The sequence below is a fragment of the Pavona decussata genome, unplaced genomic scaffold (genome assembly GCF_977016875.1).
Source record: "Pavona decussata unplaced genomic scaffold, jaPavDecu1.1 SCAFFOLD_131, whole genome shotgun sequence".
NCBI classification, from domain to species: domain Eukaryota; kingdom Metazoa; phylum Cnidaria; class Anthozoa; order Scleractinia; family Agariciidae; genus Pavona; species Pavona decussata.
In genome coordinates this window covers 277,522-390,104 of record NW_028145545.1, presented here as the reverse complement: position 1 = coordinate 390,104, position 112,583 = coordinate 277,522, and the positions used below count along the sequence as shown (strand labels likewise).

Here is a 112,583-nt window from a genome sequence, read left to right as displayed (position 1 = left end):
ATTTCAATTTGTAGCGTTGTTCCACCTCTCTAAATCATATACTCAATTAAAAACCTTGCAAGACTCTACAGGAGTACTTCTGAAAAATGTAGGATGGGGTTGTGTAGTATGAATAAATGATCTTCATAGGCCTCAGACAAAGCCCAAAGAGAGATGCTCCTTCCCTGCATCCCTGCAAATTCAATGAAACGTTTTCTCGTTGCATTGTTTTGCCACACTACGCCACCCCAGGCTGTGATGCCGTCTCGGACGGAGCCATCCCTTGCAAAGATGGTATTTGCCTCCCTCAACTCCAGGTACTGGGACACTTCAGAAGTGTTCATGGATACTATTGTTCCCGCTAAGTTCTGTCACCTATTGACTCAACCGGTAAGGGTTTGTCATTGATTGCAATCCATGAATCTCACGTTAAGACATTCACTGATACCACATCCTTCAATAAGTCGGTCCATGGAATAACGCGACTAACTCTAATTGTGACGTCTTCGTGGCATTGAAACTTGTGCTATGGCGGGCAGCTCTCTGTTGTCAAAGCTTTCACGTATTCCAGGCGGCGCTTAGACTTGGTATGTTTCCTTCATATTCAAGGGCCCTATCCGTATCGTGAAGGAGAGCTTCTCAAGATAATACGTAAAACTGGACTTGGTCGATGTTGACAAACTGTGTGTTTAAAATAGGAGATCAAGAGCATGGATGCAGCCCGAATTGTAGTCTTCTCAGCACTTTTAATCGCATTCATACCTTTTTCGGATATTAGTTGGCTTAAACCGATCGAATTGAAAGGAGAATTAGAAGAACTTGTCGAAAGCTGTTTGTATGTTTGTGACGTTAGGCGTTTTCGTAATTTTTTTTGGTTTGTTTATCAAAATCCGCAATATTAAGAGAATAGGATTTTAGAAGTCAGAGTTACAAGTGTGCTAATTTGTGACCGGGAGCTTGTTTTGCAGATTGGTTTATTACATCACACGACGTTTCTACGACAGGGTTATTGGAAAACGATACCTCGTATCCATTAAAGTTATGGTTACAATACAATCAATATAGAAACCCTCCAAAATGGGAAAATATGACACTAAAATGATCTAAAAACTTGTACTCAGGAAACATGACTATTGTAATTTGTAATAAAGTTTTCGATAAAACGCGCGCGCTGATTGGTTGAAACAGCGTGCTTTATCAGAGTACAGATACACGGAGCAACGGTGTCACGCCATCAGCCAGTTTGTGAAATGCCTGGACTTCTCTAACGGTTTTTTTTTTAATTTTTTTTACTTTTTCTTATTACTATTATTATTATTATTATTATTATTATTATTATTATTATTATTATTATTATTATTATTATTATTATTATTATAAAGGCAGTACATCAACATCCGAATGCCAGATATAAAATAAGAAAAAACACAAGGAGCAAGTCAGAAACTTGTGGCTAGCCCTGCATCTAAACTTACAATAAAATCGTGATTATCAAAGAAAATCAATTTAAAAAAAATAGTAAAAAATAAATAAATAAAATGTTAAAAATCTCAAAATGGTCTATGCTTCAGTAATCTAGCTATTAGGTGGATCCAACGGGCGTTTAAGCATCTTAATCTAGCACAAGACCTCGAAAGTTCTGGCAATGTTCAGGCTACCACTTAGGACAGACTTTTGCATCCGTCCTAGAACATCTCTGTTACGCTTTGCTCCTAGTATTTTCCTCAAACTACTAATCAGTCCCTCAGAAAACCCACAAAGTACATCCACTATAATGTTCATTTGAGTGATCTTGTAGCCCGGGTACTGCTTCTTGATTTCCCACCGTAGTGGGGCGAACTTGCGGGTTTTATCCCCGTCCTTCTGCTTCCGGTTCTCATTCCGAGAGCAGCTCATCTACAACAGGGTTACTGTCTTCCTCTCCTTTTGTACAATCCTCGCGTGCACTCTGTTAGTTCGCACCTCTGTATGGTCTGCATATACTGGTACATCCCAATATGCCGTCACTTGATCATTTTGGTAGAGCGGCTTAGGTTGCGTGGGGGAGTACCAAGTCGGACCGGCTTCAATCAGTTGGTAGTCTTTCAGCAGCTCAATGGAAAGCATTTTGAGTGCTCCGTTGTGTCTCGATAGATACTTCGCCTGTGCCAATGCACTGCAACTTGACAGCACATGTGCGATAGACTCCTGCGCTTTTCCACACATCCTGCAGCTAACGTCCGGTTCTTTGCTTGATCTGGTCTCTCTTGCGTTGTACAGTTTTGTTGGAAGTAGCTGTTTGAAGAGCTCACTTATTCCGGCTATTGAGTGCATTGGTGCTGTTTTCCAGTCTGCCATAAACTCGAAACTCACACCATCAAGATCTTTATCCTCCCAGCGTGCTGTATGGAGCTTTCGTTGCCATCTCTGTTCTCTTACACCTTCACAGTGCTTGTTTTGTAAGGCCATATTCATCCATGTTCTAATTGGCGTCCCTCTATCTTCTCATTCTCTGCTGTAGTGCCCGATAAATCTCGATATCACAGCTCTAGCTTCATTTCTAAGTTTCATTTTTTTGGTTAAAAAATCAACCAAAAAAATTGAAAAACTGAAAATTTAATCACGGCAATTTACGAATACCCACATATATAAGCTTAAAAGGTCCTAACCTGATTTTTCGTACAATTTCTATATTTTCACATCATGGCCACCCCTGCTCACCGCAGTGAAGCAAGCCTCAGAAATTACGACGCTCGCCCTTCGAGTGACCGACTGACAGTCTGTCAAAATATCCTCAACGGATCACTGAGTGGGAGGCCACAGCAGTCACAGTAGCCCAGTTTTCCTAACGGTGACAACAGTTCGAGCAATCCTCTTGCTCCCGTAAATTCGACTGTTGTTAGTTCCCAAAACACAGCGCAGCAGTTGATTGAACACCAGCCGCTAGCTCTATTGTAAGCAGTTTGTTTTCTCATTGCCATGCTAATAACGTCCAGATTTTTATGAGCCACAAATCCACCGGATTTCACTGAACATTTTACTTTTCCATCCTGATTTCTTTAAGAAAAAACTATGAAGAAGCACTGGCGTTACATTCGAACTATGCAAATATTGTTAACTTTGATGTTTCGCTTTGACATGTTTGACAGTTTTCGTCTTGTTGAACCAATCAAATCATTTGAACCATTCTCACAAGGATTGTGATTGAATTATTGTAGCGCCTTTTATGCGAGTAAAAATGCATGCTGACGCCACTTCTCGGCGAATGCGTGAGAGAATAAAATTATTCTTTATCAGAAAACAAATATAGAAGCCTCGACTGAGCTCTGTTCTGTTGTAGAGCATTTAGGGAGCGGCCTAGCGCACCCAAGAAGTAGAGAGAAACATTCGACTGCGTCTCTTGTCTTCCCCTACACTTCTTTCGTGCTGTAGCCACTTCCTGCGTGCTTTAGAACAGAACAGAGCACAGTCAAGGATTCTTTACGTGCTGATTTTGGAACACATGTCTGCCAAGAAAGGGTTGCTGTAATTACGGCAAATTAAATAAACTCTGACCGATCACACCAAATTGTTTCCAGACCTCTTTCTGTCATCAATTACTTCAGCACTCAATCTGTGTAAGTTTACTTACAGAATCCACAGTTTTGTGTTGAAATCAAAAACTCCTTTGTTCAAGACCTCCAACTGATTGTTGCTCAAGTAACTTGGAAGAAACAATAACAACATGTGGACAATTATCCGTCTACTCAATAATGTTATTTAATAATCATATTAGTCAAGACAGACAGCAGCCTTGAAGGATTCCAGCTGGATTCATTTTCCTTCTTGTTGTTAAAGAGCCGTTTACTGCGCCAATTAAAGGCTCCTGGACTATATAGAAACCTATAAGTAAACACGGACAGCATTGCGGGGAAAAACGCGATTTTTATGTTTGATTTTCTGTTTGGTAAGCATAGAAATTATCTACATTGCTGGTGAACTCTAAATATCTGATTTGTGGTCACAATTCAGTGATAGAATAAATGTGATGTGATGTGTTATTCAGTAAGTGACACAGACATACTCAAAAAAAAAATCCGAGTCGAACCAAAAACCTTCCGATTACTAGTTCGGACATTCTACCACTGAGCCTCAGGAGGCTGGTCAGAGCTAAGGCCATTGGTAGTTTAATGGCCTTAGCTCCCACGAGTCCTGTATCTCAGTGGATAATTCATGATTCTCAATTCAGTGATAGTTTTAAAGTTCTCATTCTGCGACTAATAATCCTTCCAAAGCATCAAAAATAGTCTAATTTGTTGAAGATTTAACCTTCGACTTGAAAGTTCAATTTAATTAAGGAGAAATTTAATTTCATTTTGTAGCGTTGATCCACCTCTCTAAACCATATACTGAATAATAAAACCTTGCAAGAAAAAAAAAATTAGGACGGAGTTGTGCAGTTTTTCTTATGAAACTATTAACCATTAAGCCTTAAACGTTAAACTGATAATTTTTTTTTCTTATCTTTTACGGCAGAAGGGGTGGGGCGTGGATATGGAGGATTCTTCTTCTTTCTCCAGATCTTCGAGTGTACAAAAAAAAAAAAACTGCAATCTTGAAGTTCCGTGTTTTGGCCAAGACTTTAGGAAATCGCGAAAATTGACAAAAACGTAAGCTGGCACTAATATGATCTAAAAAAGAAAACTTACTGAGATAAGCAGATGACCCTTATGTCATTAAGATGGCTGAAGGCAAATTGAAGTATAACATCTACAAGGATTTCTTATTTACATATCCGATAATGTACCGAAAAGTGTTCGTGAGCAACGCACAGGAAGGGAGGTAAAACTATTTATACCTTGGAGTTGTCCAGCCCAGATATTGTATAAAAAGAAAAAAAAAAGATGAAATATTTTTCTTTATCGAAATTTTATCTCTTGTTACTTTAACCCTATCTTTTTTGGCCTTTTGGTGCCGGGGTGTGGCATTCCGCCGCCCCTCCTCCCCGCCCCCTCCATAGCTTCACACGTATGAATACTCAAGTTAGTGAACAAGACCGAAAAATTTTATTGGCTTTAAAATATTAATTTGAGTTCACACAAAAATATTCAGCTAATAAGGGTCAAAATTTATAGATAAATAACAAAAGTACGGTTTGAATCTCACTGTCATTTTTTACTGCTAGATAGTGGGGTGGCTATGCGATAAAGAGACCATCTTTTGAGGTTTTAGAAAGGGGCTTCAGGAGGAGGCCATCATCTTTTTTGTGGTTTGGGGGGTCCTGTTCGAGTTTAGTAGTTGACCGGCGACTAATTTTGTTCAGAGGCACCAACATCGATACTCCGGAGTTTACAAAAAACGCCGCGTCTATGTTGGGAGTTGCAACTTTCTCCAAACATTTTTTGATCTTATTGACTAAAATAGTCTCCTCGTTTTCCTCTTCAATCATTTCCACATCTTGTGCAACCATCTCACGCACTTAATCGGCCGAGAGGAAAGCCGTTATTTTGAAATTCGGTGGCAATGGCGCGCGAAACCGCTGAACAAAATGAATGGCGAACTTGAGCGATTTTGTGATAATCCTCTCTTGCCATTTCCCTTAAGAATTTCCCTTTAAGATCCGGATTGGAAAGTTATGAAGTTATTTTACACGGAAATTGAGTCACTTTTTCAAAATGGCCATCTTGGATCCACCATCTTGGATTTCGAATATATTAATTAATATAAATTAACTAATTAATTTATTTATTCATTATATAAATTAATAGTGGACCAATTCCCCAATCTCCTGATAGTGGAAGACTTACGAATATTGTTTTTAGACCTAGTACTATAGTAATGAAAAATCGCTTTTAAAACATGGCGAAAAAGAATGCGCAAAGAGGTTAATAACTGACTTGTACGTAAAAAACTACACGATTCTCTGCTTTGTGGCGGCTAAGGTTTTCCAATGCAGTCCCGCTAACGCGTCCCTCGCCGAAACGCGCTGCGAGAGATCTAAAATAATACGCGCTGCCTTATTGTGCACTACTATAAAGTCTGCCCTCTGGATCTAATTACCTCCCCAAATTACATATCCGTAATCCAAAAGAGGAAGAACAAAGCTATAGCGCCGGCAGTATCCTTCCCACTCTGGTCTTAATGGGTTTTAATCGTTGACTTCGGAATCAAAGTTGTGTGGCTCCTACAAGTCAAACCTGTTTTTTTTTGTTGGACAAAAGAATAAAGGTCCTTGGATCATCTTGCCCCGAAATGCCTCTTAGTTTAAAGTGCCCATATCGGAATTTTTTTTTTTTTTTCTTATCTAAATTAAAACATCACCCTTAGAACTTCAGTGATTCGATTTGCATAAAACGCGATTTTTTTCATGAATTTTATAAGACGTTCAAATTTGCCGCCTTTTTGGCCCACCATTCGCATTAGTCTCCTCTCGGTTTAGCAAGAGCTGTGACGTAGATTCAGGAACACGTGACTTCAGCCTTTCTCTGGATCTCACTGAAGACAAGTCGCGGTATTTCTGCGCGTTTCTCGAAAATGCCGGAAAGATGTGCTGCAGCGAGATGTGGAAACATCAAAGACGAAGCGAATGGAATAAGCATGCACAGGATTCCTTTCTTTGGCACCACATGCCCGCAAAGACTGAGGAGGCGAAAGAAATGGATCGATTTTATGCTGGAGCGGAGGAAGATGTGGACGCGCGCCTGGAAAGACCTCGTCCTTGTGTTGGACGTACTTCAATGACGAGGATTTCACAAGGCTGATGAATTCAGGTTTAAACTTAAAACGTGAACTGAAGTAGGATGACATTTGCGTTTGTGTTTATCCTTCAAAACATGCAAAGCAAAAGGAAGACGAAGACCAAGAGCCACTTCCGAAGAGGAGCAGGGAAAAGCGAATAGTAAGCTCTCGATACTGAATATTCACACCCGCTTGTGACATTCTTAGCGTTGTAACCTTCTGAGGTTTATAGTTTGACCTCACTGTTAACTCAGTCACAAGTTTTATAAAATATGGCGTAATTGTTTTGGTATATATTCTCATAGATCGTGAGATCCGTGAAGCTTCGTTGAGACCACGCTCTCAAAAAATACTAGCACAATTGGTACCACCGATTTAAATAGATCGATGCGAGAACAGTCGCACTGGGCGAACACAGAAAACATTGTAAACCACGATGTAGATAAGGTAGATAAACTGCAGCAAGAATTCAACGAGCTCAAACAAATATTGTACACACATGTGTTGCAGAATTTTGCAAACAATAAAAATATTGAAAAGTATAACAGCGTTATCTCTGAAAACCTAACCACACAACGGGGTTTCAAAATAGAAAAAGGCCACAAAACAAATAACAAGCGCAAAGAGCGCAGAAAAAAATTGACTAAAAAACGGATTGAGACACAAAGAGAAAAACACGAGAAATTCATAAAGAATTTTTCAAACAAACAACTAAGCGACAGCCTGTTAGCGTTATTTCTAAAGGGCTCAAATTTGTCCCGACACCGGTGACAGACACGAATTACATTAGACGCCAACTCTTGTTAGACTTTGAACATTTCATCAGACGTATACGCCTAAAAGATACAATTGATTTCGTAAACTTTATAGGAAAGACCAAGGTCTCTCAAGATACTATGTTAGTTTCAATAGATGCAACAAGCTTTGTATACAAATATACCACAGAAGGAGGGAATTACAAAGTATGCAAAGCATACGAGGCATTCCACAGCAATAAACCTCCTATACCGTCACACTACCTGAAAGAAATACTTAAACTTATTCTTCAGGAAAATTCATTCCAATTTGTTGGAGGCAATTATCTTCAGACCCATGGAACTGATGGCCGTTGCGTTTGCAAACATATGGCCGATATGGAAACAAAAGTGATAAGTCAAAGCAAAACAAAACCAATAGAATGGAAACCTTTTATTGATGACATTTTCTCACTGTGGGACAGTGACAAAAAGGAAATTAACCTGTTCATTGAACAAGCTAACAACTTCCATCCTACAATTAAATTTACGGCCGAAATTTCAAAGAAGGAGACAAGCTATTATTATCACAGTTCAACACGTGTCCTTCCTGTAGTTCCCCGAGAACAATGTCGCTAGTCAGCGCTTCCCAATTGCCTTCGGGTTCCTTGCAGCGGTAGCACTCGCTGATATTTGCTAGCAGATCACGGCTACAGTTACCACAAGTACATCTACATGGAAAATAATTCGTTCGAATGTAAGTGAGTACTTGGCCATAGTTTTGACAGATGATAATGAAGAGCGCGTATGCAAAATGCAAGGTGAGAACTTTACTATCCACTAACACGCATTCTATTCTCCAAGCGTTTCGTTAAATCTTCCTCGAGTCGTCGTTTCTCCTCTTGTTCCTTGCGATATCTTTTTAGCCATTCTTCGTCTGCTATCGGCTCGTCCGCGTACGGTTCGAGTGTATCATCATCTTCACACGTATTACTTGTGTCGTGGACGCCATCTATCGCCTCGACTTCGACGCTTTCAAATTCGTCCTAGCTGCTTTCTTCAGCGGTTTGCTCACTTTCCGTGTCAGATAAGTTTTCTGCCATGGAATATACTTATTTGAAGCTAAGTTTTTCCTTCCTACCGGTGAATCTGACGATTTTCTTTCTGCCGCGAACGGACTTGACTGAAGGTCAAGTGAGCGCATAGACACGAGAGTTCCTGAATCTACGTCACAGACTATGTCGCGGGGCCCTATTGTGAGATCGTCGGCATTCTTATCAGCGGGGCGGATTGACCGCAATAAAATAGCATTTCAAAGATTTGTAAAATTCATAAAAAATTCGCGTTTTATGCAAATCAAAACATTTTTCCGCGGAAGTAAAATAAAAAAAATTCCGATATGGGCACTTTAAGTGTATTATGAGAGAATACAAGGAGCTTCTGTACATTGATGCTTGTAACCGCGCTACCTCTTTTCTGTTTCTTGGCGCAGTGTCCGAACTTAATGTCGGATGACTTCGGTTCTAGAAGGTGGATTCTCTATGACTGCCTCTGATCTCGCATCCTTTTTCTAATGTCACTGAAGTGCATTTGAATAAGACACATGGATTCCGTAACTCCCGTTACGGTTAGCTAGTCGACAGTCTCATTATACCAGATATCTGTCGACTGGCTTGGAATGTTCGTTGTAAGGTAATCATCGTTTATGCCTCGTGTGGTTTCTACGCAGGGTTCCTTCACTTGGTCATCCTTCAGTACGGTTGCGAGGGTCAATGAATCCGTTAGTGTGAATCAATCTCTCTCTCGCTCTGTGGTGTTGTTTCCGGCATGCAGACTAAAGAATCTTCATAGGCCTCAGAAACAGCGGGGAAAGAGCTGGCTCTGCCCTGCACCATCCTCCCCCCCCCCCCCCTGCACGCCATTAAAATGTTTTTTTGTTACATTGTTTTGCCACTCTATACCAACCCAAGTTGTGATGCCGTCCCGAGCCGAGCCATCCTTCGCAAAGATGCCTCCCTCAACACCAGGTACTGGGCCACTGCTTTGCCTTGTCCTCGCTAAGTTCCTTCATCCATTTACACAACCAGTAATGGTGTGTTATTGAATACTATCCAGGGATCGAAGTTATGACATCCACTGATACTACATCCTTCAGTAAGTCCCCGAAATGTTTGCTCGTGCTCTAAGGCGCTCTCTTTCACTTTCAACCTTGTTTATTCCTTCCCTACTATCTCGTTTTCTTTCTTTCTCTCTCTTCTCTCCACGTTTTTTATCCAAAGGGTAGTTGGCCATGCAACTTCCCGCCAAACAAACGAAGGCAGCGACACAGGCTTCACATACTTAGGTGTGCAATTTGCATTGGTTGTCCTGTGGTGCTGTGTACGGATGGGTGGACGCATAGTGACGTACGTAGTAACCAAAACCCAGATTTCAAGCATCGAAAGGTTACCATTTATTACCCATGGTGCTCTGCACACGCGCCAGAGCTGCGCTATAAATACATGTATAATGGGAGCAGGGATCCGATCCTGCGCGACATTAAACTGGTCAACAGCAGAGGCAGCATTTGCTTGAATCACAAATGTAAGATATTTAATTACCGTCTTCTCATGCAAAACTGAATGCAGTTTAGGAATGGCTCACATTCAAAATTATCAACCAGGAGCCTTTACTGGTACGAAAAAAGAAGTACTGATGTACTTACTACGTTTTGACGTCCTCTGTGCGTTATCAGGGTGCAGTCCCACGGCAAAATAAAATACCGGACGATGTGATTAAATCTATTTGTTTCATGCAATAACCAAGATACTTCGTGGGCGAAATAAAAGTAAAAAACCGTTTGCGAGTAAAAACCTTTCAATCAGACTTTTTAACTACACTCACGCCATTGTGATCCTCTAAATTAGAGTACAATCCAAAACAGTTTTACTAACAATATTTTCAAAAATAACCTTTATTAACAGTAAGTGTATTATCGTTTGTCTCAAGGTGTAGTCACTTTGAGATATAAATCGCGACGTTTCGACAACTTAATACTAGTTTTCATCAGGCGATGACGTCGACTGGTTACACGGCACCATTTATATCACGATGGTCGGCTGTGATTGGTGCAATTCCATCCCCACTGTTTCTATTTTAATCCGGAGGATTTTTCTATAGTTGTCAGTTGTTAGTTAAAGTTCCCACAAATGCCAGTTGTCAGTAAAGTAGAGAGCTATTTTCCAGTTTATAGTAAACCATTGCTTCATCGGATCATGGTTGCCCGCGGAAAGTTTGTAGAGAGCAAGCGAAATGTAAGAGTTCTCCTGGACCAACACTTGCGTCTCAAGTTTTGTTTAAAAAAAAATACAAGTACAGAAGTTTTACTTACAGCCGCATCAGCCGGGTATTGTTGACAAAAACTTTTTTGGGCAGTTCCTTTAGCTGGTTGTTATTCAAGACGCTACCAACAAATAACCATACCCTGATGGTGACTATCGTGTGACATATAATTGATATTTAGTTTAATGTGTAAGATAATATTACCTATCGAGGGTTATTAAAGAAAACCAATGACCATCTATTTCAAAGAATACGTTCGGTCCTTTTCTTGAATGTTTAAAATGAGGTTGCAAGATATTTCTAAGGAAGATCCGCGGATAATGCGAATATTTATTCTTGATCATGCTCCCTATCTAGTTTCGGTAGCTTTTGGCTATTCTGCACCTCAACCAACAGAAAATCTTTGAATTGCTTTGGTAAGCCAATAGTTTTCCATTTCATTTTTTTGTTCTAAAGCATACCTCCAGAAAGATATCAATCTAACGGGGTGAAAGGTCTAGCCGACCCTGCTTAAGGTGGCTGAACACAGTTTGCGCGTGCTTTACAGCTTCTGTTAGTGATGGTAATAAGCACGCGCTAGGGTTGTGGTGAGAAAATACTATCGATCCCTCGATTTTATACCAAATGGATCACAAAGGTAAGTTTTGATCTTAAAATAACTCAGTTTCTCGTTTGTGAATATCACCGAACAAAGAAAGTGAGTTCACGAAGAGCTAAGCCTTTTTGGACGCTTTTCATCTTCGCTGAGAGAACCTAATTAAAAGCTACGCATGCACCTTTGACCAAAAAAATTGTGACTGATTGTTTTAATGGAAATAAACTGTTTTCTAAGGCACTGCTCGTTAGAATTTCGTGAAATTTTACAAAACAATAATTGTCTTAAAGCGTTACTCGCCTACAAACAAAAACCAAAATCTAACAGAGGGTATCTTCAAAAAACATTAAAGTGCAAAACCAACATTTACAGGACATCTCTCTGTTAAAATAACATGAAAGCAGCGTCAATATGTCAGTATTTTGTGAGTTTTTATGGATACAAAAATGGTAAAAATCTAACGAGTGCATTTTCTAAAACTTAACTTGACTTAACTTAACTTAACTTAACTTAACTTAACTTGGACGGTTAATAGCTTACTGCGTTGCCATGGCACCTAGTTCAACGAGAAGTATCAAAATTTATTTCTTCTTATTTAATCTTGCACCATGCTAATTTTGGGTACTCGGAAGTACGTAGTTTTCAAATAATGTTTACTAACACCTGTATACTGGAAAACTGTGTTCGGCCACCTAATCAGGCCTGTCTTTGGTTAAGTTCAAAAAATAGAGACACATAAAAAAAATTAAATAATAATAATAATCATCATCATCATCATCATCATCATCATAATAATAATAATAATAATAGTAATAATAATAATAAAACAAAAACAAAAACCAAAACAAAAAAAAGAAAGAAAAGAAAAAAATATTAAAAATAAGTAAATACTAAAATGAGTAAGTAGACTATTTAATAAAAAAAGGTTTTAGAAAATATATTTAGGTAGGGCGTTAAGGTTCTTTCAAATGTCATTTGTCAATAAAATGTCAAGCAACTTTTCAGTTTTCGGTTACAAATATAGTACTCCTCCAAATTGTAGCAATTTTAATTGTAAAATCGTTTAGCCGCTTCTAAAAAAAAATAATAATCCAGTATAAAAAGCTAATCAGATGCACGTAAACGCCAAAAACTGAATCCAAAATTAGAAAATTAAAAATGTATGACATGGCGTCATTACAAAAATGAGTAAAAACACTATTTTAATACGAATGTTTTTTCTATAGTTGTCAGTTGTGAGTTAAGGTTCCTTTAAATGCCAGATGTCAGTAAAATTGATGGATACTGTCCAGTTTTCAGTAAACCATTGCGAATCATGGATGCCCACGGAAAATTGTAGAGAGCAAACGAAACGTAAGAGTTCTCCTGTGGCAACAATAACGTTACATGTTTTGTTTAAACAACAACAACAACAAAAAAAAAAACAAGTACAGGAGTTTTACTTACAGCCCCAGTAGCTGGGCATTGTTATCAAAAACTCCTTCGGGCAGTACCTTTAGCTGGTTGTTATTCAAGACCCTACCAACAAACAACCATACCCTGATGGTGACTATCGTGTGACATATATTTGATATTTAGTTTAATGTGTAAGATACTATTGCTTATCGAGGGTTATCTTGGAAAAAAACAATGACCATCTTTTTGAAAGAATATGGTAGGTCCTTTTCTTGAAGATTTAAACTGAGGTTGCAAGATATTTCTAACTAAGATCCGCGGATATTGCGAATATTTATTCTTGATTGTGATCCTTGCGTAGTCTCGGTAGCGTGGCTATTCCGCACCTGAACTAACAGAAAATATTCCAATTGCCTCGGTAAGCCAATAATATTCCATTTCATTTTTCGTTCTAAAGCATACTCCCAGTAAGTTGTCAACCTAACAGTGCGAAAGCTCTTGCCGACCCTGCTTAATCAGTCACGTCTTTGGTTTAATGAAACTGAGAGCAGAGACACACGTATCCAAAAAAGAAAAATAAAGAGAAAATAAGAAACGGAGATATAAATAATACAAGGTAACTACCAAGAAGACTATATAATTCAAATGGTTTTCCAATAGCTGTTTTAAGTAGAAAGTTAAGGCTGTCTCAATTTTAGTTGTCAAAAAATTCCAAGCAACCTTTTCAGTTTTCGGTTACAAACATAGCACTCATCCTCAAGCAGGGTTGCTAGTTTGGAGACGTCTTATGCTAAATGCAGTAAGGACAAGCGGAAAAAAATTTAGGAAGAAAAACTGGTTTAATATACGATATGAGTTCTCTATCAAAATACTCGCGCACCAATTGGTTAAAATCGATAACGTGTTTTTCATGACGTCACTACACCACATTCAGAAAGTGCAGTGTTGGCGATAACTCATGGAAATCATGCGCTATTGCAAATGGCTTTGAGGTTTGCACAGGTTGGAGATGAGGAGATCCCTCAAATCATGACTCGATTCCAACGAAGACCAAGAGACAAACAGCCTGGAGTGTTTCCATTTGTAAAAATAAAAGTGAAACAAAACGACTGAAATTTTGTATGTGCTTTTCTGTAAACCTTATTTGTCGTTTGCGAAAAACAGGTGATTTCGCCATTCGGGCTTTCTGAAGCGTAAGCTTTTTAAAAAAAGAACCTTAAAAAGCTGAATGAGACTATAGTAAAATTACTGTTTTTCTTTTCGCTACAATCTAGAATGGCTGCAACTGAGAGGATTGATATAAAAATGAATATCAAAAAGTGTCAAAAATGGTTTTGAAAGAAACACAGACGTTTCGGGTATATAACCCTTCTTCAGTGTGGAGAAAACCGTTGAAATACGCTACTGGACACACACGCGCGCATATGACTAGTAGCGCGCGCATGCATTAAAAGTTGCAATTCAAATACAGCTAAAATTGACATTAAGTCCATCCGGCTGAACAGCTCCAAGTTGGAAAGTTAACCTCATTTCCTTTCACCATTCATTATTTTCAACTGAGATATCCGTTTTAAGAATTGGAGAACTTAAGTGCAGAAATACTTGCCGAGCGACTGAGTAAGTCTTACCAAGAACTAAAACAAGACGAAGGAAAGGACTAGAGCCGTTCGGCTCATGCAGCAATAAGAGAGGAAATCAACAGTTACTTGACTTCAGAAACAGTTGGAAAGACATTTTCTATTATAACTGATCCTATTTTCAAACCGGCAAACAAGTTATTGAATGCAAAACTGAAAAAATTCAAGGAAAGTGGTACGTCTACAGTCAAACATCATGCTAATATTCAGTCCTAGGACATACAAAAATGCTACGAAAACGGTGTTTTCGCTGGCGATTCGCCTATTTCGTTACTAAGGGTGAATTGGTTTAATATAAACCTGCATTTAATCTGCCGAAGAGGTGGAGAAAACCAAGGAAGAAATGTTGTTGTTTTCAAGAAAGACGCAAGTGAAGTTGAATATGTTGAAATGGGCTAGCAAAAAAAAAAAAAAAAATAGGGTGGCTTAGCAGAACAGGGCTGTCAACTCTTCCGTATAACCCGGGGGTATCCAGATTTTGGACCGTATCTCCCGGTCTCCAGATGTAGGACTGTAATGTCCAGTTTTTAAGCCGTTTCTTCTGGTCTCGAGATTTAGGTCTATTTGTGGTAGACTCGGTTTTCTGACACATAAACCTAAAATCTGTAGCGTTGTTTACTGGTAGTGTTTAATGTGCGTCTCCCTCCCCCCCCCCCCCCCCCCTCCATCCCCGCCACACACACACACACACACACACACTGAACCCGTGAATTTGGCCTTGCTGGGACGCCCTCTGTAAGGCGCTTTGTTATTGCTGGCCGGGGAAGTCACATTCTCCGTATTTAAAGACGTGTGAGGTTGACAGCCCTGGCTTAGTGACAAGGCCGACGAAGCGGACCCTAAAATGTTTTCTACTGGTGAAGCCAGCTGTCTAGTTCAGTTCCTAAAAAAGTTAATTCAGGTTCTTAATACAGGTGAAGAGGCACTGTTTCAGAGGCCGAAAAGAAAATTATTTGCTGGCGATGAAATCTCGGCCTAAGAAGGCCGGCCTCGTGCGGTATTGAAAATTTCTCGTTCATTGTACAGCCAGCGCAAAAAGACTCACAACAGTCTCCAACCCATTCATACTAATTAATACTACATGTATTTTCAAATTTATGGCATCCAAAATTCACGGCTAGACAGTTCAAAAGTTCAATTTCTCAAAATTTACTTTATGTAGCACGTTCGAATTTTCAAGGAATTCTAAGATTGCAGTGTCAATCCAGTAGGGGGGTAAAACTTTTGTTTGAACGATTTTTGGAGGGGTTAAAATTTTCATTCACTCGATTTTTTAGAAAACCACCGCCCCAGTTCGGTCCCATGGTCGAGTTTTCCAAATATTAAGTACGGTGCCTACTTTTGTTACTACGCATACGTTTTGCGCATCTTGAGCTACTCGGGTTTCCTATGGCTGATACATAACGAAACAAAATCTTATTTAGACTGTGTTGGGCACTTGGTGGATAAAAATAGTGGTAGGTTGTATTCTAGCGCAAAATATAAAATAAAATACCAGACATTTCGAGGCTGCTGCCTCTTCATCAGTGGTATGTTGCAACTGAATAAAAGGCGCCCGTCATACGAAACAAATTTAAATGAAAACGTTTTTAAATTGATACGTGATGTAACTTGCGCGCGCCGATTTGAGAGCCAGTCTTAAATAAAGTTAAAGTCAGTATTGAGGCCAAATGCATTCAAAGTCCTGTGTTTAAATATGAGTTTGGCCTCAAAACGGCGTCTGCCCAAGGTGCTTTGGAAGCCTGAACGGATTGCGGAAACATGCATGTCCTCAGTGGAGTGGCCAGGTAATGTAAAATGGCGTGCAACTGGGATGTCCGTGTTAGCAGTTCTAGTTGAACATAGATGTTCACAAAATCTGTCTCCCAGACGTCTACAGGTCTCGCCAATGTATAGTTTGTTACAAGCCCGGTATTTGTTTACATAGACTACGTTGTTGCTGGTACATGTGAATTTGTCGCTAATGGTTATAAGTCCCCCAATGCTGAGACGTTCGTATGAGTGCAAGTATTACACCGGATCAGCCACATGAAAATGCTCCACGGTCATCATCGACAACGGTCGTGTCATGAAGGGTACTCCTAACCAGGGAGTCACGCAGATTGCTATCGCGACGATAGGCAGATAAAATGTGCAAAGTTTGAAAAATCGCTGTGGTGCCCGGGTCATTTCGTAATAAATGGAGGTTGCGTGTAAGGATGCTTTTGGCCAGTGTGTTGGTAGGATGGTATGTCAACACCAGAGGGACTGTAGGTTGGTCAACGACTACATCCACAGGCTCAGAAATAATTGCTTCATGGTGTATGACTGCCACGCGATATCGAGCTTGTTGAATAATTTGTTGTGGATAGCCACGATTAATAAAAAAAACAGTCATTTCCTTACTCTTACCATCAAAATCCCTCTCGTCACTGCAGATGCGTACAGTCAATTTCTCCGCTTACGACGCAACTTAGCAAGTGCTCTTGCCAATTAAAAAGAAAATTAGGGATAAACATGCATTTTTCTCAAATAACAAAGCATCAATTTGAAAAAAAAAAAACGCCATACATTGTCGAAATAGCAACTTTACTACTCCGTAAAGCTACCGTAATGCTGTGCTTTAAGTAACTTTACGTAACTTTCCAAAAATGGGAAGTTCAACTTTACGCAAGTTTACGGTGACCCGTAAGTCTTGATAATAGCACACTCCTTTACGGAACATTTACGTATTCTGTAAAGCTGAAGTAAAAAAAAGATTTACACAGACTTACGCTTATTTACGTATCGTAAATCTGCCCTTTACGAGGCTTTACATTGAGCCGTTACATTTAACGGAAGTTTACTGTTCCGTAAAGCAGCTGTAACGGACGTGATTTACGTTCCTTTATGCGTAATTAACAGACTGGTAAAGATGGCCTTTTTATAGCTTTACGTAACACCGTAAATGCATTTTAAGGCTGAGACTTGACCAGTGTTTACTGTTCCAGAGAAGTTTATCTTCTTTCACGGACTGTCACAGCGGTATTAGCTAGGGCATTTTAGTTGAAACGGCATGGCAAGACTGTTGTCAGTGGTTTAACTTCAAGAAGTTACACTCCTCTGGCAAGGGTGCAAAGAAAGGGCAAGTTGATCCTACTCCCAAACCATCAGTAAAATGACACAGCTTCATTTCTGAAAGCTTTTTATTAATTACTTAACAAAAGTGCGCTTTCAAATACAATTAAAGCTGACAATAATTATTAATAAAAATCAGTTCAAGTACAAAAACCGATATAAAGTGATACTGTACTAAGATATTAAACTTTAATAAGTGTGTTGAAGCCTCCACTTCCGTGAGCTGTTAAATTGAATTTAACAGCTCACGGAAGTGGAGGCTTCAACACACTTATTAATCCAAAAAAATAAAATTTTTGGTGTTAGGGACACTTGACCCCTCTTGAGAATGGCATTATTTACAAGTAACGGTTAAATCTGACTTCTGCATTCTATGAAAAATCCCACTAATTTTAATCTTTTACTTTTTACCTGGGAACTCTTTGAACTGTAACATAATCAATAAAAGTCGTATCTATTCAATAGTATTTGTTCTCAAGCTATTCGCGAGGTGTTAGAGACACTTTACTCCTTTTGAGAATGGTCCATTATTTACAGGTTACGGTTAAAACTGACTTCTAAATTCCATGAAAAATCTTACTAATTTTGATATTTTACTTTTTACTTGGGAACTCTTTGAACTGTAACATAATCAAGAAAAGTCCTATCTATTCAATAGTATTAGTTCTCATTGCCAAGCACTTAAAACTTATTTGACAAAACTCCTAATTTTAATTTAAGAAGTTGAAATCTCACCTATTTGTATATTTCAAAATTAAAATAAAGCTATTTTTAAAAGGGAAAAGAGGAGTCTTTTCCATAATCATCTGGTCCATGCTATTGGAAAGAGTAGTAAATTTATTACAAATTATAATGCTTCAATAACCCCAATAACCACGTTATACACAGCAAAATAATGAGCATATTCACATAAAAAGTTGAAACTAGCTGAATATTCAGTTTTCTGTCAAATGAAATAATCTCTCCCTTTAAACAACTTGGGCCAAACTTCTTCATTTGAAAAAAGCAACCGAAACTTATTGACCCTTCTACTTCCAGGAGTGATCAACATGAAATTTCTCCTTACATTATGAATGTATTATCAACCAAAAAGGTGATGAATATAATGAAAATCATCAACTCGGTGATATTGTTTGATGTAACACCAAAGTCTGTGAACTTGAAAAAATATATATGGCAGTCAGTGAGGAGAATTAATATTCAGATCATAGAAGTGAAAGGGTTAAGATCATGGAGAATATGGATATAAAAACCCTATTGCTGCCTTGTACTGCGGGGAGTACTAAAATGGAGGGGAACTGAAACGCAATCCCCTCGCAGTGTCAGTGAGCGACTTGAAGAAACCACACCAGTGGAAGCGGCAGAAGAAGGAGAAATACGGGCTACACCCCTTCCTACTGGTGTTGTTCTTCGAACCACCCACTCAACAAAATTGACTGGAACATCCCGACTGGACATCTTCTCATGAAACCCCCGAGGAACTAGGGATTGTCGTACCCTTTGTGATAAGCTTTTCTCATACACTGTATCCAGTGCCTTTTTCCCCTTGGTGAGGCGTGTTCTTTCCCAAGAGAGGTGCTTGACTTGGCAGCACACCAGTTCACGAGACTCAGAGTCAGACCCACTTTCATACGAGCTCTCATCGGAGCTGGTGTATTCTGGGGTTAAAACTTCCTGTATACGTACTTCTTCCTTTGTTGTTGCCGTCCAGTCTACACACTCTAATGCCGTCAATTTGTGTTCAAGTTTCTGTGGAACAGTTGAAAGGTAACCTTGTTATTCTCACACTAAAAAGTTAACTTTCTAAAGATTTTCTTTTAAATTATCATAACGGTAACGTTTTTTGCATTGCTAAATAAATATAAAACTGACTTCATTGATCAGATGTGCATGACAGACAAGAAAACCATACAGTCAGGTAATACATGAATCTACACATTAGTAAAATGTCAAAGATATCTTGTCATTCATGACATATTAACTGGAAAAAAGCTAAAAGAAATCTCATCAGGCCTACTTATTAACCCAGCCAGCTTTTTTTGGACTGCGCACCTTTAAAATTGGGCTCAAGTATTTTTGCGCTGTTGAAATTTACCCAATTATAACTGTAACACCTCTTTCAGACAGTGAAGTTTGCCCAAAGCTGGTATTTAGCAAATTCCCTACATTTTACAGAATGAGCTAATGTCAAAAATAAAAATGGTGAACAATATTATAATTGTTTCTTTATTTTGCAGATATAAAGGTGTCAATTTCAGATGTTAACGAACGTCGTAACACTAGCACTCAACTCTGCAGTGTTTGTTGTAATGCTAAATGAAGCCATGAATTTCCCACTGTGCATCAGCCCAAGTGAGGAAATTGGAGACCTCACAATGTAAGGGAAAAACTCTTGACCTTGTTGGGAACTAAACCCACAACCTCCATATTTCATTTTTATTGCTCTACTGATCAGCTATGAGGCCAAATGGGAGCAAGTTGTGGCAAATTATGGTGGAAATCAGGAGGTGATATGGGTTTGATTCCTGTCAGGGTCAAAGATAATTTTCCTTGCCTTGTTTGGTCGACTACCATTTCGTTACTACAGCTTATACCCAGTGGGAAATTCATGGATTCCCTTAGCACTAGATACTCAACCACTGATATTATTTTTTTCTTAAAGCTACACTCAACATAGCATTCATAACTAGACAGGCAACAGTTTTATTTTGTGTTACAAATTAATCTCTTATTACAAATTACAATCTTATGCAAAAGAAATACATGATGGGTACAGGTGTATTTCAAAGTAAGCTTACATCCCTTTTTCGTCCTTGTCTCCTACAAGTGACTCTTCTTGTCCTTGCATCAATGAGGGACCTGTGATAGGTCATACAGGCCTTTGTAAAATGAACAGCAAACAACATGTTTAACCATATGAGCTACCATAAAAAATGTATGAAAAAACAAAACCGATAATAACTATGGAAACAAAAAGTTTAAAATGAGAGTTGCATAAAAAAGAAACAATGCATACATAACAGATGCACTGAGAGAATATACCCTCCAACTACATTTAGCTCTTAAGTTTTGTCAGTAATAATTAACTTCCAAACAAGGCTTCAAAGGGCAAGGGCGTGAATGTACTTGGCTCATTTCTTTTCAGTACTTTGCTGTGTTTTAAAAAAAATAGTAAAGGACTTATTCTTTTGTGTTTATGCCTTTTGCTGAAACACTTTACAGAGATCTAAGCTCTCCCACATGTGATACATTAAGTCTCTACACATGTAGAAAGAGACCTTATTGATTGGAGCACTGACTCCCATGAGAGAATTGCTTTTGAAACCTTCAAATCATTATTGTTTTAGAAGCACTGTACTGTAAGGAAAACAACTTGCCTCTCAGTTGTGCAACAGACCATAGGCAGTGCTCTTTTCCACCATAATCACCGTTACTTGACTCTGCAATTTTGGTGAACACAGTGCGGTTTTCTTCACTTGCAGTCCTAGACATCCACAACAGAAAAGAAAGCAATCATAACTTGACAAAGATAAACAAATTATAGATCAGATCTTAACCTTATGATGGGATGATACTGTCTTCCAAAAGCCTCAAACTTACAGCTGCACTCTGCACTCTGCGCTTGGTGGAAAACTATGCTAAGTGGAAAATTTGCTTAAAAATTTTTTTTTCGACAAAAGTGCCTGAATTTTTGCATGTGGCGTTCAAATTAATGGGAAAACATTGCTCTGTATTTTTTTTTTTCGTTAATTTGCGCTTCGTTTTCGAGAAATAACGTATGCAAAAAACCAAGTTATTTTGGCGGCGTGTCTTTGCAATCTTTTGTTCGAACGAGAAACAAAAGAACCCTTTTGTTTCAAAGCAGCGAAGCGTGGCTTTTTGCACTTGTAAGTCGTTCCGATGGAACAATCGCCTGATTAAAATTCACTACGATTAGAGAAGTATCAGGGATTAACGTGGTGTGCAGTCCAGTCGATTGAGCGATCCTGAAATCGGGAAGTCAGTTCTATCCGCGCACTTGGAGTCTTTTTTTTTTTTTTTTTCTCTCTTTTTTTTCTTCCTTTGTTTCAAAGTAAAGTAAACCATTAACTGTTAGATGCATAACCGCCTTTTGTCGAATGCTGGGCTGTTTTTTTTTTTTTTTTTTTTTTTTTTTTTTTTCGGGTTTGTCTCAATTTTTGCATGTGGGCTTCGTTTTAGTCAACAAACATTGCCCTGTATTTTTTTTTTTCGCTGGTTTGCTCTTCGTTTTCGAGAAATAACGTATGCAAAAAAACTCAGTTTTCCTAGCGGCATCTTTTGGATATTTTTTGTTTCAAGAACGGTTTTGTTTCGCTGAACAGTAAAGTCAGCGAAGCTGTTTGAACCGATACAAGTAATCTGATGGTATAATCGAAGCACCGTTATTGTTGTTGCTTCGTTGACGCAAGCGATTGACTCGCTATACTGGAATCGATAACATTTTTCGTGGGACCGGTTCGACACGAAGACAGTCTGTATTTTTTTTCTCTCTTCTTTTTGAAACCAAAACGTCTGTTTAAAAAAAGTGCTTTCGAAACTGCTAAAATTAACCGTTCAAGTTGGCGGCGAAATCCGTCTTCGATTAACGTGAAGTTTGAGCATCTAATCTGAACGTTTCAAGTTTTCAAAAAGCGACACCGACAGCCTAAAAAAGGCGGTGAGCTTTACGCTTCAGAGAACAACGACAAATACGATGGCAAATCATACTGTTAAAAAGCAACAACATATCAGCTATAGCAGAGATAGTGACATGTTTTCTTCAGCAGTCAGGAGTTGCTAATAAGCAAGATTCGCTTTTCTTTTCCTTTTCTTCCTTCTTCCTTTTCTATCTGCCTTAAGCTTGCGTATTGCTTAGTATTTTCACGCGAATAGCCCGATTTCTTGCGCAACATGGCACAAAATATTATTTCTTCCCAAGAAGTAAATTAAATTACCACCTTCTGCGTATAGAGTTACAAAATAAATTTGCGCAGTTTAAAGCGGTTTTGCTGACGATGGAGGATACCTATCTTTCGAGTTAGGAACCGGGTTAGGAACCGAGTTAGGAACCGCGTTGGGAACCGAGTTAGGAACCGAGTTAGTAACCGAGTTAGGAGCCGAGTAAGGAACCGAGTTGGGAGCCGAGTTAGGAACCCATATATCGATTAGATATATATGTACCGATTGGCTTTTTCTTTCATCTGGGGAGAGAAAAACTTCTTGCGTACCTGTGACAGTTGCCAGGTCGGAATCCATCAGTAGAAAGTGTCCATAATCCCACTGTATGAATATTATATCTACGCCAGAGCGAAACACCGTACATTTTTAGACTGTGATTTTAGCTCTCCTGTAGCTCACTAAACCTTCTATTTTATGTGGTAGTACCTTAAGTCGCCGTCTTTCACCTCAGCTGGCCACACTTCCATGCGATTGTTTGATTTTACCAGGTTCATTCCTGAAAGTCATCAATGTGGTTCATTAACACAGCAATTTTCAGGTAGATCGAAACCGATTAACAGCGTACGTTTTGGAGATAAAAACGGATTAGAGTAATTCATCGCCGACAGGACATTATGGCCGAAGGCTGAAAACAGCATAACCAACTTTCCAGGAACGCTCGTATCTCGCCTTCATATTTGTTCACTGCGATTTTCAATCTATCGAAGTCAAGCTTTTAAAGGCACACCACAGGATCTCTCTCAAGAGTTCGTAGCTGTTGTGTTTTCTTGGGGTCCAAAACACGATAAAATACAATAAATTATTCACGGCTAAAATCAAAGACCTTCGCTCTACAATATCTCGGCCAAAAATCATCCAAATCGCGTTCGAATTGCTCGTTTTGGCAATACTTCTTTCATCAGCGGTTCTTTTAAAAGTGGCGATAAACAACTATGTATTTAACCACTCGATCTTTCCCGACATCATGAGCCTGTGAAAACCTGCGGTTGAGACCATTGCATGACTTAAAATTAATTTCGATGTCCGAGATTTGCCACGAAATAGATTTCAAGTACATAATAGCGTTAAATCGCTTAATGACTTACTTGTTTCCTTTGAATTCAGCAAACCTTTCTTTCTGCGACAGCTTGGGGCGCGCGAAACCTAATGGTGTGCGAAAAGGAGCAAATGAGAGGAGAAAGGAGCGGGAGTGGATGAAAACGCCAACAGAGGCTACACATAGGCTGCGTAGCGGTCCTTTTCTTTTCGGGACTCGCAATATCTTTTCCGCTCTTTCTCGTGCCCCTCTCGTTCACATTTGAACTTTAGTCTTAGAAAAACATGGTTTAAGTTTCGTTGTAAACTGCTTCATTGATTCATTGTTAGATCGATTAAAACAAAGTTATCACAAAAAAGTTGTTGAGCAATAAGTGGTCATCCCGACTATAACCTTACTGACATCAAAATTCTTGGTTCAACTTCAAATAAGGCATAATGATTCTATTTCTAACCAGGCGAAGCCCCTAGTTTAGAGGTAAAGTGCTGATCGGAACTGATGCTAGGCTAATACAAAGACGATTTACTTTGAAAATCAACAACAACAACAACAACAACAACAACAACAACAAAAAACAGCCAAAAACTTGTCTCAAATCAACAACCAAATCGCCCAAAGTTTGTTTAAATCGCTTGCTAACTACTTACTCGGTTCCCAACTCGGTTCCTAACTCGGTTCCCAACTCGGTTCCTTACTCAGTTCCTAACTCGGTTGTTAGTTTATCTCCTGACGATGACCCAATCTTCTAGAGATAATGATTAAAAACTAGGTTCTTGGAATCTAAAGTAAAAATCATGTATTTTTAGATCGATTGCTTTTTAAACGACAAGTACTTTCCTGAACGAATGCAAAATCTTGTCATTCAAGGAAATGTCACGCACGTAGGTAGAAAAAAATAAACAATGAAAAGTTGACCAAACACTCACAAATATTAGCTGAAGTTAATTACGGGAGTGCTACTTTGATTTTTGTTCTCCTGAGAAATCTACCAGGCGATGTCTCGATAAAATTTTTATTATTCTCAACGTCTGCAGAAGCGTAGCCTCCCACGCAGTCGTTTTTTTTAATTTTTTGAGTCCCATAAAATCGATTGCGAGGGAGGCTAGCACAAGCGCGAAGTGAGTCATTCTATCATAACACTGGAGCCTACAAAAGAAAATAATTTTTGGCAAATTTAATTTTAGCCTTAACGACTTAAAACCTATTTGGCTGACAACTAAAGGAAACGCTTGCTTTTAAAATGCCAAATACTTTCCCGAAACCATGGAACCGAAGATGGGTTTAATACATTGTTCAATGGTCTGCGCGAGTTACAAAATATTTACGCTGTTTCCGCGGTTTTTGTTTGTTTTTGTTTGAAGATAACCAATCACTCTAAATGGATGCAGAAAAAAAATGAGTTCTTAAAACTTTTCTTCGGTCTTTGTAATACAAAGGCTACAAAATCACAAAACAACAAAACGAAATCGCGGGAAAAATCGGCACATGTGCATTAGCCGGTAGCCGGTGTACGTCTATTATTGTCTCCTTATATTAATCAGGCTGATTTTACTTAATTTGTCTACAAAGTTAGCATTAACCTGGCCAAAATGCTACATAAGTTAGATGCTAAATACAGCTCAAATAAAAGAAAGCGTTACAGAAAAAGCTAATGTTCGCATGTCTTTATAGGCAACGATCTCGAAAGCCTCCGGTAATGTTTATGCGTTTTGTCAACGATAAACTGGCCAACGATTCAACAAAAATACGTTCTTGGAGCTAAAAGTCGGTCTTCTGTAAAGCAAAGCTTAATTGAGAAAAGAGTTGAAGCGACAGAAACGGTATCGATTGTTTTTGGTGCATTCAAGTTGATCTGATTTTGGTTAGTTATTCCACCATATACAGTCAACTCTCTTTGAGGCGGACACCCTCGGTACCAGATTTACTGTCCGCCTTAGAGAGGTGTCCGCCTTAGAGAGAGTTCATGTAAACTGATACCCAAACATCAAAACTTAAACCAGTGCTTTATTACTTTAATTAAAGTGTACAATGTAGTCATGACGGGCCGGCTGTGTCTCTTTTATATACTCCTTACGGAATCCAACACAGTTCATACACACTTTGAACATTTGTGAATCAACCTTAACAAAACTCGTTTGTGTCGCTTGTTATCTGACAGTACGTGGAGTCCGGGTTCAAAACCCCCTTTCACTACGAAAAAACTTTGTAATGCTGCACCGTAGTTTCAAGGTGTTCCAAAAGTCGTGGCCTGGGTAGCAAAGTGCATAGGTAAAGGAAACGAGAAAATTACAACTGCGGTTGATCTCAACCAAGACGCGAAAAAGCGAAAGAAGAATACAAGTGACTCAACTGATTCCAGTAAACGGCAGCGCAAATGAGTTGTTGTATAAATGACGTGAAAAGTGACTTTAATATTGTATTAAGACATATTGTAAGGTCTGGTATATTTTATTAAAACCACTGTTATCAGATTGCGCTAATTTTTCGGAATTATGGACCTGTTATAAAATTTCAAAAACATCCGGTGTTCGCTTTGAGAGGTTTTTTAAACCAACATGTTGAAAAAAAGTGTCCGCTGTCCGCCTTAGAGAGATATCAGTCTTAGGGAGTGTTCAGTTACAGAGAAACAAGTGAAATTCGGCAAGGACTAAATTTTCTGTCCGCCTTAAAGAGGTGTCCGCCTTAGAAAGGTGTCCGCTTAGAGAGAGTAGACTGTAGGACTACTTTGATGCCTGTCAAAAACATATCACCGTAGTGTCAAATCCGTCGAGAAGTTGCGTAAATAGCCAATGTTTAAATTAATTCACGGCTTTCTACGTTTAAGTTACAATTCCGTCTTATACTTATATATTTGTAGGACGTTCTTGATTTGTTAGAGCAGAAGAAGGCAGGGTAGAGTTTGTGGGCTATGGAAACAACACAATTGCCTGAATTATCATTTAATGTTCTAAAAATAACTTTTTTAAAAAGTTACGAAAACATCATGCAGTATTGCAAAGTAACTTAACCTTCATCAGGGTCAAATCCAGTAAAATCTCCATTTCCATTTAAGGCTTTGTACATTTTACGGAATTCATTCTAGAGTGTAAAAAAAAAAGGCAGAAAGTAAACCATGTGCAAGCATTATGTCATGAAAAGTTTTGTTTGAAACAGGTATCCACAGCAGCAACCAACAGCTCAAAGCCTATTGAGTAATATGGTGTACAGCTAAATTATCTAGTTGACAAAACCTGATCAATATACATTTACTGTTAACTAAATTCAAATGTCTTATTGCTTCGACTATTAATAATAAATATTGGCTACCATGTCCTAATGAGAATAGTATTTTCTTTCAATCAAATTTAAGCATACGCTGTATGCTGATATTAGATCCTTGCCTTCATTGATTTTTATAACTGTTTACCAGAAAGGAATATTTGCCAACTTGGACGATAAAATGTTGTGTAGCACAGCACTGGTTATGCATTTACCTGAGAAATCAGACATAATTAACTGTACAGTATAAATCTAGGTGTGGAAAAGAAACTGCTTAATTTACTACTGAGCACTCCCCAGGAACAAAATGTGATTCACATGGGGCAAAAAAAAAAAAAACGTTTGATTTGGAGGGATTTGAGCCCACCAAGACTTTATTCTTTACCTTGAGTGGGCCTATTTCCATGCTTGGGAAATCAACTCAGTGGGAAATTAAGTGTTTAGAACTTTTTTTTTCATGGATGAAATACAGGGTTCTTCCTAAAATTTGTTTCCAAAATGCGCTGGAGAAGATCATGGGTTGTTCTTTTCAAGAATTGAGTTGATTGCATTCCTCTCATCATTCTAGAATTATCTGGCAGCTGATTGAAGATCTTACTGTATTTCATCATTTTTAACAAAAGATAGCCGTAAATAAATTTGAGTGCTAGCATTTCGAGAGTTTCCCTAAATTCCGGGTGCAAGAAAATCCAAAAGAATGGCTAATGCTTAAAACATCACGCTCAAATCTCTTTACCTTATCAATAATTTTGTAACTCTGTTGATGAATCCAAACATTTGTTTCCCCTCCCGCCAACACAACACCACATTTTCTTTACGGCGGGCCTAAAACGCAGGTCACAGGTTGCAGGCACAACCCTAACCTTAACCTTGGGTTAAATTAGGGTTTAGGGTTAGGGTTGTACCTGTAACCTGTTACCTGTGTTTTAGACCCCTCGGTTTCTTTAGAAACTTACCCCTTAACTTAAGGCGTGTTTGATTTCTCTTATTCTCGCAAGATTTTCACTCAGCCCCATACAGATATTATGTGAGCGATTTGCGTCTCAAACTCAATTCATGCTCGTTCTTTGTATGAGAGGGTTATGATGACAGTGCTGCATGCATAATAAATGTATGAGGCTGTGCGGAAATCTTTCACAAAATCGCTCTGAAATTAAGCTTATCATATGTCAGGGAAAGTTTGCTGATACGTCTTCCCAAATTTACGTAGAGAGAGAAATCTAACAAATTTTCCGCTAATTCTGGAATACATGTACGGTCAATCAAACGCAACCTTTAATAGTTACCAATTCAAAGCTTACTGATGTTTATATGCATATGGAGTCCAATTCAAAACTACACTTCGCTCACATTCAACATCAATGAGACATCGGCGATTTAAGATATGCGTTTCACTCAAAATTTAAGTTTACCTTTAGCTTCAGTACTGGTTTTCATACTATAGCAATGGTACATACAGCCACAAGCTTAATAATAGGTGAGAACATTTTTGCATTTTAAAGCCTATAAAAGTGGCAAAATCCTTCTTCGATCGATCCTGATTGCCGTAAGACGAATAAAAATAAAGCAAGACCTTACCCTGCATATGCTTGGAACCTTTGCTGAATGGCTGGTGTTCCTTTTTCTTTTTCTAGATGCATCAGCGTTGTTCACCTTTTCAAAAAGCTCATCTACTTTGTTGACCAGTTGTTCCAGTCTTCTGTATACTTTATCTTCCTTATCTGCTCTGTCGGTAACCTGCGCGCGTAAACCTCTAGTTTCTTTTACGGTATCTCGCAACAGCAACACATAACTGTCCGAGAGCGGCGAGACTTCTTGGCCACGATTGATGGCAGACATGGTTTTCTACTGTAAAACAGCAACAACAGTGGCTAGTGCAGCGAAATCTCAAAACTCCCGCCACTTGCGAATGTGAAAAACTTTTTGACAAGGAAAGCTTTCATAACAACACCATGTGATCATACTATTGTGTATCTCATGATGACGAGCCTGTTACCTGGGAAACAGTGCGGTGAAACTCGTTCCCAGTAGTAGTAGAAGTAGACTGCTTTTAGCTTAGTGAAAACTGAAAAACTGCACTGAGCAGAATTCACCGATTCTTGATTTTGCAGTGGTTGTGACTTCGATTCCGAACACAGGCTATTTCCTTTTCAGTGGAACAGGACAAAATATGCGTGGAGTTTGTGCGGGATCTCAGCGGCGCTCTCAGTCGTCTAGGCACAAGGAGAAACTTTTTTGTGAACATTGCAATGAAACTTTGTCAAAAAGCCAGTTTTGCAGGAATAAGCGATTGTATTTCAACGAAGCTTCTAAAACCTGGGGCGATGGACCAGCCACGGCGAACTATTCTATGCCAGATCCCTTTTCATCAGTTATTCGTCTGAAGATGAAACTATGACTGAACAAAATCCAGAAGGTAAGCATGTCATGAACTTCTTGTTGTTGCTGAGCACTTGAGCTTGAATTGATAGTTATGATAAATTCACACATCGGTTTGTTATGGAAGAGCGACCTTAGGTGTGTTACGTACATTTTGGAAAGTACAGGCCTACGTGTTTGATGACTGATTGATAAATTTAAACTGGCAAAATATAAAATCTTTAACAAACAAACAAGGGCAGGGCACTGGTCCAAGGTCACTTTCTGAACAAATCAAGTGTATTATGGGTAACCAGGGCTTCTTAATGAGTGACTGTAAAAATAAGCACTTAGGTGGTGCATACATGTTGACAGAATCATCCACTGTTGGCATTGGCCGTTTTAAAAAGAATCTCATGCGAGAATCTCAGTGATTCTCGCTAGACGAGATTCTCGTATTGAGAAACGCAACTCTTGTCTCGTGAGAAACAAGACGAGACTGGTAACTTACCTTTGAGCGGTACTGTAATGGAAGACAGCTTGTACTCAGGAAAGCCAGCAACTATAGCTTGTCAATGCTTACATGTTGATTGTTACCAAAAATAGAATAATCAACAAAAGCTTCTCCAGCCAAAAATTTTCAAATAAACAATACTTATGCAAACACACACATAATTTATGCAGACACCATTCAAAGCAATTGCTTGGGCTTAAAGTATGTGAGGCTAATTACAGCCGTTAAAGAATTTCGCCTCAAATGATCAGATCACTTACACTACAGTAAAAAAAGCATATCAACATATTTTGAAACAAAACAGAAAATTTCCATACTGTAGTGTTATACGAGGTCTTGTAAAATCTGTTTGAAGTCCAAGGCTTGGTTTCGATTTTTGTGCAGAATTTAGATTCTTTCAAGTCTGAATGCAAAATGTATTTTTGTTGTCTAGAAGACCTCCATGTCCTCTATTTTGGCAGGGATGTGTCTTTCCATTCTGAGTTTCATAGACATGTATCTTAATATTATTGTAATTAAATGAAAACATATTTGTTAAAAATTGAGAATTGATCCACAAGGTGTTCCATTTTATAATAAAATCGGTCTTTAGAAACCAAGAGAAAACCAATATCTGTTCTTTTTCTGATCCCAAACACATTCCCAAATTTAGCCACTCTGCAGACTTATGCGCATGGTGACATTGTGCTTCTGTTGGCCGGGGTCGACGGCACATGCACTAATGATAACTCAATGAACTCAACATAGTCTTTATTCCTCAGTCGTGATCGACCACGAGGGATTTCTACAGTGACAACCGTTTTGGGTAGCCCGGATGAAGTTGCTCTCAGAGAGGGCCTGAGTACAAGCAATGGGCCAACATCCCCCCCCCCCCCCCCCTCTTTGAAAAGAAAAGGAAAAATAAACGGGATAGTTCTAAGGGGCACAGATTGCCTTGGCAATTACAGCATTTCTAGTCGGTTGTGACTGCTATTAGAAGGTAACTGTGTAGCCCAAATGTTAATGGCGAGCATTACTTAAGTTCATAGTCTTTAAACCTAGTTGGTGGTTTGGGCAAGTATTACTTGAGTTCATAGTCTTTAAACCTAGTTGGTGGTTTGATGAGTCTTGTGCGTATCCTCACTTCGGGATGGTGATCCCTGATCTGATCCTGGGGTGTGTTAGTGGACAGCTCACTTGTGCCCATGTCAGGCGTGCTTGCTTCTTGTTGTGGTGGTGAGGGGGAAGTGTCGAGACACTATTACTTGTGTCTAACTTGGGTAGTGGCTGCTAAGGAGGTTGGTCAATGGGCGTGGTCAGCACTGATCCTTGGGGATGGAAGTGAGGCGCCAAGTTGTGTCCCGGTGTAAGCAGGAGTGTAGGTGGAGTGTAGCGTGATGTAAGAGGGGGAGGTGCTGCACGCCTGATGTGTATCCGATTTCTTCGAATAGTGCTGCTTGGCGTTTTTAAGGTGTATGACCTGGAATGGCGTTGGTCAGTTACACGGCCATATGCCCATGGGGTGCCTGGTTTACTAGTCGGCGGACGTGCATACACAAATTCACCAATGTTGATAGCATTGTGCTCTGGGCCGGCAGTCTTGTCGTAGTAGGCTTTACTGGCGTTGCGTTTGGCCTTGATCTCGGTTGGTATGGTGTTGCGGTTGATCTACATTGGTTCTAAAAGGTGGTCAGGCGTTGGGAGTGATGTTCGTGTCCGACGGCTCAACATACGTTGGGCAGGAGAGTAAGTGTGGCCTTTGGGGGGTGTGTTCCTATAGTTAAGCAAGGCGATTTGGAAGTCATCTGACTTCTTTAGCATGGACTCCGACACTTTCACTGCCGCTTCCGCTCGACCGTTGCCTTGGGAATGGTAGGGGCTGGGGGTGGTATGTGTGAACCCATATTGAGAAGCAAAGTCCATCTAGTCCTTGCTGGCAAATTGCGGACCGTTGTCTGTGTGACAGATACGGGGAATGCCGAACCTGGCAAAGTTAGCTTTGGTTTTGCTGATAACGGGTGAGGCTAAGGTGTCATCAAGTTCATCCACTTCAATCCAATCAGAGAAGTGGCATACTGTTACGAGGTAGGCTTTCTGTGTATGTATAAAGATGTCTTGGCTTATGATCTGCCATGGTAGTGTTGAGATCGGGAGCGATCTCATAGGTTCTTTTGTTGATGTCGAGCCATACTGTGCACAGGTACCACAGTTGTTGCACATATCAAAGACTGCTTGTCGCATCCCCGGCCAGAATAATACTTCCCGTGCCATGCGTATATTTGACTCAGGACCAAAGTGGTTTGCATGGATTTTGAGCAGCATCTCAGCTTGCATGGATTGTGGTATCATCACTTGTGCTCCTTTGTAGATAAGGTCATTGTCGATCGTGAGCTCATCCCGGTAATGCCAGTATGGCCGTAGTGGTTGTGGTACCTGTTTTCTGCTATCCGGCCATCTTGAACGATTCTGGTCATTAGTTTGGAGAGGTGTTCATCCTTTTTGGTCTCATCGCGTAGGCGAGATTCGGTGGTTTCTGTCAGACGTGGGCTGTGTGTGCCTGAGTCCTCTGTGAGTTCAGCCCTGAAGACTTCAGAGCCTGTGACGCGGGCGTATACTGGGGTAGGCAGTGCGGCTCTCGAAAGGGTGTCAGCCAGGTGGAGTGAGGTTCCCTTCTTGTATTTAATGGTGAAGCGGTATCTCTGCAGTCGCATGAGCATTTTCTGTAACCGCGCTGGTGCTTTGTGAAGGGGCTTTTTGCAGATGGTCTCAAGTGGCTGTTGGTCGGTGTGGACTTCTATGTCTGATTTTCCATACAGCCAGTGGTCGAGTTTCCCGAATACGTTGCAAATGGTTAAGCACTCTTTCTCTATTTGTGAGTATCGTTGTTCGGTGGCGTTGAGGCTGTTTGATGTGCATGCTACAGGTTGGAGGCGTCCTTCACTAATCGGCTGGAGGAGGGCAGCTCCCACGCCAACCTCACTTGCATCAACTTGAAGTGTCACCGGTTTGTTGAGGTCATAGTATTGGAGCACTGGTGCAGTGGAAATGAGGTTTTTAGCTTTCTGAAATGCGTCATCTTGTGCTTGTGCCCACATAAAAGGGGTATCTGACTGGGTGAGTTGGGTGAGAGGCCTGATAGTGTTGCTCAGGTTGGGGCAATAGGGTGAGAGGTAGTTGGCCATCCCCACGAATCTCGGTACGCCTGCTTTGTTTTGGGGTGGGGCCATTGTCGTGATTGCTACTATCTTGTCTGGGTCTGCTTGCATTCCTTGGTCAGTTATGATGTTGCCCATGAACTTGACTCGTTTCAGTTTGAACTGTAGTTTGTTCTGATTTAGTTTTATGTTCTTCTGTGAGCAGCGCTCCATAAGGGCAACAACCCGGCGGTCATGGTCTTGCTCGGTTTCTTGGTAGTTTGAACCTTCTCCAAAGACAAGGATGTCATCTGCGATACACAGGATGCCTTCAAGGCCCTCTAGAGCGGACTTCAGGCGTTTCTGAAATTCCTCCGGGGCACTTGAGACACCAAATGGAAGTCGTAGCCATCGGTATCTCCCGTAGGATGTATGCATTGTTGTCATAAGTGATGATGCTTCATCAAGGGGTACGTGTAGGAAGCCTTCTCTAACAGCGACTAGTGAGAAGCATTTGGCATGGCAGAGTTTGTGAAGTTGCTCAGACAGTGTGGGCATCTGGTATACTGGTCGCAGAATGCCCTTATTAATTGTTTGGCTGGGGTCAGTGCAGAGCCTTGTTTTCTTTGGTGTCTCTTTAATGACCTCGTTGGAGCACCATGAGGTGGGTTCCTCTACTCTCTTTATGATGCCGGCTGCAGCATATCTGTCACGGGCTTCCTTTTCTTTGATACGTTTAGCTACAGGAACTCGATGGATAGGCATCTGTACTGGTGAGACGTCGGCTTTTACTTCAAAGTGAACTGGGGGTCCCAAGTAGCCAAAGCCTTCAAAATTCTCAGGATACTGTTGTAGTACGTTCTCTTTTGTGAGCTCCCCAGGTGCGGCCAGGCGTCTTTTAGAAGGGATCATTATGTGTTTTGAGGGTGAGGGCATTGTGGGTTTCCCGCACTGTTTGTCCTGGTTGGGGTGGTCCAGATGGCAGCCTGTGGCTTCCTTGGGTGTGCTGTGGTTGTTTGCGGTTGGGCTGCCTGAGGCTTGGCTGGTATGTGACGAGCTGGCTTGGTAGGGGGGGGGGGGGGGCTCTCTTTCCTGTGGTCTGTAACTGCTGTTGTGAGGGAAAATATTTCGTCTGCTTTGATGATGATGAGCCCCAGTGTCTCACAGTCGGACCCAGAGAGAAGGGCTGGTTTGTCCAACATGACGTCTCGAAGGAGTACCTGGAATGTGAGTGTTTCGTATCTGCTGTTTCGTTCGCATAGGAGGTCGATCTGCCCCAATGGTTTCAGTGGCTGGGCGTCGCCGTAGGGGTGGAGGAGGTAAGGTGACTTTGTTAGCTTCATGTTTGGCATCAGCCTGAGAAGGGTGTCTTCAGACAGGGTATTGCAGGTGGCGGCGGTGTCTATCTGAAATGTCATTGGGATGAATGTGTTCCCAGTTGCAGATATTGGCAGGGTAACAAAGTACTTTTTCTTTGCGGAGTCTGTGCGGACACTGTGTATTTGCCGTGTTTCCAGGGAGTAGCACTGTTCTTGGTAGTCATCAGTGTAGTATTCAACAGGGAGGTGATCATTGGTGGTGTGTAGCAGATGTACGTTCTGTTTTCGGGGGGGGGGGGTACCGGTTGGGGCCGATCACGAGGGGTTCTGTCGCCTCGGCCTCTGCCCTGAGTTTGCCATTGGGTAGTTTTCCGCGGTTGTGCTTGTTGGGGGGAGGGCCCTGTTTCAAGACAAACTCTGGAAAAGTGGTCGTTTATCCCACACTTTGTGCACGTTTTGCCATTGGCAGGGCATGTTTTCCAGGGGTGGGGTCCTCGTCGGTCCCCGCACCAAAAACAGGTTCCAGGCTCCCGCTTTAATTTCATTTGTTTGTGGCTTATCCAGTTCACTTGTTCTTCAATTCCTTTTGAGGCGTCTGTAATGAGTTTGTTCGCTTTCTGAGCCGACTCAAGGGCCTTGGCTTCGGATACGACGACTTGCATGCTCTTGGGCGTTCCATCCGACTTTAAGTGCGTTTTCAGTAACTCAGCTGTCATTGTGTCATCGTGTAGCCCAAACACGAATTTATCGCGGCACATTTCGTCTGTCGACGTGTTGTAGGAGTATAGGCTGCCTGCCTGTCTGACTTTAACCTCCCATTCTTGAACAGATTCATGTGGGCTTTGTTGAGCGTACCAGAATTTGAATCTGTCTGCCAGCAGGGAGCTTCCGATAGATCCAGTGTAATGAAGTCGTAACTTGTCCATCCAGATCCATGGTTTTCCCCTATTATCAGCTGCGATCTGCGGTTTAATGGTGTAGCGGATCACCTGCAAGACTTCGTCTGGCATTGCCGATTGCAGCGCCGATATTTCTAGCAAAGGTTTCTTGTAATAATCCGCTCTCTCCGTGACCGGGTTTTTCGCCAGGTTTCTGTAGTCTGCTTGAATGCAGTAATCGTGAAATCTAACTTCAAAGTTTTTGAAATTTTCGGATATATTCCCGCCGAGTTTCAATTCAGGTCGTTTGAGGTTCGCCATCTTTGTTTGACGAGTTGTCTGCGATTGTATCGTTTGGTGTGCGTTTAACCTCCGTGAATGTTTCTTTTGTCGACTTGTCGGGCCGATCCCACTATTCTGAAACCATGTTGGCCGGGGTCGACGGCACACGCACTAATGATAACTCAATGAACTCAACACAGTCTTTATTCCTCAGTCGTGATCGACCACGAGGAATTTCTACAGTGACAACCGTTCTGGGTAGCCCGGATGAAGTTGCCCTCAGAGAGGGCCTGAGTACAAGCAATGGGCCAACACTTCTGTACCGACTATTGTCAAAAACTGTTTCCAAAATTATTGAAACTGCTTTCAAAATTCATCTTATTTTGAAAACACGTATCGTTGTTCTGGGAATTTCCTTCTTATAAAAAGTATGGAACCATCCAGCAGATAATGCCACTTTGAAAACCATTGCCTGTAGAGAAATCATTCTTGGTTTGAGCATATTTCTTTGGTCAAAAAACAAATTTCTTTGGTCAAAAACCACGCTGAAGCTCATGTTTGGTTTCCATCCTTCCTGTGACCATCTCATTCATATCCTTCCCTAAGAGACATTAACAAGGTGGCATCCACTTGCTATTGCAAATTAAAATTACCTCCTTTCACTAATCTTAACAAGAAGGCTGGGATTATATTACCTTTTGACTAGATAAGAAATGGGGGAGTAGGGATGGCACAGTGGTGAGAGCACTTGCCTCCCACCAATAAGAACTGGGTTCGATTCTCGGACTCGACGTCATGTGGGTTGAGTTTGTTGTTGGTTCTCGTCCTCGCTCCGAAGGTTTTTCTCCGGGTTCTCTTTTTTTCCTCCCTCCACAAAAACCAACAGTTCCAAATTCCAATTCGATCTGGAATCCAAGGGCCACAGGTTTGTCAGTTGTCACACTGTTAAGTGCCACCCTCGTTAAACAAAGTTGATTTATGTCAAGGTTTAATTTTGCACTCTTTGTTTGACTGGTTTATCTTCAGAGTCTTCCAGTGCTGAGCATTCTGAAAGCAGTTCTGGTGTGCCTGATCACGAAACAAACTCTCCAAACATGGAATCACAAAAATCTGTAGAGATTAGTGTTATTATTACAAATGTTAATTAATTAAATGCTTGTTGATCACCAACTGAAATAGGTAAAAAATTAAAAGTCTTCTTGAGAGCAGAGTTACATTGTATAAGAACTAGGTTCCATTGACATGTTCGACAAAAATCAAATAATTATGATCAAAAATTTATATTAAAAAGGCTAAAGAAAGGAACGAAAATAATAATTATTATTATAAAGTACATTATGTAACGACCTTGTATAATCTCTTTGGAATAATACATATATTATTTTAGATTTGTAGACTTTTGCTATGAAGCAGAGCTCGAGAATTTTTTATTTTTTTGAAGGTGGGGCGGGAACTAAGAACTAAGTACTAAGGCCCTGTTTAGGCTAGGTGACCATGCCAGGGCCCTGTGCCTAGCCACTTAATCCTTGGTGCCCAAGGAGCAGTCACATTCTTATTTGTCAATATAAGAATCTCCATTTTGTTTACAGTCGGGAAGCACGGGGGAAAAGCATGGCAACTGACAGACCAGTACCCATGCTAATGACCTGTGTCATTGTACTACCTGTGCTTGATCATGGTACTGAGATTTTCACTTGGGCACCAAATAAAAGCTATGGTCTGTATGTTCAGACTATTGCTCGTTCCAAAGAATGTTACCTAAACACCTAGTCTGAATGCGGCGAAAGTCTCATGAGGAGCGCTGTGATTACTAGACTGGAAAAGAGGAAATCGGAAACTAAACTTGAATAATCTTACATAAAATGTTATTTTCCTGCTCTGGTAAAGGCATAAAATGTTAAGAGAATTCCAAAACTCAGGGCAAATTATTAATAACATTTGTATATTTCATTCAAATCACTAAAACTTCATTGTCTTCTTTTGAGTGATTTTTAACAGAAAAAAATTAATTATTGCAGTACACCAATGGAATGTTATGTAATCGCACGAGGCCGAGTAGAATTAAGGATTTATTTTCATATGTATTTTCAAAGTTTTTGCAAATTGCCTAGTCGTGCAGCAAATAATTTTTTGCTGTTTCTTGTAAGAAATGAAAGTTTACTTTGAGAAATTTCCTTTGTTGCTGTAGCACTTAATTTCCAAGTATTTTTTTGGCACAATCTGGTTTAAAAAGTGAAACCCCAAAGAACCTGAAAGAAGTCATTCTTGCCGCAGCACAAAATGAAGAAACCAACTAAATGTAGAAATTGGGCGCTCAGATAATCAGTGGCAAGAAAATGCCCTCTGTTTCGACCAATTGTCGTTCAGTAACTTTGCCCCCTATGTAATAAAGACAGTTATCCTTTTTTCTACAGGATGAGAAAGATGCTCAAAATGTGGATGAGGAAGAAAATGCAGAAGATGAAGAGCCTGAATTTTGGGATGATTTTCCTGAGGCTCCCAGAACCACGTGACAAGTCTACAGTCTCCAAGAAAATGACATCCCTGCTCCAGTGGTTCGTTCTTTTTATCCTTTTCTGGCAAGCAAATTGCAAAATTAGTAACAATGGGCTTGAATGGTTTCTTCGTTTCCTATTTCAGTTCTTGCATCTGGTTGGCAAAACATGTCATTGTGAATATCTTGTTAAATTCTGCACTATGTTCCCAACTGCCCTTTACGTACTACGACGACTGGTTAACTTGACCGTGATGATTTTGTTAGATGTTTTAAAATAAAAGGTTCTTATTGGATTGTAAATAGGCGGCCTTTAATATCGCATTGTCTCCTTGTGAGTATTAGAAGTTCTACACTGCAGAGTTAATTTTTTTCCCATTTTTGTATAAAATCCCATTAATTCTCTTTGAATCGCTGAAGCTAGCGCGTCCTCACATTTCTGAATGTGAGGAATGTCATGACGGGACCGGCTTCAGTTTTGGAAACAGCTCACAGCGTCTTAAATCAATCTCCTATTGATATTTATTGGATTCATTTTCCATCCATTTTCTGCCTTTCTGAGAATATTTGCACATTGTTTCGAGTTCTGATTTGAAAATCATGAATGACCAGCTTTATTTCGTAAATTTTTAATGTAACTTTAGGCTGAAAACACGCGGCCAAACTCTTCACTGTCTTTGTAACCATTTCAGCGTACCACATCACCGTGCTGTTCGTGTGTTTTCGTCATCCTAACCCTGTGAAGCTCGGGCGAAGAATTTTGGTTATATTTGTGACCGTTCATAAGATCGTCCCATACTTTGTTCATCCGAGTATTACTCTTGCTCCAGAGGCCCGTTGACTTTAAAATCAAAAAGATCAAATAACTCCATTCGGTGCCCGAATATCAAATGTGAATTCTGTTGCGGCGATACAAAAAGTTTCAAATATTCACATTCAATACAAAGAGTACTCTTGGCGAAGGGACCATGGGACGGGCAAGCAGTAGAAACTCCTGATTGTGTTTAAGAATGCAGCCAATCAAGAGTCTTTATCTGATCTTTAAGTCCCTTTATTAATGACTTAAACCTCATCTTTACTTAACTTTACTTCATAAACATTGAACTTTACGAGGCTACGTAAAGACGCGTAAAGTTTATGTACAGCCTTGCACAAATTGACGATCCCTTCAAAAATTTGTAAATTTGCTATTTCGTCATTGTTCTGTTTTGTCCGAAAGTTAACGTTTAGTCTTTTAAAAATCACTAAAATTTCCAAACACTGTTAAATACAAGCACTAAATCCAAAAACGCGCGGTAAAATAATGTCTCGTTTCAAAGAAGAATGGGTGACGTAGCGCAGTTCTAGGTATATCACAGTTACATCGAGTAACTGCAAAGGCTCTACCGATAAAGACGACTTCGCCAAAAATTTTTCAGTCTGCAATTCTCCTTCGATTTGGAAGACTATCTAGTAATTGGACTAGTATTTGTCTCCATTTGTATTTAAGGAATTAAAATCGAAAAATACGGCACACTAAGTAGGACGTCGTAAAGGCGGCACTTTACTTCACCTTTACGACTCCTTAGCAGACTTACGGACTTACGCTTTACGCAACTTTACGAGAATGCGTAAAGTTGCATAAAGTTCGGTTTACAGCTTTACGTAACTTTACGGTGTGTACTAAAGTTTAGTAAATCTGCCTTTTCGTCCTGTTTTTATTTGTATTGTACTGTTTTTTTTTTTTTTTAGAATAATTGTTGCTTAATTATTTCAAGAAAATGTGTGATTACCCCAATTTTCGTTTTGGATTTTTAACAGTTCTTGCTAAGATCTGCTTTCCCAGCATAGTAATAAACAAAACAAAAATACTTCTTTATTAGTAGCACCGTCCTTAAGTAAATTAAAAAGAAGTTGTTCTAAAAAAACACCAAATGTTGAATGCAATTTCTATTGTGACATAAAATACAATTTTAAGGAATTTTCATATTTTCAGTGACACTCTTTTTATGTCTCAAAGATAATTCCAAAAGGTATTAGTCTGAGATGTCAGCCGTCTTCCCCCCCTAACCCACAGGGGGCGTCTCCCGCGCCCCCTGTGGGTTAGGGGGAGGAGACGGCTGACATTTCAGACTAAGCAGGTATTGGATTTAAAGGGATGACAGTGCACATGTAAATTACTTGTGTTGCCCTCTTCCATTTTCAAGTTGGTAATTTCCCAAATACCGCCACCAAACACCCCCACCCCCCCCCCCCCAAACCAAAAAAAAAAAAACAATCAGAAAATCGATGTTGCAAAAAAACTGCATATTAAACATTGTTGATAATTAATAATACTCATAGGGAAATAATTATTTCTAGACTTGTTCCTTGGTATGCTAAGTGCCATGTTTCCAAATGTACCCATGGTTACACTGACAGTAACAGCAACAAAGAAAACAAGAGATATACTTTCAAATTCCTTACGGATGGTGGATCCTGTCATCTGCATATCATTGCAGTGAACTCAAAGAGAAAGAACATATTTTACACTGCTGTTGGATACCGACATGATGAAATAGAGGCTCTCTTGCCGCCTTACATCGCAAAGCTAAAGGAGCTGAGAGAGAAGGTGTCCCTTACTGTACTTTCTTCCAAGTTAGAAATTTGTGGGGAATGCTTCAGCCATTTGTGATCGTCACTTGGGCGTGAAGCACTTTGCACCAATAGGCTCGGGAAATTTAGCCATTCACGGCATAAAACCGAGAGCTCTTTCACTTTTTTCTCGGTCAACGAAAGCTCCTGCGAAGATAGACTCTTTTTCATTAAAGACTGCAATTCGTACATTTTTTTATCTTCTGAAAACAAAGTTGACAGAGTTAAGTTCTTTTAGGGAAATTATCATCGAGCAAAACTTCCCTTCCCGATAAAAACTCTAAAGACTTTTGCCAACTCCACAACGTGTTTCCTTCACGAAACTAATGACAGAGTGGTTTCTAATTAAAACCGTTTGATTATAACAACTACACATGTTATAATCCTGTGTCCCCAGAACCTCCTTACCCTCGTGCCAAGGCCCCGCCGGCTAAGAGAGACAGGAGGCTCTGGGGACTAGAATGTAGAGAATACAAAAAAAAAAAAAAAACAAAGAAAAACAAAACAAAACAAAACAAAAAAAACAAAAACAAAGAAACACTGAACAACATTAATACCAACTTGTAAATGAGACAAGTGATGTTTACAGTGTAGTACTAAATCTTTCCAATAGTTTGGTCAGTAGTGAGTTAACACTGGCGTTTTCAAATATCAGTTCCTATCCTTCCCTGTTCCTACCACGCAGGCTAATCCTAACGTCACAGGATTTCACCAGCTGTTAAATTTTACAACGCACTTACGCCAGCTGGAGGGAAAGAGTTGCCACAAAGGACGTACATACTTTGTAAAGGATAGACTGTTACAGTTCAAAAGGTCAATTTCTCAAAAGCTTCTTTATGTATAACACGTTCGAATTTTCAGGGAATTCTTTGATTTCAGATTCGGTATATATGATACCAGGTGTATCCCAGCGTAAATTCTACGCGTATTTTGACAGCCGATATATTTTAACTTTGATTGGTTTTAGGACGGTTTGTACGAAGGAGTCCGCTCGATTTGACAAGAAAGTTGGTGCTCTGCAACATATTTCCTGAATCAGGACTCGTTTGGCTCTAACTCGTGTGTCAAAATACAGAGAATATTCGTCTTCCAATATTTCAGGGCCGCAAAATTCGCCGACAGGTAGTAGCGTGCAACCCAGTCCTTACGGACTGCATTAAATTGCAGCTTATCAGCAAAAGAATGTAAACAAACATTCTTTTGTTAACCTAAATGCTGTGATGGAACTCTCGTTTTCCCTTTAGTTACAAATTTATGATCCAAATGCTGTTTGCATGTACACTGCGGGAAGGATCATAAATTCCGCCTCAAACCTAAGCAAAGATCTTTCAATTGCTTTCACAGCTCAATAAATTTCCACTTTTTTTTTCTAGATGACCACGTCTTTTGACTTGTGTAAAAAGCAAAACAGAAGGACAAAACAAAGACATAAACAAAAAGAAAAAAGAGCAAAAGAGAATTAAAAAAAAACACACTGACCAACAACAACACGAAACAACTTGTAAATGAGACAAGAACTGTTTAAAACTAAATCTTTCAAATAGTTTGGTCAGTAGTGAGTTAACACTGACGTTTTCAATATCAATTGCTATTACATTTCAAACTAGTTTTTACTTTTTGATTGAGAATTGATTCACACCTAGTTACTGAATTGAGGCTGCACGCGAGAATATACTTTTAAAAAAGATAAACACAATATTTCTCAGCAAGCAGCACTAGCCCCTGGAGTTTTGTTTTACAGACAACGGAAAGATATACTTACAGCTCGTACAGCTCTTTATTGTTATCAAAAACTCCTTTGGCTAGTTCCTTCAGCTGGTTGTTACTCAAGAACCTACCAACAAGAAAATGTGGATTGTCCAAGTTCTTAGTAAGTTTACATGATATCCACACACTTTATTGGCTAAAACTTTTAAAAACAGGACCGCTTCAGTTGATGGAATGAGTGATTCGACAAAATAGTCGTTTCTTCCGACTGCTTCGGAATCCTTCTTTCTTAAAACCAAAGAGGCATTATGTATGCATAATTCATCAGACGCTAGAATACTTATAAATAGCGGGACTAGTTTTAATGATTGTTTTTTCTTAAGACTTTTTGAAATATGCCAAGAAACCAAGTCCCTTGGATGGGAAAAAAACTTTCCACTTCAAGATATCACGAGCAAAGACCGCTACATTTCTAATCATCCGTTACAACTGCGAATATGCCATCATTCCAATTCCCGCGTTACAGAAAGAAAGCCATTACATCGGACGACCAATAAGGACCCAAGGAGCTCACAGTTTCACTTTGGACGCTTAAAATTGTGAACTGTAAATATAGTTCAAGTAAAATTTTTGCAATAAAGGTGGACGTTGCGCCGCGATACAGTATTTCTTTTAATCGTTGTCTTACCGATCCTAGCATCGGATCCCATGCTTCCGACGTGACTGATTTCCCTCCACCGTACCCTGTTTCATAGCTAGAGCCTCACACGCAGGCTACTCCTAACGTTACAGGATTTCACCAGCTGTTAAATTTTACCAAGAACTTATGCCAGCTGGATGGAAAGAGTAGCCACAAAGGCATACATAATTCTTAAAGGCTAGTTCAATTTCTCAGAAACTACTTTATGTACAATGTTCGATTTTTTAGAAAATTATAATATTGCCGGGGTATTTCAACTCAAGGCCGGCTCACATGATACTAGGTGTATCCCACTGTAAATTGTACGTGTATTACAACATCCGATTTATTTTTTCAATTTCATTGACATTGCAGTTTGTACGAAATTGTCTGCCCGACTAAATAAGAAAACTGGTGCTCGTCAACATATTTCCTAAATCCGGACGCCATTGGCTGTAAATCGTCTGTCAAAATACACAAGAGATTCGTTTTCTGATACTCTTGAGCTGCCAAATCCTCGGCAGGTAGTAGATTGTAAACCGCCCCTACAAAAGGCATTGAATTGCAGCTTATCAGCCAACGACAAAAAAAAAAAAAAAAGATTCTTGTATTGATATAAACGGTGTCATGGAACTCCCGTTTCCCCTTTTTGTTAAAAAATTTGTCATCCAAATACTGTTGAGATGTCCAGTGCGGGAAGGCTTATCCATTCCGCATGCATGAAATATAACCAGAGGTCTTCCAGTCGCTTTAGTAACTCAATAAATTTCCACTTTTTTGTTCCAAAGCATGAATCTAATAAGTTCACAACACGAAAGGGAACACTTTTAAACGACCACGTCTTCTGACCGGTAAATTTTAGACTCCTTTTCAGTTTTTAATACTCTGGTGTCATTAAAATGTTAAAATCTTCTTTCTTTGCGAGTTTTTCATCATGGTCGTGTAATTTGTTGGCACGAATTGCAACTTGTGCTTATGTGAGATATAATTTCTAATAGATAGAAATAAGTTAACATACTTTCAAATTTATGGAATCCAAAGTTGATCTCTGTTTAAACAACTTAACTAACATATTTCATGGCTCATCATCTGTCCTTGCATTTCTCTTGAATTTCTCACCCAAGTCGATAATGACCACAAGCGCAATGACGGCGAGCAATCAGGCCTATGGAATGTATTGATATTGCGTAACGCGACAATATGGAGGTCGCTTTCTTGGACACTGTCTTTCTTATACCGGTAACCTAGGACCTGTCACCTGAGACGTTGTCGACCGCAAGCTGTGACCCGTAACCACTGCCCTGCTACTTTTATTTGACGGTTATGCTCCTCGGCGAAAACAATAACATTGCATGTTTAGCAAGTCTTCTCTTAGCATGATAATTTCTTCTGATATTATAAACTAATTGCGAATTTGAAACCGCAATACTGCACTATAATGACGTTTAGTTGGGAGAAATTATATTTTGTATTGGGCGCAGTCGCGTAGCGTCGAAACCCAATACGGATTTTCTTTTTTCTTCCAACGCCGTCAAGGTAATGCGATATTACCTTCTTAAAATCGCAATTATATTTGTTTTGCGATTCTGCCATTATAAAGACAAGTAAAACTGAAAAAAAAAAAATTATTTAGCGCCTGGTCTTGTCACCTGCAAACGTATCCATGGCAACGTTTTGCACGCGCAAACAAATTTTGTCGCGGGACATTTGAATTTGCCGGCAAGTTTGTAATTTTTTGTGTCTAAATGTCTAAAATCGTTTAATTGGAACAGAATGAAGCGTGGAAATTCAATGGAGGAGTTGTCGAGGTCCCATATCGTTTCCCGTGGTGATGAATTGGGCGAAATTCCAAATGGTGATATTTGCGGTGCTTTTTTCAAAGAGTTGTTTGACAACATCGATACCGAAAGCGAAACAGGAGAGTCGCCAAGTAAAGATAGCGAGCCGAACGCTAACGAAACTGAGCCCCAACCTGAGCCGAGAAAGAAAAGAAGTGGCTTTGTTATCTTAGACGACGAGGAGATTAAAGAGTTCCAGAAAAAGCAGGTCGCGAAGAACACTGTCAAACGAACTGAGAGTGCTGTTCGTCGCCTTCAAGCTTGGTACAATGATCGATGTGGCCAGACACTGAAGTTTTCAAACATCAACAAAGCCAACCCTGCCGACCTGATGAAGCCCTTATTTCTCGAAATACGAGATACGAGAAAAGATAGGCTTAGCGAATAATACGAGCCGTCCACCCTGAGCACTTACCAAAATGGTTTAAGAAGATTTTTCCTCAAAAGATAGGACGACGAGTCTTTCGACATCTGTGAGGATGAAAATCCTAAGAAAAAGCTCGCTTCAAAAAGAAAGCAACTTAAGGGTGAAGGAAAAGGAAAACGTCCTAACAGCGCTGATCCGTTAGATGAAAGTCATATAGAGAAGCTGTGGACGAGTGGTGCTATTGGTGTGATAATTCCGCGACAGTAATTACATCTTATATGGTCGAACAACACCAGATAGTTAGCCATGAGAAGCCGACAAGAACACTTCAACTGTAAGGTAAAAAACTTCACAGACCGAGGAATCTTCTATGAATACACAGAGCGTTCCACAAAAACGGGAACCGGGGAAACTAACAACCCAAAAGCAAGACGGAAGCACAACAACAAAATATTTCAAGGAAAGGGTGGTGAGAGAGATCCGTACCTTGCGTTGAGGAAGTACTTGAGCCACAGACCAGTCAGGGTATCGGCGAATTTTATTTGTAGCCCAATGATAAACCCAGAGAAGACAGCCGGTATAAGAAGCTTCCACTTAAGAGAGACAGACTGGCCAACATCATGAAATTAAAATGGTCGAGAAGGTAGAAATCCAAAAGGAAGGGAACTTTACCAACTTATCGGGTCGAAAAACAGCTATTTCAAGTCTTCGAGGTCATTTCGATCCACTGGCAATCTCTGAGCTCACTGGGCGCGCCAACCCAGCTCCCATCCAGTCGTAGAGTCAAAACGCCGTACAAACCCAGAAGGAAATGCTTGATCGACTGGTAGAACCGGGAAGATGCTCTACAGCTGTTTACAACGGTACAGCCACAACTGTAAACGCGACGAGCGCCGAACACCAACAGTTGTTCTCCAATCTTTTTAATTGTTCCACTTTGAACTCTTGCCAGATTAACATTAATTTCCCAAATGGCAAGTGACCTTCCATTTTATGACAATTTTAACCCGTTGTTAAAGTGACATTGCCTCTGTTAATGAAAAAATGAATTTACAAGAGTTAAGCTTAAGACAATTAGAATAATTTTAATTGGAAACGAGTGATTGTTTTGGAAGTTTGTTTTCAAGTTCTGTATAATTTATTTAATCAATAACCGCCATTTTAGATCTCTTAGAATTGCAGGTTTCTATTAAAATGAATTGAAAAGTATTGTATAATGAAGATACCATTTGCAATGAAGATTTCCAGTGAAGGGGTAAATTCGACCAAAAATTGATGAAATTAATGAGAGCACTCAGAAGCCCGTTTTCAATCAGTAAACGAAAAGTTCAATCAACTCTGCATGAGAGTTCGGAAAGCCATTTGAATAAAGCGACGCCAGTCACAGTCAGTTTTGACCAGTCACCGGCTAGTTTTTCGACAGAACATTTCAAATTTGATTCGTACGTGGGCAAACCAGCTCAGTGTCGCAATGTCAATTACTGTTTTGGAACCAATCACAGCCCGCAAAAGTGACACGGCAATACTGCGTGATATTGACGTCTCTCGCGTAAGACACAACTATAGGGAAATCGCGATACCTTCAACATAATTCCATATTTTGCCATGTTCCTTTTTGCGGGTTGGAAGCAAAAATGATATCCGTGTTGTCAACAAACCACTCTAAAACCCTTCAACAAGAATTCCCGTGTCCAAAGTTCAGACAACCCTCGGATCTCCAATGCAATGTTGTTTACAAAATTCCATGTAAAGACTGTCCTTGGAAATACATAGGAGAAACCGGAAGATGTTTCCAAACCCGCAAAAAGGAACATTAACGGAACTTGAAGAACTGTTCTAATGGCTCTAATGTTGCCAATCATGCGTGGAAAACCAATCATTGCATTGATTTCAAAAATTCTTTTGCCATAGACAAAGGCGATTACCGCGTTCATAAAACACCCGAATCCTAACACAAAGCAAAAGTTGTAGACGCGGATAATAATTCAAAACCGTTGCCTAGGAAATATTCCATGTTATTGTAATTAGTCCTCATATCCATTTTTATTTATTAGCTTTTTTCACACTTATGTTTTTATTCTCAAGTTTTAGAACCCTTTTGGATATATTTCCGTTAACGCGTCTCATTTTTCAATCGTTTAAGGCTATAGACTAATAGCCGAAAGCTCATGTTTTTTTAATCTTTTTAACCACAGAACGCTTTTAATCCAATGTGATTGTCTTATCCTGGTTACAGCTCTATTTTTACTCTTATCCGCAAAGACTCTTCTGTTAACATAAATGCTGTGATGGAACTCTCGTTTCCCCTTTTGTTAAAAATTTATCATCCAAATACTGTTCGCGTGTACACTGCGGGAAGGTTTATAAATTCCGTATCAAACCTGAGCAAAGATCTTTCAATTGCTCACATGGCTTAATAAATTTCCACCTTTTTTTTCTAGATGACTGCGTCTTTTGACTTGTGTGAAGCAAAACAGAAAGACAAAACAAACGTTCAAAAACTTCTTTAGGCAGTTCCTTCAGCTGGTTGTTATTCAGGTACCTACCAACAAAAAAGATGCGGATTGTCCAAGTTCTTAGTACGTTTTAATGATATCCACACACTTTATTGGCTACAACTTGTAAAAATACGACCGCACCAGTTTATGGAATTAGTGAATCGACAAAACAGTCGTTACTTCTGACTACTTCCTTGTTACTTGAAAACAAAGAGACAGTAAGTATGTATACTTCATAAGAGTAGACACAGAAACACGTATAAATGGCGGGATTTGTTTTAATGCTTGTTTTTGTCAGGAATAGGTGAAATACGTGAATATGTGAATATGTGGAATTTCCAAGTTCCTTGGATCGGGGAAAAAGACTTTCGACTTCAAGATAGCACGCGCAAAGGCCGCTACATTTCTGGTCATCGGTTATAAGTGGAATTCCCGCGTTACAGAATCAAAGGCCTATACAGCGAACGACCAATAAGGACCCAACAAGCTTACACTTACACTTAATACGCTTATAATTGTAAATTGTAAATATAATTCCAGTAAAAATGTTGCAATAGAGGTGGACGTTGCGCTACGATACCGTGTTTCTTTTTATCTTTATCTTACCGATCCTAGCATCGGATCCCTCGCTTCCCACGTGTCCGATTCCCCTCCACCCTCCTTTGTTCTGGAGTCTAACACGCTGGCTACTCCTTACGTTACAGAATTTCACCAGCTTTTAAAATTTTCAAAGAACTTGCGCCAGCTGGATGGAAAGAGTTGCCACAAGGGCGTACATACTTTGTAAATGCTAGACACATTAAAAGGTCAATTTCTCAAAAACTACTTGATGTACAAAGTTCGAATTTTGAGAAAATTCTAAGATTACCGGGGTCTTTCAACTTAAGGCCAGCTCACATGATACCAGATGTATCCCTGCGTATTTCGTGTGTTTAGTTTTTTTTTTTTTTTTTTTTTTTTTTAATTTTATTGACATTGCGGTCCGTACGAAAGTGTCTCCCCGATTTAATAAGAAACTGGTGTTCTTCACTATATTTCCTGAATCCTGTCAAAATACACAAGAGTTGCATTTTCCAATACTGTCGCGTCACCAAATCCGCTGACAGGTAGTAGCTTGTAAACCGGTCCTTACGAAATACGTTAAATTGCAGCTTATCAGCCAACGAATGCAAACAAAGATTATTGTATTGATATAAATGGCGTCATCCAACTCCCGTTTACCTTTTTGCGATAAAATTTTTATCCAAATACTGTTGAGATGTCCATTTCAGGAAGGCGTATCCATTCCGTATGCATTAAATATAACCAAAGATCTTTAAATTGGTCTTGTAACTCAATAAATTTCCTCATTTTTTCTCCTAAAGCATGCCTCCCCCCCCCCCCCCCCCCCCAACCAACCAATAAGTCTACAACACAAACGGCGATACTTTTAAACGACCACGTGTTTTGACAGGTACATCTTAGACTCCTTTTCAGTTTTTCATTGAGAATTGATTCATGCCTAGTTAATGAACAAAGGCTGCAAAAACGAGTTTACTATAGGAGATACAATATGTCTTTTCAAGCAACACCAGCCCCTCTATTATTAGTTGACAGACAAAGAAGAAGTTATGCTTACAGCCGCCGCAGCTGGGTATTGTTAGCAAAAACTCCTTTGGGCAGTTTCTCCAGCTCGTTGTCAGTCAAGTTCCTATGAACAAATAATCACACTTTAATGATGGCTATCATGTTACTTGTGTAGTATAAGCTATAAATGTACATCTTTACTAGTGTTGGTTAACCAATTTACTTTTTGTCTAAATAAATAATAATCACAAGGTCTTATTTGAAACTCATTTTTCCTCAAAGGAGTCAAAAGATAAATAAATTTAATACCAACATGCATGTCCATTATAATCACACTTCTTTTACTTATCACATGTTCATGTTAATCGTTGAGTTTTCTTCTATCACGGATGGCTTTAAACAAAATATAGGGTAAGACCCAAATATTCTAAGATTATAAAGAGATTTACAGACTCTCTGAACATTAAGTTGCAGTTCCATTGCCTCGATTTTTCTACATGATGGTTTATGCAGAATCCCAATTTTTTTTCTTAAATCCCAATTGTTATGTTTATTTATTATTTTTTTAATGATGTTTTCCGGCGTTTGTTAACAAATGGCATGCATGTGACCATTTCTGAGACAGTAGTCAATGTTTCTTCCCTGGCCGCTAATAAAGAACTGTTCCATGTGATAGAGGTAATAATTTAATCGAGGATCTGCTCGCTCATTATACCGATTCTTATTTGACAGGTTTAATAAGGCCGCACGTCGGATGGTCCAAGAAATTAGGCTTGTGATTATTTAAAGCGACAAATGCTTCTTTCTTCTATTTGAAACGCTGTACAGGCCCACAAATGATCCCGGCCCGCAAATGATCCCCGGAACCGGAAATGATCCCCAAATTGAACCGCGAATGATCCCCGGACGGGAAATGATCCCCAGATTGGACCGCAAATGATCCCCGATCGCCTTGCCATAAATATAGAATGGAATGGACTTAAATTTGGACAGTGGATTTAAACTTTACAAAATAACACCAGTCAGTCGCCATATTAAGCAAACTGCATGCAAATTTCACAACTTTAAAAATTATAATGTAGCAGCTCAGTGCAACAGAACAATTTTCTCTGTATAAACTGGAACATACATGCCAGTTGTTCTCTCGGGTGTGTCGCCTGAGAGCAATAAGCAATTGGGTGCGTCGCCTTTGCTTCGTGAGCCGGCTAACTCTGATACATTTAATAGAAATTTCTTCAGAAGGAGATTTTGAACTCGGCCGTTCTTATCTCGGGTGTATACGTATCGCCAGTAAAGGACGAGCAATCGGGTATGTCGCCTTTGCTTTGCCGTGTTTAATACTTGCTGCACATCGACGATAACTTTATTTTACTCCGGATTTTTCAATTGTTCGGAGGTTTTTTTTCGAATTTAAGTTTTGTATTACACATAAGATACATTAGTTTTTAGTAGCATCTTTTAGCATTTTTATTCATTGTAAATTTTTAATTTTTAATTTTCGAGGTCCTTTTTGTAAACCACTTTTTAGTGAAAAAGTTTCCTCATTAAAGATTGTCATTATTATTATTATTATTATTATTATTATTATTATTATTATTTTTTGACTGCACCGGAAATAATCGACTGCACGCAGTGAGTGAATGTTGATTGCTGTGAATCCGGTGAGACTAGTATTGCACCAAAAATGTGGTTTTAAACTATCAACAGCAATCACGGAAACAATAGGCCTCCTGTAGTGATCGAGGAAAAATTTAGATGGCAAAATCGGTTGCTAAGGTATGCGGCTCGCTATGGATGACAATGGTCTTCTGCAGGTCTATGCCGACGACAGCGTGTTTTAAAAAAAAAAAAAAAGAAGAAAAAAAGAAAAAAGAAAGAAAGACTGGGAGTCTAACCAGCGGCAAAACGAAAAGGAAAGACAACATCAACACATTACACGATAACGTATTAGACGACCGAGGCTAAAACAATATGTTTATAAAGACTAACATCCGATTAAGAACAAAGGCGAAGATAGTGGGCGAGATTTGACCGCCATCTGAAGGGCATTGATAGATTCTCCATCCTTTATCGAAAAAAAAGATAAATAAATAAACTTGGGAAAGTCCTAACTGACCCGCCCTTTAATTTTGAAGAGTTTCTTACAATTCGTGCACATTTTAGGCATTGTAATGGTATAAGTAAATCATATTCGTGTATGTTACAGTTTAGTGGTAAATTGTTCTGTTGGACTGTGCTGGCTATATTATAATTTTTGAAGTTGAGAAATTTGCAGGCAGATAGTTTAAATAAATTGACTTGTGTTATTAAAAAAAAAGAGTTCTATAAAGTTTAAATCCACTATCCAACTTTGAGTCCATTCCATTCTATATTTATGGTAAGGCGATCGGGGATCATTTGCGGTTCAATTTGGGGATCATTTGCGAACCGGGATCATTTCCGGGCCTGTACAACGGTTCTTTCTTTGCTAGTCTTTCAATGCGGTCGTCTAATTTGTTAGCACGAATTGTAATTTGTGCTTTTGTAAGAGATACTTTCTAATAGATAGAAATGAGTTAACATCGAGCTGTAAACATTCCAGAAAATTCTGATGAACACTGCCATCAATCAAAGGAAATTGATTTCTAGTCCCCTCCCTCTCTATTCATTAAGGGGCGCGCGGAATAGAAATCAATTTTCTTTCGTTGATTTGGCCGTGCATCACCGATCTAGCGGGAGTGTAGTGAGGTCATCATGATTCCAGAATTTTTTTTTTAATATCTACCAGGAGCTTGCCATTATAACTTAATAAAAAGTCACGTTGGAAGCGTAGTTGTCTCAGTGGCTGGGTGAGTAAGGCAGCCGACCGGTTCAAAATCGGATTCAAATCCTGGCTGACCACATCTTCAATCAATTCCTTAGTTTCATTGATTTCTGTTTCTAGATATTTTAGGTGAGTGATGTTAACGAGAAGTCCAAGAGATACATCTACTATTTTGTTATCAGACAAGTCCCCACGAGACCAATGACATGAGGAAACGTTACTTTACCATCGGTAAGGGATAATCGTCGATTTAAATAACTATTAAATGCTTAAAGGACACAGGCATAATTACCAACATTGTTACAATCTTTTTGTCATGATTACGATTACGTCGATCATAAACGCCCTCATCATTATGTTTTGAAGCGCTCACACCAAGGCATAAACGGAATAGATGAAAACAAGAAAGTAAAGAAAAACAAACGAGTTCCAAAAACGTTCTATTCCTCACTGTTTCTTTGTTTGTTGACAAAACAAAATGAATTCGATATTGCCCAAAAAGAAAATGTTTATGGGAAAAAATCCCTCGAACAAGGGGTTCTGAAATAAGGCGGATCATCAGCCGTCTTTCCAATGAAAATGTAACAGCTAACTTTGAACTCAACTTGCCTTGTGGATCGGGCAATGTACTAAGAACAGAATTTAAGCTTATTATGTTGAGCTTGGAACGCATTATCAAGCTGAAGCTCATACACAACATAGCAAAAGAAAGAGAAAAAGTGATAACCACTTTATGCTACAATGGATTCGTTCATTGAAATGGGTAAGACAAAAACTCGGTTTATTCTATTATCAGAATAATAAAACATCGGGAATAGCAATTCGTCCAATTTTAAAAATTAGAGCTCGTGTCACTAGTAATGCACATAAATCCTAATAGAAATAACTGATACATGTGTCACTTCTTTACAATTTTTTTCTTCCTTTCTTTCTTTTTTCTTACCACGTGTAAAAAAATAATGATAGGTATGAGAGCTGATAACCCTGCTGCGTTTAGCTTGTTTGCGTAGTTTTCTTGAGCCACAAGAACAAAAGGAAACTTAATAGAATTTGGATCGTCTGGACTAAAAATTACTACTTTTGTATTTGGGCAATATTTCCAGATGAGGACAAATGAACGGTGAGCGTGGAATTGCTATTCGGGTCCGAATTTCACTTATGATTGTGTTTTTATTGTGTTATTACTAGAGGAGCGTTCTTACAGCCATCCAGTATCGGTTGGTAATGGTCCAGGAATTGAGGTCAGTTGTTTCCCTACACACGAAACATTTAACAAGGTTCCATCGTACAGCCAGGGTGAACAAACACAAGGTTCCGGGCAAGCCGCTGAAAAAGGTCAACGGAAAGTAAATATCAAAGAGGAGCGTTTAACATTTATCATTTTTTATTCCTCTTTGTGGATGTGAAACACACACACAATGTTATTGTTTTCTCGATGCTGCTGCTATGTTGTAAACAGTCCTTTTTAAATTCCGTGAACACAAAAAAAATGTAGATTACTGTCCGTCAGTTTGTCCATCCATCCATCCATCCAGCCATCTGTCCATCGTTTTAAATAAGAGAGGTTTTGAAAACTGCGAGTTTGTATACTTTTGAGTTCTCAGAGCGAGTTGAACTCATTCAGTCCTAGGAGGGAGGTAGGTACTATGCACACTCGATCTTTGCGACGTTTACACGATTTTTTGCATATGCAAAACTGAAGCTACGTTCACACGGTACTGGACAAATTTACCGCCGGTTGAAACATTTGACCAGACGTTTTGTTCACAAGTAACTGTTCAACAGTTTTGCTCTGCTCTGAATGTTAACTTTTGTCGGTGGTTTTACAATTTGCCCATGCGCAGGGCACTACTTTGCTAAATGCAAAATGGCGTCGAAGAAAAGAGAGACCAACATCGGTAGTGATAAAAAGGTTAAATATTCGACGCCTGAAGGCGTTTCAGACACAGTTGATTTCCCTAGTCCGAGTGCATCAGTAAGCTTTAAGTATCTCCCCTCGTCCGATAGATATTATAGCTACTTGTTTTTCAACATTCATTGAGGATCTCATACAGTGGAGCCTCGACTTAACGAACCTCTATTTAGCGAAGTCCTCGATATAACGAACGATATTCTATGTCCCGGCCAAAGTTACAGTAAAATGTATGGAATAGAACCTCGTTATGACGAATTCTTTGATATAACGAACATAATTCCGGAAAACCAAACGTAAAATCTACCTCGATAAAACGAATTACGATGTCAACATGCGACAGGAGATAAACGCTGAACAGATCAACAGTCAACAAATCCTTTAATCCTTATGGTAAAGAGGCGGCAACCTTTCAGTCAATGGCTTATATTATTATTATTATTATTATTATTATTATTATTATTATTATTATTATTATTATTATTATTATTATTATTATTATATAAGATATTGGCAATATAGTATTTCCACATCAATTAACTTCTGTTCTATCTTCTTTGTCATTTATTAGTTCTATTAACTTCTTCACTTTCGAAGGCTTCTTGTGATAAAACGAATACGTGGCCGGAATTTCTAATCCAATGCCCTTGTTTCTCCGTTTGCCAGTCACTTCCATCGAGATTTGTCCTCCGTGTTTTAAAAACAAAGTTACAGACATTAAAGCAAAAACATTAAATCTTTAAAATCCGAAACTGTTGGGTAGTGCAACAAGACAACACTAAAGCCCGTTTCCTTGTTTACTTCGACAATTTTCTGTATAACCTCTATGTTGGAACATTTTTAAATCGCTACACTGAAAGTGTCGTTTTTTGTGAACAAAAGCTGCGCGTCTGCTCAAAAGTGAAAATTATTGCTACTTAAAGCCACCATGCATAATGAATTGCATCTCAAAAGTCGGTACTTCTGGGTGACGAAAATTGCATTGAATTGTGTGACAGAATTCACCTGTGTTACAAATCAATCATTAACTATGACCTCGATATAACGAATATTTTTGTATTATCCTCTCAAGTTCGTTATATCGAGGTTTTCGATATAACAAACCCTCGATTTAACGAACAAATTTGGCCGGTCTCCAGCGACTTCGTTAAATCGAGGTTCCACTGTAGTTGTAGATTGCTTCTGCAGCAAAGGTCTGACCTTGTCACAAATTTCCACAAAATTTGCCTTGGTCTCACGCCACTCATCGGTCACGATGATGACATTAACAAAATAATGATAATGATAATGATAATGATAATGATAATGATAATGATAATGATAATGATAATGATGATGTTCCTCCGTCATTTCCTTACTGTCATTTCCTTACTTTTCGTCATTTCCTTACAAGAAAATCATCGCACAGAATATTCCATTCGTTTGTGACATCCACAACAAGGAGTCTGGGTTCTACTCTAAACCGACGTATAAACAATACCCATTGTTCTACCAAAATCGTGATTGGCTCATTTCATACTTTCGGTATTAGTCTCCTCGTAAACTAAACGCGGTCGACCCCGAGTTTTTCAACATGGCGTCCCTCCACGAGGAACGGATCTACAAACGATTGCAAAGCTTTTGCACTACAGAGTGGAAACTTTTGCAATCGCCCGTGAAAAGAACATCAGCAAGAACAGATGTTTATGAAGCAAAGTATATTTTGGGCAAGAGAAAGCGAAAGGTTCGTCAATTTCCATTTTATGTTTTTCGTTTATCTTGCAATACGCACCGCACGCTATTTTTTTTTTTTTTGAACACTAGTAGCTACTAGTGAGCCTGGTATTCTTCAGCAATTATTATTTGTTTTTTGTTTTAGGGAGAATGAGGGTTTTTTTTCAAGTGGCGCGGCTGGGAAAGTTTGAGCTTTGAGTTACAAAATTTAATACTACTTTTTAAGCTGAACTGCAAGTAATATAATTTATGTACAAAAAAGAATCACTTTAAAAGCCTTAAAAAAAACTTCAGAGAAATCGTTTTTTTTTTTTTTTAATTTTAAATTCTCTTTGGTTTCAGAAATTTTGAGTGTCCCACCTTGTCAGATGAGGAAGTGGAGAGGTTTTCCGAGATGCTTCTTAACATTGTTTAAGCTGAGCTCTGCCAGAATCTGTCCTCCAAGTTTACTGTTGATTTTCCAATTAGGGCATTTATATATTTATCTTTTTTCGGGGCCAAGGGGGAGTAGCATTCATAGGGCACATGGGCACTGTGAAAGAGGAGTTTCTTTGAAGATTTCCTCCTGGGTGGGAAAGAGCATGGGTAAAATGCTTATGGGACAGAGCGGGAGCTTTTGTTTCCAATCCTTCTCTGTTCTTTCCAGCTCTACTCAGATATATTGTACTGATAGATTAAGGAGGCGGAGAAGAAGGTGGACACAAAGGCTTTCCGTATCCATCTGGAAACACATAGTTTAGCCTGCAGGTAGTCTAAACACTATGATTTGTGTAGTCTCCCTCGCAGCCGTTCTGTGTCTCGTCCTGCAATGCTCCTCCCCACAAACAGCTGCTCGCATTTGAACCATATTCCTTTCCTGGTTTTGACCAATCGCAGCTACAGTTGCATTTTCTGGAACTGCCTCGCATCAAATTATCTCTTGATGACTCGCCCAATTATAGCCCGCCCTTTATCGTCAGCTAATTTGATGAGAATCAGGTTAAAACATTGGGGTTGACATAGCTGTGTGACTCCCACTGTGCGTCCGTTGTGTTGATAAAAGCCTTTTAAGTTTTGCTTTTACAAGCATGTCTTAAAGGGATTTTCATTTTTTATAAGAGATTCTTCCCTTTTGGTCAAAATGTGATGCGACCACTCTGCTTAATGGTGTTTGTCTTGTTTGTGAGGGGGACTTCTTAAATATAATAAATGAAGGTATTTTTATTGATCATTCTGAGCCGTTAGGCGTTGATGTGCTAGCCGGGACATTTGATTAGGTTTATCAGCTTGGATAAACTACAAGATTTGAGGTAGCGCTAAATAAATGTTATCTGTGAAGATGCAGGATCGGTGTATTTCTATACTCGTGATTTCGCTTATGCTCTCGTATCTCGCTGCAGGAAGATTGCAGGATGTTTGTTTATCACGGTTCATTGAGGTCTCTCGCTTGTCATTTTTGTTCCATTGTCATTTTTTCATGTGAAAACTTACATCATTCTTGCTGTGCTGATACATGATTGGCCCTTTCAATAGACCGCAAAAAACAATGGGAAAGGAATGTGGTTCGAATGTGAGCAACCATTTGTGGGGAGGAGCGTTGCATGACAAGATGCAGAATGGCTGCACGGGAGACTATGATTTGTGTTGGTCTGTTCAATTCAATGAAAAATTAAGAAAATTTACTGGTGTGGGTGTTTTTATTTCACTGGGTCCTATTTCTATGCTAAAATGTGTTAGAGGAGAGCCTAGAAAGTTTTATTTTATAGAATAAATATCAAGAGTTTTACACAACAATAGAGTACATAGGTTTAGCTAGAGTTTATAGAGTTGTTTTAAAACAGCAGTTTATCCACTTGAAGTACTCTGGCACTGTTGTTGGCATCAGGACATGAAGTGGGATCCATGAAAGTGCATGGAACTTTGTGACTGCTGCTTGCTTGCTTGTCTGCATTTGTGTCTCCTATTCTGTAGAATCTTTTCGCTATCTTATCGGAAGCTAACACTAAGTAATTAAGTGGAAATTGTGGGGTATTTTTTTGCAGCATTGCTCTTTCCCCCTTCTTCCCAATGCTGAGTATTTGCTTTTGCATAGCAGCACGTCTCCCTTTGGCTTTGGAGCAAATCCTCATGTTGTTTTTCCACAGTCAGCAGGGATCCATAGGGACCCACATATTGATCTTGCGATGAAAATTTCTTCTCACAGTGTCATTCTTCTTTTCAATACTACCTGCATGTAGGAATAAAGACAGGGGGACAATTTGGGTTGGAATGTTCTTTTCTTCTTGACCAAGTGCCTTTGGAGCTAATTTAATTTTTTTTTTCAATAATAATTGTTGGTACGTAATCAAAGAAATGGAGTATTACTTAAATTTGAAGCAATAACTTTGTGCTTTACATGTAATTTGGTACCCGGCAATAAAATTATGCACTCGACAGTCATAACCTTAATCATCATTGCATTATGTATAGTTGTTCAATGATATTGTTTATAATGTGTATTATTTTTTCATTCTCAAAAATGTGATATATTGCAGTATAAACTTGTCACAAATACATCTCAATATGCTCCCAAAAATGACTGTGCATTTTTTTTGCAGATGTTAATGATGCCTAGATAGTTAGATAGTCAGCCTGGCACTCTTCAACTATGTATGACCTTATCATGGCTTCATTATCCTGAAGCTTAGTAAATTCATGATAAGCTTCATTTTGATACACCAAATCTGTTCAAAATGTTAACTTTTTTTTTCACTTTTTCTTGCTCTTCATGCTTTAATTTACTGTATTTAGATCCATGGTTGTCTACACCTTGGACAGCATTTGTTATTGTAAGGGTATTTTCTGGTGGATCTTTGGTTTACAACACCTTTTTGTCCTGAAAAACAGTGAAGGTGCAATTATGGTCAATTTTGTATTATGACAGAAATTGCAAGCTCAGTAAGAGTTTTGAGGCATTCTTAACTTTTGACTGTAATAAAGTCTATTGTTTGAAAAAAATTCTACCGTAACATGCTTTCTTTTTTTTATGCAGTATATACTGTTAACAGGAGCTTGAGAACTTACTAATTTAATTATGTGCATTTGTCTGAAGTAGTGAACAAGATTTCAAATGTGGCTTACCTGGACATAACTGAAGTTTATGAACCTTCTTGGTCTCTCTTTCCTGTATTTGCAAGGAGATGGGTACAAGACCATGTCTCTGCATACCATAGGACTGCAGCAGTTTTTTTCTCTGGGGTCAAAGCTACTCCAACTAATTGAATGGTCAGTGGATGGGGGTGGGGAGGGGTGGGGGAGGCCAAGAATGCCCTACCTCCCAGACGTCCAGGGTGGGTAACAGACTACGGTGCAGTGGGGCCGGGGATTGATTCCTGAGTGGAATGTGATACCATTATTTCTGTCTTTCGGGATAAGCCCCCCTGCACCTATAGGGATAAAAAATTATGCCTGTCTTACACAACTTCCCTAATCTAACCTTTGTGGGTTGTAAAAGAACCATATACATCTATCTTAACAGTCTCTTGCAGTGACCATCCCTAGAGCTATCTATCTTGGGTTGTGGGGATGGGTAGGGAGGGTACCTTGTCTGGGATCCAGCCTAACCCCATTGGGCATGTCTGTGCCCAGTAAAGCTACTAGATTCCTCCTCCTTCCTGGCCATCAGTAGTGAATGCAGTTACATGCCTCTAAATCAGTGACCCTCTTTTTATAGATTACACCCTTAGCTGTGGTTTTCACATGTCATATCCTTACCCCTTCCCCACCTATATGTGTGTGTGGACTCCAATATGCAAATTAATTTCCCGCCATTTCTGAGTCCATCTGTGGCCTCTTATAATTTGCATATCCTGTGTTTTTGCTTCATCACTTCATTTAAAAGATTGAAAACTTCTGCAGCTTTTTCATCAAGCTTTTTTCCAGTTCGAAAATTTGCTGTTTAAGCATCTCTGTTTCCTAGAAATACTGCTGCATGTGGAAGTTCAGTAACTTCAGACTCGTCAACAGCGATTCTTCTTACAAATGAGGTGCATATGATTTTGTCTTTTTTGCATTTGCTTTTTTTGCAACCTTTGAATGAAGATGCCTTGTCTCCACTCCAAGCCTTGTGCCTATTCTATTTCTTCATTTTTGCTGATCTTATAGCCAATGGGCTTTAAAGATGAATTTAATGCTTCTAAATAACATAATGGATCTGCTTTTAGATCCTTCCAAACCCAGAATGCTTCTCCAGCAATTTAAATTGTGTACATCCCTTCTGGAATCACATTTACCAATAGTGGATTTACAATCACCAAAGTCAAATCAAAAATCACTATATTTGCCAAAGATAATTTTAAAAAGACAATCTTGTCTCAACGAATTTTAAGAAATGAATAGTTTTGGCAATGTTTGGGCGTTAGATCGCGGATTTTTTGCAAAACACAGTGTCACTTTTTCTCTAAAACCTTTGACTTTCGCGGGAAAACGACTAAGAAACCAAGCCTGTTTACATAGCATAAAAGAGGGGAAACTGGTAACTAAACATATTACTATGGTAACTTACCTTGGATTTGAAAAATGGCGGACAAGATGCAATCGATCGAAGGGAAAAGCTGCGGTTGTTGAGGAAGGCGTTTCGCAGTATTTATCACATGCCGAATGGTGGAAACAGGGAAATTTCAAGACAGAAAAGATAGCTGTTAGAAGTAGGGATATTTTAGTCTTTTACTGTTGATATTAAACACACAGGTCGATCTTCATTTTGACCTTCCGCACTTTTTGTTCTGTGCCTTTGATTTGTATTTAGGTGATCGAGGAGTTCGTGTACTGCTATATTCCATACATTTTTAGCTCCGCACGGCGTAGTTTTTACCCTCGAAAAGATATTTGATCCGCTGTTAGTATCTCGGAGCTTTTATCCTTACCAAGTTGTATACCGTGATCGATTTAATTTAAGCTTCCGCACTTTTTTATCAGATGCCCAGATCACGAGAAAAGATTGAGATAAATTGTTGTTTTTCGGTTGTGCTTTTAAATTTTCATTCGAAAAGTCATGACCGGGATTAAATGGGACCTTTTGGAGGGCCTGGCGCTAGTTTAAACGTTGACCCGTCGCCAGTTTCTGTGCGATCTGTGCGATGTGTCATTTCCTTACAGTAAGGAAATGACAGTGTCATTTCCTTACAAGAAAATTGTCATTTCCTTACAGTAAGGAAATGACAATGTCATTTCCTTACAGAAAGGTGTCATTTCCTTACCTCAATTTTGTCATTTCCTTACAAGTAAGGAAATGACAATTTCATTTCCTTACCACAAATTGCATTCTCCTTACATTGTCATTTCCTTACAGGAACATTTTTTCTTTTTGATGGGGAATCATTAATAAAGACATTAGTAGCAAAGACTTGCCTGTTTGTAGTAATTTCTGACTAACATTATCTTCATTCAGTGCTTTTTGATAAAATCATTGCCCGTTTCAAATCAACGATTGGTCAGCCTTCATCCAGTTAGATAGCTTTATTTACAATAGGTTTTCTCGTTCAGTTTTTGGCAAAAGTAAGAGCTGATATCATTATAGAACCTGGCAATAAATATAGACCAATAGTAAAATACGTTGGATGTGATTATAAATCAGGGGCACCCAACGGATTGTTTCGGTAAATCATCTGTTCGAAAGGCCCTTAATCCCCTACAATTTTCTGTAGGGAATTTACACCTCGAACGTTCGTGATATAGGAAATTTAAGGCCTTAAAAGTGTTTTTGGATTGATAAAAATGTCGTTTCGGATACCGAAAAAAGGTCGGCTAAGATTTTCGGAAAGGAAATAAGACCTAAAGTTTTCGGAAAATGAACAAAAATGCCCTAGTAATTTCGAAAAGAATCAAGTTCCCCTAGAATGACCGAACAGATAAAAATATTATAGCGCGGCCTGAAATGAACTTACAGAGCTTTAAAGGTACTCCAGATAGCCTAAAATAGCGTTTCAAAGGATCTGATAAAAAATTGTCGTTGGGTGCCCCTGATTATATTTTACACAATACAACGAAATAATAATTGCAAAGCTGTGCCTAAATGAAATCAACAAATTAAAGTTAAAACTACTCCGGTATACGAATTCGAACATGATAGTTAAATGGCTTTTCCGCGCATTCAATTAATTGTTATAAAGGGCAATCTGAGGTGGATACTTTTCTTTGTCCTTCAAAAGAATGAAATAATTTAGTAAAGCCAAGATAAGCCAATGAAACGTAATGCAAGCACGCTACTGGGGGCATTGCATATTGGCACTGTCGCAGTTGGAACCGAAGACTCAGGGAGTTGAAAACCTTGCAAGATTGGATACGCAAGTTTCTATATCCCATTTCTCAGTGAAGGGTTTTGTTTTACTGAAACTGATAATAATAAATTTGATAAAAAAGAGAAAGGCAGAGAGTTGTAACTGATGTCACTGCGCTCACCAAAAAAAAGAAAGAGAAAGAGCAACGAAGACGGCAATGTTGTTACGGAAACAGAATCTACCGACTGTTCTGAGAGTTAGGAATCTAAGTCAAAGAGTTCCGAAGACGATCCTGAATACGACCCTGCTCAGAAAAAGGTTTTTCGAAAAGGATCAAATAGACGTAGACGACATGTCAACATTCGGCTCAGATTCTTAGGGCGTTGAAGAAGATGCAGCGAGCCGAAAAAGCGATGCTAAATGGGAGGACTAGCTATTACCAACAAGCCGAAATGCACCACAGTTTTCGAGAGAAATCCCTTGGCCAGTTCTATAGGTTCCAGCGTCATATTGCGGGTGGGGAATCACCTGTCGCAAAAGCACTTAACAACACGAGGCACGTCCATATTATACTCCAAGAGTTGGACTCACATGGAACAGGTTTGGATTGCTTAGCGTGGGACAAGTTCTTTGACATTTGGGACAAGTGGGTCAGTCCAAGACTAAGAAAAAAAAAACCCTCAAAGGAACCACCAACAGGCTCTAATTCCGTTCCTTGGAGAGCTTTTCCAAGTTGGTCAAGGAATATAAGAATCCAATCGAAGACGAAGACGAGCAAAAAGATAGCAAACTGACAAAGAATGGGCTACTTTTTGTCGCTGGTCCCTTGGGAGGCCTAAAACATGTCTCAGAGGACGTTTTAGGACACACTGATTCCATTGGAAGCTTTTAAAAGAATATTTTTCTTGCGTCCGAAAATCGACATTTTTCCAAAGGGTAGGACCAGGGTTTTGGGTCAAATATTACCAAATTTTAAGTCGGCATTTTTCACTTGTTTATGCTCCTAGGGATCTCGGTATATCATAAAACTCCCTTGGGAGTCATTTTTAAGTGCAAATAACGCCCTGAAAAATACTTTTCTGTTTAACTCTCATCCTGACTTTATCTATTGAGGGCTATTTCTTTGTCCCTGGTCCCTTGAGAAGCCTAAAAAGTGTCTCAGGAGACGTTTTCGGGCACACTGATTCGATTGGAAGCCTTTAAAAGAATATTTGTATTGAGTCCAAAAATCGGCTTTTTCCAAGGGGTAGGTTCAGGGGTTTTTGGTCAAAAATGAGCCAGTTTTGAAGTTTGATCATTTCTGTGAAGTTTGAACTTTGTTAAAATAAAGAAGCATCTTTTTTTGCAAAGGTATTCTTACCCGTTGAATAGATGTCAGTTTCATTAAGATTTCATGTCTCCATCTTTAGGTATAAGGCCTTTTTTTAAGTTTGCACCTTTAAGTGTACACCATTGTTGTCGTTAAATGTCATTTTTGTTAAAACACACGCACCCCAGATTTTAAAACTGGCATCCTACTGTGGTTTCTATTCTAGACACCTGTTAACCCTTTCTAGGCCGGGGGGGGGGGGGGATTCTGCCCGCTTTGACCTTGAACCTTTATAACTTTTTAACTTTTTTAATATGCAAGCAAACACTACCAAACTTAGGAACTATTTTGAAAACTTGCCTTGGAACAAATCAGTATGGTCGGTAAATTATCTTGACATTTGACGTTGCCATGGTAACCAAATTTTCACATTTTTTACAAAATTCTAGCTCCGCAATTGCTTGGAAGGATTATTTTTCAGAGAAGCACAGTAATTACGATTACATCATTCCAGTAAATATCAAAAAACAGGACTTTTCAAAAAAAGTAAAATCTTCCTGACCATGATATTCTGAAAACTGTCATTTCCTTACCTAAATTGAGACCAATTTCTTTTGTAAAAAGATCAGAAATGAAAAAGAAGCCACGACATTGAGGCAAAGCTTGCGTCTCCTTCCGTGGATACTTATTATGGATGTCAACTCAAAGTTCTCTTTCACAGGGCAAAGATATTAACCAACACAGGAATTGTCATTTCCTTACAATTTTTACAGAAAACACAGTTACCTTTCCTTCGCTGTGAAGCCATTCCTTTGCGACAAATGCTAGATTTCTTTGCATGGCCTTAAGTTGTGTATGTCTGGCTTTCAGCACCTACTATGGTGACATTATATGATTCAAATCTAGCACGGTGGAGGGATTTGTACTTGTGAGTTATTTTTGGTTGAAAATTGAACACCTAGAGTGCTTTGCAATGCGAGAGGATTGCACTAATGACAATTAAGTCTTATGTGTCAACGAATGTAGTATTAATAGGCAAGAACAAGTCTTACATTTATAGGTAGGTTCGAGTAGTTGAGTGCTCAACACAAAAAAAAAAAAACGAATGTAAAGTTCCTTGAATTTAGAATAAAATTGTCATTTCCTTACCTTTAAAAACAAGAAAAAAATTGTCAAAAATTTGTAAAACGTCCTAAAGTGCTTATTTCTTGGCTGCCACTTTCATTCGTCCTAACCTTTCTTGAAAACAAACGGGACTTGTTTATCATCCAATCTGAAGTTCATTCTGAAGAAGGAAACGATATTCTAGAAACTGTCATTTCCTTACCTATTGAACATTTGTTCTTAAAACTTTCATTACTTCTATAATACTTGTGCCATTTACATGTTAACTTCACGAAATATAGCATACATTGATAGCTATTATGTCACAAAAGACCAGGCATTATCATCTATATTTCGCCCTTCTAGACACATTTAACTCAAAAACGGCAATTCTGTCTTGAGGTTGACTTCGAAACCTGTACTAGACATTATACTTGCACTAGATTTTTTGCTCGTCAAAAGGTCGCTTTTCTGAAACATGGATGATAACGTGGGGAATACAAATGAAGCTGTGGGGAATGACTTTATCATCTGTTAAGCAAATTTGCAAAGTTCTAGCAATTTTTCTTCCTAGATTCCCCAATTTTCGTCATTTCCTTACCTTTTGGAAACTTCAATACGCCATTTCTCCGTGACAGTTAAGGCAACATTGTTGTTCTTTTAGCACAGATAACAATGGCACCAGAAATTTGCTTTGTGAAAAAATTAGGGGTTCCCCATGTAAAATGCACATTTTACAAGCGATTTTATGATTATCATGAGAAAGGTAAGGACATGACTTTTCAGGAACATTATAATGATAATGATAATGATAATGATAATGATAATGATAATGATAATGATAATGATAATAATAATAATAATAATGATAATGATAATGATAATGATAATGATAATAATAATAATAATAATAATAATAATAATAATAATAATAATAATAATGATAATAATAATGAGAGAAATGTGATGGTATATTTCCAGCATGGTGAACGAATGAGAATGATGATTATTCAAGAAAGTGACGCAGGCATACTCGGAAAAAAAGGAATCCGAGTGCTCCTATCAGGAGTCGAACCTAAGACCTTCCGATTACTAGTTCGGATGCTCTACCTCTGAGCTACAGGAGACTCGTGGCAGCTAAAGCCATTAAACTAGGTTTATGGGACTCTCATATACCACACGTTCGACATTCAAATCCTAGCAGTATGCAGGATGTTTGTCCCATGAACCTAGTTTAATGGCCTTAGCTCCCACGAGTCTCCTGTAGCTCAGTGGTAGAGCATCCGAACTAGTAATCGGAAGGTCTAAGGTTCGACTCCTGATAGGAGCACTCGGATTTCTTTTTTTTCTGAGTTTGCCTGCCTCACTTTCTTGAATAATCATCCTTCTCATTCATTCACCAGGCTGGAAATATACTATCACATTTCTCTCATATACCACACGTTCGACATTCAAATCCTAGCAGTATGCAGGATGTTTGTCCCATGAACCTAGTTTAATGGCCTTAGCTCCCACGAGTCTCCTGTAGCTCAGTGGTAGAGCATCCGAACTAGTAATCGGAAGGTCTTAGGTTCGACTCCTGATAGGAGCACTCGGATTTCTTTTTTTTCCGAGTTTGCCTGCGTCACTTTCTTGAATAATCATCATTCTCATTCATTCACCAGGCTGGAAATATACTATCACATTTCTCTCATATACCACACGCTTGACATTCAAATCTTAGCAGTATGCAGGATGTTTGTCCCATGAACCTAGTTTAATGGCCTTAGCTCCCACGAGTCTCCTGTAGCTCAGTGGTAGAGCATCCGAACTAGTAATCGGAAGGTCTTAGGTTTGACTCCTGATAGGAACACTCGGATTTTTTTTCCGAGTATGCCTCCGTCACTTTCTTGAATAATCATCGTTCTCATTCATTCACCAGGCTGGATATATACCATCACATTTCTCTCATATACCACACGTTCGACATTCAAATCCTAGCAGTATGCATGTTTGTCCCATGAACCTAGTTTAATGGCCTTAGCTCCCACGAGTCTCCTGTAGCTCAGTGGTAGAGCATCCGAACTAGTAATCGGAAGGTCTTAGGTTCGACTCCTGATAGGAGCACTCGGATTTCTTTTTTTCCGAGTATGCCTGCGTTACTTTCTTGAATAATTATCATTCTCAATAATAATAATAATAATAATAATAATAATAATAAAAGAGATTTGCTCAAGCATATAACAGCAGTAACGAACGATAAAAGCCGACGTTTCGGAGTGATCATGACTCTATTGTCAAGGGAACTATATAACAGATCATGCAAATTACATCATTGAAAGCGATCTTGGCGAGAGATTTAACATTACGGGGTGCGAAAATTACACAAATACTTTCGCACGAATATAGTCTGATTGCACGTTAAGATTGGGCTTTACGTTTCTTATAAAAAAAAAAAGCATTTTGTGCACTAACAGTCAAATTTGTTCCGATATTTCTTGAGTACCTCGAAACTGCTCAGCAGGTCCTAAGGGACCGTCCCGTGCACGTTCCTGTAGTGTTTGGCAATGGTGGAGGACTGATGTTTATGTCCATCTACATATAACCTCCATCACACAGGTCACATTGAAAACTATAAACTACACACTGTTGATTTTCAATTAGTGGCTTTCTTTCCTTAACTTTTACTTCTTGTCCAATTTTTTGGCTTACAAACACGGGCTGGATTGTGGTATGCACTTTTAGGCTTAGTTCCTTTAGTTGTTTCCTCACAGTATCTGCTGAGATTTGGTCTTTAAATGGCAACACTACACGAACCGTGTCACCTGCCTCTTTAGCTGGTGACAAAGGCGGCTGTTGGTTACAGACCTTTGAGTGAACAAAATTTTTGATAGTAGAGTTGACGAGGTGTTTTACTATCAAATTTCGTTCAATCATAGGCCTGTGACCAGCAGAAGCCCCATGACGCTTTACAATGTAATAAATAAATAAGTAAAAAAAAATAAATAAATAAATAAATAAAAATGACTAAACTAAAAAAGACCATTTCTGATATATTAAATTTCTTCCTTGGCTACGAGAGTTGGGTGAATTAAACAACAGAGATTGCATAAAGGTTCAAACACGAATAATCAATTTCTTTTGTTTTATTCCCCAAAGCCTTGTAGCCAAGCCAAAATTTAAAAACATCGGAAATATTCTGTTGTCACCGAGTGTTTTTCTTTGTTTCTTCTTTTATCGATAGATGTACGACTCTTTTTAATCTTTTTTCAACACAGCGCCACCTTCGTGTTTGGAAAATTTCGTAGGTCATAGCCATTTGCAAGACGACATTTTGCATTACGACCGTGATATTTTGAAGCAAAGCAACTAATAAAACGACACTTTCCATGTTCACAATCTAGAGTTTCTTCCTCTATCTTTCCAGTTAAGTTACCACGCATCAATGCAACCATGCCTTTGCCGTACCAAAATTTAGACGATCAAGGTCAAATTTTGGACCGTATCGGCTTAAAATTCGTTCTCAAATTCGGAGGTCGAATATTTGAACGACTAGGCGTTTAAATTTCATACGGTTAGCGTGGTTCAGTGGCAACGGAACACCTAATCTCGCGAATTTTCAACCGGTCGAAAAATCGTCTGGTACGCTGTGAACGTGGCCTAAAACAGCCACCAAATTTGATGACTCTTGAACGATAGTCTTTATTTTTTTGTCGAACAAAAAAAGAAAAAAAAAAAAAAAAAAAAAAAAAGAAATTGGCGTCAAGGGATAATTATAGGGGGGTCTGACTCTTGACAAATTCGGCCTTGCCAATAGAGATGTTTGCTGATTATTCACTTATGATTACCTTTAAACTTTTGAGAAAAATACGTAAAAAAACAAACCTTTTTAAAAACACCAAACATAATAAAAAGGGGTGCTGGTCGATCAAAAATGGTCGCTACATAGATGTTTGGACGCATATCCTACTTAATGTGACGTCAGTATCTCATAGAAGCATTTTGAGCTAGCTATCAGTAGTGTATGTTAAGTTTTCTTCGCTTTAATACTATCAAACTTAAAGAGTTCTAGTATCAGAATAGAAAATATGGTTCTTCAAGATGAATAAGCATTTTGTAATATATGAAAAACTGGAAAAAAAAAACATCAAAAGTGCGAGTTTCTAAGCTCATTTTTAAAAGAAATAATCTTTGTGACTCACTTTCCACAACTATGAACTTTCTCTCGTCAGTGCCATATTTGCTTGTCCCCCGGCATGTGTAGTTTCCCTCCTCCTTTACTCGGATGCGTGCAGTGTTTGTTGCATTGACAAGAGTTGTTGAGTTCCTTATCACCTCCATATATATAGGAAGGGTTCCGTTGGCTGTGCACAACGTACGTGTGGCGTTTAACACCGCTCGCACAACAGGAGCTGGTGACACAACCTTTGGTGCAACTAAAATGAGGATGGTAAAATTGAAAACCGTCCGTCAATGATAACATGACATTGGCAATAACATGACACGACTGAATTTAGAAAGTGGTATTTGTACAAAAATTTAAACCTTAATTTTAATAGAAGAAAAAAAAAAGAAGCTAGGTGTAGCACGAAATGTAGGGATGCAAACCACAGCCATTGAAGATTTCCTTAGACCTGGAACCGATACAAACCTGGCTTTCGCAAAATTCATAAAACTGGATAATATTTTAGCCGCATATATTTTGCTTTCTCTGCAAGTGATGAAGCAGTTATCACAGTTGCTTGTCTGACGGAATTTTCCATGCAAATTTGTGCTATTATAAAGTTAGAAATAACAAAATGAGCTTTGAAACAAGTTTAAGCAAGTGAGTAATTATTATTATTATTATTATTATTATTATTATTATTATTATTATTATTATTATTATTATTATTATTATTATTATTATTGTGTCAATAAAAAAATGCTTGAATATGCCTTGGCTCTTAACAGCCCATAGTTATAGCTTAATTTGCTATGTTACTCAAAAACTGTCCGATTTGACCTGTCCGATTACTAGAAGCTTGTAATCGGACAGGTCAATTCGGACAATTAAAGAACCAATGAAAGTCAAGTAGCAAATGCCATTAGTCAATAAAATTTCACTACATGGCACAATTTTTGATAACCAATTAACATCAATGAAAAAATTGTGGCCAGGTAAGCTGTCCAGCTTCAACTGGAAAAGAAAAAATTTTGTTCAAATATTGACGGACATGTATTTTAATTAAAACTATACTTTTTTGAAAAATTATCTTTATGATGTCGGGCCTCCACATCCAAAGTTGAAACCAGTCATTTTTTTTGCTTTGGAATCTATTTCTTACGTTAATAAATATCCTAAAACTGAGATTCTCGCATTTTGGTATTGGCACAATTAATTGGTAATAGGAATTCGTGTCGCACAATTCAGGGGTAATCAGGCTCGTAATTTCAAATCGGCCTCGCGCTACGCGCTCGGCCGATTTGAAATTACTCGCCCGATTAATATTGGTAATTGAACTGAGTGGAGTGCAATTTGGTCTGAAATCATACGCGTGATTTCAAAATCAAACGAGCGCGCAGCGCGAGTTTGATTTGAAATCACAAGTATGATTTCAGACCAAAATTGCACGACACGAAGTTCAATTACCACTTAATTGCATCCATTTTGAAATCCCCCAATATTGCCCAAAAAAGTGTCTATATAAAAGATTTCAGCCTCCCCCACCCAGAATATGTTATATTTAAAAAATCCCCCCAAAAAAATTGCGCAAAAATTTTAGAAAATTCTAGGAAATTTAAGCTCTAAAAACAAAGCGAAAACAGTGCAAACTTCAAGTTCAATATTGCCAGTTTAATTCCATTTATACGAGTACTGTACATTGAATTCAAAAATGATGCGATTTAGAGTCCAAAATGGTGCAATTTGGAAATAAATCGCACCATTTTGGACCAATCAGATTCCAAGGATCACCAGTGATTTCAAAATGGATGTAATTACTCCCTAAATTGTACTCCACTCAGACCTATCGCTATTACTTATTATTATTATTATGTGCAGTTAAAAAACGTATGTATGCTAAAATAGAACCACATAGGGCGCGCAGCGTAACCTATGCGATGTTAAGGAACTATAAAAAGAAAACTGCTGTGTTAAAAATTAAAAAAAAAAAAAAAAATAGCGATAAAATATGAAAATCTCATAAAATATAAAAGTTCTCCAACACAAAAACGATATGGAGCTTCTACGCTATTCCTTAAAGGAAAGTCAATTGACGGTAGCTTTGAATGTTCTAACTATGTTGAGAGAACTCGAAATGGTAGCCTTCTGCATCCTTCTCAATATGTCATAACCCCTGCTGCCAAAGAGCTTGCTCATTGTCAGGTCTACATCCCTTGACCATCCCCCAAGCACGTCAATGATGATGTTACATTGTTCAACGTCATTATTATTATTATTATTATTATTATTATTATTATTATTATTATTATTATTATTATTTGCTATAATTTTAATGCCTGCGCGATTTCTTCGGCTAATATGTTCTTACCTGGTGAACTAGTGGTGAAGGATAACCGGAATCCTGTTCTTACAACAGCACCATCTGAGAAGAATGTTATTATTGCTTGGTCTCCAGATACAGAAACAGACTTTCCAGTCATCTCACCACAGTACACGCCAAGAGATTCTTTCTTGTCATTAGTAATCTTCAAATAGTCATAACTGCAAGGAAATAATTTTTCTAATTATGAAGAGTAATGTGGCGGAAATGGAAAAATTATTTTACTGTGGCCGATAGATCACTTAATTCGTCTAGAGCCAGTCCCATCTTTCGATATGAGAGTCTAGTGAAACATTTATTTTTCTATCTTTTTCGTCTTCGAAGACACTTTCACACGTTTAATAAAAAGGATTTGCTGGTACCCTTTTCAACTGCCCACAGTGTTATTATTATTTTTTTTTTTTTTCACTCAAGTGCGTTATTCCTTGCTTGCTATCTTTTCCGTTTTACAACCCACCATCAAGCAATCCTGAATCAGGCTTCTTCTGCTCGGATAACTGCAATATGAGAGACGTTGCTTAAAGAGAAAAAAAATGTCTAACAGCTGGTCTCTTGGTTTTTTTTTTTTTTTTTGTTTTTTGTTTTTTGTTTTTTTTTTTTTTTCAATGCTGTCTTAAACAGAAAATCAGGACACCTCCAACACAATAGTGAAATGCCTGAACGCTTCATCGAGCAATTTTCACGTCATCGCGAAATATAGCGGCAAATTTGATTGCCTCGTTAAAGAAATGCTCATACATTCGCATGCGTAAACCAACACTGAACGTACAAACGGATTCCATCCGCGCCAAGGTGTTTGTTTAGGCCTTTTATTCTTTTTTTATGTTTATCTTGTACCTTTTCTTATTTGCATGTTTTTCAACCAGTCTCTTGATATTAGAGTCACGATGACCCCAAAACGTCGAGCAATAAATCCTCCCTGTTTTTTTTTTCCCAGAAACGACACATAATTTATTTAAAGTGTCTTTTTAACATAGTTCTTGTTTTGTTTTTTCAGTACTTAATTGTTTGAGAAAAAATATGTTCAAGACCTTTTGCATCTAATCTTCTTTCAACGATTTATACATTACATTAAGGATTAATAAAGTATCAATCTACGAGGATTCATTGCGATTACAGGACAAAAAAATTTAAAACCATTGAGCTGTTTAAGGCACTTCGTGAAACACTCAGCCCTGGAGAAAAACCGCTTAAGCCGGCGACACACTTTAATTGGCGGTTTTATACGCCGATAACCGCGAAACTCGCCAGGTGTGCCCGGTGCAGCGATCGTGATTTTCGCCTATCGCTGCGTTCGGCGAAAAAATCACCGATATCTGGCATGTCAGATACCCGCGATTAAGTTCGCCGGCATTCGCCAATTAAATGTGCCCGTTCCCGCGCGATTTTCTACGATCATTACTGCGAGTCGCCAGTAAAGTCAACCCATCAGGTTGGGCGATTTTATGACATGAATTATTAAAACTGCCATGTCGCTGCGATCGGCGAAAAAAAAAAAAGCAAAGTGTGTTCGCACCAATCGTTTCGCTTTCGATCAAATTCGCCGCGTTCGGCGTATAAAATCTCCAGGTATGTCGCCGGCCTCACCAGTAAGAAAAACAACAAGCGCACAAGACGAGGATACTGATCGTTATAAATATGTAATCAATAGAAAGACATGCCTTAATTCATTAAAACAAATGTTGGTTATAAATTAACTGATTCACCAGCGCTGTAAAGCTTTATGCCACCACAAGACAAAACATTGATAAAAATAGCAAACGGTGCGTCCGAAGAAAGAACTTGGATTCTGCCTGCGGCGATTTTGAACCTGACTATTTTTCTTAACTTTTTTAACATTTGCGCAAACGCCATGAAACCTCAGCACCTTTTCAAAAATTTATTTGGGAATATTTTGTGCGGTCGTTTAGTGTTCATCGACTTTTATGTTATCATAAATTGACCGGCCGTTTTTTGTTTTTTTGTTTTTTGTTTTTTGTTTTTTTTTTTTTTTTCAGAAAAAGGAAAATCTCATTTCAAAATGAAGAAAGTTACTTTTCTTATTGTAAATTGTGTGTTTTTTAGCTTATATTAGTGCTCCTTTGATCGTGTTGATTACTTTTTGCTTAATTTCAGTGCTTTTCTGAAGTTTTGAGGAAATCCAGAAATCCAAGATGGCGGGTTCAAGATGCCCGCCATTTGAAAATCATGCCGCCATTACCACGTTAAACGACGTCTTCACTTCTGATTGTGAACGTCAAACGAAACGTCTTTCAATGTAATATCAATTGTCCAAGTTTAATTGTCATAGCTTTTATAGTTTCGACGTCATAGAGGGGTGGGGGAATCCCCCTCTTCGCCTCTAAAGGACAAAAAAACAACAACAACAACAACAAAAACAGCCAGTCTCGATAGGGTTAAACTTGAACCATTTCACTTACCACTAATATTATGATAATACAGCTAAATTTACTTACCCACATTTTTCATACCACTCCAAGTCAAAGAAGTCAAAAGTAACCAGCGTCATGCCGTCTGGAAGTGGAACCGAATAGCTACAATTCATATTATTTGGGTAGTTGTTTGGATATCCAGGACTTGAAAGCGAGTTGTTTACCACTGAACCACATTCTGTTAAAGACAAAAGTATTTAATCAACGTCAAGTACCCAGGTGTGCAGAAACAAGCAGATGCAATTACTGAACAGAAAATTATGACATTAAGACATACTTTACAGCCTACCAGAAGTGACAGTTAAGTACATTTTACATATCACATGGCAATAAGGCCTGTAATACCACGGCTGTCCGTGTATAATTAAACTGGAGCAAAGAAAAGAAACATGAAGTGAACTTACCTTGGCTTGCAAGAACGCTGTTCTCGTTCCAAAACAGCACAAATAGCAAAGTAAGCATTGCCATGCTGGAGAAGTGTTTATACACCATCGTGATTGCTTAAATTACTGCTCTTTACTGGAGTAATGACTCCTACGGGTAAACAGAATCAATTGCTCTAATAAAGCGAGTTATTAAAAATACTGCCCTAGATTACTACTGTTTTATCTTGCCAAAGACAAATCTGTTAATTTACCTCACTAATATTAAGTGAAGATCTGAAGTAATTTATATTTATTGACTGTTTATATCGTATGGCAGGAAAACAACGGATGATACTCGGCTGAGGTACGACATCTTGCTTTAAGTTTGTCCTCGCATTGCGCGTTATAATTTCCTTTTCACAACTGTAGATACCAAAGTTTCGTTGGTAACCTTGGTAATTTTAAAGTTAAAATGAATCATGAAATAGATCTCATGCTGCGGAATAGAAAAACAACAAAACCTGAGACGACCTAGTGTGAGATTATGGTTATAAGTAGAGGGCCATCATCTGCTCTTCAAGGTAACGTGCTCGTGTTTGGAAAGATAACGACAAAAGATTAGACGTTACGTCATTAATGTGACAAATAATTATTTCCTGGAAAGTCGCAGTGAACCTTACAAAATAGAGGAAAATTTTGTACGAAATGTTAATGTTACATCCTTCAGTTCTCTTGGCAGAGAGCATGACATAAGTCACATCATAATAAACTGGGCTCAAAATGGTATAAAGACGAATAATTTCAGAGAATAAAGTTAAAATTCCTCATAAAAGATAAAAAAAATAAAATAAGATAAACAAATCGTTCTCATCGTGACAGGAAATCAATCAAATATTATATCATATTGCCTCCAAGGTAGGCACTCCCCCCCCCCCCCCCCCCATCCCATACCCAAAGGCTGGATAGGGTACAAATGAGAATCAGAAATCATTAAGTGTGCAGACTTGAATAATTTCTCACTATAGTACATCCCAAGACGCCAACTATTGTCAGGGTGTTAGCCATAAAAACATAATACAAATAATCTCCTGTCTGCAAAAAGCAACATCTCAACCATTACTAACATTAAACTTTTGCTTACGCGGCAACCAAAAACAAAAACAAGGTTAAACAATATCCGGTAATTATCACAAGAATTGATAGATAATTACCACGTAAAGCGCATTCATTCACTAGTAAGAAATTAATTATAAAATACATAAAATTAAGTCTCACGCGCCAAACTGAAAAAAAGCTAGTTGTTTTCTTAAGCCTGGTTTACACCTACGACGCAAGCATAAGAATAAGCACAAGCACAAGCACGAGGATGTTTACACGTGCGATAAGCATAAGCATAACGCGACATACGCAAGCGGAGAAGCAAACAAATTTGGCGCAATTGGGCAGCCGGGCTGCCTTTTGGCGCGAGATTTGATTCCAACATGGCGAAAAATGGCAACGCATGAGTAACTAGATTGTACGCTGACAACTTGTCACTGTTTTTCAGTTTCCTTTCCTTGTGCTTATGCTTATGCTTGCGTCGCCCCGGTTTACACGTACGACGCAACCACGCAAGCATAAGCACAAGCACAAGAGAATGGAAATCGTTCCATTCTCTTGTGCTTGTGCTTATGCTTGCGTCGTTGCGTCGTACGTGTAAACCAGGACGACGCAAGCATAAGCACAAGCGCAAGCACAAGGCGCTTATGCTTGCGTCGCACCGGTTTACACGTAGGCTTCTTGTGCTTATGCTTGTGCTTATGCTTTTGCTTGCGTTTACGTGTGAACCAGGCTGTAATATTTATAACCCTGGGAGGATAACAGTTTAACTGACAGCTATTGTGTGTTATGCAAGTTTTATTTCTAGCAATGACAAAGTTTGATGACGCAATGTTGACCTGCTTATATCTTTCAATAGATTTAAAGCTGCTTTTGTCAATTCATTAGCCATGTGCTTGCTGTAAGATGTGTAGGATAATTTATATTTCACATTTTTAACAACCAAATTTTGAATCTTTTCCATAGCACTTTTATGTATACCTTTTCTGACATTTTAGTGTCATTTTTTAAAAGGTACAGTGTCTTAAAGAACATGCAAACGAACAGGTGAGTTTTGGTTAAAGAGTTATCTGAACGAATAATGGTATGATTGATTGTTCGAGTGACATGAATCTTGTCATTACCATATTTATATTGGCTTATGTATAATTTCTTTCAAATGTACAATAAATTTATACTTTTTGAAAAAAAAATTTCCCCTGTAATTTTAAGTTTTAATTTTTCTTGGTCCAAATAGAATTTATATTGCGTGTTCAATGAGATAATTATTCGCTTTGGAAGAGACTTCTGGTAGAGTCATTCCAGATGACTAAAAGCTGGACCACTCGTACAGCCAATCAGGTTGCATAAATCACCGAAACTGACGCAAGACAACGGAAAGCTAGCATTCGCCCTACCGAACTCAATCCTTAAAATGTCGCTTTAACCAGCCTTTACTAAAACGCTCTGACGATCCATTGACGAAGTCCATAATTACGAGTTTAACTGTGTACTGTGTGCTTCGCATAGCAGTAGAAACACCACAAGAAAGTTGATGTTAATGATCCTTGGCAATAAACATTCATGAAACATTCATGAAAATTTTTTTCCAAAATATCAGATGACCCAAAGTATCAAAAAAGAATTGAACGAAGCCCTCTCTCAAGTCATTGCATGCTGAAGTAAATAAAGAAAACGGCATCTGGTAGCTCGGATATTTTGATCAGATTTTACTCCGGATATGCAATTCCACTATAACAACACTTACAGAGGCTTAGAGAAATTTATGAGTTAGTTAATATGAACTCAAAAACATTGATCTGGCTTTTCATATGATGATTTTATAAGTGTGCTATTTTGTATTGATTTTCTGTTATTTGTTTATTTCCTTTTTAACCAGGACTCTGTTTAAACTAGCTAATTTAAACCAGATTTCCTGTATAAATAAATAAATAAATAAAAATGATGGCTACAGCTAAAAACAGTTAACCAGTAAGAAATGGAATGATCATTTACAAGAGGTTTTCTACTTCGTAAAAAGAATAACTAAACAAAACTAAGTTTAATTTTTTTTTTTATTGCAAGAAAACATTTGAGAAATTGAGAAAATCAGTATAATCAGCCTTTTCGCATCTTGCGATGCTAATTTTTTTTTTTCAAAAGAAAAAAACTTGTTTGTAAAAAGCAAATTGTAATTATTTTCTGGTGAAGTGCATCCGTTATTATCAGTACTCGTAATACTATTTTTCCTGTGATATTTAACAATTATTCGCCTCAGGCTCAGTAAATATTGGTGAATATTCCCCGAGACGAAGTCGAGGGGAATATTCACCAATATTTACTGAGCCTGAGGCGAATAATTGTTTTAGTATAATTACTCAGGTGATTATCAGAGAAAAACAAGTACCGTCCGAAAAATCTCGATTTTGTTTGTTTGTTTCAAATCGTCACGCGTCATTGAACAGAGACGCGCAGTCTGCCGATCACATGCTCAATCGAAATCACATGCGCAATCGATAAACTGCACACGGCCTCAAGCAGAATGTCAATATTCTTTAACTGCCGCTTCATTGAGACGAAGCACTGACTTCTGTGAATGAATGTTGGGTTTCTCCGACCCGTTTACCAAAATAGATGAAGATGAACCAGGCTGTTTGGTGTAAAACTCGAGCCGGGATCACAAGTGTTAGCGATAGCATTTTATTGCACAATTTCTTGTTGACATGATGGCTTCGCCGGTTAACGGACGTTTATAAATTGCCCTCGGAGATAAGCTGCTTCAGGTAGGAATTAAGTCATTTATTGGCTTCACTAAACAAGTACACGGTTGTCACAGATGAAAATATTTTGTTGTGAGGCGGTGACTTTAGATGGTAGTCGAGAGCCGCTCGAACCGACAACAAACTAGTTTTCAGATTATAAAAACTGTTTTCTTTTCTCGCCACTGAAACGTAAAGCTTACAGAGACATTTATTCATCTTGTTACTTCCATGCTTTCAAATTCTGTCTTAAACTCGTTTTGTTTGTGAAATCATTCTGTTAATAAAGAAAATCTTGCTCGAATTTAACTTAATTTGTTGTCTTCATTTTAAGTCATCGAGATCGACAACAAGCAATTTACAAGGGTTTTTTTTATTACAATCAGCAAACTTTTCATCTCTTTCCTTCGAAAAGTATCACCTCTGACTTAGCTGCATCTTTAGTGCCTTTCGGAATTGCATTTTCTTTCATCCTATTTACTTCTTTTTCAGAAATGTCAACAAATAGCTAAGCGGCCATTTTGAAAGTTAGTGCTCCCGCTATAATCACCTCGCGCGAGGTGATTATAGCAGGATATGACTCAATCCTCGACCAATCAGATCAACAGAATCTCTATAATCACCTGAGTAATTATACTAAAAGCTCATAACGTTTGGGTAGCTTTTACTAACAATTATGCTATGCAAAATAGTCATCTGGGCTATTTTATACGGTGTATTTTTGCGCCAAAACTACTAGAAAGCGGTTCACTCTCACTTATGGCTCAATCCAAAGGGTACGTTTTGTTGACGAAGGTTTTAACCTTTTAATCTTAAAAGATTAAAATATTTTAATCTTAAAAGATCTGCTCATACGATATTCATTTGTGTTTATTGAGAAATAATCAAAGAGCGCATTGTTGTGTTTATTTCTTCGCGCCAATGTTTCACTTCTATTTGCGTCAGTAGCTGGATGTGTTAGCTAAATATTAATTGAACGGTTTAATTGGACAGTTAATACACAAAGGGAACAACAACTATAATTTCACTTACCTGAATGACTGAATGACTGATGACAATCGATTCTCTCTGCAAGAAGTTGTTCCTCAGGATCACAAGCGTGGGCAACACGGAACGCACCTAGAAAGTGCAGCCCTGTCCAGCTGTGGTTTGTGATAACAAATTGCATAAAATGTTCACTTGACTTCCGCGGTAGATTTTTTGCTACAAATTCTTAATTCAACAGAGGGTTTGCTTAAAAACTAGTAATTATGTTGGTTATAGAAAAAAATGACCAAAAAATTGAACTACTTTCTTTTTTATTCCCCTCAAGAGAAGCAGCTGTTAACTTTTCGCATAACTTAACTTCAATAAGCGGACATTTGCTTGGTTTTGCATTCAAATGAAAAAGTCGTTCCATATTGATGAATGAAGAAAATATTCCTCTGAGATACATTTGCCCTACCCTAAAAAATAAGTAGAGACTTTTAAATTTCTACTGTGTACACGTATATATATGTGACAATTAACTCTTTTCATTTGAGGGATTAAAAACAAAAATATAATTATTCGAATGTTATTATTGAAATGTGATGCAGTCTTGTGTCTTTGCTTACTGTTTAATTTATACCTAAATAATCTATTATTTTTGCTTCCTATAAGTTCACTTTTTTTAATTCCAATGAAAAGATAATTTTGACTTTTTCCGAAGAATGATTCTTTTTTGTGATGCAATGATAGCATTTAATTTTGATTCAGTTGCAACTGACTGTGTGATGGCATTTCTGAGAATTAATTTAACATGTGGCCATTATGGTGTAACATTTTTTTCCATGTTGCTAACATATACTTCTCCGATGGGTTTTCAGAAAATTTTCTTAAATTCACGCTGGTAATTAAATAAATATTATATTACCTTTTAATACTTTTATGATAAAAAAATACAGATAGCCTTTGGGTGATTATATTATTAATATTTGTCAATGTTTAACCCTTTAACCCCAAATATCAAAGAACAAATTCTCCTTTCTTTTTCCCATACATTTCTTATAAAAGTCTGGGGAGAAGTTATTAAAATATCAAGAAAATTCACCTTGGGTGGTCATATCCTTAAATCTCATAACCTTAGGGGTACAAAAAGCATTGATATTACAAGGAGAAATTGCTGATGCTGATTACTGTTAGGGCTTAAAAGGTTAACATCATTTTGTCCTTCTACCTTTAAAATAGAAAACCTTGTTAACAAAATTCAAATTATGTTGCCTCAATACTTTCATTACGGTTGTCGAATGCTCTTTGCATGTATGATGTTAAAAGTACTATCTGAACGGCACTCAAATATAAAAATTTTTTTTATAAGTTTTATACGAGAAATACATTACCATTTGATCTAGCAAATAAATAAATCTGTCATATTCACTTTAAGGTAGTACCTACAAAGTAAATACTCCATGGTAACATACGCCTAATTCTTCATACAACATCACTGTTGAAGGGGGGTTATCATGAAAATTTGATGCCATTTAAAAACCCACGAATGTTTCTCTGTCAACAGAAACAAAAGAAAAAAAATTATAATTAACAATTATTCACCGAAGTGGAGGTAAATATCCATTACTTTCACTGACAATGAGGTGGGTAATTGTTTTAGTATATGCCACACAAGCTGAATAACTAGTGGACCAAAAAAATTATTTTACTTCTGGCAATATACCGACAAATGGTATGCAATTTTAAAATCTCGCACGGCACACGATTTCTTATCGTAGAAATTGCTGTCTCGCTTTCTTGCTTTTTCTCGCAGACAAAAAAAACTCTAGGAGACAGCTGTTTAGTTTCTACGGTGTCATTTCGGTCAGTTCGGACAAAATCATGGTCAGTTCCTTTGTGTTCTCAATGCCGCCAAATCCTGGAACACTCTTCCTCGTAACTTACGTCATGATCTGTCTCTCACTAGTTTTAAACTGAGAGTCAAGAAACATCTAAATCACCTCAGTTAATTTCTCACCTTCATGAACTCTTTGAATGACTTTTGCTTTCATTTCTATATTTGATTATTTATTCTTATTATTTTATACAGATCTCCATTTAAACCAGCTACGCTGAATTGGAATTTCTGTTTAAATAATGTTTATAAATAAAAAAAAAATAATGTTCAACAAGCTGCTGAGTGACAACATCGCCTGCAGCTACGAGGACTCCTATTGTACAAGGGCAGAACATTTCAGTTAGAGAATGGAGTATGAGTTAAGTAACAACATAATATAATACGGAATATTGCAGCTGTAACCTGAGTTTTTCTCTTCTCACATTAGAAGTAATAAAATTATTTTACTCTGTACATGTACTACTCATTACTTATTTGAAGGGCTCATTATAAAACAAGCACAAGTGATGACGAAAGTTCTCCGAATAATTATGCTCTAGATAATTATAAGCCAAGGCCAATGTCTCACAAATGTAGTTTAATGGTTATTTTGTGCTTTAAGGGCTCGAATTCCATGGAAGATCAATATGACTTACAGTCTGTAACCCTAAAACCTGCATCGACACTTGGAAGATTTCTTTCATTCTCTTTTTGCCAAATTAAAAAATCAACCACACATCTGGGCTTTGTTTCTTGAGTTGACGACATTTTTATAATTTACAACAGACAAGTGTTTGATTTGTGTAGAGTTTACGAAGGAAATGCCATAAATCCAGCTAAGTTTTGTATACCCTAAAATCGATGTCCACAATTCAACTGAGAATAAAAAACCGAAAACCCCACATGCAATGAATGCGTGTTTGTTGTTTACAAGGTTTTTCTGTCTTACCTGTTCCGAATGTTTGTGTTTTCCACGGATGTGTAATGAGAAGCTGTTGATATTTTGCCCAAGCTCTTGTAAGGATCCTCATTGTACGACTTCTACGCAAAAGTTTCGTAATTCACAGTCGTAACGTAACCCGGTTATAAAATGCCCGCCATGTTGGAATTTAGCGACCGAAAGACGGAGAGACACTGGGAACAAGAATGTAATACTAGTTCCCAGGACCACCTCCCGCGAAAACCAGCAGCTGTTCACAGCCGCTGGCGAAATTCCAAAGAACCGGCCTGAGGACTGCGGGAAAAAGTTTTTTTTTTTTTTAATCTAAAAATATCTGAAATACAAAACACAGTCGCCAAAGTCAGCGAATGCAGGGCTACTTATTGCAACAGTTAATGAGCTCCTGATAACAGAAGTGCCCATTGCCTTGTTCTTCAAGGGGCTCCGGTAAATGCAAGTGAAATGGACTGAAGAGGCCTCATATTTGCTCCACACAGTTTGTAAATCCAATCTCGCATCCAGAGTCCCCAGAACTTTTGGTCAGCAGATGGGCGCCAGGAGAGAGTCACCCTTGGCGCAATCTCGTACCATGGGTCGCCTGTCAGCTATCCTTTCCTTAAAGCCGTTGGCAAGCAGCTCTTCCAGAAGGATTTCACCGATGCCGAAACAAACACGGAAGCACATGGCAAGAACCACAGGATTGTGTGGTGTCACAGGTAGCCCAAGCTCTGTGACAGTTTAGATGTTTGTATAAACGTCTCGTTGTAACTTGAGTGTCACGATCTGAGTTACGCAAAGGCGTAAATTAGAAGGGTATGTATGGGAATTTACTTGAGTTTTAGGTATCAAGGACACAAGCTAAGTTCCCATACAAACCTTTACAATTTACGCCATTGCGTGATTCAGATCGTGACACTCAAATTACAACGAGACGTAAAAAAGATCCAAACGCTCACAGAGATTGGGCTGCCTGTGCTGGCGTGGCACCAAGTCTCGCTCCTGTGTCTCCCAGAACGGGGTTCTATTGGTTTTTTGTACGCTAGCCATCCAATAAAAAGACTCTCAGAAAGTCACAGGCCACGCAAAATTTGAGACACTAGAAAACTACAGTGTCAAACTTCCTTTATTTTCAGTAATACTGAAATTGAGCTTTAAAATCACGAATCATGATATTTACATGGAACACTTGTTACAACCCACGCTGCCATAAAATAAAATTATTTATAATAAATAACTAACGAATTAAACTGAGGTTGCAGAATTATTTGAAAGAAGAGAAAAGCTCTCATCAATGGGAATGTAGGTCTTGACAATCTGCGAGCCAGCGAGCCAGCGAGCCAGCGAGCCAGCGAGCCATGCGAGGCAGACATGCGAGGCACTCAGGTTAGCCTAAAAAACACTCCGGTTGGCCTAAATAGCACTCAGGTTAGCTTAAGTGGCTCCCTGTTTAGCTTAATGGTTAGCATTTATGTTGGGGGTTGTCTGTGCCTCGCAAGCCTCGCATGTTTGGCTTGCATGGCTTGAACGTTTGGCTCGCATGCCTCGCACGTTTGGCTCGCTGGCTCGCACATTGGCCACACTCTGGGAATGTCCTGCATTTAGTCTTTCTGCCTCTTTTTCCCTGATCAGCTATACACATCAGGAGACACACACCACTGTCTCTCGTCTCAAGTTTTAAATTAAAAGACATAAATTTAAGAAACAGCAAAACAGGAAAAGAAAAACTTGATATTCCAGCAACCTCGTTCTGGGGTCTCCCCTCTTATACGGCACTTTAGGCGGAGAGAACCCTGGGACCGAGTTTCATCTCCGAGTTTTATCTTCAAGACCTCGCGTTCCTTTCGCTTGACCAATACGGTTTCTCGCACACTGGTCGAGCTTTTGAGCCATTTTACCTTCTCAGCAACAAAATTCTACACTGATACACAGTCGATTTGTCAATTAAACCATCATTGTTCAGTCTCCTATGATCTACAATCGTTGTCAAATTCTGTTGAGATGATTACAACATTAATCCCTTTGATTTTGTCTTGTATTGATATTCTAGCAATTTTACTGATTAAGCAACATATTTTCTGTTGCTGTTTGCCGTCTCCCCCAGATCTTCTATATACAATTATGCATAAACCTTCACCGTTGAAAGTCAGTCATTAACTGATTAGGGCGTTTCGATCCGTCTTCTGTTAGGCTAAAAGTCTGTGGGTCTATTGTTAGTAAAATGTCTATTGTTTGTCTGTTTCGTTGTTGTTGTGAATAAGTCGTTTGTATGGTGCAGGTAGTTGTAGGCAACGGTTGAGTGGCGTTTGTTCTAAGTTAGTAAACCAGCTTTCCAGAGTGAGTCGTTGATAGTTATTTGTACAGTAGGTGATGCACTTGGCAGAGTCCCAGTCGATTCTGTGGTTCGTTTGTAAATGGTGCTCAGCAATGTGATTGTTGATATCACCATTTCTAGTTGCTCGTTTGTGTTCAGTCAGTCGTACGCACCAATCACTTTTTACAGTCTTCACAGCCAATAACATCACGGCTTACTGACAAACGACTAATAACATCTGGACTTTGTTGACCAATCAGGTTAACAACCAGAGACGTATATACCACCTACTGACGTTCCACAATTCACTTGACCCTGAAGATGACTTCCGCTCAGGTTGTCGAAACGTCAGTCAAAGTCACCACAAACAGTCCTTCTCAGGACTACACTCACCCGGATGATCATAATTTACGTACTTATGGACCTCCATATACGGTGATTTCCCCTTGATAATCACGCTGTAATTCGCCATCGGCTGCCATCACTCGTTTTAGAAGAAAGAAAATTTACAGCTTTACGGAGGATTGTATCAATGCAAGCATTTCACTGCATATTATGCGCCAAAATTGGCCGCAAACCACCTCTTTCCGAAGTAGAATTAATCAGCTCATCGCTCATGGGAACATAGGCCTTAGAAATTAGCGGTCAGCGGCATTGACTAAATTTATTTTCCACCTCATATTGTGATGACCTAAACTCTGGAACTCTCAGTAATTACATCTCTGGTCATGCCAGGGGGTCAGGAGATCACACTTAACGTACAATATATTTTTCAAAACCCTGTTCACTGCTAAAAAGGTTACAATCTTTATAAATCGCGAGAGATTTGGTTTAAAGAGGCACGGCTATTATCGGTTTCGATTTTTATTTCTGATCTGTGCCCTTAGCTTCAGACTGCTAACACCGGGACTAACGTAGTGGGTACCTTATCTTATAGGGAAAGCACTTATTTGAGACAGGGCACTTAATAGGGACATGACAATTTTATTATTATTATTTTTTTTTTTTTGACAAACAACTGAATGTGCAAAACAAAACTTTAATATATTTATTTAAAAAAGAGCAATAACAGAAATAGTAACCGGCCTAACTGTGTAACAGTAACAAATATACGGTGACAACAAGCTGTCAACAAACTTGATGGGCCATTTGCTGATGGTATTTCATGAGACAACTAAATTCAAGTCTAGGTGACAGGATCAAGGAGACTGGAAAATGGACTTGTTGTAGCTGGATCCTTCCTGCCGGCTAGAACGACCAGCCGAGCAATCTCTCACGAAATTTAAAGAAGAGAGCATTCGTTTGAAGGAATAGCGAAATGACTCCGGCACATGGACATAATAGTAGAGCAACTTAGACGAAGGCTACTGTTTTTGTAATGAGGCATTACGCCGGAGCAATAAAAAAAAAGCCGAGCTGATGAACCACGGTTCATCTGACGGAATTGAAAGAACTTTAATAGCAGAGTAGGGGCGCTTATTGGAATAAAGGGTCTTGTTAATTAACAAGAACACATTCGAATTATATTTAATATATTATGTTTTTAAATTTTTATTTGTTACTCTTTCGTGCAGGTGCGTTACCTTTCCTCTCTTTCTTCTGCGTATTGAATTTGCCACCCTAGGGCTATAATATTTAGCGTCCAGCCCTCCTTTAAAAGATATGTTGAATAGACAAGAAATATAAATCGGAATAGAAAATACATGTCGCCCATATCTCTCGCGATTTATGAAAGATGTCATTTTTTTAACAGTGAAAAGGATTTTGAAAAATATACCGTACGTTAAGTGTGATCTACTGACCTCCTGACTAGAGATGTAAATTACTAGCAGTTTTAGTAAATGGACTTTAGGTCATCACAATATGAAGTGGAAAATAAATTTCTACTTCGGAAAGAGGTGGTTTGCGGCCAATTTTGGCGCATAATATGCAGTGAATTGCTTGCATTGATACAATCCTCCGTAAAACAGCTCTTTCTTCTAAAACGAGTGATGGCAGCCGATGGCGAATTACAGCGTGAATTTCAAGGGGAAATCACCGTAAATGGAGGTCCATGTTGTCTTCCTTCGGGACCCCCTAAAGCTGTTCATAAATGGTATGAAATGAGAGCACGGAATATCACTGACGATAAATAGCCTTGCAAGCTGTAAGAAAAGGTTCAGAAGTCTGGAACTTTGTACAGTTGGAATGATTTGTAGTAAGCAAAGACTCCTTCAACTTATGTCAAAAGGTAGAGAATTGGACAAAACCGGAAAGTAAGCTTTACTTTGCTTGAAATTGATTAAAAAATAACGGTCATTAAGAGATAGATCTGTCATAAATTTAACCAGTACGCAATATTTTTTTAAATACAAGGCCGTTTCAGTTTTTTTAACGCTTTACTGTCGAATCGACGGGATCAGTTATTATGTCAGAATGCGCCCTAGGAATAAAATAAGTCGGCCTCGCAGAAACGTTTACAGATTTAGTAATTAAAACGTCTACTCTAAACTAGTAATGTAGTTTCATTTCTAGAACTGATGTACTTTTAGAGAAATTCAAGAAAATATGTTGCCTATTTTACCCATCAACTAAAATGGCCGAAACACTGTCTACTTCATTGACCGTTTAATTTATTTACAAATGATAAAACTTAAAGCCACATATATTTTTGTAAAGTCGAATAAATGTTTTAACTTATGTGTAAGTCTTAAGTTGTAGTGTATTAATAGACTTAAGAAATGGTGTCTTACATTTGAGTCAAGTCCAAGCAACAACCGTGGACGATAATCCTGCTGGTATACGTTGGATCAATTGTAGATCTGATCGGCTTAACAAATACAAATGATAAAAGAAGCAGAGACCGATACAACGTAGAATTACGGTTTAAAGGTTACTATATTTCGGCTGGCCAAACCAGCCTTCTTCAGGTATAATGAAAATTTACATTGGGACACACGCTTATATAGCTGACAAATATTTGCGCAATAGCGGAACTATGTTAAACTAAATTGATTGACAGTAAATATGAAGCAAATGAAATAATAGTAACAAAAAATAAAAAATAATAAAAGGAAAAAGCTGGTACATTTCTTCGCGAATATTAAGGCCATGAGCTCAAAATTGGAGTTTGTGATGCCAACAAACATCTGATGTTACCATGGCAACAATGAAGTAAGGACGTTAATAAAGGGCGTTTTGGAACATCCCCCCTGAAGATCTATCTGCATGCCAAATTTGAGTCAGGGTCAAAAATTTTCATTTCCCACTTTGTTTGATTTTTACAGAGAAGTGTTCTTAATTAACGTTGTTTCCGTGTAATAACCCGCGGATAATTTTTAATGTAGCAACTCCGGGAAACGATAACTCGCTAAAATGACCTTCAATCAGCAAAAGGAGACAGAGAAACAACAAACAGTACACCGTATAAACAAGGTATGTAATTTTTATTCAGAAATTTTCGGAATTTTTACCTCCTAAACCCGATCGTAAATATTCCCATACAAACTCTTAAATTTGCGCCGTGACGGTTGTTACGCAAGATGATCACCACAACTCACAGCTTGAGCTTGGGCGGCCTATGGTTTATATCACTACCGAAGAAACTTCGAAGTCGTCGACAGGAAACGCCCGTAATAAAGGTTATACCCAAACGAAGCGCATTCACTGACAACAAGGTAAGCCTAAAAATGTTCGCGATAAGTCGGAATTTAAGCTGATATATGTATAGTGTGACAGGAATGATGCCAAATGCTGTAAAACGGCTACGTCAGGCTAGAAATGGTCTTCTTGTCCATTTTGAACCATTCATTTGATTTACAACATGTCTTGATGGTCTTTGGGAACACTTTCAAGCATGCGATCACTCGGCGTATTTTACTTCGAAGCACCAAAGATTGATCTGGCTCAAGGGCTAAACGAGCCATACCCTTTGTTACTGTGCGATCACATTCGGCCATGAACCATGTTTCATCGACATATAAATATTTCAAACAACAATCCAATCCCTAAAATTTCTAAATCTGTACAGAAATAATTGTAGCCTCTTAAAATAACATTTGGCTGTTCCTGATAATGTTTGAACGTTCAAAACTTGTGCGCATTGTTTTCGGGCTCATGAAAACCGTGCGGTAGAAATTACCTTCGCAGCTGGAAAATAGAACTTCTAAAAATTATTTTCTATTTTCTATATATATATTCTATTATATATATTCTATTTTTCTATATCTTAAATTGTCTGCGTAAGGCTAGAGACAAGAAGAATAACAAAAAAGAATTGATTCCTGCCCACAATAATAAATTTCTTTGAAAAATTGCTACCATATGCAAATTTCTTTCATGGGTGCAATTTGGCGGCTCGGGTGAAAATATTTGAAAATTCAAATCTTTGGGAATATTGCTCCTAAAGAAGTGATTCTGGTTTCTATATAAACGTTAAGAAAAGGAAAATACAGGAAAAATAACATTTGCTTGTTTCTGACAATATCTCAACGTTCAAACCTTTTTCGTGTTTAATAGGCCTTATCACGGTTTTCGACGCCATTTTGACGGGTAGGCAAACAGGCTCGAAATAACAGTGTTTGTATGGAAATCCAATGTCATATAATTTTTATAAAACATCGCTTCTGAAAAATTCATGAATTAGAAACTTTTGGTACTAGGAAAAGGATTTTAAGAACAAAATTGGAGGGATGTAGCTGTGACAGAAAGCGTCCAGTCGTGTTTTGAACTTTCCATACATTTGTCTGTATAGCGAACCAGCCGTGAACTGCTACTAAAAATAGTTCGCGGGAAAAAATACAGGGAAATGTATCGGAAAGTTCAAAACACGACTGGACGCTTTCTGTTGCAGCTACATCCCTCCAAGTTTTTCCTTAAAATCCTCTTCCTAGTGCCGAAAGTTTCCAATTCATGAATTTTCCAGAAGCGATGTTTTATGAAAATTATTTGACATCGGATTTCCATACAAACACTGTTATTTCAAGCCTGTTTGCCTACCCGTCAAAATGGCGTCGAAAACCGTGATAAGGCCTATTTACTATCACATATTTCATATTTAATAAATACTCCTGCGCTAAAAATGAACTTTGCGGCTCAAATAAAAAACAACTTTCAAAATCTAATTTCTCGACGAACAAATATGCTATAGAAACGTTTAGACTATCTATGTAAACCTTGGAAAATGCAGAATAAGCAAAAACATAGCAGATTGTTGCCGGTAGAATGCAGTAAATTGACAAACGACTTACGCGTAGGCCTGTCATATGCTATTTTTTTTCACACAGGCAATTTGATGTTTCAAATAATTGGATAGGGGGCGGGAAACGAATTTGGTAGGCCTCTCGGGCAGGCTTTCTTTGCATGCATTTTATTCTTCCCTCCTTTTACCCTCGCGTGTCTTCCTCTCTCGCGCGCGTAGGTTACGTTCCTTTATTTGTCATGCGCCTGCTACGCATGCCATATTTTCTGTGTTGTTTGTAATCAAAATATGATGATTCCCTTAGCACCTCGTTGATTTACTTATCCTGCCTATCTCATATCCAACACGCTCGTGGCCACGTTTCAGAAAGAAACAAAAAGGCTATCTATGTAAAACACATGGGGATTTTTGCAGCGCCGCTTCGTGCATGTCCCATGACATTCAAGAAATACCAGAACTTATGCGAACGTTTACTGTTTTATTTTAGTACAATGTCGATATCTCGCGGCATCGACCTTTTTTTTATTACGCGCGGTTCGAAAAGCCGAGAAGTTCCCTCAAACTTACGTACTTAAATCCAGTATTTCATCAGCATTTAGTGGGAAAAAAAATCAGCATTCAGGGATAAACTTACTATAGTGTGTTCGTTGGATAGCCTGATTTTATAAGACCAGCGAGAACGCGAAGAAGGAGAAACCCGCAAGCTTCAAGAAGCGATGCAACCGTTTAGTAACAACAACACTGAGCGTCCTTCCGAGATGCTAGAATGCATTTAAGAAAACTATGCCATGGTGGCAAATCAAAATTGCGTTTGCCATTCGCAATGACCATAATTTTACAGATAAATGTATACCTTTTAATAGATTTTGTAGTTTGCCGCAAATCTTTTGGATTTTTTTTCTACTGCCCGCTATTCGAGCCCGCTAATTAGACGACTACGGTTTAAATTTTGGATTTTGGTCTCGCTTAGGGTGTTCCGGGCAAAGCGCCAATATTTTAAGCCGCCAAGGTCTCGTTTAGGGTTCCGTGAAGAAACACAGAATTACGCGAAGAGAAACAGAAGTCAAATTTTCTTTTAAACTTGTTTTCTTTACCGCATTCGGGGTCAAAATTTGCTTAAGCCATGCCCAAATTGGTCTCCTTTAGGGGTCACAAAAAGCTTGAGCCACGCCCAGATGGTCTCTTTTAGGGGTTAAATGCAAAATTTCCGACGAGCATCCCCGTCTGGTCCCCCCCGGGTCTTGAAGGTCTTTCGGAAAATTTGCGAGCACGCAGTCACTCGCTTTTTATTTCCAAGCACGATAGATTGGTCGATCGGACCGGATCGCTAAAGCCGGCTACACACCTGGCGATTTTATACGCCAATCGCGGCGAATTTGATCGCCAGCGAAAATTGCGAGCGATCTCGCCACCGGTCGAAGCGGACACACCTGGCGATTTTTTGCACCGATCGCAGCGATGTGGCACTTTAACATTGTTCATATGATAAAATCGCCCAACCTGATTGATTGACTGATCAGTTCCCAGCGATGAGCGTAGAAAATCGCGGGAATGTGCACACTTGGTGAATGCCGGCGAATTTAATCGACGATATCTGACATGCCAGACATCGTTAGGTGTGTCGCCGGCTTAAACGCGGAGCCATGGGTCTTCGTTAGCGTGTGATCATATTCGGCCACAAACCATATTTTATCAGCATCTGAGTATTTTAAAGAACAATTCAATGCTCTAATTTAAGTTGCTTGCGAAAATAAAAATAAAGTGAAATAATTATTGATGTTAGAATAAAACAAAATGAGAACAATCTTTCAAGGTTACGAAATAGAGAAAATAATTTTATATAGCTATCACCTTTTACAGAATTCATGTTTTAAGTCAGTTATTACTTAGGACGGGAATTTGCATTTGCTCCACGATCCATTAAAAATGAGCTACGTGTCAAGGAGCACGATTTTAATGAAATCATCTCGTGATCCCATTCTTGGGGTTCAACCTAAAACACCCTTTTTAAATGTGTTGACGTAACGTTAGGGCGGTTTTACAAGAGATGATTTTTAACGCAATATTGTTGCCTTAAAAGTTGTTGCCGCATAATATATCAGGCCAATTTCGATACATTAAAATTAAATTCTACATTAGCTACTACCGCAGCTACGTCCTTTGTTCTGTTCTGAGGTAAATTAATATATAAGTATGCATCTAAAACGGCTTTAATAAATTTTAATCAGCAGCAAAGGTATATCGGTTCGGACTAACGATCAGCACATTAGGAGATAAATTTAACATTTCTGGAAATGACAGTTGACTACACGTATTTACAAATATACTCAAATGGAACTTATTTCTTTCCTAATAAAGTTTTTTCCTTATTCCAAAACTTGAGAATTCCTAAGTGATTGACAGTTGCTAAAGCATCATTCAATTAAACAACATGTTAATTTATACAATTAAAATTGTATATATGTAAATGTCCAGGATAAGGCATAGAACATAATATTTTGCTCAGGATATTGATCCAGTGACGTTACGATAAGAAAATTCGTCTTTGCAGGTCAGTATAAGTAATAACTAAAGTTGACGATATCACAAACAAATTCATTACAGTTCCATAGGGTTTATATCTCTATGTTTTATTTTACAACCGGTGAGGTGCCAGCCTTTTTCAGGGACGTTTGACGCACAACGGATTAATTTTGATGGAGACACCAACATAGTACGACTTCGTCTCACCCTGCTTTCTCTAAAGAGATATAATATAATAATAGCGACTGAAAACTGTTTCTGATTGGCACTACATAAGGACAGTCATTGACGGTTTGGTCTGGTACTTATTTTACTGTACCGTTTTGGTATTTAAGTAAGAAGAAACTTCGGAACACTGAAGAACTCGACGACAAGAAGCGGCCATAATAACAGCAACATCAACAAGCACATTCACCGATAGAAAGGTAAGCTGTAAAAATGTTCGCTTTGCGTCAGAATTTAATTATATATCAGCAGCACATAGACATAACTTGAACGTCTTTCGGAAAACTTTGCGAGCACGAAGTCACTCGCCGTTTTTTACTTCCAAGCACCAAAGATCGATAAGGCCGGATCGCTAAACAAGCCATATGCCTACGTTAGTGTGTGATCATATATATTCGGCCACAAACCATATTTTATCAGCAACTATATGGAAAAGAACAGTTCAATGCTCTAAGTTACTTGCGAACAAGCAATAACTAACAATTATTCACCGAAGTGGAGGTGAATAGTGATGGATATTTACCGAGCCGCGAAGCGGCTATCACCTTTTACAGAATTCATTTGAAGTCAGTTATTACTTAGGACGAGAATTTGCATTTGCTCCACGATCCATTAAAAATGAGCTACGTGTCAAGGGGCACTGTTTTAATGAAATCATCCCCTTATTCAAATCTTGTTGATCAACTTAAACCACCCTTTTTCAAATTTGCCTTAAAAGTCGTTACCGTATAATATCGCGCGGACAACTCTTAACGAAGCAACAGGCCAATTTCGCGGTGCACCTTCAGAAACAAAAAAGTTCCAGCACCCAATGAATTCCGCTCGGTCACGTGCTGTAATACGCTCTGGTGATCAGAACCAGGTTTTATCTTGCAGATTACAGATACAGCACTGTTGCTTTTATTTTAATCCTGAGAATTGATTGCTCACCCATAGCACGAGAACATGACTGTCCTGGCTTAACTTTAAGCATTAAGGGTAATAAGACTGTCCTAGATATAAGAGGGATAATAAAACTATGAAGGGTGTGCATTTGGAGTGATGTTTGTTGTTATTAAATGCTAAAAGAAATTTCGATTCACCTGCTTCAGTAGAAAGGCCGCATGAAGGGCTTTCATTGGGAACCAGTATGAATACAAACTCAAGCAGTCTCAATTTCGCAGACAAAAGTCTTATTTTCGACCGTGAACTGGTCTCAACCTTAACATCAAAGAACAAGTCGCCATTAGCGATCAAATGTGAGACCAATTTTAGCGAGCGTCTAATTAAGGAAAAATAGCGCTGCTAAAAGCGGCCGAGTTCGTAGGATGTTAGTTGTGTGCCAGCATAGTGCTCTTTGGGGACTTCAAGGTGCAGGCAACCAGTAATTTTGCAAGGAGGGAGAAGTCTTTGAAACGAATTTGCTATCTCACAAACACTTTAGCCTCTTAGAATGCCTTCATGGAACGGAAACCTGCAAGTGAGAGGCTCCAGTTCCCCGTAGTTTACTTTATGATTAACCCACCACAGGATAGTGCAATTTTAAGCGATGTGATTGGTCTCCTGCTCAAGGAACATGACTTATTCTATCAAGTTACTCCCTAATTTGGAAGCCTGCGTTTTCAAACGTACTCTAGTGGGGTTGCACAAGACAAATGCATCCTCAGGATGAGCCTCGAAAACAAAAAATTTGGATTAAATCTGAGATGGGACATTTAGATTCTATACTAGTTAACTAAAAAAAGCGCGCACGGCTAGCTGAACTAGGGGAGGAATGTTTGAATCTTTGTTCCAGTTTTTCATTTTGAGAATTACTAAGGTGGTTAAAAATAAAAAACACCTTGTTTAACAGCCTTCGTAGCCAGCTGGATGTCGGGCGAAGGCAAAGTTTGAGCGGTGGGGGGGGGGGAGAGGGGGAGTCGCGAGAATGAGCAGAAAAGCAACAACGGGAATGGGGAAGAGACGAGCTATTTTCTCACAGCCTTCGCCTCTCATTTTAGAATGGCTCTCGGAATTGGCTGAGAACAATAGCGGAGCAATAAGCAAATTAAGGAACAGAAAAAATGAATCCTTGCCGTCAAAGAATAGAGCCGCGTGATATACATGTCCAACAAAATTAGGGTTTCCAAAGAAATACGAGTAGCACAATTTCGATATGTTAAAATTCAGCCTCAAACAATAAACATCACTGCATGGCTCTGGGAAATAAACCCATATAAACTATACAACTTATTCCCCAGAGCCTCGAAGTGACGTTTCTGTTTCAGGCTGAAAGTTTGAAGCCAAACTGGCTAGTCAGTATCAATTTGCTAGCAAAATGTCTGTTTTTTATAAATTAAAACTTCAACTTTTCCGAAATCACGTGCAGTCCTTTTTTGTTTGTTTTGAGAATAATAATAACATGGTGAGGTAAGTCCTTTTTCCCGTTTCGATTGAGAATGTCTCGTTTTCGTCTTGTATTTCAATTTCAGATGCTACTCCCTGTTGAAATCTGAGTACCTTGCTCCACTCAATTTTAGCCCTGTTAGGCGGCATTGATTCATGCCCACGATAAAACATTTCTTTGAAAAAGCACTTGCGACTTTGCTACCATATGTAAATTTCTTTCGCGGGTGCAATTTGAGGGCTCGAGCGAAAATATTTGAAAATTCAAAGCTCTGTGAATATTGCTCCTACAGAAGTGATTCTTATCTCTATTCTTGGTTTTCACATGACGTCATAAGAAACTGAAATTCATAACTAGACACAATTTCGGGTTTTTATCTTCATCACATAAAAGAAAATATAAATTTCAATCGGCTTGCTTGTTTTCAGCAGGATAGCATTCTTTGTTTTGAAAATAGAGCAGTTTGAATTTTAGATATTTGCGTGGTGCGTGACAGAAGCGATTGCTGCTCTAAACATGTCGCGTACATGAAAACATCGATTTGCCTCGTGGTTTTTTTTTAGGTCTGATCAGCTAACATGTAATAGAAGCGCCCGTCTATGTCAATGTGTGAAAGTTCAGCAGATAGAAGAAAGGCTTTGAAATAGCCAAGGTAGACCCCAGATGTTTTTGCTGGTTTCCGGCCGCCATGTTGGTGCCCATCAGACGGTGCACCAACATGGCGTCCCATACTAAACTCTGTAATTTTCCGTGGTACATTTATTCGAATAACTCGATTATGAGATATCGCGCAGCCCCGTGGCTTTCACGCGTTGTTTATGTATCACTCTTCTACAACATATCAATATCTTGACTTTATCTATTGAATGGTTGAGGATTTTATTTTTTTACTTGCGTGACGATGTCTGAGGTGAAAACCACCAATATAAACGTTAAGAAAAGGAAAATTACACTTAACATGTTGCTTCCCAACAGCTCCCAACGGTAGAAAGCGACAAAAGCCAGTGAACTAACTTGGATTGCTGAGAATGGAATACTCACCCATAGCACGAGAACATGACTGTAATAATAATAATAATAATAATAATAATAATAATAATAATAATTTTTTTTAAATATAATAATAATAATAATAGTAAACTTTATTTCTGTTACAACTCTGTACCGACAACTCTATAACTTTAAGCATTAAGAGTGTAAATTTGGAGAGGTTTTTTTTTTGTTATTAAATGCTATGACAAATTTCGATTCACCTGCTCTTCCAGGCGACACAAGCGTCCGAAAGATACGATTCAATTACACAACTTGATTGATTGAAAATTTGCGGTCTGTGTACAAATTTTAATCTCAGTCATACTATAATTACATTTTCGTGTGTGGAATTAATTAAAATTATATAGCTGTTGTATAAATGTAGCGTGCTTGGTTTGTAAAGTACACTCGTTGGGATATAAAATTACGCTGAGGATATCGAGCCAGTAACTTACACTGAGAAAATTAGTCCTGAGGAACATTTAAGGTTGACTCCGTCATATGCGGTCCTTTTGCGCTTGTCAAATTCACAATAACAATGAGGTAAATTAATATGTAAGTTTGCATCTAAAACAGCTTTAATAAATTTTAATCAGCAGCAAAGGTATACCGGTTTGGACTAACGATCGGTACATTTTAGATAAATGTTACATTTCTGGAAATGACAGTTGACTACACGTATTTACAACTAAGATCAAATGGAACTTATTTATTTTTCGTAATAAAGTTTTTTCTCTATTCCAAAACTTGAGATTTCCTAAGAGATTGACAGTAGCGGAAGGCATGATCCAATTACGCGGCTTGATTAATTTATACAATTAAAATAGTATAGACGTAATATACCTGGCTAAGACACAGAACATAACATTTTGATGAGGATATTGATCCAGTAACGTTACGATAAGAAAATTCGTCTTTGCAGGTGAGACAGTATAAGTAATAACTAATGTTGACTATATCACAAACAAATTCAGTACAATTCCATAGAATTTATATCTCTGTGTTTTATTTTACAACCGGCGAGGTGCCAGCCTTTTCCTGTTTCAAGGACTTGTGACGCATGATGAATTTTGATGGGACACCAACATAGCACGACATATGTCTCACCCTGCATTCTCTAAAGAGACATAATATAATGATAACAATAGTAACAACTAGCAGTAATCAAATATTATATGAGTTCGGTTGACACCTTACATTGTAGAAATTCAGCTAAGGTGGATTTCAGAGGCCCAGTATTTCGTTATATACAGTAATTATTTTACAGGATTATTTGAAGTTTCTTCTCCAAATTAACCACTGCAGACCTGAAGTAGAAAAATAAACCCTCCAGTGTTGGTAGTCTTACTACAACTAGCCAAGTTTATCGGCGTGACGTAATTCCAGTAGAAGGACGAAAATAAAAATGCAGAGACAGAAAATGGAAACAAAACTGGTTTCCATATGATCGCGGATCGCAGATCGCAGATCGCAGATCGCAGATCGCAATAAGGTCTGCGATCGTCTGCGATCATATGGAAACTACTTCTGCGATCGTCTGCGATCCTGCGATCGTGATCGCAGACGATCGCAGAAGATAGAACCATGTTCTATCTAAAGGCTGGTTTCCATATGATCGCGGATCGCAGATCGCAGATCGCAGATTGCAAACAATCGCAATTGATCGCAGACGATCGCAGGAGATAGAACATGGTTCTATCTTCTGCGATCGTCTGCGATCACGATCGCAGGATCGCAGACGATCGCAGACGATCGCAGAAGTAGTTTCCGTATGATCGCAGACGATCGCAGACCTTATTGCGATCTGCGATCCGCGATCATCTGGAAACCAGCCTTTAATGTGAAGAGAATGATCTTAATTTCGAGTACTAAGGGACAACAGTGTGTTGCGAATGTAAACTGTTTCTAATTAGTACTAAATAAGGACAGTAATTGACGGTTTGGTTTGGGACATTTTTAACTGTACCGTTTTGGTATTTAAGAAAGAAGAAACTTCGAAACGCTGAAGAACTCTACTCTACGCATTCACCGATAGAAAGGTAAGTTATAAAAATGTTAGCATTGTGTCAGAATTTAATAATCAGCAACCCATACACATATCTTGAAGGTCTTTCGGAAAATTTGCGACCAAACGGTCACTCGCCGTTTTTTACTTCCAAGCACAAAAGATTGAAAGGGCCGGATCGCGAAACGAGCCATGGGCCTTCGTTAGTGTGTGATCATATTCGGCAATTTAATTTAAGTTACTTGTGAACAAACAATAAAATGAAGTAATTATTGATGTTAGAATAAAACAAAATGAGAACAGTCTTTCAAGGTTACGAAATAGAGAAAATAATCTTATATAGCTATCACCTTTTACAGAATTCATTTGTTAAGTCAGTTATTACTAAGAACAAGAATTTGCATTTGCTCCACGATCTCTCAAAAATGAGCTACGTGTCAAGGGGTACTGAATATTAATTAAATCAGCCCGTGTTCCCAATCTTGTTGATCAACTTAAAACACCCTTTTTTCAAATTTGCCGTAAAAGTCGTTACCGTATAATATCGCACGGACAACTCTTAACGAAGCAACAGGCCAATTTCGATATATTAAAATTCTACTTTGGCCACTACCCCAGCTACGTCCCTTTTTTTCTCTTTTTTTTTTTTCAGAGATGAAATTCGCTGTTGTTCTGTGCTTTTTGCTGCTTGTTGGAGCTGTCAGCGGTGCACCTTCAGAAACAAGAAAGTTCCAACACCCAATGGATTCCGCTCGGTCACGTGCTGTGAGACGCTCTGATGATCAGACCAATGCTTTATGTTGCAGATTAAAGATACAAGTCTGTTGCTACCAATAGCACGAGAACATGACTGTACTCGGCTTAACCTAAAGCATTTAATTAAAATTAGGGTAATAAGATTGTCCTAGATTTAAGAGGATTAATAAAACTATGATTAAGGGTGTGTATTCGGGGTCATGTTTGTTGTTATTAAATGCTATAAGAAATTTCGATTCACCCGTTTCAGATCCGTAGAAAGGCCGCGTCAAGGACTTCCATTGGAAGCCAGTATGAACAGCACTGAAGCAGTCTCAATTTCGCAGACAATAGTCTTGTTTTCGTCCGTCAGGTGGTCTTAACTTTCACATCAAAGAACACGTTGTCTTTACCGATCAAACGTGAGACCAATTTTAACGAGCGTCCAATTAAGGAAAAATAGTGCTGCTAAATTCGGCCGAGTTCGTAGGGTATTAGTTGTGTGACAGCATAGTACTCTCTGGGGACTTCAAGTTTCAGGCAGCCAAAACGTTTACACGGAGGGAGAAGCGGGTACAAAGTTCTTGTCTCTGAAACGAATCTTCTATCTCACAAACTCTTTAACCACTTAGAATGCCGTCATGGAACGGAAACATGTAAGTGAGAGGCTCCAGTTCGCATTAGTTTACTTTATGATTAACCCACCAGAGGATAATGCAATTTTAAGCGATGTGATTGGTCTTCTGCTCAAGGAACATGACTTATTCTATGAAGTTACCACCTAATTTGGAAGCCTGCGTTTTCAAACGTACTCTAGTGGGGTTGCACAAGACAAATGCATCCTCAGGATGAACGTCGAATTAAAAAAACAAACATTTGGCTTTTAAATCTAAGATGGGACATTTAGATTCTATACTATAGCCAAGACGTGTGCATGGCTAGTTAACTTTAGGGGAGGAATGTTTGAATCTTTGTTCCAGTTTTTCATTTTCATAATTACTAAGGTGGTTAACAATAAAAACACCTTGTTTAACAGCCTTCTTAGCTGGCTGGATGTCGGGCGAAGGCAAAGTTTGAGCGGGGGGGGGGGGGGGGGGGAAGGGGGGGAAGAAGGGGGATCGCGAGAATGACCAGAAAAGAAACAACGGGAATGGAGAAGAGACGAGCTATTTTCTCACAGCTTTCGCCTCTCATTTAAGAATAGCTCTCGGGATTGCCTGAGAACAATAGCGGAGCAATAAGCCTTGCCGTCGAAGAATAGAGGTGCATGATTTACATGTCCAACGAAATTAGGTTTTCTAAAGAAATACGAGTAGCACAATTTCGATATGTAAAAAATTCAGCCTGAAACAATAAACATTACTGCGAGGCTCTGGAAATAAACCAATATAAACTACACAACTTATTCCCCAGAGCCTCGAGTGAGGGTGGGTATCTTATATCCCCTAATATTAAGACAATTCATATTTTCTAGTTGCCCTAGCGCATTATTTCACTTCAAATCAACCGTTCACTCAGCGGGTCACATATTTCTAGTTTATCTCTAAAAGTTGCCAAGAGGTTATGAAAAGGGTGAACGTCAGCCTTAAGGGTACGTTGATTAATTTATCCCTTATAATAGCTCAATACTTTTTCTCAGGTAGTGATATACTTTATCCCTAACATTACGGTTGTAAGTTGTATGCAATTCCAATTCAATTCAATTTCAATTTATTAAAGTACATTTTTCACGAAGTTAAAGCAAGAATGCACTAGCCCGCAAATAGCATAGGCTAATCTAGGCGGGTAGTGCAGTTGATTAGTATATATTTACAGAATATAATTTAAAGATATACCAATAATTAATGTGTAATAAGTTAAGTAAAAAATAATGACTGTCTAAATTAAAATTAAGAAAGTTTCATATTAGCTAATCATACCACTGATATTTTAAGTTTTTAATCAGAGTGTTGACGTCAACATAAATATCCTCTTGATCAAGAAGTTTTAGTAATCTGGTCTGAAGGCATTTCTTAAAGGAGGCTTTAGTTTTTGCACGGAAAGATTCCGGTAATTCATTCCAGATTTTACAACCTAATCTCGAAAATGAGTGGCTCAGTTGTGTCAGCTTTGAGCATTTTATATGAAATTTGCCCGTGGATGCAGACCTGGTTCTATACGAGTGCACAGCATCTACTCGATCAAAAAGATTTATTAGGTTCAGGGGAGCACTTTGGTTATTGATATCATGCATAAGACTGGCTATAGATTTGAAATAAAGCATGTCAACTGGAAGGATATTAGAACATACGAATAACGGGATGGCATGCTCTCTGTTATTGCGGAAATAAATTAGACGTAAGGCTCTTTTTTGGAGGATTAAGATTTTCTCCAGATTTGATTTTGAAGTTTGGCCCCATACTGAAAGACCGTAAGAAACGTAAGGATGGATTAGAGAACGGTAAATATGAAGAAGAATAGAAGTGGGTAGAACGTATCTCAACCGTGATATAATACCAATTGTTTTACTTATCTTAAGCGAAATATAATTAATGTGATATTGCCAAGAGAGGTTGCTGTCGATCAACACACCCAGATACTTAACACAATCTTTTTGTTCAAGGTGTTCGAACACATTGTGTTCGCAGTCCTAAAGACCTATACGCTTGGTTTGGTTTGGTTTATACGATTGGTTTTGGTTTACATTCCCACTGACTGAGAAAGTGGCGCTAGTTTTGTTAACCAATCACAGAGCGTAGTAATGCAAAACCAAAGCAAACACGAATTTACTTTCGACACTTAATTGAAAACCGCTCTATGCTACGACTAAAGTAACACCTTTCCATCATAATTCAAACTTTACTGAGTATCTGTCTGATTACCAGCGGTAGCAAACAATTGCCAGGGTCATGGCATTTGCAACAACACACAGAGACGAAATAACTTTAGCTTACTACTGCTTTAATTTGTCTCTTCAGTACAACTGCGTTTTTTGTAATTGGAACGATCTACCTAAGACACAGGGACAGAAGGGATCAACAGAGAAAAGAGTGGCGTCAGTTCGCAGAAACCATCCGAAGCGGCTATGGCAATCTAAAGAGTCAAAACATCCTTTCGAAGATCTCAAAAGTAAAGGAGACATTCAGGAATATTAAAATGGACATAGAAATTACCGGCTTTGATATCTTAAGGTACATGATTGATTCTAACTGCGAGTGTTTTAAAACTACACAGCTGGAAGCCCTGTGCGAGGACTTGACGCCAATTTTTCAGATGCTGAACACCTGCGCTTCGTTAATCCTGTTAGGAACAGTCCCTCGCAACGTCAAGGCAGAGCTAGGAACAACGGTTACTGACTTAGGGGAGCTCATACTGCCTTTTTACAAAGGAGAGGAGCGTGCCACAATTCTAACTTGTCTTAAACATTTTGCTAGTGGTGGAAAACCGAAGGTTGAAACTGAAAGGAGAGTGAGTGATGTAGACGTGAGACTTGAACAAGATTTTCCATATCTCAAGCATCTACGATTTGAAGGCACGTCTGGAGGAATTTTGATAACGGGAAACAGCGATTATAGCGAGCCCGGACGTTTTCATTTCGAGCTTAACATGTTTGACAAGCCTTTGGATTCTCTATACCAACTGCAATTTGACCTGGAAGAGCCAACCTGTAAGTCAGACTTTGCCAGAGAATTACGCGAACTTCCACTAAACCTTAAATATAGTGGCCAGTCCTGTTCAGACGGTGATAAATTAGTGGTCGTGAGAGCGCTGCACGAGGTTCGTGTCTATATCCATCTTCTTTTAGAGAAAAGAGAGGCGATTGTTGACGAAACAAATGAAAATATTGAGAGACTAAAAGTAATGCATGAACGCGTCACAAGAAAGAAAAGAAAGGATTATGAACTCATGACAGAAACTTGTGACGAATTTATGAAAGATCTTTCGTTCTTCAAAAAGAACCTACGCCAATATAATATAAAACAGAATTTTGACTCAAAGTTAAAAGAAATTCATGGCACTTTTAAAAGATTAATAAGGGAAAACAAATTAAGCATGAGATCCTAATATGATTGATTTATTGAAATGCAAAGGTAAAGCGGCCACGAAGAAAGCGAAAGAGAACTTTGCTTTTCAAGGAAGGAAGGAAAAACCAAAGGAAAAAAAAAAGAGGATAGCAGAAAATGTTAAAAAAAGACGAAACGACAGTTAAATGAAGATAGCTGTATACGTACATTTTTTTCGAATCATTTAAGACCCTAGTGCAGTTAAGGACTATAAAAATCGTCGTTGGTCGCAGTAACGAGGTGATTTAAACGGCAACATGTACGGATAGAAAACAAAACGACTGCTTTTCTTTGGGTCACCAAACAAGAATGGTCGTACAAACAAGATGGAAAAGCGAGTTTCCACTGTCCTCAGTGCTTTTTTTTTTTGGATGATTTTATCTCCAATCTCTGATAATATATTTCCTGCTGAGATATTTTAAAAGAGAATAAAGAGTCTTAAATTAACTGGGTTTCGAAGGCACTTTCGGTTTTGCGCAATACTGCGCTCTGTGATTGTTTATCAAACACGCGCCACTTTCTCAAACAACGAGAATCTTAACCAGCGTTTTCGCGCGCTTTACGACAGTTAGATGTGTTTCCTGCGAGTTCTGATTGGTTCATTGCACTTTTTACGTATGTACACAGAAACCTGGAACTTTAAGCACCGTCTATACGAGCAATTTTTATGCGGCAACTGTATGTGTCAATTTTTATTTGCCCGTGTAGATGGCTCGACAAATATTTGTTGTTAATCTGCGTCAGTGATAATTTCGCACAGCAGAGATGTCCATGGAAAGGCAAAAAGCAAGATGGCGCCATGCTGGATGCGCAAATGTTAGGGACCGTAGGGACTGGGTTCTACAGATGACGTAGAAAAAATTGTCACATTTTATGTGGCATCTCGTCTACACGGACAATTTTTTTATGTGGCAATTTTTATTTGCTTTTCAGCAAATGCAGTAGTCACATAAAAATTGGTAATTTTTCATCATCTACACGGGCAAATAAAAATTGCCACATAAAAATTGCTCGTGTAGACGGGGCTTTACTAACTTGCACGGACCGCTGATTTCACGTGCAGCGATGTAAACATTTTTTAAGTACGTAAATTATGATCATCCGGGTGAGTGTAGTCCTGAGAAGGACTGTTTGTGGTGGCTTTGACTGACGTTTCGACAACCTGAGCGGAAGTCATCTTCAGAGTCAAAAGAATTGTGGAACGTCAGTAGGTGGTATATACGTCTCTGGTTGTTAACCTGATTGGTCAACGAAGTCCAGATGTTATTGGTCGTTTTTCAGTAAGCCGTGATGTAATTGGCTGTGAAGACTGTAAAAAGTGATTGGTGCGTTTCGATCCGTCTTTTGTTAGTCAAAAAAGTCCGAGGGTCTAGTCCGTGGAAACGCACCAATCACTTTTTACAGTCTTCACAGCCAATTACATCACGGCTTACTGAAAAACGACCAATAACATCTGGACTTCGTTGACCAATCAGGTTGACAACCAGAGACGTATATACCACCTACTGACGTTCCATAATTCACTTGACTCTGAAGATGACTTCCGCTCAGGTTGTCGAAACGTCAGTCAAAGCCACCACAAACAGTCCTTCTCAGAACTACACGCACCCGGATGATCATAATTTACGTACTTATGACATGACTCCTGGGTTCAAACCATTTACAGTAAACATTTTTAAACGACACTTTCGTTTCACCTCAGTTTCTGACTTGGCAACTGATCAACTTAGATAAAGTTTAACATCTGACAGTGGATAAAACTGTCAATTTCATGGCTCTGCTGCCTTGAAATCTTGACAGAATTCTTTCTGAGATCAAAGAAATAAAATTTAAAACTTACCTTTGCTTCCCTCGTCGAATGACTTTGTTTTACCAATGAAGCTACCATACGCAGGCAAACAATGCAGTCTTTAAGACTCGCCAAGAAACGTTAACTACTTTCAAAGAAGCCACGGAAAAAATCAGAAAAACACTATTTTAATCACTTAATCCCTCAGCTGTCTGTTAGAACGCCAAAAGTGTTAACTGCTTACTCGGCCGCAAATAAATATGGCGCCACAGGAGAGAGCCTCGTTTTGGTTCCTACTACAACTCGAACCAGGCTTTGCTCTGTCGATCTTAACTCAAACGGTTTCATACAAATTGCATATTATCGCCTCAGAGGAACAGAGCAATAGAAGAATCGCCATGGAAGAGAAACTGTCAGCACCGTTTAAAAGAACATAAATTCAACCTCTCTTACATGAGAGTGTTTGGTGTGGTATCGCAAGACAAACCATAAGGACATGTGCTTAAAAGTTGTACGAAAGTAGCCTTGCTAAGCGTCCGAAAGGTATAATGTTCTACTAATTTGGACATATTGCGATGCCCATTTCAGACTGATTTATTATAACCTTGATTTCTGATCAAAGGTGTTCAAAGACGAATTTTCGTTAAGTGCAAATGTCAGCGCGGCGCGACAGCATTGCAAACTGTCCTTGGCGTTTCCTAAAGGCTCGGCTATTCATACTTTACGGAATTTTGTGTTCCAGATTTGTATAAGAAACACTAAAACCACAATCTTAAGCTATGGTATATGGAAAACAAAATATACAAAATTGGGGAAAGTTTATAAGTTTGATTTTAAATAAATCGCAGCGGAAGCGTTTCAAACCATGTAGTGTTTGTATCGTAAACGTAAATGGAAGGAAAAACTTCGTCAGTTAAAATTGTGGGAAAAAAGTTGACATCATCAAAATGAATAATGAAGATCTTTCCATAATTTATCGAGCCGTTCTGAGATCTTCTTAAGAAAGGCGCATAAATTCAAAAATTATAAGAAAATTTAGTGGTATAAACGATCTCAAAGGAAAACCTCGTTCTTAGGATCACAACAGACAAAACAAAAAAAAAAATAGTGATTTCAAACTATGACCTCATGGCATATATTGACAATATTTTTAAGTCACTTCATCAAAGCAGTGTCTGCTTTACGGCTCATTCACTATTACCACAAACAACTGAAACTCAGCGCGAAAATGCTTTAGTTTTTTGTATGAAATTATACACACATAAAAAGATTTTTCTTTGATTTGTCATATACCATAGTTTAAGAATGTGGTGTTGACAACTTCCCTAATAGAAATATGGATCCCGGGAAATTTACAGTTTATAAATATTCTCAACGATGAATCCTGTTGCCAAAAGACGTGTGTCTCTGTTGTCAAAACTAAAAAATTGGAAGACTGGAAGATGATGCCCAGAAAACAGCCGATGATAGCAGCACGCATAAATTATTAAAGAAAATGACAAAAATTCACCTGTCCAGTAAAGGTTTTTATTTTCGAGTCAACCATACTATATACAACCATCTTAGAATTAGTTAATCATCAAAGTCCCCAATCAGTGCTTCACAACATTACTGCATTGCCAGACTCAACACCTGAAAAAGAAAGACAGATTTTGGTTTACAAATAAAAAGTGGACTTTTAACCCTCGGCTCACGGAATTTTTAAATGCTGGTTTTCTGGTATGGTGGTAAACCAGATCAGGATCAATGATACAAGATCACTCGGATCATGGTGCATCAAAGGAATAGAGGAATCCTTTCAATTCCCAGAGTGGATTCCTCGGTTCTTTTGATGCACCATGATCCAAGTGATCTTGGATCATTGATCCTGATCTGGATCATCCTAAAAGGAACTCATCCTATACCGACATTACGCCATTTGCATGAAATTTCTAATTAAAAGCGAAATTGACATCAACGGGAGAACTTTCCGGGAAAAGAAGTTTAAGGTGTCGTTTTGCGCTCGAGAAAGAATCTTCCGAAGATAAATGTACGATTACTCACGAGCCAGTATTTAGAATTTCTAAAATTTGTAAGCCCGAAAACAAGCTTAAGAAATAAGTCGGGTTCAAAACACCTTCCACACACAGGATACAGACTGCATGGTTCGCGTGTTGGGAGAGATTGCCTCGATAAATACTTTATCGAACTTTTCAAACATTTGAGGACTGTTTATTCACAAGGTGTATTTCACGACATTTGGCGCCAACAAATATCCAAATGAAATTCGAAACTCCACGGGCGGAACAAGTTGACTTTCTTGTTTCGCGTCTCCGTGGATTGTTGCTCTCCAACGAGAAACTTACTCGTGAAGTTGAAGGCCTAGCTGGTTATTTGCTGCAGCAGTTGCATTGTGGACCCTTGCAATACACCACGCAAACAAGATCACATTTAGGATCCCTAAGAAGTTTATCCAAGCTCTTCTCGTCCTTGGAGACATCAAAATCAACGTCGGTATGGTCGACATTGGCATCCCGGGCCACTACGATCAAATAACAAATTTAACAGAGAACATAATTATTTAAGATCACGTACAATATACGGTATTTCTTCATCATTAAGGCATCTATGATGACGTAACATGATCTGGGAATTATTTCGTTATTCCTCAATAACCGCCTTCCTTGTTAGTTTTGCCACCTTTATAGATTTCTCTATATCTTAAAAAAGTTAAATTAATTACTGAACGAAATTAAAATCCAAAAGAAAAAAAGGGAAATGTCCACTTGATCTAGAAATGTCGATTAATTCGAACGTTGAACGGCCTCCACCTTTTCACTTTAGAACTAAGGAAAATAAAAAAAGAAATCGAAAAAATGAAAATGTTAAAAACATGCTATTAAGACTGGTCAACAATGACAACTCAGAGGAAATTGTTGTCAAATAAATTTTAACTTAGGAAAATTTAACGGCGCGCGAATCTTCTTCTTTCCCTGCTCTCCCTATCCCCAGCTTAAACCTTTTGTTAGTGTTTTATTGGTCGGTATGTATTTTATTCAAATTAGCATTTAGAAACGGCAAGTGAAGCATATCAGCATATAACAGTTTTGAGCGGAGTTGAACTTCAATAATGTTACTTTTTTCTGCATTTTATGGCTTTATGTTATAACACGTACCTTTAAGTTTACGATTAGATCGCGCAGCGGTGAACACTATCAGAAGAGCAAGAATAACAAAGCAGACGGCCCTCATGGTAAACTGATAAACAACAAAGGAAATCACCTGTTATAACTATACACTACACAACACAACACACGCCAGTTGGATTTAAACTAAAGTTTTATCTTCTGATATCAGTAACGTGCCTCCCGAAGGAAGGAAGGAAGGAAAAAAGAAAGAAAGAAAGAAAGAAAGAAAGAAAGAAAGAAAGAAAGAAAGAAAGAAAGAAAGAAAGAAAGAAAGAAAGAAAGCAAGAAAGAAAGAAAGAAAGAAAGAAAGAAAGAAAGAAAGAAAGAAAGAAAGAAAAGAAGGAAGAAAGAAAGAAACGAAGAAAGTAAAGAAATATCGTTACCTTAGAGCACAAAGACTCTGAAGAGATGTACCTATTTATATGGAAGATGATAAACTCCGACAAGATTTCGAACTCTCCCTCAACCATTGTCAACAAAAACTCTGATAGTATGAGTCCTCCTCCACGAGGGAATGGAGAGCACATGGAATTATTGCGCCATAATCGGAGGGAATCATGAGCTCTGTTTAGCATCCCAGTTCTGGAAGGATAAATGACAACTCTATGGGGGATTGTGACCCTCTATACAGAATTGTTGTTATGATTGTGAAGAAAATGTTCCTTACCCAGAGGGTATTCTGTAATCCTCTAAGTACCCTATCATAGGGATAGGTACCTCTCTCAGAAAAGGTGAGGGGAGGGGTTTTTGTTTTTCACGTTCTAATTAGATAAAATGTAGACTAGCTTATTTCTATTAATCTTATATATATCTAGATGGTGCCTTTTTTTTTGTCTTCTGAGGCGGAGGGGGAGCGGGAGGATTACGACACCTCTCCATAATGGCACCTTGAGGGTAGGTAGTACGTCCAAAGATGTTTCCTTTGAGGTCCGTAACGGGAAGTAATGACGTCATATGACGTAATAAATACATCATGATTGAATGGCGGACAAAATGGATACCACATCTTGGATTTCTGAATTTCCCCAAAACTTCAGAAAAGGGCCAAAATTAAACCGAAACAAGAGACTATGAGGTAGTCTCTTGACCGAAAGTAATCAAAATTAATAAAGAAACCCTAATTTCCGTTTTAAGGTGATTCCATTGAATTGCATTGCGCATCCTTGCTGCGCATAATTTTTCGCGTCATTTAGCGTGCAAACGAGCGGGCGCACGCACAACATTACAGGATTTCCTTGAGGTTAAGCTCGCCAGGAAAATAAATGGTCCTTTTCTTCTAAACGAGCACGGTGACCCCCATTTTTTAATGCATCAATTTAAATGTCATAGGTTGACCACTATATATCGCGATTTAAAGAAAAGTTTAATACTCTACTTTGAGATATTTTTTTTATTTGAATGCTTTAAAAGCACGTATTTAGGCAGTGCTGCTTACGTGCACACGCAGCAAAATCTTTAATTTCTTTCATAATCTTTTTTCCAGTTCAATGAAAATAGTTTGTTGCGTAAGATTGAAGTAAATTTTTTTGAACTGCTTCGATATTTTAATGCAAGAAAATAATTTTTCCTAGAAATGATAGTTCCTTTTTCTGATTACTAGCGTTCCTAATAGAAACCTCGTGGGTCATCTATTTACTATAATAGCCATCCAGGTTGCACAAAAACGAGCACGGTGACCCCCATTTTTTATTGCATTTTTGTAATGCTCATTACATAGTCATGAACTGGACTAAGTCTTAGACAATTTTAAATACTCCTTCTTTTTCAGCGGAATCACCTTAAACATGAAAGTTTAGTTGTTGAAATATGTTTGTTGTTCAGTACAACAAACATATTTCAGTAAAAAAGATCATTTGCGATTTGAAAGAAGTAAAAGTATTGTGAATGAAGTCTTAGCAACTCTGGTAATTCCAGTTAAGGACGGCGTCTACTAATAGCGAAGTATTTTTGCGCGGTTTATAAGAAAATTGGGGGTATCCACACATTTGTTAGACATAATTAAGCAACAGTCATTCTAAAAAGCCGTAAAATACAAAGCATTGCATGGCGGTTTTTTTTTTTCCAAATTGAAGCTTTATTATCGCTGAAAAATGCATGGACCTTACCCCAGTTTTCATTTTGGACACCGAGAGCACTTGTTGAGTTTTACTTTCTCCGCTTAGTTTTAAACCGCGCAAAAATATCCTGTATTAGTGGGCACCACCCATAGGAAACCCGAGTATCTCCAGATGCGCAGAACGTATGAGCAGTACAAAAAGTAGGCAACGTCCTTAAAATCTCCTTTGTTGATTCTCCTCGTTGTGACTGAAATTAAGAGAAGCAATTATTTCGAACTCAATGTCCTCGACCGAGCTCAAGGATTTAATGTGACTTCATTTATTGGTTGATCTGTTTCCTTTCCCAAATATAGTAAACATGTGACTTAGTAGGATCTTTTAGCGACAATGTGGTTGGGATAAAGCATGGGTAACCCTGACGTGCATGTATGTCTGGTACTGTTTGAAGGTTATCGTTTCTCTTTCCCCAACCTATTGAGAACAACTTTAGTTGTTTTTGCCAAGGAGATGGCTATTTAGGACAGTAAGATAGAAAACAGCATGATCAACGATCACAGGGAACAACATTTTCGCATATTGAACAATGTCTAACAGCAATTTCTGGAACAAAATACTCAACACACGCTTTTTAAAAACGAGAAATAAAGACAGCCTAAGTAAATATGCTTGATCTATAAATAAACATGTTGGTTACTGAAACTTCCAGACACTTCACTGCGGCCATGCTTAATTTTTCATATCTGAAAGTCACTCCATTTCTGTTGTTGTCCCTCGTAATCCTTTTTTGGGATACTTTTATTGGACGAGTTACATTAAAACAAACCGTAACATCAGTGTATATTCTTGAGCAACAATTAGAGTCATTTATGTTTACAATCTGTTTCTTGTTTTTTCATCAACGGATCTCCCTCTCTTCCTTATTTCTCTCGTCAATGGATGTCGCGCGCTCTCTCCCTTGTCGCTAATGCTTGGACGGCCGTACTTCTCGATATCAGAGTTCAAATTAACAGAACGATTTATTCTAAATTCTCTGACAATTACACGTCTCACAGTTCATACACCCACAGCGACTCGTTTCTATCTATAATATGTTGGGCAAGGTTCAAGTTCTCCTGATGCCGTGCTATGCAATGAAATCACTAATAACTGTCAATATTTGGAAGATGTCCATCAATGATTCTTTATCTTATTGATCAAAAACTAACGATTGCATTTCCTATTCGAATAATAGGTGGTTTTCACCTCACACATCGTCACGCAAGGGAAAAAATAAAATCCTCAACCATTCAATAGATTAAGTCAAGAAATTGATATGTTGTAGAAGAGTGATACATAAACAACGTGTGAAAGCCACAGGCCTGTGCGATGTCTCCTAATCAAGTTATTCGAGAAAATGTACCACGGAAAATTACAGAGTTTAGTATGGGACGCCATGTTGGTGCCCCGTCTGATGGGCACCAACATGGCGGCCGGAAACCAGCAAAAACATCTGGAGTTTACCTTGGCTATTTCAAAGCCTTTCTTCTCTCTGCTGAACTTTCACACATTGACATCAACGCTTCTATTACATGTTAGCTTATCAGACCTAAAAAAAACACGAGACGGATCGATGTTTTCATGTACGTGACATGTTTAGAGCAGCAATCCTTCTGTCACGCACTACGCAAAAATCTAAAATTCAAACTGCTCTATTTTTAAAACAAAGAATGCTATCCCGCTGAAAACAAGCAAGCCGATGGAAATTTAGATTGTCTTATATGTGATCAAGATAAAAACCCAAATTTGTGTTTAGTTATGAATTTCAGTTTTTTATGACGTCATGTGAAAACCAAGAATTGATTCAAACAAAATTAACAAGAAGAAAGTGTCATGCTGTCACGCTATCCACTACAATTTCTCAACACCCTCTAGCAGTTCTCCTACCCTTTCAGATTTAAACGATCTTTTATCACAATGATGGCTGGCTGTAGCTCTTCAAATCAGTTTTCGGAAGCTACTACCAAGTGAGTAAGTTGTGCCCAACGTAATAAATGAACTTTGGTACAAACAAAATGCTTTTATTTTTAGACTAAAACGTTTGTCGCAGTAACAGGGCGAAAAAGGCGTTGGAGGTGGGCGGACTGGCAAATGGCACGCAAGCTAGCATTTGTTTTCCTTTGTTCTATGTTTTTTTCTTGCATTGTATCGAAATGCAAGTTTAATTTTTGAAACAATCTTATGATGAAACTTTTTGGCGGTTAATTTCGCCTTCCAATCCCTATTTGGTCATAAGTTGTGGTAGACTACTTCTCTACCAAGCTTTATCGCCGATTCTAGAAATTACGGTATTATTTGAGTACAATGAGAAAGGGTGGAGAGGCGCACAGCAAGAACAATAAACGTATTACACCCTTCTATAGAAGAAGTTATCGACCGCATCTGCGCAAGGCCTACTTCTTATTTCAAAACCATATATGGAGACCCAATTTGGCTCTGTTGAAACGCGGTTTCAACTTCAAGACGATCTCATGGTAAGAATTTTATACGGTAAATTTGTTCTTTAGTTTTATGTTTGGTCCCAAATTGTTGGTGGCTAGTTTTATCCAAAGCCTCACCAAAGATTCTTGTACGTAGTCGAATGGTATTATCTGAATACAAAGAGCATGAGCGGATGGCCAACAACAGTGTATGTTGCCGGCCCACTTTTAGAAGAAAACGTCGATCTTTTCGGCGAATTTAGTCCTACATTTTATTTCACAACCTAATAATTGCCGTCTTTTTGGGTTTGTTACTTATCACAACGAATGAAATGTTTCATTTCTAATCTCCCTCTCTCTCTTGTGTAGGTCGGTTAGTTTGACGATTAAAAATAAATAAAGGAATAAAGAACAGAAAACATCATGAAATTAATGAGTTAAAGGATTCCAAGCGATCCCTGATTATATTTCTTTCCCGTGAATAACATTTTGTAAACTGAGAACTGCTATCGCGTTGAAAGCAGTTCGAAAGTTTTGTATCCAGGGTAAGTTGGAATTCAGTCATGTTTTGGACAATACATATTAGTATAAGTTGTTGAAATAGGCAAAAAAACCGTGACAAACAGCCGGGGAACGGAACATTTTTAATTAAATGCGTCTCATGACATAGTATTCCTCAATGTAAAAACTGTAACATATGAGATGATAGGTAACATCTTCTATCTTTTTCAAATCTGAGTAGCTCAAATGCCTTCAAAGACATTATTTGGAAAATTTCGAGATGGGGAAATGTTTTGCAGTTGGAGATGAAGCTAAGAGCGAATAAACATATTTGTCGAAAGCTGGCGGTGCGACGATCCTATGCGCGACTCAAGGGAAAATGTTTAAACGATGCTAACCAACACAACCTTTAATTGAATTGAAATATAAACGCATTTATTTTTCTTCGGCCATTCTCCTCAAACCTCACAGTCTTTTTCAAGGTTTGCTCTCGCATGGAAAGAAAATGTTCGTCTCTCGGCAGAGATGTTAGCAAACGAAATGTTCCGGCATATTTTCGGGATTAAGAGTTATTGCTAATGTATTTACAGTAGTAACATTTAGAGTATTTTTTAGGAAATAAATTTCTTGTTTCCTTAACGGAAGTAAAAAAATAGTACTCTTGATACTCTTATCGTTCGTTAAACTTGCTTTCTTTTATTCCATTTGTTAAATAGACCGTATTTAGTCTTCTTCCGTTTTCTGAATCTACGGATCTGTGCCATATAGTTTTTGCATATTTGTTTTTCTGTTTTTTTTTTTTAATTGATATCAATAATAATAAGTAAATAATATCGCATCGTTAGTATTTTTATATTAAATTTACCAATACTTTTCCTACCTTTTCAGCGATAAAAGTTTTGATATAATAGTAATGGAAGGTTTTTGTTTGTCAGTAGTGCTCGGCGGTTACTGCCCAAAATGCGAGGTTTGTCACCAACACTACGCTTTACGGGTGCTGCGGAGGAGGCTGCCACAGTAACAAGATGAAAGTAGAAACACTGAAGGGGAATGCACTGATAAATACAGTGCACGCTAACATTTTATTACGTTGCTCCACTTTTCTTAAGTGGTTGATAGAAATTTCAAATTGAAGATGACTGTTAACACTGTCTATTGTTTATTTATTTTAAGCTGATTAGTTCACGCATTTGCGGTAGATAATTTCCCCTACAGAAAGGAGTAAAACGTTCATTGTTCTCGTT

General features: G+C 38.5%; 2 protein-coding genes, 2 long non-coding RNA genes and 1 pseudogene across 6 annotated transcripts; 2 read left to right on the top strand and 3 right to left on the bottom strand.

The window, feature by feature from the left end:
* Positions 1–12,797: 12,797 nt before the first annotated feature.
* On the bottom strand, positions 12,798–78,275 carry LOC146468368 (mannan-binding lectin serine protease 2-like). Of its 3 annotated transcripts, XR_014867517.1 has the most exons (7): positions 73,370–74,157; positions 72,990–73,143; positions 70,522–70,694; positions 68,191–68,424; positions 48,985–49,056; positions 42,040–42,111; positions 12,798–12,843 (listed from the first exon to the last, which is right to left on the bottom strand). XR_014867517.1 is itself a non-coding variant. In XM_085124658.1 (6 exons), exons 2-6 carry the CDS (start codon positions 73,455–73,457, stop codon positions 52,934–52,936), a joined length of 777 nt encoding a protein of 258 aa, XP_084980784.1. In that variant the 5' UTR covers positions 73,458–73,499; positions 78,199–78,275; the 3' UTR covers positions 52,862–52,933. The 3 variants fall into 3 exon arrangements, 2 of the variants coding, with proteins under 2 accessions (XP_084980786.1, XP_084980784.1); XM_085124658.1 differs by lacking the exons at positions 12,798–12,843; positions 42,040–42,111; positions 48,985–49,056 and adding exons at positions 52,862–53,061; positions 78,199–78,275 and having other exon boundaries at positions 73,370–73,499; XM_085124660.1 differs by lacking the exons at positions 12,798–12,843; positions 42,040–42,111 and having other exon boundaries at positions 48,842–49,056.
* Positions 26,452–29,121, bottom strand: LOC146468369 (uncharacterized). The gene is made up of 2 exons (XM_085124631.1): positions 28,285–29,121; positions 26,452–26,526 (listed from the first exon to the last, which is right to left on the bottom strand). The coding sequence occupies exons 1-2, from the start codon at positions 28,543–28,545 to the stop codon at positions 26,452–26,454; spliced, it is 336 nt and encodes a 111-aa protein (XP_084980757.1). The 5' UTR covers positions 28,546–29,121.
* Positions 78,276–95,434: 17,159 nt separating the features above from the next.
* On the top strand, positions 95,435–97,534 carry LOC146468367 (uncharacterized). The gene is made up of 3 exons (XR_014867527.1): positions 95,435–95,508; positions 96,569–96,625; positions 97,244–97,534. It is a non-coding gene; the product is annotated as an uncharacterized LOC146468367 (long non-coding RNA).
* A 2,680-nt stretch (positions 97,535–100,214) lies between these two features.
* On the top strand, positions 100,215–102,441 carry LOC146468366 (uncharacterized; annotated as a pseudogene).
* Positions 102,442–104,677: 2,236 nt separating this feature from the next.
* On the bottom strand, positions 104,678–106,444 carry LOC146468365 (uncharacterized). Its single transcript, XR_014867518.1, has 3 exons — positions 106,314–106,444; positions 105,504–105,679; positions 104,678–104,790 (listed from the first exon to the last, which is right to left on the bottom strand). It is a non-coding gene; the product is annotated as an uncharacterized LOC146468365 (long non-coding RNA).
* Positions 106,445–112,583: the final 6,139 nt, after the last annotated feature.

Coding starts and splice junctions, on each gene's coding strand:
- LOC146468369 (XM_085124631.1), bottom strand. CDS start 28,545: ATGTCTGCCATCAATCGTGGCCAAGAAGTCTCGCCGCTCTCGGACAGT. Junction 26,527..28,284: donor AGGTTCCAAGCATATGCAGG/GTAAGGTCTTGC, acceptor TTTACACTCTAG/AATGAATTCCGTAAAATGTA.
- LOC146468368 (XM_085124658.1), bottom strand. CDS start 73,457: ATGGTGTATAAACACTTCTCCAGCATGGCAATGCTTACTTTGCTATTT. Junction 73,144..73,369: donor CAGCGTTCTTGCAAGCCAAG/GTAAGTTCACTT, acceptor TGTCTTTAACAG/AATGTGGTTCAGTGGTAAAC. Junction 70,695..72,989: donor GAGTGGTATGAAAAATGTGG/GTAAGTAAATTT, acceptor ATTTCCTTGCAG/TTATGACTATTTGAAGATTA.